The sequence below is a fragment of the Lepisma saccharinum genome, chromosome 12 (assembly GCF_977018435.1).
Source record: "Lepisma saccharinum chromosome 12, izLepSacc3.1, whole genome shotgun sequence".
NCBI lineage: Eukaryota > Metazoa > Arthropoda > Insecta > Zygentoma > Lepismatidae > Lepisma > Lepisma saccharinum.
In genome coordinates, this window is record NC_139240.1 from 11,008,624 (window position 1) to 11,152,802 (window position 144,179).

Genomic DNA, 144,179 nt, shown 5'->3' on the forward strand with positions numbered 1-144,179 from the left:
GAAGTTATACATTCTTTATGTTACTGTTGTGCTTACCTTGAGATTTTTTGATGCTGATATTACAACTCGCTTCGAAAACAGGGAGAAAACAAAGATTCACACATGCCACATTCCTTCTGTAACACCGACGCCACTGTCTCCTCTGATGGGCAGGGAGTAAACACTTACTTTCATAATGCTTCACTAGGCTGCAGCAGCATAGCATGGAAATAGGGGGGAGGGGTTACCCCATTCTGCCCCGACTTCCCCTAATTCCGTGTTTTGTCCTTATTTGTGGTGAGTGCCTCTTAACAGCTTCAGATTTTAACCGATCAGAATATTTTAAATACAAGGTAACCAAAAAAGTTCTTGCCGTCCTAGAGCAGTGATAGGGGTGTAAGGGGTACCTTCCACGTAGGCGCCCAAAAGTCAACCTCACTTCCACGTAGTGCACCCTGGACTAAAGACTAACGAGGCTCTGGCGACTGGCACTATGGCCAGTATAATTTTGTGTGTGTTGTCCTGTTTTTTTTTTGTCATTTTGTGTGCTGAGTGCCCGTTTACAGCCTCAGCTTTTAACAGAAGTCAGAACATTTTAAGATTTTTAGTGATACAACGTTAGAGTTGTTCTTTGTAATGATAAGGGGCTGGCCCCTGTATAATAGGACGGGAGCACAATAGCCTAAGTGCTGACGCTCCCACAATTTTAAAATCAAATTCAAATTCAAATAGAGCAGTGATAAACAAAGAGCAATACAGTGGACGGTACATACATTTAGGTTTCAAAGTAATCTCCATCAGCATCCAACACCTTTTGCCAACGTTCCTGCAGCTCCACAATACCCTGGTGATAAAACTCGGCGGGCTTGGATGCAAAGAAGTCCGTGAGTTCATTCTGCAAGTCTCTTACATTTGCGAATGATCTCCCACGGAGGTGGTTGCCGAGGGAATGAAACCGGTGGTAATCTGTTGGTGCAAGGTCCGGTGAACATGGTGGATGGCACAGTGTCTCCCAGCCAAGTTGCTGAAGGGTCTCCCGGGCCCACTTTGCCACATGTGGCTTGGCATTGTCGTGCAGGAACAGGGGTGTAAGGGGTGACCTTCCACGTAGTACACCCAAATGTCAACCTCACTTCCACATTAGTGCACCCTGGACTGAAGACTAACGAGGCTCTGGCGACTGGCCCAATGGCCAGTATAATTTTGTTTGTATTGTTCTGTTCTTTTGTCCTTATGTGTGCTGAGTGCCCCTTTACAGTCTCAGCTTTTAACATAAGTCAGAACATTTTAAATTTTTTAGTTATGCAACGTTTGAGTTGTTATTTGTAATGGTAAGGGTCTGGCCCCCGTATAATGTGACGGGAACAAAATAGCCTAAGTGCTGACGCTCCCAAAATTTTAATTTGAAATCAAATCAAATCGTGCAGGAATACCACACCCTTGCGATTCACCAATGTCGACTCCTTCTACCGCAATGCAGGGTGCCCCCTTTGCAACTGCTGAGAGTAGAGGTCAGCAGTGATGGTCTGACCAGGTGGAAGGAGCTCGTAATGCACCACTGCCGACAATTCCACCATACAGAGAGCATAACCTTTCGTGGGTGCAGAGGGGTTCTTGAGGTGTAAGGAACAGGGTCATGTGGCGACAACCAATGTCTGGTACGCTTGGGAGTGTCATAGTGGACCCACTATTCATCACCAGTGAGCAAGCGATCAAATATAGGTGTGTTTCAGGTGCGGAGTGAGCAAGGACAAACAGGCTGTCACTCGTTGTTCCTTGTTGGCTGCCGACAATGTGTGGCGTACCCACTTGTATGACTTCCCTATCCCATGCAGGTGTAGTCTGACTGTTTCAGCGGAAACATGGAACGTTTCTGCAAGTTCATTACATGTTAGATCACTGTCTAACTATTGTGCACTAATGGAATGCTGCAGTCATCAGCTTTGCTCCAGTATAAATCCTCTTGTGGTAGCGAGTGGTATCCACTGAAAAGAATTATCCCCAAAAACTTCTTCAGATCACGAGCATCGATCTGAAAGTTGACATTGTTCTTTTGATGTGCATATCGTAAGGTTTCATCTAGAAGATATCGCAAAATTTCATCATCAATATCGCTTGAATAATTGATACGGTGTTTCGCAGCTTAGTTCCGGATGATTATAATTCAAATTTGGGAGACTTGCACCAGGAATGTGTAACACTTTGTTTCTTTCGCCTTGGAAAGAAATTGGGGTCTCCTTGTATTTGCTGAAGCGCCCATTGACAGAATGTCACTCGGTTCTGAAAATCATCGCCATGAAGTTCTTGATGCAACGAAACATGAAACTGATGATATTTTCTACGCTTCAGTATTTGGCACACAGTAGTCTGCGAAATTCCCGATTCATGACTTATTTGTCGAGTGCTAACATTGGGGTTATGCGCCACTGCAGCTAATACAGCAATATCATTATTTTCTCCAGCAATTGTTCTTCGGCGATTCCTTTTTTTTTTTTTTTTTTTTTTGATTGTACAGTTCCCTCGGTGGAGAACTGTTGAACAACTCTACGAAATGAAGCGTGCAATCGCACCCGGTCTGGAAAACGTTAGGCATAAAGAATCACAGCATCATTGATATTCCTGCCACTTTCTCCATAAATGTACACCATTTCAATTTTCTCTTGCACCTTATAGCCTGCATTATAACCACTAATGGAGTCAAGGAAGAAAACACTACTTCCGTCCTGTTCTTCAGGCTTCGTGGCAGATTATACCGTGTCTGTTTGACTAGGATACAAGGTCAAATGGTTTTTAGGAGAAAACATGCGGTCTTGAAACATGCTCGGCAATCTGTTCAAAATGTTGTTAACCACTTATGAAACTGTAAAATGTTGAAGATTTCAAACTCCGTGCACCAACACCAATCGCGATGGCCTTCCTAGTCACTTCAACTATGTAATCCTTTTTTCTTTTCTAATCAGATTCATAAAACAACTGAAAGGAACGTGTATTTACATAGACATATCAATATTTAATATAATGACATACTTAGGTTGGAGTAATTAGTCTTGGTTCAATGTTCAGAAATTTAACAATTCCTTTTATTTCTGTCTCTCACACCTAATCAATTAAACACAACATCAACAATGACACCACAAAGGCTTCCCTTCATACAAATGTACCCATTCAATGATTACATTGTGCAAAAACTGCACTATTCATATTCACACTATGTATATATATACATACACATTTTGGAAATCTGAGCATTTACTCACTAAATATATTCTTATACAGTAAAGATGACATTCATTCTGTATGGAAATATGGGCACAACATTCTTTTAAAATTATCTTTTAGCCTCATGGCATTTTTATCTTCATGTAATTTTAAATTCCATATCCAAACACCTTCTTTTACCGAATCCTGGATTTTTTTACATATGTGACGAAGTATTTATGTACTGAAAAGAGACCTGAGGAAGCGGAGTGTAGCTTCGCGAAACGTCGTCTGCAACCATTATACTCACTCACGTAAGTTTTTATACCCTTTTTCTTTACTGTAAAAGATCATATTCACACATATATCAGGCGAATGCTTCGCGATTTTCATTACAAACAATAAATACCTTTTTTTTGGGGGGTGTAAGGGATGATCTTCCACGTAGTACACCCAAATGTCAACCTCACTTCCACGTTAGTGCAAGACTAACGAGGCTCTGGCGACTGGCCCCATGGCCAGTATAATTTGTTTGTATTGTCCTGTTCTTTTGTCCTTATGTGTGCTGAGTGCCCCTTTACAGCCTCAGCTTTTAACAGAAGTCAGAACATTTTAAATTTTTTAGTTATGCAACGATAGAGTTGTTATTTGTAGAGGTAAGGGGCTGGCCCCCGTATACTGTGACGGGAGCAAAATAGCCTAAGTGCTGACGCTCCTAAAATTTTAAATTCAAATTCTAGTCAAATAAATACCTTTTTAAAATTCACGCTGTTTTCAAACAGGTGCACAAGTCATTAATTTTGGTTCAGTGATCAACGTCAACAGCTATGTTACAACGGGTGACACGCAATGACCAATTATCCGTCAAATTTCACCAATAATGGAAATAATTAAATTTGTTCAGTAACTACAATATTGGTCTTCCTACTTTCTATTCAATACATTATTGGTGCTTAAGCCTTTGTTCGTGGATTGATGCTACTAACAAGGAATACATGGGTCATCTTTCGTGCAAAGGGGGGGGGGTTGTTCTTATTTCCACTCGATGATCAAATCGTAAAAAGGATAACAGGAATATGTAGACAAGCCCCTTATCCGTCCGTCTTGGACATGCAAGTCAAAAAGGCAATTTCACTATATTTTTTGAAATGAAGAGCACATTATTATGTTCAAACTTATGTACGCACATATAAATCATTCAAGTGCCATGATTATCCGCCGGTTTGGCATAATGTCAAGTTCACTTACTATGAGTTGAATAGCAACCAGTCAAAGAGACGCATAGTTCTCTCCAATTTTTAACCGGGGTTGACTTCGGGGACAATATGATGTATTGTAAAACTAATAACGGAACATATTATAAAGTCTCTGGTTTATCTTATATCCCTTAACGCTGGCTTGATAATTCCTTTAAATCGTACGGGTATCCACCTTTATGGCTAGATGTCGCAAGATGAACAACAAAGCACTCGGCGACAGGAAAAGGTTTCCGTTACAGCTTTGTGGCAAGGCGTACGAAGAGTGTACGGCGAAGATAGCAACTGCCAACTGAAACTTGCTTCCGATCTTAGTAGGGGGAAAGGGGGGAGGAGGGTGTTAGTTTAATTTTGTTCCGCTTAACGGCAACTAAAGTCAATGTGCTGAGCTGCTGCCGTCTGAATGCGGATCTGAGAACTTAAATAAACAAATAAGTTCTATGGGGTGTAAGGGGTGACCTTCCACATAGTACACCCAAACGTCAACCTCACTTCCACGTTAGTACACCCTGGACTGAAGACTAACGAGGCTCTGGCGACTGACCCCATGGCCAGTGTAATTTTGTTTGTGTTGTCCTGTGTTTTTTCCTTGTGTGCTGAGTGCTCCTTTACAGTCTCAGCTTTTAACAGAAGTCAGAACATTTTACGATTTTTAATTACGCAACGTTAGAGTTGTTCTTTGTAATGATAAGGGGCTGGCCCCCGTATAATGTGACGGGAGCAAAATAGCCTAAGTGCTGACGCTCCCACAATTTTAAAATCAAATTCAAATTCAAATAAGTTCTATTTTCGTATGTACTCATATGTGTAACTATCACAAAAAGTTGTAAAGGCTTTGTGATGTTACAAATATCAGCTGGGGTGTAAGGGGTGACCTTCCACGTAGGCGCCCAAAAGTCAACCTCACTTCCACGTAGTGCACCCTGGACTAAAGACTAACGAGGCTCTGGCGACTGGCACTATGGCCAGTATAATTTTGTGTGTGTTGTCCTGTTTGTTGTCCTTGTGTGTGCTGAGTGCCCGTTTACGGCCTCAGCTTTTAACAGAAGTCAGAACATTTTAACATTTTTAGTTATGCAACGCTAGAGTTGTTATTTGTAATGATAAGGGGCTGGCCCCCGTATAATGTGACGGGAGCAAAATAGCCTAAGTGCTGACGCTCCCAAAATTTTAAATTCAAAATCAAAATCAAAAAGTGACAAATATCAGCTCGACTTCTAGCGTACAACACTAATGTCCAAATGTGCCGCTAGGAGGCAGCAAAATTCAAGAAACATTAGCAACAGGCCTGCCATCAAGTGGCAGAACTTGGATCTACATGAACCAAAGAGACTCATCACAAAAAGGGTGTAATGTAATTTGGATAACTGAAGGTATATCGGGAATTCATTACAATTGCAATCTGCAATTATCATCAGTTTGTACAAACATTAAATAAAGCCGGTGCTGCACAATGAAGTCTTTGCGCAAGAGATACAAATTGGAGTATTCACAAAGGAAACTCTGGGTATATATATCTCTCCCAATTATTTTAAAAACAAAATCTAAGTTTAAAATTCACTACAATAAACAAATTGTTCTGAAAAGTAGAAAAATCACTCTGAACAATGCGTTATGTAACTTCCGTCTAGGACGAAAGTTACATCACCAAAATTGCTGAATTAATATCTACTAAGGGGCGATGCTTCCACGTAGTTCACCCAATTGTCAACCTCACTTACACATAGTGCACCCTAGATTGTTTTTTGCAGACTGAGGCTCTAGCGACTGATCCTGTGGCCAGTATAATTATTTGTGTTGTCCTATTTTTTGTCCTTAATATGTGCCAAGTGCCCCTTTACAGCCTCAGCTTTTAACTGGTCAGAATATTATATTTTTTAGTTACACGACATTACAGTTATGTTATAAAAATTTCATGTGCAAATAAAAAGGACAGTTTGAAACGTCATTTTGCATTGTTATATTGCTTGTTTAACGGCAAATACATCGTTGCCCCCTGGAAAATTAATGTCAGCACTAAATTATACATTTCACATACATAATTTAAATTGAGCCACAGTAATTTTCGTTTATTGCTATAAAAGACTGATAATTAGAAGCGAGACTGGTCATAGAGTACTGGGTACTCTGTGGACAGGTTCACATATTTTTTTTCAAAATTACAAAAACTTCTAATTGGATCATCATTTTGGGAAAATGTACTTCTTGTTCCACGGAAAATATACTCGCTTGAAAAAAGTCAGGTGGATGACCATTGCCCACATTGATCAGTGAATTGATCAGGGAGCAGAACGAAACTTTTTCTCAATAAGACAAAGGCTCACATGCATGTGTCTGTATATTATACATCTCGGAAGGGTGTAACATTTGCAACTGGGGGAGGGCATTATCCCTACAAATAATACACTATGATCAATTTAAAAATATTTTAGAACACGAGCACTATAAAGAAATGCTAACTACTGCACAATTACATGCTATATTTATGTTTTAAATAATGAAGTTAAAAAAAACCATTGAATATGAATATGAATTCCTTCAGAATTTATGGAATTGTGAAATAGTTTTCTATTCTCAGACTTGCTGAAACTAAGAGTTCTTCGGATATTAATAACACGCGGGAAAAAGTAGAGTTTGAAGAGAACTTTTATGAACAAAACTCGCACTTTAAGAAATTGCATACAATGTCTGGATCATGAAAGTTTATTCACTGGTTTAATGTTAGTATGCAACTCCTGAGCTTATTTCCAAATTTTTGCGTCAATCACCTCGTTGTCCGGGTTGAGCAAAGTGCATTCTCCCGTGCCTTCTACACCTTGCTTGGTGTGGAAAAGAGCAACGAGTGTTTGTGTAGAAAATTTGTTATGGTTATCTGTTTTGAAGTATTTCAACAAACTGAAAACTCTTTCCACCGATGTGCTTTAAACTGTAATTTCGGTAAAATACTGGCGAACCACTCCTCAAAACGTTGTCCATCCCTTTCCTGGTGATAAGTCGCCGACACCTTTCTTGGCGCGAAACAACCGCCATTCACAAAACCTTCGTCGCTTCCGATGTGAACGACAATGAACCTCCACCCTTTCCCTGGTGGCTGCTTTGACCCAACACTGAGTCCATGAAGGAAAGCCTGTCGGTGAAAAAAACACCGTTGTCTTCCCAAGTTTTGTTTACAGTATGTCCAGCATTAACCCACGTTTCGTCCAAATAATAAATGGCTCTGTTTTCTTGGTGATATCGCTTTATTGAACGTAGATATTGGTGTCGCCAGACAACAATGGGATCTCGTTCAATCAGAGCTGAAGATCACTTTATTTTCGCAAACACGAAACTCAGGTCATGTAGCACACGATTCATTGTTCGGGGAGATAGGGATGGCAAATCAGGATCACTCGCGATTGCAGCGGTCACTTTCTCAACAGTTGGTATTTTGTTTCTCCCGTTGCCCCAGAACATGTGAACTTTCCTACGAATTGCACTCTTCGTGAAGTCATCCATTGTGGCTATCCGAGTTAACTTCCCGATTGCACGAGGTCTTTTCTTCCCAGGCTTTGTCACCCTTCCTGTTTGCCGAAATTCCTTCTTCATTTTAAAAATAGCGCTCTTGCAAACACCTGTCATACACGAAGTTTTTTCAACACTTGCACACACAGACTCACCCGGACAAGCATGCCGCAAATATGAATAAACATTTAAAACAATTTGCTTCGCCTGACTATTCAAAGGTTTCCCTTTCCGGTGTGCTTTGAAATAACAAGCCGGTGAAACAATCGAACTGCTGGCAGACGACGCCATGTTTCTCTACTGAGTACTGAAGCAGACAAATATCAGCTCGCTCTTAGCCTCTTTGTGAACTCCAACTTTGTTGCTGACTTGGCCAGCGAACCAATGTATTTGACATTCTCTATCTTACATTTACCATGAAAGAGGTAATAAATACTTTTAATTTTAAAAAATGTTTAATATTTACTATTTTCAATCTATATATTTTTTACTTCATACGTCCTTGTTTGTTTTATTCCAAGGAACTATATTCTTGTGTGCAAGATTCGGAAACTCAGCTAGGCTGGCTCGTTGCCAACCTCGCAGTATTATCAGGTTCGATTTTTTAATAAATTAAATTTAAAACCCTAATATACTTCTTGAATCAACAAATATTAATATCAAATAATATTTCTCTCACAAAAACACACTTCTGGAATGTCCTAACCTAATGAAACACTTCTCTAACGACTCTCTCCGAAGGCTTGCAGGGTTGCAATGCTGATAATACGTCACTGTAAAGTAAGCATGACAAGGAGATTAGTTGTGACTTACTTACGGAATACTCAACATATCACATTAGTTGCACAGATCAGGACTTGACCTACAGTTTTAAGTGCCTTCACCAGAAATTGAACCCATTACATTACCCCTTGAAAACAAGGAGTTTTCAGAAATAGCCCAGCCATGTTTCATTTCAAATTGAAGGCCATTAAAAATAGAAGAAAATGACACTATTTTGAGCCCTTTAGGTCAAATATTTTTTTTAATAGGGTAAACATGCCAGTGAATGGACACTTAAGCACACTGAAGGAGAAAAATGTGTATAACTGTAATGGGAATGGTAGGAATTTTAGTGAAATTCGTTTCTGACATTCCAAATACCACCTTGATTTTAAATAATAGAGACTTTCTTCCCATGGATCTGCTGGAAATTGTTTATGTACAAAAACATAGTAGAGTATATAAAAAAAACAAGTAAATGAACACGACATCCCAGTTAAACAGTAGCTGAACAGATTAAGATAATTTGCAAACACTGCAACAAATTAAAGGCCAAATTGAGATGAATGGTAAACAAGATACTCAGTATGCAGTTGTATATATTTATCACATTTTGAAAACTGCGTTCATGCTAAAAACAATGAAGTGCTGCTGTTCCATAAAACTTTAAGTTAGGCTATATCAATATGAAGATAAACAAAACTGACCAACTAACATTAAAATGTACACAGACACACACACACATATGTGTATAAATACAGAAATAATTACTTGTATCGGGGGTGTAAGGGGTGACCTTCCACGTAGTACACCCAAATGTCAACCTCACTTCCACGTTAGTACACCCTGGACTGAGGACTAACGAGGCTCTGGCGACTGGCACCATGGTCAGTATAATTTTGTTTGTATTGTCCTGTTCTTTTGTCCTTATGTGTGCTGAGTGCCCCTTTGTAGCCTCAGCTTTTAACGAAAGTCAGAACATTTTAAGATTTTATGATTTTAGTTCTGCAACGATAGAGTTGCTATTTGTAACGATAAGGGGCTGGACCCCGTATAATGTGACGGGTGCAAAATAGCCTTAGTGCTGACGCACCCACAATTTTAAATTCAAATTTAAATGATCAAATTCAAATTACTTGTATCAAGCTGAAGAATACCGTTACTTAATACACATTTTATCAGCAGGGCAAAGTTACAAACAGGTACATGTTTTCCTTTTCCATCTCGGAACTTCGTAATTTTTTGTACAACAGATGAACGACTTGCTGTCGCTGATATCATTCTATGAGGGTCAATTCTGCACAAAATGTCCTCAGATTTGTACCATATTTTGTCTTCTTCTGCAGGCCATTTCCAGTAGTTTGGGCCACTCATTTGCATTGTACTTACTTCAAACTGTTTTCTCCTCTTGTTTTTAACAATACCAGGAAAGTACTCTCCTTCATAGTTGACAATCACATAGGAATTGATAACAATGCTTGCCACCGTGGAAGAGTTCTCAGAGTCATCTGAGGGACACAAATTTCGATTTCAATGCTGTCATCAGTATCATGAACAGAATACTCACTCTCATCTGATGATGTTTCCAAATCTTCCCTCGTTTGCTTTCTTTTAGAACCTGTCTTGCTTTTCGTGTCTGTGGTGGAGCTACTGCTTCTTTTACTTCCGGGGTGTAAGGGGTACCTTCCACATAGGCACCCAAAAGTCAACCTCACTTCCACATAGTACACTCTGGACTGAAGACTAACGAGGCTCTGGCGACTGGCACTATGGCCAGTATATTTTTTGTGTTGTCCTGTTTTTTGTCCTTGTGTGTGCTGAGTGCCCGTTTAGAGCCTCAGCTTTTAACAGAAGTCAGAAGATTTTTAGTTATGCAATGTTAGAGTTGTTATTTGTAATGATAAGGGGCTGGCCCCCGTATAATGTGAAGGGTGCAAATTAGCCTAAGTGCTGACGCACCCAAAGTTTTAAATTCAAATTCAGAATTCAAATTATTTTACTTCCTTCTTTTTATGTCTTTCTTCTTTTTCTTGCTTTTGCTTGTGGATAATTTCATGATACTCTTGCCACTTGGTACAAGTAATTGCAAAAGGGAACTTTCCTGCTCCTCTCTTATTTTTCTTATCAGCACTTTTATCTTGTTTTGGCCAGTGAAGGTGTTCCTTCCAGACATCATCTGGGGTTCTTCAGAGCCATCTCTGGTGATTTCTTGGGATAATTGCAGAACAGGCTGAACAACCACGTTTGGGTCTTCATATGGGATGTTTAAGATGCCATTTTCAGAGCAAGAGTGTTCTTGTTGTATCCTTCCACTCTGTTTCACTACTCCATTTACCTCATTGGACTCTTCTGAGATTTTTTTTCTTGTACTTGTGCCAAATTTTGTAAAGTAGATCATGTTCTGTAGCCATGTTCTCTTCTGATGATCTCTCTGCAAATGACTGCAGTACTTCTTCTGGGAGTTCACTTTCCAAAATATTCAGAAACACTGCAGAATCACCATTACTGTGGACAGTAGCAGTTGACTGGGCAATCTCTCGGTGTCGATTTTGAATGCACTTATTATAGTCCACAGCATTTGGATCATGTGGAAATAATCCACTTTTAGCAAATGCTTTCTGTAATTTCTTGACTTGAAAAGTGGAAAAAAGGTCATTTTTGTTTCCACCCCCTTACATATTTACGCCAGGCTGATTTCAATGATCGGAATATGCCCACATCGCATGGTTGTAATACATGGGTGGCATTTGGAGGGAAATTGAAAAGAAGAATTCTCTGTTCAGAACAAAAGTGACTTAGTTCCAAGTTAATGTGGGATTTGTGACCATCTACTAAGAGAAGCACTGGAAATGTCACATTGCTTGCAACAAGCCATGGGTAGAAGCAGTTTGCAATGTACTCATAGAATGTTGCTGCCACCATCCACCCACTCTCACTTTTCCCTGTAAAATATTCTTTTGGCATACTCTGAGCTACATCCCCCTCCATGTAGGACTGCCTTGACGGGGCGAGGGGGGTTAGTAGGGAGGTCAATTTTCATCTCGTCATTCCACCCATTCTTCACATCCATATCTCACGTTTTCACCATTCCATCACGTCATTCATCTCCATATCTTTGACCTCCCTCTAAGAAACTAAGGTAGGGAGGTCATTTTCATCTCATCATTTCACTCATTCTTCACATCCATATCTCACGTTTTCACCATTCCATCACGTCATTCATCTCCATATCTTTGACCTCCCTATAACTAAGGGTCCTGCTAGAGGAGACAACCTCGATAAAAAAAAACCCTATCCCAAGGTGTGAGTTGCACGTGCCGATGGGACAGTGTTGCCTGCAGGGGTAGGTGCAGTCGCGAACGTGGCCTCGGGGATTTCGGTTTGGTCCTCGAGTAGCCTCCATTTTTGGGGGTAGGCCTTCCTCGGCATAGAGGGCATGTCGAGGCGACAATTTATGGACCCTCCACAATAAATCTTTTTGTATATGGATACAAAAAAACAACTCAAACGGGGGGAAACCCCCAAAACGAGCGCGGCCTTCGAGCCCGCTTCAATTATTGGAAAAGACAAGTAACGTGCCACGTTATCTTGTGATTAGTATTGTGCAGAAGACCGAGAGTAACGATGAATCTGCAACAACAAAAAAACATGGAGCTGCTACATTAAAGGACTTGTCACCGTTCCTTATCAAGAAACAGCTAGACTACGCCGCTGGTTCAGACGTACCAGAAATAAAGAAGCTGCGAAACGGGAGTCTACTGATCCAGACCAGCACAGATCGCCAGACAAACAATCTTTTAAAGCTAAGATCTTTGGGCGACTTCCCTGTTAATGTTGAATCTCACCGTCAACTTAACTGTAGTAAAGGTGTGATTCGCCACTGGGATCTGCTAAATGCTGAGGAGGAAGAGATTCTTCAAGCACTCTCAGACCAACATGTCACCGCAGTGCAGCGAATCAAGACACGAAAGTCCGGAGAACTTGTTCCAACTGCTTCCATTATTTTGACCTTCCAAACGACCACTCTCCCAGATATTGTACGGGCTGGATATTTGAGACTAAAAGTCCGACCATACATCCCTAACCCGATGCGATGTTTCAAATGCCAGCACTTTGGACACACTCAGCCTTCCTGCAAGGCCACTACCGCCCTTTGAGGTAAGTGTAGTCTGCCTGATCATGGGACCGAACCTTGTTCTTCTGGTCCCAAATGCATTAATTGCCAAGGCGAGCACCCAGTCTGGCATCGTGACTGTCCCTCTTTCCAACAAAAGAAGAAAATCAGAGAGTTGGTCGTTATAGAGAAAATCTCCGCTGGTGAAGCAAAACAACGTCTCCGCGAAAGTATACGCACCACTTTACCTGTGCCATTCGCTACAGTTGCTGCAGCTGCTCTTACCCGCCATAGTGTGGGTGTACAAACCATCGACGTGTCCACTCAAACTACAACGCTTCCCGTAGAGGCTCACCCTGCTTCGAGGAAACCAGCCACCACGCCTCGCTCCACAGAGAAGAAGATCAAGCAGGTACACAGAAAAGAATACTTTCTCAAATCCAGTAGCTCTCCAGTCAGGGCGGCATCGACCACCCTGAAACTTAAAGCGCAGCTGAAAGCTGCCCGGCGGGCGCTGAAGGCACCCGCCCCAACTCCCCCTTCATCCCCTTCGCCTTCTGTATCCTTACCCGAGGACATGATACAGGACGAAGCCGCGGATGAAGAATTTATCAAGGTGACAGGGCCTAGAAATAAAGTACGCCTTAAAAGGTAACAATCTTACCTACAGATATGGCTTATTGTCTCCAATGGAACCTTAACGGTTTCCGAACGCATCTCGAGGAACTGCAAATTCTTATATCTGAATTTGACCCTGCCATCATATGTCTCCAAGAAACACATTTTCGTCCAAATGAATCCGTGATTTTGAACGGATACACGCTTTACCGCACCGACAAGCTTCCTGAGGGTCGTCGTGCACACGGTGGTGTTGCAATCGGTGTTCGAGATAACATCCACTCAACGCCAATCTTTCTCACCACCCCCCTCCAAGCTGTCGCCGTGCGGGTCCATCTACCACAGCCAATATCCGTTTGCAGTGTCTACATCACAAGGGAGGAGCGATTCTCTTTTGAGGACCTCCTTTCTATATTCGAGCAACTTCCGTCTCCTGTAGTTCTTTTGGGCGATTTTAATTCCTACCATGGTTTGTGGGGCTCCGTTCGTACAGAGCCCCGGGGTCAAATTATAGATCAATTCCGTGAGGCGTCAGGTTTAACGTTGTTGAATGATGGGACTCCCACATATTTCAGTCCTTCCTCAGGCACATACTCTGCGTTGGACTTGTCCTTCTGCAGTCCCAGCCTTGCTCCTACCACATCTTGGAGCGTTCACCCTGATCTCTGTGGGAGTGATCACTTCCCACTGCTTCTAACTTTCGAACATCTTCAGCAATCACGTGAACAACACCCTCACTGGCATTTCAGTTGGGCCGACTGGGTTGCATTTGAGCGTGCAGTGGAGCTTGAAGTCGATCTAGCGTCGACTTTACCACCAATCGACGCCTTAGATATATTTGTGTCAAGAGTGCACGATGCTGCACGCACCTCCATTCCACATCCCAGTGGACCTGCGAGGCGACGCCCAGTCCCATGGTGGACTGCGGAGATCAGTGCAGCCATCAAGGACCGCAATCATGCTCTCGATCGATTTAATAGGAACCACACTGCCGCAAACCTCGAGCAGTTCCGCATTAAACGTGCCCGTGCCCGTCAGCTCATTCGAGCCAGTAAGAAGGCGTGCTGGGTCCAATACGTGTCTTCTCTGACGAAGCAGGCTTCGTCGAAAGCCGTTTGGACCAAAGTACGTCGCATCCAGGGGGGTGCATCTACTCCTCTGAGCGTTCTGGAGCACGATGGGACGTTGTACACCGATTCCGGAGACATAGCTAATATCTTGGCCACGCAGTTTTCTGATGCGTCTAGCTCTGTACATTACGAACCACGTTTCCGCCGTGAGAAGGACCGTCAGGAACGACGCCCTCTCGTTTTTCGAAGTCATAACACCGAGCCATACAACTCTCCATTCACTGAACGGGAGTTCGATCAGGCACTTCGAGATTCTAAGAACACAGCTCCTGGAGTGAACAAGATCCACTATGAGATGCTTCGTCATCTGCCCATTGGAGCAAGAAATTTCCTTTTGGCGGTATTCAACAGGCTTTGGTTGGAGGACTCTTTCCCCACTTCCTGGAAAGAAGCTATTATTGTTCCCATCCTGAAACCAGGTAAACAACGCACCGCAGCCTCGAGTTACAGGCCTATTGCGTTAACTAGCTGTGTGTACAAGTTGATGGAACGCATGATCAACAAGCGTCTCACCTGGTTTTTGGAGGAAAACTGCTTGATAAGTAATTTTCAATGTGGTTTTCGCTCCAACCGTTCCACACTGGACCATCTGGTTCAGCTGGAAACACACATTCAGGATGCATTCCTCAACAAGGAACATTTAGTTGCAGTTTTCTTTGACCTCCAAAAAGCATATGACACAACGTGGCGTTTTGGCATCCTAAAGCAGCTCCATTCTTGGGGCGTCCGTGGCCATATGGCGTACTTTATTAAAAACTTTTTATCTGATCGTTTTTTCCGCGTACGTGTTGGGAACTCTTTTTCGGATCTTCACGAACAAGAGAACGGTGTCCCGCAGGGCAGCGTATTAAGTGTGACTCTGTTTGCCATAGCAGTGAACAGTGTTATGGCGAGCATTTTGCCCCTGTACATGGTCTTCTGTATGTAGACGACCTCACGATCTTGTGTCGCTCACGGAATCTCGCGTCAGCTTCTCGTCAACTCCAACTGACGATAAACCGTTTGGTTGAGTGGTCCTCCCAAACAGGTTTCACCTTCTCATCCGAGAAATCCGTGTGTGTTCACTTTTGTCGTCAACGTACATGTCATTTCGATCCTGACCTGTACATGGGGAAATCTCCCCTGTGCTTCGTGAATGAGGTCCGCTTCCTGGGCCTCATTTTCGATAAGAAATTAACATGGCTACCTCACCTTCGCCAGTTAAAGTTCTCTTGTCTTCGAGTTCTCAACCTTCTACGTGTTTTATCTCACACTTCCTGGGGTGCTGATAGGACGGTACTGCTTCGATTGTATCGTGCACTCATCAGGTCGAAGCTTGATTATGGATGTGTTGTGTATTCTTCTGCCCGCCCATCTAGACTTCGCATCCTAGACACCGTCCACCATGCTGGTATACGTGTGTGCTCTGGTGCTTTTCGGACCAGCCCTATCGCCAGTTTGTACTTAGAGGCATCTGAGCCGTCGCTGTCTCTGCGAAGACAGCGGCTGGTAGTGAACTACTTCCTCCATCTTCGCTCGATGCCTTCACATCCCTCATTTCACACCATCTCAGACGTGAATAGGCTGGCAAGGTATCGGCTCCGCCCTAGTGCCACAAGACCATTTGGTGTTCGTGCAGACGAGATCCTGTCAGCACTTGGTGTTGACAGTGATCTTCCTGGCGTCTATCCACTCATTCCGCCCCTCCCTACCTGGGAGTTTCCTGCACCTTCCATCGATTTATCTCTGACTGCCCTTCCAAAGTCAGAGACACCAATGGTTGTATACCAGCAAAGGTTTTTAGAACTTCGTGCGAAGCACCCCAATTTTAATGTGTTTTACACGGATGGGTCCAAGACAGTCGAATCAGTTGGTTGCGCCTTCGTCCTAGACTCTCAAAGCTCCAGTTACTCACTACATCCTGCCTGTTCCATCTATACGGCAGAGTTGTACTCCATTCTAAAGGCACTGGATTTTGCAGACGTCAATGGTCTGAAGAAGGTCCTTGTGTGCTGTGATTCGACCAGCGTGTTGCAGTCTCTGGATTCGCCGTATTCCCGGCATCCAGTAGCGCAACGCATATTCAGACGGCTTGTGTCCTTATCTGCCAGCACGGATGTACACTTCTGTTGGGTCCCTAGCCACGTGGGCATCCAGGGGAACGAAGCAGCTGATGCTGCCGCCAAGTCTGCTGATGCAGATGGCGACGTTCTCGTCCACCTTTTGCCAGCTAGCGACCTGCAGAATGTGTTCGCTTTCTTGACACTTGGCAGACCGAGTGGGATGTGGAAACGGGGAGCAAGCTTCACGCTGATAAGCCCACCATAGGTGTTTGGCGTTCCTCGTCTCGTCCCTCTCGGCGAGAAGAAGTTATTCTTACCCGCCTGCGTATAGGACACAGTCATGTCACGCATGGTCACCTACTGCAAGGGCTGGACCCTCCGTTGTGTCGTACCTGTAATGTTATTTTAAGCATCCGACACATTCTCGTTGAATGTGTCGATCTTGCTTACCTCCGGCAGACTTTTAACCTTTCCGGCTGTTTGTCATCCCTCTTGGGTGATGACAGCAGTATTTTATCACATGTTTTTAGTTTTTTGCGAAGAGCTGGACTCTTCCACCGTCTGTGAAGAGGTTTTTAGTTTATTCTGACTTTTTAATGTGTTGTGTTTGTCTCGTGCAGGTCTTTTTACAACCTTGCACTTTTAGTTTTTCCCAAGGGGCTCTTTACACCCCTTTTTTAAGTTCTCAGTCAGAATTTTAGATAAGGGATATTTTCCCGCATACATAGAAGGGTGCAAAATGGCCTTAAGTGCCGACGCACCCATAAATTTTAACTCATCATCATCATCTGAGCTACATCACGTGCAACATCATCTCTCATATGGAAAGACAATCGAACAACTTTGCCACTTGCTGAGACATTTACTAAGACAGTAATACTTTCGTTCTCATTTCCGTAAGACAGTAATACTTTCTTTCTCATTTCCAGGTGCTACTGAATAAAAGTCTTTGTAGTTTTTTGGACCTAAAACTTTACCAATCTTACGACAGGTTTGGACACCTGTCTCATCAGCATTAGATCCTGTCACAATCCAACAAAATATCAGGTCAGTTTCCTTCTTCCGGGGTGTAAGGGGTGCTCCTTCCATGTAGTGCACCCAATAGTCAACCTCACTTCCGCCTTAGTACACCCTGGACTGAGCTCTGGCGACTGGCCCCATGGTCAGTATATTTTTGTTTGTATTGTCCTTATGTGTGCTGAGTGCCCGTTTACAGCCTCAGCTTTTAACAGAAGTCGGAACATTTTACGATTTTTAGTTACGCAACGTTAGAGTTGTTATTTGTAATGATAATAGGCTGGCCCCCGTATAATGTGACTGGAGCAAAATAGCCTAAGTGCTGACGCTCCCACAATTTTAAAACCAAATTCAAATTCAAGTTGGGGTGTAAGGGGTGACCTTCCACGTAGTACACCCAAATGTCAACCTCACTTCCACGTCAGTACACCCTGGACTTAAGACTAACGAGGCTCTGGCGACTGGCCCCATGGCCAGTATAATTTTGTTGGTATTGTCCTGTTCTTTTGTCTTTATGTGTGCTGAGTGTCCCTTTACAGCCTCAGCTTTTAACAGAAGTCAGAACATTTTAAGATTTTTAGTTACGCAACGTTAGAGTTGTTATTTGTAATGATAAGGGGCTGGACCCCGTATAATGTGACGGGAGCAAAATAGCCTAAGTGCTGACGCTCCCAAAATTTTAAATTCAAATTCAATTTTGTTTTGTCTTCTGTTTTGTCCTTATTTGTGCTGAGTGCTCCTTTACAACCTCAGCTTTTAACGAAAGTCAGAAGATTTTAATATTTTATGATTTTAGTTCTGCAACGTTAGTTGTTCTGTGTAACGATAAGGGGCTGGACCCCGTATAATGTGACGGGTGCAAAATAGCCTTAGTGCTGACGCACCCAAAATTTTAAGTTCATATTCAAAAGTTTTCTTCTTCCATGTAGTTCTGCAAGTCTGCAGACTTCTCAGTTAAAGATGCTTTGCCTTTGGAAAGTATTTCAGCATGTCTTTTAGCAATTTTAGGATGGTGTTTCAGAAAAAAATTCACCCATTTTTCCCTAGGTCTATTTTCTTTCAAAGGATTATTTCTCCCTGTTTCATCCTAACTGCATCTTGAACATCTTCAGGGTGCATAGGAATACCAACTTTTGCCTTACCAATAATCCACGATTCAAGCATAGATTCTTCTCAGGTTGTAGTAGTGGTGGTGGACCCATGGGTCTTCCTTCTATGCTTTTACCTGTCTGCTTTTTTGATAAAGTGGCGTTGGGAATATGGAACTGTGCATCTGCCTTGTTCGGAGAAAGTGTGCGAGACTTCACTTGTTCAAGAGCCTGTTACAGTTGATCAGGGGAGTAGCAGAACCGCTTATACTTCTTCTTTGTAGTGGCCCTACCAGCTGCAAGCTGATTGTTCTCTTCATAGTCAGCCATCTGAGAACAAAAGCAAGAGTTACTGAACTACTACTATCACAGTAAGAGAGAGAGAAAGCAAGAAGAAAGTAAACATATGGAAAACCAGGAAAGCTTGATTCATAATATCACTTTCTAATAGGATATTTTGGTGTTCATTAAAAATATTAGCCATTTGTTCATATTAGACTAGATAACCAGCACCTTAAATGTATTGGTCCTTGTGAAACAATTTGATTTTGTGTGTGAATCTATGCAAAGCTTACTAAATTAAAAACTTCTAACTTCATCCATTTCATTGTGACATTGGTCTGCATAGGGCATCTGATATTTGGAGTGAATATGTCTTTGACCTTGCAATCATGGGTATTTTTATTAATAAATACGATTACACCTGTAAAAAGAACACTATGCCTATCTTGAGCTAAACTGCTTCTTAATGTTCAGCTTTATAACTTCTTTAACTAATTAGGACTATTTACTGGAGACACAAGTAGCTTAGAATTACTTCAATAACTACATTTTGTTTGCATCTCCTACATAAACGTAACTTCTTAGGATAGCATGTAAGATAAGATAAAATTTATAATGTTCGTTTGATCATCTATAGTACAGAATGTACAATGATATTGAACAGGTCATGCTACATAAAAAATAGTAAAACAACACTAATACAATTCACATTCAAAAAATTTGTCACTGCTACAGCGCACATTGCTATATCTAGATGAAAACCGCACAGATTAGAGTTATAAAAGGACAGTTACAGTTGGTACATGATGAAAAACATAACCAAATTTCCACGTACTACACCCAATTGTCAACCTCACTTCCACATAGTACACTTTGGACTGAATTTTACAGACAAACGAGGCTCTGACGACTGGCATTACGGCCAGTATAATTTTGTGTGTGTTGTCCTGTTTTTGTTCTTGTGTGTGCTGAGTGCTCCTTTACAGCCTCAGCTTTTAACGAAAGTCAGAATACTTTAATATTTTAGTAACATGACACTGCAATTATGTCATTTTAGTTATGGTAAGGGGCTGGACCCCTTATAATGTGACAGGTGCAAAATAGATTAAGTGCTGATGCACCCAAAAGTTTAAACTCTAATTCAAATCCACTAATACATGTTAAATTACTTTCTTATATATATATATATATATATATATATATATATATATATACACACACACACAACACACACACACACACACACACAGGGTGTTTGGCTTAGACGTTTAACATTACAAAAGAGCATAATTTTGCAGAGGAACACAATTTTTTTTACCAAAATTTTCATTTTGGTTGAAAAACTCGTGCATTTTTTTGTCCCAGCACCAGCACTTACACAACTCTCACAACCTGGATACTTCAACATATTGACACCTGTTTTCAAGATATGATGAAAACAATATTTTTTTGCTAACCCCTGATACCATAATAATATATTTTTATAACAACAGACTATGCTCCACTAAGTCAAATGCTTTTGTAAAATGTAAGAAGAGTCCATATACAAATATTTTTTTATCAGTTGCCTGTTATATATGGTTTGTAAATGTGAATATTGCATCAGAAATTGAAGTTTTTTTGATATCCAAATTGGTATTTTGAAAGAACTTTACGTTTGTCGAAGAAACCTATTAGTCCATTTAGAACAACTTTTTTCTATTACTTTTGAAAAGACAGATAAAAGAGTCAATCCATATGAAGTGGTACAATATGATTGCTTGACCATTTTCAGAAAAGTATACATTTTGTGTGGTGTGAGCCTCATATGTTGGCAGTCCAAAACCACTGTTATTTTATTTTTACTATCACTGATTGCAAGATGGCAGACATTTTCTTTATCGTGTCTTGCATCATTTTCTACATTCGTACGCATCAGCGGTAACTTTTTTTTAATCTCAGCTCTGGTAAATCCTACAAAATTGAGACAAAATCTGTGATGTTACGCACATTATGGGCTATAATTATATTTGTGTGTAATTTTATAAATATTATTCCTTCATAAGGGGTGTAAGGGGTGACCTTCCACGTAGTACACCCAAATGTCAACCTCACTTCCACATTAGTACACCCTGGACTGAAGACTAACGAGGCTCTGGCGACTGACCCCATGGCCAGTATAATTTTGTTTGTATTGTCCTGTTGTCCTTATGTGTGCTGAGTGCCCGTTTACAGCCTCGGCTTTTAACGAAAGTCAGAACATTTTAATATTTTATGATTTTAGTTCTGCAACGTTTGAGTTGTTCTTTGTAACGGTAAGGGGCTGGCCCCCATATAATGTGATAAGTGCAAAATAGCCTTAGTGCTGATGCACCCAAAATTTTAAATTCAAAATTATTCTTTCATAATAACTTTTAAGGTCAAAATTGTGTATACTAATCACTCAAAATGACAATGATAATTGGATATAATCATCATTATACATAAATTACAGTCTGCACATTTCTTGATTATTAATAAAATATTGGCAATAACCCAATAAAATGAAGTAAAAATTGTCACCTCCATAACACAAGATTAAGTTCTAAACTCTAGCTGGCACACTCCATGTTGCCTGCAGTACAAACATGCAGGAGAAATTATTTAAAACAAATATGTTCTCTACGTTTTACAAGAGAACAATTGTTGAGCTGGAAACAAATTAAAGCATCTGACTACTTTTCCATTGAAGGGAGTATATGATCTCAATATGATGCCCAATTTTCCTGAAATACACAGTCATAAATAGAGATAATACCAGGCAAATACACAATGCAATGTTAAAAATAAAATTTAATGCTAAACCACCACTGAATAGGTGAACAACTTTCATAAAAGCATCAGAATTTTTGAGAAAAGTAAATAAAAATAGCAATATACTGGTATTGTATGTACTGCACAGCAAAAGCCTGGTATTATCTTTGCTTATGCTTGCCTGAACAAGAATCATCTGAGTTAATATTAATTATTTTGCAGAATATTGGTGTGCTCAGGGAGAGAAATAGGACTGGTAAAACGAAAACACATGTTTTCAGATAACATGTGTTTATTTTTTCAACTCGCCGAGGATTTACTCCATTATACACAGCAATTTCTGCTGCTGCAGTTCCCTGTCCTCTTCATCCTTCTCCTGCAATAATTGAGTTGCACCTTTCCTTTTTTTTTTTTTTTGCCTTTTTGGAGTAGGCACAGTGTCATGTGAAGAAGAGGTTAAGATTAGAAATGATGTTGTTGGGGTGCGTTGCTCAGGACATGATATGGGTGAATGTGTTTGGGGATATTCAGGGGTGCCGGGGGTGGGAAAGGAAAGGAAATGTTGAAGGAAGGATGAGGAGGAGAAGAGAATGAATCTATAAGGAGCACAGGAGATATTATGTGACTATCTCCCATGAAAGCATCTATTTCTTCATAAAAGTGCCAACTTTGTGGTCGCAAGTCCCCATCTTCTGTACTCCTGCCACTAGGAGGACATTTAATTTCCTGTAAAATGCAAATGACAAACCTTTTAGAAAGAAATTCAGCATTTTCATGTCCTGGCAAAATATATGTGATGATGCAATTTAAACAAATAATAGCTGCAATGGGGTGTAAGGGGTGACCTTCCACGTAGTACACCCAAATGTCAACCTCACTTCCACGTTAGTACACCCTGGACTGAAGACTAACGAGGCTCTGGCGACTGGCCCAATGGCCAGTATAATTTTGTTTGTATTGTCGTGTTATTTTGTCCTTATGTGTGCTGAGTGCCCCTTTACAGCCTCAGCTTTTAACAGAAGTCAGAACATTTTAATTTTTTTTAGTTATGCAACGTTAGAGTTGTTATTTGTAATGATAACGGGCTGGCCCCCATATAATGTGACGGGAGCAAAATAGCCTAAGTGCTGACGCTCCCAAAATTTTAAAATCAAATCAAATAGCTGCAATGATGAGACTTTGGTCATACTTAATTTTGAGACCCAGATAAACTCCTAAGTACCTACCTATGCAGCCGATATTTAGAAATTATAACGTGATTGGTAAAATATATATATATTATTTTTACAATGAGTTAACAAAGAATTTCCAAGAATTCACAATACCGTAAGTACACCCTTGAATGAAAAAGACCGCCCATCTAAAATTTCGAAGTCCAAATCTACACGATGTGACAACAAGGCGGTGCAGTGTAGCAAGCCTCAGGTATGAGAAAGTAGCATCACCAGTACGTTGAAGTCTTGTTGATGTTACAACATATGTATTTCATGTATTTACTTATTTCTGAAGAATAAGTACAAATAATTCAACAATTGATACATTTCACAATGCATTCTTTGATCCTGCTTCATTTGTCAACATGGGGTGTAAGGGGTACCTTCCACATACGCGCCCAAAAGTCAACCTCACTTCCACTTAGTGCACCCTGGACAAGAGACGAACGAGGCTCTGGCGACTGGCACTATGGCCAGTATAATTTTGTGTGTGTTGTCCTGTTTTATGTCCTTGAGTGTGCTGAGTGCCGGTTTACAGCCTCAGCTTTTAACAGAAGTCAGAAGATTTTAAATTTTTTAGTTCTGCAACGTTAGAGTTGTTATTTGTAATGGTTAGGGGCTGGCCCCCATATAATGTGACGGGAGCAAAATAGCCTAAGTGCTGACGATCCCAAAATTTTAAATTCAAATTCATTTGTCAACATTGTTATTGCTACAGATAACTTGAAGGATCGGTCTTTTGAAACCCGGTGATAACGTGAAAGAAGATTGGTATGTTGGCTCCAAAAAAACATAAAAAAATATTTATTTTCAACTTGATAAACATTAGGTTCTGAATTTTTGCATAAAATGAATTCTGGAAGGAAAAAAGAAAAAAAAACATGCTCACACACACACAAAACGCACATATAGTCAGAAATGAACACAATATCAATTGGGTGTTTGGTCACATAAATAACACATGTGTTCTTCTTAATTACTTGTCCTGCCATGTCGACAAACTGAAAAGGTGCAAGATCTTCACAGTTTGTAACATTGTCGCTCATGGTGACAGTCTTCCAGACTCAGTTTTTGGCTTGTAACAGCTGGTTACTTTCCCACAACAATCATATGTAAGAATATAAATATATTCATGGCAGACAAACGAGACTGTGGCGACTGACCAGTATAATTCTGTGTTGTGCTGTTTTTGTCCTTATGTGTGCTGAGTGCCCTTTTACAGCATCACCTTTAAAGAAAGTCAGAATATTTTAAGATTTTTGTTATGCAACGTTCAAGTTGTTATTTGTAACGGTAAGGGGCTGCACCCTGTATAATGTGATGGGTGCAAAATAGCCTAAGTACTGCCGCACCGAAATATTTAAAAATCAAAGGTAAAGGCAGTTATATCTTGGTCATGAAGGAACTCTTAGCTTAAAATCTCAAAAAAGGTACCATTCCCATCACTTCCTATGTCTTATCAGGTACGCTGTTCAGCAATGGACGTTCAAATGTGTACGGATTAAGATAAATCTTTTATTTTCTCTAAGAACCTCTCACCCTGTTAAACAAAATTACTTTTCCTATTATATCTTATCATACCAGGTAACCAAGAAAGTTCATGCGGTTTTAGTACAAAGAAGAAAAGGTCCAAAACAAATGTGTTTACCTTATATGTATTCTGCAAAATATCCACCATCCGCTTCTACAACCTGCTCCCATCTTTGTACAAGCCTGTAGATGCCATGTTTGAAAAAGTCTTTGTGTAGGGCCGCAAAAAACTGCACCACCGCGTTTTCAACCTCCTCGCGAGTTTGGAAATGTCGATTGCACATATGGTTGTCCATAGACAAAAAAAAGATGGTAGTCTGATGGAGCGATGTCGGCGCTGGATGTGGCAGAAGTTCCCAGCCGAGAGAAGAAATCACCTCCGGGGTCATCGTTGCTGTATGCCGTTTAGCGTTGTCTTGGTGGAAAAGAACACGCTTCCTATTCACTAATGCAGGTTGTTTTTTTGCAAGCTGTTCGGCCACTCTTTGCAATTGCGCGGAGTACACCTCTTTGTTGATGGTTTTACCACTTTCCAAGAACTCATAATGCACAATCCCAGCTGTAGTCCACCAGACACACAGCAGCACCTTCCGCTGATGAAGAGCAGGTTTTGCAGTTAAAGGTATGGTGTCATTTGACGATAGTCAATGGTATGAGCATTTCTTGTTATCGTACATTACCCACTTTTCATCACATGTCAAAATGCGGTCCAAAATTGGACAGTTGTTGTTCCTAGTGAGCAAGGAAGCGCAAATGTTCAGTCGTTGGAGACGGTTCGCAGCAGTCAGCTCGTGCGGGACCCACTTACTCAGTTTCCATGATTTGCCAAGCTCATGCAAGTGCACACGAATTGTTTCAGCACTTACCGCAAATCGTTGAGCGAGTTCTTGACACGTTTGACTTGGATCCTCTTCAATTGCTGCATTCAGTTGGTCCACATCGAGAGATTTCGGACTGCCCGATCGAGGTTTGTCTGTACACTGAAATGCCCCAGGCCGGTAAAGGCTCAGAACATTCCAGGTGCCTAATTTAATATCCTTATTCCTAATGTAGATCTTATCCTTTGTCCAGGGATCTCCCAAAGTAGTCCCCACCCGGAGATCCGAATGGGGTACTATTTTACCTCTGGAATATTTTACCTTGGGAACATCCATGGCCTTATACTGCTGTTTCTGACATTTTTTTTACAGTGCAGAGTTGTCAGCTCTACGCCTAACCCCCAATATGAATGGAGGAACTACTACACAAGACAAACACAAACACATTAGACAGCACAACTACTACACAAGACACACACAAACACATCACAACTATAACACAATATAAACACAAACACACCACAACTACTACACAATATAAACATAAACAAACTACACACCACAACTACTACACAAGACAAACACAAACAAATTAGACAGCACAACTACAACACAAGACACATACATACACATCACCGATACTACACAAGACAAACAGAAATACATTAGACAGCATAACTACTACATAAGATAAAACACACTAGACAGCACAACTACTACACAAGACAATCCCAACCACACTAGACAGCAGACCTACTACACTACCACTAAACTAATTATGTACGCTATCACTGGGTTAATAAATTTATGTTAGCATGTATCCAAATAAAAGCAATAACATTATTTTAAAACATATAGTTAATGTGCTGAAAACATCTGAGAATTGATTTTCAACAATATATGCCAACGTAGAAAGTTTCAGCGAAAAATGCAGGATCGACCAGGACTCGAACACTGGTCTCTGATATACCGTGTCATTGCTCTAACCACTGAGCTGGCCTAGCCTAACTTGGGACAATTTAGGGGCACAATCAAACTTGGAACATCTGTAGGCAGGATGGACAAGTTTTCCATCCACGAAAACTCCAGAACTATTTTGCTAAGTACGAGGGTCACTATTTATATTTTGAGCCTAACAATGAGAAAACAGGAATTTGGCATTGAAAACTGCTTTATTGTTTTTCGAAGTATTCTTCTTTATGGTCAATACACTTTTGCATTCGTTCGAACCATTTGTCAAAGCAGTTTTTCCAGTCTTCTTGAGACACCTCGATAATATGGTTTTTGAACGCATCAACGGCGTCTTCCGCCGACGAAAATCGTTGTCCACGCAATTTATTCTTGACATTCGGGAACAAGAAGAAGTCATTGGGTGCCAAATCAGGACTGTACGACGGATGACCCATCAATTCGATTTTTTGACTGTTCATAAAGTCGGTTGTTAGACGAGATGTGTAACAGCTGGCATTGTCTTGATGAAGAATGATCCGACGGCGTTTGTTTGTTTTCCGTATTTGACCGAAGACCTCTGGCAAACAAATTGTTGTGTGCCATTCAGAGTTGACCGTTCTACGTTCCTCTAAAGGCACAGTTGCCACATGACCAGTTTTCCCGAAAAAACAGGCGACCATTTGTTTCGATGTGCTTCGAGCGCGAACAACTTTTGTTGGATTGGGTTCATCTTGAAACACCCATACAGTCGACTGCTGTTTACGTTCCGGCTCATACGCATATATCCATGATTCGTCACCTGTTACAATCTTATATACGTCTTTTGAAGCACCACGATTGTATTTATTGAGCATTTGTTTGCACCAATTGACGCGAGCGTCTTTTTGAGTTTTTGTCAAATTGTGTGGGATCCAACGAGAACATACCTTTCTCACAGCTAAATGATCATGTAATATTTTATATATGTTGGTGGAACTAATGCCTCAATGTCATGGTTGCCTCAATCTCACAGTATGTCACATGACGATCTTGCAGTATTAGGTTTTGCACAGCATCAATGTTTTCTTGAACAACAACTGATTTTGGACGACCTTCGCAAATCTCGTCAGTGAGCGAATGGCGGCCACGATTAAATTCGTTATACCAGCGTTTCACAGTGGCAAAGGATGGGGCTTCATCGCCAAATGTGGAAGTAAGTTGATCGATGCACTCTTGTCTTGATAATCCACGTCGAAAATCGTAAAAAATCATCGCACGAAAATGTTCACGAGTTAATTCCATTTTATTGTTGTCGCGCAATCTCCAAGGCAACATAAACAACACAAATGAAGCTATTGACAAAACATTTGAAGTACGTTATGGTCAATAATGCCAGACGATTCCGTGCAAACGTCAAATCGCGCCTAACTTCAATCAGTGTTGCCAATGCTCAAAATATAAATAGCGACCCTCGTAACTTACATTTGAGCAATCATAAAAAATACTCATCAACACCTTGCCCATCCTGTCCCAGGAGGTTAACAAAAGTATCTTGAATTTTTAAATTTAGTAACTTGATTTTTTTTTATATACAGTTATGTGAGCAAGTACTTCCAAAGCATGAAGGAAAATACGCCCAGCTTATATGGTACGGAGGAATTACAGTTGGATATGTTGCAGAAGTTTCACACTGACCACCGGAGTAATGAGCCAAGAATGAAGAAGATGAAGGAAGTGGCCGCGGAACTGATCAAGGAGTCTGCCACCATAACATACACCGTGTCGGACAAAGTGAAAGAAAAGGAACTTCTTTGTCGAAAAGTCAAAAATCTTCTTCACGAGACAGAAGTGGATTATAATGTAATAAGAAGGCAAATAAACATCAGATACAAACAAAAACTGCTAGCAAAGAGAAAGCTTGAGGCTCGGAAACGTTCAAAGGTTAAGAGGTACTCATTTGATAGGCAGCAGGAAGTAAAGGATGGAAATTGCCAGAAAGATGACCATTCTTGCAAGATAAGGGGAAACGCATTAGACTGGAAGCATGATGTCGCTCAGATGGATGAGACATTTTTCATTGAATACAGTTATCTGAGCAAATACTTCCAAAGCATGAAGGAAAATGCGCCCAACTTATATGGTACGGAGGAATTACAATTGGATATGTTGTGGAAGTTTCACACTGACCACCGGAGTAATGAGCCAAGAATGAAGAAGATGAAGGAAGTGGCCGCGGAACTGATCAAGGAGTCTGGCACCATAACAGACACCGTGTCGGACAAAGTGAAAGAAAAGGAACTTCTTCGTCGAAAAGTCAAAAATCTTCTTCACGAGACAGAAGTGGATTATAATGTAATATGAAGGCAAATAAACATCAGATACAAACAAAAACTGCTAGCAAAGAAAAAGCTTGAGGCTTGGAAACGTTCAAAGGTTAAGAGGTACTCATTTGATAGGCAGCAAGAAGTAAAAGATGGAAATTGCCCGAAAGATGACCATTCTTGCAAGATAAGGGGAAACCCATGAGACCGGAAGCATGATTATGCAAAGATGAATGAGACATTTTCTGATGTGAAGAGGTACTCATTTGATAGGCAGCAGGAAGTAAAGGATGGAAAAATTTATCATTGCAATAACAATTAAATGAAATATACTATTTAATTATATTCATTATAACAAACAGCCCATTTTTAAAAATTACAATTTTGAATGTGCATTCCATACACAGTCCCAGGGGTAAAATTTTATAAATGTGCACATTGCTCTCAATGTTGATAAACTTAAAAATGATTACAAGTACTGACAGTTGGGAGTTCCCCTTTAACAGTCAGCAACATTTTGAAGATCTTGTGTCTTCTCTTTTAAGACATTTCATTTCACGTAAGTCTGTAACATCTAGTGAGCCTTGAGATCATCAGAACATTGGTAACTGATAAAGAAGAAAATCCAACTGTGAGTACTTTGAAAAATTTTTAAATGTGCAGTTCCAAGATTTACATTCTTTCCACAAAGATGGACATACCAGTAGCACACACAATTACCACTTTCCCAATTTAAAATAATTTATAACACTACAATTATTTATGAATAATACAAAACAATTATCATAGAGCACATATTCTCAGAGGCGGGGATATAAAGTCAAAGGTTTTTTTTTACCCTCCTCAAAAAAAACACAAAAAAAACTGTTTCAAATCATTTCAACTCCTAAGAGTTGACACAAACTAATTGTAAACACTTGTATAATGAATAGTGGGAAAAAAGGGGAGTTGTAGCAGGGGCGGATCCAGGATTCAGTTTGGGGAGTCTAAGGGGTGACCTTCCACGTAGGCACCCAAAAGTCAACCTCACTTCCACATAGTACACCCTGGACTGCATACCAAAGAGGCTCTGGCAAATGGTACTATGGCCAGTATAATTTTATGTGTGTTGTCCTGATTTTTGTCCTTATGTGTTCTGAGTGCCCGTTTAAAGCCTCAGTTTTTAACGGAAGTCAGAATATTTTAGGATTTTATTTATGCAATGCTAGAGTTGTTATTTGTAACGATAAGGGGTTGGACCCCGTATAGTGAAGGGGTTGGACCCCGTATAGTGTGACGGGTGCAAAGTGCCCTAGGTGCTGACGCACCTAAAATCAAAATCAAATTAAGTTTTGGGGGTGGCACTAATTTTCAAAAGTATACACGTAAATACTAATAAGGATTACAGTACTGCTTTAAATTCAAGGTTACCATGGTGAAGCAAGTCTTTTATACTTTAATATTTCTTTAAGTACCAATTCCAGTCATCTGTACATGCGGCCAAGTTATTAAGAACAAATATATTTAAAAATTACATTGTAAAAAAAAAAACATTATATTACAACTAGTGTATTCCTCGCGAACACAGAAACGCAGAAGTTACAGAAGTATTTTCATATTATAAAGAGTCTCTTTTACTTCATTTCTTAATTCTTAATGACATTCTTTGAGGGAATATTTGACCTGTGTCTTTGATTCTGTGCAATTCTTGTAATTTTTACATCAACATTCAGCAAGTGCTTTACTTTCCTGAAAGACTTTATCAAACTCTTGAGCACTGTTCTTTCTTATATCCAGGGGTGTAAGGGGTGCTCCTTCCACGTACTGCACCCAATAGTCAACCTCACTTCCACATAGTACACCCTGGACTGCATACTAAAGAGGCTCTGGCGAATGGCCCCATGGCCAGTATAATTTTGTTTGTGTTGTCCTGTGTTTTGTCCTTATGTGTGCTGAGTGCCCCTTTACAGCCTCAGCTTTTAACGAAAGTCAGAAGATTTTAATATTTTATGATTTTAGTTATGCAACGTTAGAGTTGTTATGTGTAACGATAAGGGGCTGGCCCCTGTATAATGTGACGGGTTCAAAATAGCCTTAGTGCTGATGCACCCGAATTTTTAAATTCAAATTTCTTATATCCAATAGAGAGTAGAAAACAAGCTGAACCAAGTTTGATGATTGTGTTAAATCGATTTGATTACACTGTACTTGGATTGACAAAGGAAGAGTAATGGGCAGGAACTTTGCTAATACTTTCAAACTGATCAGAAACTAGAAACTCGAAATTTGAAATCGACTGGGCTAAAGAATGAGCTGTAGATGGTACCTGAGTGTTTCTTGCTTTGAAGCTTAGTTCATCAAGGACACAAAGCAAAGGAGGTAGTACTTCAAGGAAATGTAGTACCGCATCATGGCATTCTATCCAGCGGGTTTCACATAAAGTATTATTTTTGTAATTTTAGTGCCGGGAAACATTTCTTCTATCGTTTTTTTTTAACAAATGAGTTCTTCCTGAAAATTTCCGTAGCAACTTAGCGATACTTGAAATAGCTCCCACAGCATTTCATAGATTTGGAACGCTGCAAGCCTTGGTCAGAATTAAATTAAGTCTATGATTGGCACAATGTGTATACAATGCTTTTGGTTGTACTTGAAGAATACGAGCCTGAACACCCTTGTAGATTACGCTCATATAGGAAGCTCTGTCATAACCTTGACCTCTGAGAAAAGCAATGTCTAAATTCAAATCTTTCAGCTTCTCTATAATTGTCTGCGCTAGTCCTTCCCCACTCAGATCTGTAACCTCGATAAAACCAAGGAAATCTTCCTCAACTCTGCATTCACCTATATTAAAGTAGCGAACACAAAAAGTCAGGTGTTCTTTAGTGCTATTGTCTGTGGTTTCATCAGCAAGAACACTTAAGTATTTATACTTCCTCACTTGTTCTACTATTTTGTTCAAACTGAATGTTCCACAGCATTCAATTAATTATGAAAGTAGCATTGTTGGGAGCATTTTTCAAATGCTTTTCTAAAAATATATCACCAGCATCCATTCTAAATTTCAACAATGCTCTGAATGTGCCTTCTTGAACAGTTTTTGTGTTAACTTCAAGCTGTTCGTCACCATCTACATAAATTGATCCGTCATCTCTCCATGTCCTCTAAGGGGAACATTTTGAGTACCATAAAATATTATTGTTTTAACAATAGGAATAAGTTTATCACGATTTTCTTCTATTTTCCTTTTTAAACTGGAATCCAGAGCTACATCAACACTTTCACTTTTCCCTTCCATAAGGAAACAAAGACTAGGACAATACGTTTCTTTTATGGTATTCTCTTTGCTCATGTGCCCAAAACTCTTCCCTTGCTTTCTTGCAAAAACACAGTGGCTCTGTAACAAGTTTTCATAACTTAACGGAATTAACCCTACCTTCTTCTTTCCCAAAAATAACACAAATGCGACATACACAGCCTTTACGTTTTTCACTATAGCTAAGCCACGCGACGAAAATTCGTTAAGCCATTTGTGCTGGAAAGCTCTATTTTTCCCTGTTTGAAAGACATAGGGGAAAGTATAATCCATAGGAGAAATCCAAGGACATTGCAGAATATTGTACTTTATCTCCTTCTTTATTAGAGTACTTCCAAGAAATGGTCCAATATCATTAGAATATCCACACTAACCTAAACTACTTTGTTCCTCTTTTTCTTCACTTGAAGTACTGCTACAACCATTCTCTTAATTGTTTTCACTCACTGTAGCTACACTTGCACAAATTGAACTTTGACTTATTTAGACAGGCTATATTTGTGTTATTTTCTTCACTGGAACTACTTTTTACTTCCTGCTTTTCATCTAACATTTCTGTGTCTTCTTCCGAATTGGGTTTTACTTTCTTAAAGAAATGTGAGAATGCAATGCATAGAACTTTTTGAAATATTCACCTGTTGTGAAGGACGCCAAGTGGATTTCTTAGGACTCACCATAACACTGTCACGCACAATAGCAATGTTCTCAACAGACCGGCTAGATCGAGAGCGCGGTGTTTTAATGTCTGCTGTCAAACCTGTTGCCTCAAAATTTCTGATCAACTTGCGAACTGTACTCTTATTAGGTGCACTTTCACGTCCAAGTATTGCACGAAGCTTCCTAACAGTCTCTGCATAACACTCGAGGGGTGTAAGGGGTGACTTTCCACGTATTACACCCAAATGTCAACCTCACTTCCACGTTAGTACACCCTGGACTGCAGACTAACGAGGCTCTGGCGACTGGCCCAATGGTCAGTATAATTTTGTTTGTATTGTCCCGTTGTCCTTATGTGTGCTGAGTGCCCGTTTACAGCCTAAGCTTTTAACAGAAGTCTGAACATTTGAAGATTTTTAATTATGCAACGTTAGAGTTGTTCTTTGTAATGATAAGGGGCTGGCCCCCGTATAATGTGACGGGAGCAAAATAGCGTAAGTGCTGACGCTCCCACAATTTTAAAATCAAATTCAAAATTCACAACACTCGCCATTCTTGTAATGAGTTTTCACTATCAAAACTAGTTGTTCCGTTGTGTAGCGCTCCATGCAGATTAAGCCAACAATCACTGATAAAGTAACTTGTAAGAACAGTGCTGCCAACCCACACACAAGACATGTTGCATTAATCAAACTTGGCATTCTTAAATCGGAACATTTACTCGTTATACTGATGTAAAAATATTTGCCATTTCGTAATTATATAATGTTATTTTTCAAGTATTAAATGTCCTTCTTATTGGGACACCCTATACTTACATCCTACCCAGTTTGGCAGAACCTCGTTTCCCCGTAAAGAGATGCAGATACTTCTTTCTCGTAGCAATCAATTTTAGTGTCATTTCATTTGACCCTAAAAAAAAAAAAATTTGTATTGTTTACTTTCCCGGCATGAGTGCAAGTTAATACAACTACTGTAATAAAAACTATCCAACACAAGAATTAAAAAGGTAATTCACATCTGTATGACAACAATTAGGGCATAATTTAGTATGAACTACACATACACAACTTGTATGATCAAGAACTATGATAGTTTGTATTTTATCCTGGTACGTAAGTAATATCCTCTCAACAAGGGTTCATGCTACAGATACGGCCTAGAAGAAAGGGGTGAGTTACGTGGGTCAAAATCCTTTGTTGGGTCCTTTGGGGAATTTAGGAAAAATCTTTTTGCTTGTTTCCATAAGAGTCCCATCAATGACAGTTTGTCTGTACTGCTTGATAATTCGATTTACGGTAGCTACACCAACAGAGAATTTTGCAGCTATCTCCCTTTGCGTCATAGACGTATTTTGCGATAAAGTCACAATCGCAGAACGTTTCCTAGGTGTCGTATCCATTGGCAGAATTTCACTGACACCTCCGCCACAATTAGCCTACTGATTATATGGAATAAAATACACTTATGAATGCATAGATATGTACACAAACGCAATCAACGCACAAGATGCCTGACCGTGTCAACAATGCTCAAGTTAATGCACAGAAAACGTGGGAGATAAAAATAGCCACCGCATGTACATTGCTGCCACCTATTGGGCAAGTGCTGACAATTCAGACAAAAAAGGAGCTTGTTCAGATTAATTCGCACGGGACTGTAGTAGTGCACCAATATGTTTTTTAAACGATGGAAAAAAAAGGACAAGCAAGCAATGTAAAATTTTCTTCACTTCTTTGCAGCGGCGGCTCGTGACTTTTCAAAGATGCGTGCTACTGATGCTTTTTTCATGTACTTATAATAATGACTCCTACCCCCCCCCCCCCTTTCCCCACACACACACAATCTGTGGCTGCGAACGTTAAGTGGTCGACTTTCGATCTCGCCATCAAAGTTCCGGGTTGGAGTCTCGGCCCGGGTATGGGTATTCTTTGTGAATGCCCCTTCATTAATTTCATCATATCATCTCATCCTAATCATCACGATTAAACAAAATAGATAGAAAAGCGTCGCTAAATAGTACACACATACGAAGTGCAGAATTGACAGTGAAAAATGTTTTGTTTTACTCATCAACAAAGAAAATAAAATAAGAAAGCTTCCATGCATTTACTCACTTATCGCCTGAAGGTTAATTCCATTCTTCTGTTCTTCCTTGAGCAAAATTTCTCTATCACTTCCGCGTTGAAGTCACTCATATTTGTCACCAGCCTCTTCTCAATTGATAGCATAGCAAGGGCAGTCAAGCGGTCCTGGGCCATTGTATTTCTTAGAAAAGTCTTGATTCTTTTCAAGGAAAAGAGGCATCGTTCAGGTTCGGCAGTTGTCATCGGCGTTGTGGCTACAATTCTTAGTAAAATGGTAATTTGGGAAAATGTATTTTCCAAATTATTCTTTAGAATACGTTAAAAAGAGGGATGGCTCCTTCTACAGAACGGAAGTCATCTCGTTCGTACAGCATGGAGAGTTCAGTATATAACTTCCTTTTGTTAAGGACTGGATAACTTCGGACTGCTATGTCCAGTTCGCGTTCTGGAAAGTCATTTGTGTATTCCGGGAATCTTGAAGAGTTAAGCAATTGCGCAGAATCCAAATGATTTGAGAATTGAAATCTGTGTGAAGCTTCGGTGGTGATGGGATCGCACACTTCTTTTGCATGTGGTGTCAGATCTGATTCACTATGCCGTCGCATATTTGCTTGGCTGGTTTCCGATTCTCTAGGTAGGGAGTCTACATTATCTCGTACCTTTTGGATGGCGCTATTGAAAGCAGCAGTGACTTTTTTACTTTTACTGTGTCGGTCTGTCTTGCTTGCAATTGGTTGTACAGTATATCGACATGCGGCATAATTCTGTGAAAGAACGAAAGCCAGAATACAAATTCGCGATCCTCCAGACTGTGACGCAGGCCTCGTGCTTCTTGAATGGTTGTGCATGACGCTGAATTTTCCAAGTCATGCAAACAGTTTGTAAGTTCTTCTTGATATTCGTACACAACATTTACCGTAGTACGCGACTTAAAATTCCACCGTGTTCTTGAGCCAGAAGGAATGCGACGTGCAACCTCAGTTTCCAATGACTAGAGTCGCTGAGGTGAGCGTGAAAAGAACGTTGGAAATGCTGAGAAGCTGCAAAAAAACACCCTAGTTGATTGATTTTGGGAAGCAGCTCACTCCATTATTAAATTCAATTGGTGCGCATAACAGTGAACGTAATGAGCAAGTGGAAAGTGTTCTTTGATGCGAGATTGAACTCCATTTTTCTCTCCTCTCATCACCGAAGCTCCATCAAATGTTTGGGCAATTATTTTACCCGGTTGCTCACCAAATAAACTGTTCATTTCTTTCATGATGCAACGGGAAATTGTCTCTGCGTCCTGTCCGTCTGGATTAAGGAAGCTCCAGAATATTTTGTGTACAACCCCCTTAAGTTTGTACCTGTATACGAGAACCAACTGCAACTGATCGGAGACATCTGTGTTTTCATCACACATCAATGCCACAAATGTTGCTTCTGACATTTCTTTTACAATCTTCTCCTGGCACACCTCAAGCATACAGTCTAATAATTTATTTTGAATGGTTTTCGAGGTGCCTTTAAATACAGTGCTGTTGTCAAGATGTTCTTCAACAGCATTGTCTAAACTGCTGACAAAATCAACGAGCCCCAAAAATACCCCATGGTTTGCGGAGGAATCTGTTTCATCGTGGCCACGCAGGGCCAACTTAAAAGCTCCACAAAAATTGATGCAGTCTATGATTTTTGACAAGACGTAGCGATTTTTTTCAACTTGTTCATTATGCTTTTGAAGCGATTCTAGATAAGCGCTGCTTAACTGCATTGCTATGTTGACAGTTCCGAGAGAGACAAAATTTAACTCATTATTCATGTGCTTTTTGCTTTCACTATGCTTTCTCATATATTCACTTAGATGTCCTAGATCTTTTACCCCTCCTTTAGACCACGAATCATTACTTCCAAAAAGTATGCAAGGAAAACAGAATAATGCATTTCGAATTTGACACCCACAAAGCCATGGTACAGTTGTACAGTTTTCTATTAAATCGCCTTTTATACGTAGCATTCTTACCTCCCTTTGCATTCATTTTGCGGTAGATCCAAATCTGGCAACGGCCGTCCTAGCGCTTTTATTTCCAACTTTTCTTCAAGTGTTCTTGAAGAGAAAGGTCGCTGCAACAAAGAATCCACGGAATTCATGGTACACTAACACACACTCACTTTCACTTCTAACAAAAACAAAAAGCTAATCCTTCACAACAATGACAACCACTTCACGTGCCACGCGATTTTAACACAATGAACCGAACGGAAAATTTTCGGGTCTGGAAGCCGGGGAAAAAAACGGGACTCTGTAAGTTTGTTTCTGCACGATTGAAGTGCTACATAAAGATAAGGAAATATATTTCTAGCATTTAAAAACAGGTAATTTAGATAAAATATAAAATTTCCTAAACATAAATTACATAGCAGAATCCACTTTCGGAAGGAAGAAAGGCGCGGACTATAGTTTCAGAGTTGCAATCTTTACAACTTATCACCGAAATAGATAAAAGGCTAAGGGGTAGTGACAATTCGCGTTCCAACTTTTTGCAGCTGCTGCTAATGTATACGACATGTTACAAACATTACATAAATCTACACTGATAACGTACAGAACGTTTGAAAATGACATTAATAAACGTTGTTCTGACAGAGGCAATAGGTTGTCGTAGACTTTCTTCTTATCCTGAGATGGCACACTTACCGTGCTGAGTTTTACTGTAGCACGCTAGCAGACGATTTTATTCGGGCTGAGACCCTATCCCCCGTACGAATCGAGGAGTGGGGGTGTACAGTATTCATGCGCGGAGTGATGAAAACGGGGCGAAAACGTGCTGTTGAGATTCTAGCAGGGTACGGTATTCCTTATAGCCCCAACAGCATGAGGGAAATACGTGGCGCCGCTGTTAAATGTTCAGGCTCTTAATATGAGAAGTTTCATTTCACTTTAGGGCTTCATTAAACTTCTTGCATCTGTGAGATTTGTTTTTTTCTTCTTTTCATCTTAACAAATTTAGCAACGTGCTGTAGCACGTATTAAGCAGCCGCCACTGCTTCTTTGTAAACTTCAATTTGATCTACTGAGTATTACTGGTAGCTACATTAAAAATTGTATATTAATTACTTTATGCATGGGCATGTTTTGAACTATTTCCATGTAAAAATCTGCTACAGTAAGTGGCCATCATCATTAGCCTTCCTGTTGATATTCAACATCAGAATGTGTACCCTTGTAAAGTTTATTTTCCTATGTAGCCTTGGTTTGTAAGTAACAAATATTGTGATTCTGAGGCTGGCACTGTGCAAAATACTTCATAATGGTACTGAGAGTCTGCATCAGAGTTGCCATGTGTATTGTTTGTTTCTTTTCAACATGATAATTTAATTTCCAATATACAAATTCACCCACAAATAAAATTCAAAATAACTAATATTACAGAACTTGCCCTTGTTATTTCATCACGCTTTACTTCATTGGGCCAAACAATGTACATGTTAATCACTTCACCAAGAATGTCATGGGCTGTACCTTTTGCAAATCCAAATTGGTCATGTCAAATGTTATGTAAATTACATACATGTTTAACTACATGAATACTCTAATGGTTTAGTCTGGGAATTTTGGTTTTGGACCTTACACACCCTTTTGGAATCAAGAAGTGAGCAATAATAAGAATTTTGTAATATTTCCCATGTTCCAGATCAGTATTTTTTATAATGTAATGTATATACTGTAAATAGTGTAGCTTTAGAACCAAAGTGATCATAAACCAACCAGGCATTTGTAAAGACAAAGGAGAGAGTTGTCTGAATTTCTGATATGCTGTATACAATTTTAAATTATTTAGTGGATTAGTTGAACCTTCTTCAACAGCCTATATTGGGAGATTTAAGAATAACGTAAATATATATTTTAAGAAGTTAATAAAGTGTTTACTTTACATCTGGATATACAGTCCTTCCTTATTATTAGAAAGTAAACCTTTTTTGCATTATGTCTTAAACGTTTTATTAGTTTAAAACATGTTTTTTTTCTTGATTAGAACACTGTTTGAAACAAAAATTTGTTTCTTTTTAAAAAATATGCCAGCCTTGTTCTTCATAGATAGTTAAGAAATGATACACTATGTGCTTTCAATTCAATTTTCTTTGAAGGTGATAAAATAAAAACCCTATCAGAGCTAAAAATAATTTTCTTTTACCAGACATTTATTATTTTGGTGGGGGGGGGCAGGGTAATCCCTTGCAACCTCCCCTTTTCATTTACACACTGATTCAAATTGATAGCATATAAATTTTCACCAATTGATTTGATTTGATTTGAATTTAAAATTTTGGGAGCGTCAGCACTTAGACTATTTTCCTCCCGTCACGTTACACGGGGACCAGCCCCTTACAAAGAACAACTCTAACGTTGCATAATTAAAAATCTTAAAATGTTCTGACTTCTGTTAAAAGCTGAGGCTGTAAACGGGCACTCAGCACACATAAGGACAACAGGACAATACAAACAAAATTATACTGGCCAAGGGGCCAGTCGCCAGAGCCTCGTTAGTCTTCAGTCCAGGGTGCACTAATGTGGAAGTAAGGTTGACATTTGGGTGTACTACGTGGAAGGTCACCCCTTACACCCCTTCACCAATTGAATTATTTTATATAAATGTGTAGACAATTTGGGTGTGCATCATGATCATGACCAGTGAAGGTATTACATATTTATGTATGAAGCTGAAATCAGTTATATTTTGTTTTAACTTTGTGCATCGTGGCATGTAGATTTGAAAAATTGTACGCATATTAGGTTTTGGCTCATATACATATTTTAGTTATTTTCACATATTATTCCATATTTGAAAACATATTATGAATATTTGCGGAATTTTATGTTCTCCAATTACGAGTTTTCTGTCATCCGAATGTATTTTTTATTTTACACGTCCCAACTACAGTAAAACCTGTCTATCCCAGAACATGATGGTTCCGAGCAAAATTTTCCGTCTTAACAGTTTTCCTTCTTATACAGGGTTGATTTTAAATACAGTATAGAGCGCTGCAGGAAAAATTGGAAAGACAGATTTACATTACTTATAATGTAGAGTACTAATGCATGTACGTACATGTATAAAAATGCGATACAGTCGCAATAAGCATAGCTGAGATTACAATTATGTAACTATACAACATGTTGGTACACTTTTTACAGTATTGTAAGAATGTACAGTATGTACCTATGTATCTTTTCGAATCCGGGACTCCTAGCGTCGTAGCACGATGTGCATAGAGGGAAGAGAAAGATTGAAAGATGGAATAAGAAAGGTGAAGGAAGATTGAGAGAAAAAAGAATGAAACAAAGATAGATAACAAGAAAAATAGAAAGATGATGAAAGAACATAGGATTTGAATTTGAATTTAAAATTTTGGGTGCGTCAGCACTTTGGCTATTTTGCACCCGTCACATTATACGGGGTCCAGCCCCTTACCATTACAAATACACTGTAAAAAAATCCAGTAATTTTACGGTGACCTCACCGGCAGCTGGGGCGCCAGTGGCGTCACCATAAAATAATGGTGAAATAGCCGTAAATATGAAGTGTTTTTCACCGTATTACTACAAAAATTTCACCATTTACCTACAGTGAAAATACTGTATAAATGAACATATTTTCACCGTATTACCACAAGATTTTCACCGTTGTGTCTGTGGTGAAGTCACCGTAAATGAACAGTTTTTTTACCCATATTACCACAGGATTGTAGCTGTTGCAATAGTGAAATCAACGTAAAATCAAACATTTTACCCTGTATTAACACACAATTTTCAAAGTTTAAACTGTAATGAAGCAGGGGCTTGTGGTACCATATGGTGTTAATATGATTAAATTTCACACGAAAATCTAATAATAATATTTAAAAGCTCCATTGTGATATTACATTACATATGTAAGTTCTAACCTGCAATACGAAGTAGGCTGTTTGTAGCATTAAGCACCCTTACAATTGTGGATTCCTATTGAATTATAGGTACAGGCCAATTTAAATATGCTCATTGTATATATTAATGGAAGTGAAGGATGCCATCGCCTTCCCAGGGCTCAAACAAACATCCCAACATTTCCACTTTCAGACCATAACTATTGAAATCAACCGCTAAAATATGTAAACATATTTAAATATTCCATCACTTCTGGAACTTCCATCAGGAAAATATGTAATTTATTAACGAGAAATTGTAGGTTTAGAACTAGTTTACATGGAAAATTTCAGTGGTCTGTCTGAGCCTTAAGAGGTGAATACGAGATCCTTTTTTTGATTGTAGGCAAAATAGCCTAAGTGCTGAAGCACCCAAAATTTTAAAATCAAATTCATATTCACCAATGAAGGACACTGTATAACCCCCATCTTCCCTACCCTCCAACACTGTTGCATAATCTAAGCCAGTTTTTTTTTTTATCTTGAGCTAAACAACCCGTAATCATTAACACACATGGTTTTACCGAAAAAGGAATAGCAAAATATATGGCACATTGCAAAATGTAACCGATTCAAACTTTTTTTGGATGACTTCAGTCAGCCATTTCATGCTTAAGTTGAATTAACTGTAGAATACAGTTTACAATTAATCCAGACACCATGAGCTGAGAAGGAAAAGTTTTTTTGCGGTATGTCGCCTGGCCAGAGTCCTGCATCAAATAAGTCCACGATGAGTAGGCTGTAAGCATTGACAAAGAGGCAAACGTGAACAGAGAATAGCATCATCACTTCTGGACGGAGAACCAGCACAATTGAAAACTAACCACAAAAACATTCTAAATGCAGTAGAATCATGGTGTCTGATTTTGGAAACACTTACCCTTTGATACTATATGCAGGAAGCAACAATACATGAAACATTCTGGGAGAACATCTGCAAAACCTATACAAGCACAGCTTATCATGGCTCTCTTTAGTGCATGCTACACCGCAAAATAAACAGTACTTGCATCATATTACTATAAGATTTTTGCCATGTCTGTAATGTGAAGTCACCATAAAAATGAAGTCTGACTGTATTAGTACAGGGGTGTAAGGGGTGACCTTCCACGTAGTACACCCAAATGTCAACCTCACTTCGACGTTAGTACACCCTGGACTGAAGACTAACGAGGCTCTGGCGACTGGCCCCATGGCCAGTATAATTTTGTTTGTGTTGTCCTGTGTTTTGTCCTTATGTGTGCTTTGTGCCCCTTTACAGCCTCAGCTTTTAACGGAATTCAGAACATTTTAATATCTTATGATTTTAGTTCTGCAACGTTAGAGTTGCGATTTGTAACGATAAGGGGCTGGACCCCGTATAATGTGACTGGTTCAAAATAGCCTTAGTGCTGACGCACCAAAAATTTTAAATTCAAATTCAAATGTATTAGTACAGGATTATTGCTCATGGCCCTATACAAATAATATTTCAACTATATAAGTATATCATAGTCTAAGCAACAGCAATATCACATTATCAATTGTTCAGTTATTTTTCCATGGTGGCAGATACTTAAGGAAAATCTTTTACCATACACCTAATCCTGTAAATATTGTACCTACGTAATGCATGCCACAACTGTATTAAACACCATAGGTTTATTTTCTTGACTGCTCACAATTCATTTTTCGGGCCTCTCCGATGGCGCAGTGGTAGCGTCCTTGCCTTGTAATCAAGGGGTTCCAGGTTCGATACCCGGTGGAGGCACAAAGGGGTTCGGATCTCACTTTAAACTGTAGGTCAGTTCCGATTAGCCTTACTGTGCATAAAGTGGACTTAAAACACAAACTCAACCAACAAACAATGAATTTTTCATACAAATTTTGGCTATTCGAAAAAATGAAAATAGAGAATAAGTGATGGAGTTGATGAAAAAAAGCTTCCAAATAAAATCCATCACAGTCCAGAACTTAAACCTAGGAATTTCCATGGCGAGATTAAAAGCTGACCACATAACTTTCTCTGCAACCACAGAGTCAGCTCATACAATTTAACTATGTTGGAAATGTGCACTCTTGTTGCCTGTGAAGTTCAGTTCTTGTGACTACATATATATGAGGAATAGTTGTAAAGTAAATTTCATATTGAATGCATAACAGGTAAATATTACACAATTTTATTATTCCTCAGTTAGTTTGTTAATGGAAGTTTACATACATTTTCACACAGGAACTATGCACTAAACTTTTATGAGTGAATCACTACATAAATATTTTACATTGTAGCCACTAATACATCATCATTACATTCTTTGAATTCCCAGAGGTAGAAACCGGGGACTGTTCAGAAATATTACAATGAAGATTACAACACTTAGTTACACACTTCTTTCTTGGCTTACAGCTTGTCTAGCGCGTGCAAGTAAGAAAAAATAAATTTGTACAGTAATGTAGAATAGGGCCAACCATGCAAATGTACAAGACACTTTCTGTTCGATACCTATATATAGTCCAATACAAACTGTGTATATTAAGATTGTTTAGCTTATTTGCATTTCGTGAATTATAAAACATGGGTCACCCAGATTCTGAGTAACAGAGTTCACACAATCTTCATGACATCACGCAAGATCATACATGAATGAGTAAGAGACATTTTGAAAACAAGTCAGTTGTTAACTTTGTAAGATTTTTTATCAAGATAAAGAAAATCCCTAACCTGGAACAAATTGAAACAGGCTGTACTTCTTCTTTGTAACACTATAGGCAAAAATAATCACAGCTATTTTTAAAGATAAAATAAGAATATGTTTTCAAAATGATCTGATGGTAAGCAACATGGTCAGATATGTTACATTAGTAAAGATAACCATTATTCCCTTCCTGCACATATTAAATTTATGTGTGTGACCTTAATTACAAAATGTGGAAATGCTGAGTATGCTACATCAATCTACATTATCTAACTCTAGAGAAAGTGACCGGAACATGTACTTTTACCTGGCAGTTTCAGAAACCCACAGTTCTTATTTAATTCATGCAGAAAGCACACAACTTGGCATCAGTTTGTCTGTTATAATTCATTAAAATTAAAAAATATCAACTTCAGAATGAATAAATGTAAGTTACTTGACCAAAAGTTAAGTAGAGTAGAATAACATGCACACAATTTTTGTGGAATAATAAACATTAGTCACAATTAATTAATTATATTGACAACAATTATTTACAACTTTATATTCATAGGGACAGTTTGCATTTATAGTGCAAATTTTATGGTCGCAAAGTTTAGGTGTATGACAAGTGTATGGCCAACTAGATAGTCCACTCGAAGTCAGCTAATGCATTTAGCAGTGTCAACAATTTTGCATGCGTAGTACTGCAATACTTCCTCCCTTTTGTGGACTTTGAACCCTTATCTGGGTTAATCATCAGCAAACATCTGGAAGACAAGAAAAAGCAGTCATCATATGTATGTATGTAAACCACTCTGTTATAAAGTGTTATTTCAAACAGAAGCAAGCATATTATGGTTGCAGACCTGCTCCCTGGGCTGAATATTTAATGAAAATAAGAAAAAGTATTCTTAACACAAAAATGTAATGTATGTTTGTTATGAAATGTTGGTTCCAACTGAGAGGACATGTACGAGGGTCACTATTTATATTTTGAGCCTTGGCAACACTGATTGAAGTTAGGCGCGATTTGACGTTTGCACGGAATCGTCTGGCATTATTAACCATAACGTACTTCAAATGTTTTGTCAATAGCTTAATTTATGATGTTTATGTTGCCTTGGAGATTGCGCGACAACAATAAAATGGAATTAACTCGTGAACATTTTCGTGCGATGATTTTTTACGATTTTCGACGTGGATTAACAAGACAAGAGTGCATCGATCAACTTACTTCCACATTTGGCGATGAAGCCCCATCCTTTGCCACTGTGAAACGCTGGTATAACGAATTTAATCGTGGCCGCCATTCGCTCACCGACGAGATTTGCGAAGGTCGTCCAAAATCAGTTGTTGTTCAAGAAAACATTGATGCTGTGCAAAACCTAATACTGCAAGATCGTCATGTGACATACTGTGAGATTGAGGCAACCATGCCATTGAGGCATTAGTTCCACCAACATATATAAAATATTACATGATCATTTAGCTGTGAGAAAGGTATGTTCTCGTTGGATCCCACACAATTTGACAAAAACTCAAAAAGACGCTCGCGTCAATTGGTGCAAACAAATGCTCAATAAATACAATCGTGGTGCTTCAAAAGACGTATATGAGATTGTAATAGGTGACGAATCATGGATATATGCATATGAGGCGGAACGTAAACAGCAGTCGACTGTATGGGTGTTTCAAGATGAACCCAATCCAACAAAAGTTGTTCGCGCTCGAAGCACATCGAAACAAATGGTCGCCTGTTTTTTCGGGAAAACTGGTCATGTGGCAACTGTGCCTTTAGAGGAACGTAGAACGGTCAACTCTGAATGGCACACAACAATTTGTTTGCCAGAGGTCTTCGGTCAAATACGGAAAACAAACAAACGCCGTCGGATCATTCTTCATCAAGACAATGCCAGCTGTCACACATCTCGTCTAACAACCGACTTTATGAACAGTCAAAAAATCGAATTGATGGGTCATCCGCCGTACAGTCCTGATTTGGCACCCAATGACTTCTTCTTGTTCCCGAATGTCAAGAATAAATTGCGTGGACAACGATTTTCGTCGGCGGAAGACGCCGTTGATGCGTTCAAAAACCATATTTTGGAGGTGTCTCAAGAAGATTGGAAAAACTGCTTTGACAAATGGTTCGACCGAATAAAAAAGTGTATTGACCATAAAGGAGAATACTTCGAAAAACAATAAAGCAGTTTTCAATGCCAAATTCCTGTTTTCTCATTGTTAGGCTCAAAATATAAATAGTGACCCTCGTACGTCATAAAGTGTCATGTAAGGGCTTATGTCAGTTGCAACCTTGCAACATGTAAGACGAGGAAGTGCTAGTTGGCAAACACTTCTTTATTACTAAATGCATAAACTAAACTACTGGTAAATGGTCATCTCTCGTAGTTTCTTCCAATTGTTACCGATATTCTGAGTAGAGTATCATTTCTGCAGTAAAGATTAATTAATTAATTAAAAATATCCTCACAATAACTCCCTTCCAGAATTTGGAAGTATTATGGATCATTGGATTTAAGGGCCACAATTCACTCATCTTAGTGTGAAAACTTCTTTGCACCGAGGAAGTCAAAATCAAGTAAAATCATGAAATGGTGCTATTTTACAGTGTTCATTATGAAACATTAATTTAAGTTATGTTTCAATTCAGCAATCATTTATTTCTAGCGATTTGACAAATTGATTAGTCAATGCAGAAAACAAAGTTAACAATTGAAGGGGCAGGGGGAAAAACGATGAATGTTCATAAGATACGATTTGCCAGGAAATGAAAAACAAGTATTTATATTCATAAATACGCCATTATATGCCAAAATAATTATTTTTAAGTATCTTTTTACTCCCACAGATGTAGTTAACCATAGGAAAATGTTGCTGGAGAATCAGAGGAAACCAAAAAAGAGTAAGAAGCAAAATTATGCCGAAAAATGTGGTTTTAATTCTACATTGCAGGTGTGCACTAATGAACAAAGACAAAATGAGAGTAACACTACAACATTAAAAAGAGTGATGTTTGTTATTTATTAAACTATCATCAAAATGAAAAAAGTTGGATCAGTCTTGGGGGTAACTCAAACTATTCCTGATCATCAACTAAGTAGTCCACAGAGAGATCCTCATCATTTTCTATCGTAGCGTTGGTGGTTAGCATGGTCTCATAAAACTGTTGAGCCTCTGGGTTGGTGAAAAATCGCTTCAAATCCTGGTGATCCATGTACTTGGGCAAAGGAATGGGCAGCGGTCCATCGTACAGATTTCTCAAAATGGTTCTAGGTGAAGTAGATGTCCCTTTGTTCTTTCCTCGCTTCGGTGGTCACCACATGACATCAGCGCGCAAGTAAGTGCCAAGATAGGTATTGCGGTAGAAAATTTTGGTAGGGTTTTCAGCTCGTATCTCCAAACAACGCACTGGCCTGGTAGGAAATGGACATTTTGGCAGGAAAATTGGCTTCAAGAACTCAGTCCACGTCTTGAAGAGCTCCTTCGTACTGTTTACCACAGGAAATGGCTTTGGTTTGTGTCTGCTGCTCCTTATTACATCTCTTCATTCGTCCGGCAACTCAACATGGGACTGTTGATTTATGTAGCTCATGTTTTTATCGCACTCTAAGTAGGAGTGGCCCCTGATTGGAAAAAACATGTTGATGGCATCGAAACGACGTTTTTCTGTCACGAGATGGTGGAGGTATCGAATGACAGTATAGTTCTTGTTCTGGCCGGCACAAGAATCACAAAAGATGACCACGCGACGAACTTTTTCCGGCAAAAAGTTGTGCACAAAACTGTCGACCATAGAGCACACATCCTCTGGTCCTTTATGAGCAACGGTCTAGTCGTACATGAAGAAAACTGAATCACCAGAGGAAAGCATGTGAATATTGAAGCTGTAGAAGCTCAACTGACGTTTATAATACACATCATTGGTGCTAATGTTGGGGGCCGGTAAATTTTTCTAAACATCCATGGTAACTGCAGCTATGGTGTCATCCTTTCTACTCTTCTTTTTGTATAACTTCTTGAGGGAATAAAACTTCTGAGCTTTCAGTAAATGAAGTTTGTGTTCTGTTTCCAGTCTTGAGAATTCTGTTTCTCTTTTTGATTTTTCAGTGTCATTGATGCCAGCTTCAACCACAGCTTTTTGCGACTTGTACATACGAGTCACTTCCTCTGTTGAGATGTGAACGTGACGTCAATGCGAACAGATTATGATGTATTTCGAAACACATATACAAGTTCCAACCACAACTGTACCAATATAATTAAAGTTGTCTGTGACATCTTGCATATAATTTGAAATAACAAACATTTAAAAATCTTAATATCTCAACAAATATTAATCAAACATTCATGTTTGTCACAAATAGTACACAATAGAACTGACCACAACACTGCACGATTCAACACACTCACTACGAACGACTGGGATAACCTTCCCGTAGCGCTAACCCGTTTCAGTGAGGGACACATTATTTAACAGAAAACACTCATCGTTCTTCCCCCGACGCTCAGACTTTCATCGTTTTTCCCCCTTGCCCCGTATGTTTGAATGCATTTTTCAGGCACTTCTCACCGTTTACAGCCTCAGCTTTTAACAGAAGTCAGAACATTTTAAGATTTTTAGTGATACAACGTTAGAGTTGTTATTTGTAATGATAAGGGGCTGGCCCCCATATAATGTGACGGGAGCAAAATAGCCTCAGTGCTGACGCTCCCAAAATTTTAAATTCAAATATCAAATATCACCGTTTTCCCAACCAAGGTCGTTCACATTCTTATAGTACAGCTTCTGAGCTATCAGATGGCGCTGTGATCTCAAAATGGGCGAAAAATCGACATTCATCGTTTTCCCCCCTGGGCCTTCAATTGCCTAAGCATGAAAACATTATTTTCATAGAAATTTTCAGAGAAAAATGCAGGACTCGAACCTGGGTCCCTGGCATATCATGCCATTGCTCTACCACTGAACTACCGAGCCAGCCTGGCCTCACCTGATTTTTCGCTATCACTGCTTTACCTGTGTGGAATCGTTTCTGTTTACAGTGGTAGAGCAATGGCACGGTACGCCAGAGACCCAGGTTTGTGTGAAAATGTCTACATAGTACATCTCCTGTGTGTGCATAATCTTCAATATTTTCACGTGTCTCATAAAATCAATTCTTGTCCACTGTTATCCAAGTTCAAACACATTCTGCATTCTAAGCCTGTAGAAGCTGAATCTGAATGGCGAGAAGGCAATCAAGTTCAAGCATTTTTAACAAAGCAATATAGGGTGAATGGAGGTAGGGCCACACAATATCTATATTGGTCATGATGGAGATGAGTGAACAACAATCCATCACCCCCCTCCATGTAGGACTGCCTTGACGGGGCGAGGGGGCTTAGTAGGGAGGTCAATTTCATCTCATCATTTCACCCATTCTTCATATCCATATCTCACGTTTTTCACCATTCCATCACGTCATTCATCTCCATATCTTTGACCTCCCTCTAAGAAACTAAGGTAGGGAGGTCATTTTCATCTCATCATTTCACTCATTCTTCACATCCATATCTCACGTTTTCACCATTCCATCACGTCATTCATCTCCATATCTTTGACCTCCCTATAAATAAGGGTCCTGCTAGAGGAGACAACCTCGATAAAAAAAACCTATCCCAAGGTGTGAGTTGCACGTGCCGATGGGACAGTGTTGGCTGGAGGGGTAGGTGCAGTCGCGAACGTGGCCTCGGGGATTTCGGTTTGGTCCTCGAGTAGCCTCCATTTTTGGGGGTAGGCCTTCCTCGGCATAGAGGGCATGTCGAGGCGACAATTTATAGACCCTCCTATATAAATTTATTTTGTATATGGGTACAAAAAACAACTCAAACGGGGGGAAACCCCCAAAACGAGCGCGGCCTTCGAGCCCGCTCCAAGTAGTGGAAAAGACAAGTAACGTGCCACGTTACCTTGTTATCAGTATTGATGAGAAGACCGATAGTAAGGATGTTTCTGCAACAACAAAGAAACACGGAGTTGCTACATTGAAGGACTTGTCACCATTCCTTATCAAGAAACAGCTAGACTACGCCGCTGGTTCCGATGTTCCAGAAATAAAGAAGCTGAGAAACGGGAGTCTACTTATCCAGACCAGCACAGATCGCCAGACCAACAACCTTTTGAAGTTACGATCTTTGGGCCACTTCACTGTTAATGTTGAACCCCATCGTCAACTTAACAGTAGTAAAGGTGTGATTCACCACTGGGATCTGCTAAATGCTGAGGAGGAAGAGATCCTTGAAGCACTCTCAGACCAACATGTCACCGCAGTGCAGCGAATCAAGACGCGAAAATCCGGAGAACTTGTGCCAACTGCTTCGATTATACTAACATTCCAAACGACCACTCTCCCAGATATTGTACGGGCTGGATATTTGAGACTTAAAGTCCGGCCATACATCCCTAACCCGATGCGATGTTTCAAATGCCAGCACTTTGGGCACACTCAGCCTTCCTGCAAGGCCACTACCGCCCTTTGTGGTAAGTGTAGTAAGCCTGATCATGGGACCGAACCTTGTTCTTCAGGTCCCAAATGCATTAACTGCCAAGGCGAGCACCCAGTCTGGCATCGTGACTGCCCCTCTTTCCAACAAGAGAAGAAAATCAGAGAGTTGGTCGTCACAGAGAAGATCTCTGCTGGCGAAGCAAAACAACGTCTCCGTGAAAGCATACGCACCACTTTACCTGTGCCATTCGCTACAGTTGCTGCAGCTGCTCTTACCCGTCGCAGTGTAGGTGTACAAACCAGCGACGTGTCAACCCAAACAACAACGCTTCCCGTAGTAGCTCGTCCTGCTTCGAGGAAACCAGCAACCACACCTCGCTCCACAGAGAAAAAGTTCAAGCAGGTGCATTCCAAAGAATACTTTCTGAAGTCCAGTAGCTCTCCAGTCAGGGTGACAGCCACCACCCTGAAACTTAAGGCGCAGCTGAAAGCTGCCCGGCGGGCGCTCAAAGCACCCGCCCCCACTCCCCCTTCTTCATCCCCTTCGCCCTCTGTGTCCTTACCCGAGGACATGATACAGGACGAAGCCGCGGGTGAAGAATTTATCAAGGTGACAGGGCCTAGAAACAGAGTACGCCTCAAAAGGTAACTATAATACCTCCCGCTATGGCTTATTGTCTCCAATGGAACCTTAACGGTTTCCGTATGCATCTCGAGGAACTGCAAATCTTAATATCTGAATTTGACCCTGCCATCATATGTCTCCAAGAGACACATTTTCGCCCAAATGAATCAGTGATTCTCAACAGATACACGCTTTACCGCACCGACAAGCTTCCTGAGGGTCGTCGTGCACACGGTGGTGTTGCAATCGGTGTTCGAGATAACATCCACTCAACGCCAATCTTCCTCACCACCCCCCTCCAAGCTGTCGCCGTGCGGGTCCATCTACCACAGCCAATATCTGTGTGTTGTGTCTACATCACAAGGGAGGAGCGATTCTCTCTTGAGGACCTCCTTGCTATATTCGAACAACTTCCGTCTCCTGTAGTTCTTTTGGGCGATTTTAATTCCTACCATTGTTTGTGGGGCTCCGTTCGTACAGAACCCCGGGGTCAAATTGTAGATCAATTCCGTGAGGCATCAGATTTAACGTTGCTGAATGATGGGACTCCCACATATTTCAGTCCTTCCTCTGGCACATATTCTGCGTTGGACTTGTCCTTTTGCAGTCCCAGCCTTGCTCCTACCACATCTTGGAGCGTTCATCCTGATCTCTGTGGGAGTGATCACTTCCCTCTCACTCTTACCTTCGAACATCTTCAGCAATCACGTGAACAACACCCTCACTGGAATCTCAATCGCGCCGACTGGGAAGCCTTCGAGCGTGCAGTGGACCTTGAAGTCGATCTGGCGTGGACTTTACCACTAATCGACGCCTTAGATGTCTTTGTGTCAGGAGTGCATGATGCTGCACGCACCTCCATTCCACATCCCAGTGGACCTGCGAGGCGACGCCCAGTCCCCTGGTGGACTGCGGAGATCGGTGCAGCCATCAAGGACCGCAATCATGCTCTCGATCGATTTAATAAAAACCACACTGCCGCAAACCTCGAGCAGTTCCGCATTAAACGTGCCCGTGCCCGTCAGCTCATTCGAGCCAGTAAGAAGGCGTGCTGGGTCCAATACGTGTCTTCTCTGACGAGGCAGGCTTCGTCGAAAGCCGTTTGGACCAAAGTACGTCGCATCCAGGGGGGTGCATCTACTCCTCTGAGCGCTCTGGAGCACGATGGGACGTTGTACACAGATTCCGGAGACATAGCTAATATCTTGGCCACGCAGTTTTCTGGTGCGTCTAGCTCTGTAAATTATGAACCACGTTTCCGCCGTGAGAAGGAACGTCAGGAACGACGCCCTCTCGTTTTTCGAAGTCATAACACCGAGCCATACAACTCTCCATTCACTGAACGGGAGTTCGATCAGGCACTTCGAGATTCTAAGAACACAGCTCCTGGAGTGCACAAGATCCACTATGAGATGCTTCGTCATCTGCCCATTGGAGCAAGAAATTTCCTTTTGGCGGTATTCAACAGGCTTTGGTTGGAGGACTCTTTCCCCACTTCCTGGAAACAAGCTATTATTGTTCCCATCCTGAAACCAGGTAAACAATGCACCGCGGCCTCGAGTTACAGGCCTATTGCCTTAACTAGCTGTGTGTGCAAGTTGATGGAACGCATGATCAACAAGCGTCTTACCTGGTTTTTGGAGGAAAACTGCTTGATAAGTAATTTTCAATGTGGTTTTCGCTCCAACCGTTCCACACTGGACCATCTGGTTCAGCTGGAAACACACATTCAGGATGCATTCTTCATCAAGGAACATTTAGTTGCAGTTTTCTTTGACCTCCAAAAAGCATATGACACAACGTGGCGTTTTGGCATCCTAAAGCAGCTCCATTCTTGGGGCGTCCGTGGCCATATGGCGTACTTTATTAAAAACTTTTTATCTGATCGTTTTTTCCGCGTACGTGTTGGGAACTCCTTTTCGGATCTTCAAGAACAAGAGAACGGTGTCCCGCAGGGCAGCGTATTAAGTGTGACTCTGTTTGCCATAGCAGTGAACAGTGTTATGGCGAGCATTGTTGCCCCTGTAGATGGTCTTCTGTATGTAGACGACCTCACGATCTTTTGTTGCTCACGGAATCTCGCGTCAGCTTCTCGTCAACTCCAACTGACGATAAACCGTTTGGTTGAGTGGTCTTCCCAAACAGGTTTCACCTTCTCATCCGAGAAATCCGTGTGTGTTCACTTTTGTCGTCAACGTACATGTCATTTCGATCCTGACCTGTACATGGGGAAATCTCCCCTGTGCTTCGTGAATGAGGTCCGCTTCCTGGGCCTCATTTTCGATAAGAAATTAACATGGCTACCTCACCTTCGCCAGTTAAAGTTCTCTTGTCTTCGAGTTCTCAACCTTTTACGTGTTTTATCCCATACTTCCTGGGGTGCTGATAGGACGGTACTGCTTCGATTGTATCGTGCACTCATCAGGTCGAAGCTTGATTATGGATGTGTTGTGTATTCTTCTGCCCGCCCATCTAGACTTCGCAACCTAGACAACGTCCACCATGCTGGTATACGTGTGTGCTCTGGTGCTTTTCGGACCAGCCCTATCGCCAGTTTGTACGTAGAGGCATCTGAGCCGTCGCTGTCTCTGCGAAGACAGCGGCTGGTAGTGAACTACTTCCTCCATCTTCGCTCGATGCCTTCACATCCCTCATTTCACACCATCTCAGACATGAATAGGCTGGAAAGGTATAGGCTCCATCCTAGTGTCACTAGACCATTTGGTGTTCGTGCAGACGAGATCCTGTCAGCACTTGGTGTTGACAGTGATCTTCCTGGCGTCTATCCACTCATTCCGCCTCTCCCTACCTGGGAGTTTCCTGCACCTTCCATCGATTTTTCTCTAACTGCTCTTCCAAAAGCAGAAACACCAATGGTTGTATACCAGCAACGGTTTTTAGAACTTCGTGCGAAGCACCCCAATTTTAATGTGTTTTACACGGATGGGTCCAAGACAGTGGAATCAGTTGGTTGCGCCTTCGTCCTAGACTCTCAAAGTTCCAGTTACTCGCTTCATCCTGCGTGTTCCATCTTTACGGCAGAGTTATACGCCATTCTAAAGGCACTGGATTTTGCAGATGTCAACGGTCTGAAGAAGGTCCTTGTGTGCTGTGATTCGACCAGCATGTTGCAGACCCTGGATTCGCCGAATTCCCGGCATCCAGTAGCGCAACGCATATTCAGACGGCTTGTGTCCTTATCAGCCAGTGCGGATGTACACTTCTGTTGGGTCCCTAGCCACGTGGGCATCCAGGGGAACGAAGCAGCTGATGCTGCCGCCAAGTCTGCTGATGCAGATGGCGATGTTCTCGTCCACCTTTTGCCTGCTAGCGACCTGCAGAACGTGTTCCGTTGTCGCCTTCTTGACACTTGGCAAGCCGAATGGGATACGGAAACGGGGAACAAGCTTCACGCTATTAAGCCCACCATAGGTGCTTGGCGTTCCTCATCCCGTCCCTCTCGGCGAGAAGAAGTTATTCTTACCCGCATGCGTATAGGGCACAGCCGTCTAACGCATGGTCACCTGCTCCAAGGGCTGGACCCTCCGTTGTGTCGTGCTTGTAATGTTATTTTAAGCATCCGACACATTCTCGTTGAATGTGTCGATCTTGCTTACCTCCGGCAGACTTTTAACCTTTCCGGCTGTTTGTCATCCCTCTTGGGTGATGACAGCAGTATTTTATCCCATGTTTTTAGGTTTTTGCGAAGAGCTGGACTCTTCCACCGTCTGTAAGGAGGTTTTTAGTTTGTTTTTTCTGACTTTTTAATGTGTCGTGTTTGTCTCGTGCAGGTCTCTTTACAACCTTGCACTTTTAGTTTTTTCCAAGGGGCTATCTACACCCCCTTTTTTAAATTTTAAGTCAGAATTTTAGATAAGGGGACATTTCCCCGTATACATAGAAGGGTGCGAAATGGCCTTAAGTGCCGACGCACCCACAAATTTTAATTCAATCAATCAATCAATCAACAATCCATCACTTTGGATGCCTTTCCTTGTCAGGGATTCCTCCAATTACCCATTGATTGGAAGCTGGATGAGTCTTGCAACCATTTTATGCAGGGCCACTGTGATAAAATTCTCACCTGAGATCACTCATTCCAAGAATCTACCCTGGGTCTCAAGCATGAGAGTCTGATGTCCTAACAATGACACCATACAGTATTAAATAAAATATAATTTCATCCAATTAAAGAAAGATGAGTTGGATAGTTATAATCTTTGCCTATGTTGAAAGTAGTTCTAGTTCAGTCTCTTACTAGAAAGCCAAATGACGCAGGTAATGGGATTCAATGTGATGAGACCTGACAAAATATTACAAAAAATTGATCTGATTTTAGTGCCTTTTTAAAAAAGATTGTTTAAAAATTAATTTTTTACCATTTGAAGCCTCAGACTAGGTGATGGCCTTCTTCCAGCTTTCAATGCTGTAAGGAGAGCAGATGGCATTTTTGTCCATAGAATGGAAAATTCCTCTGCCCAGTTTGGGTTAGTGTTAAACACAGCTTTTATCTGATACTCTGGTAGCTGTAAGGTTGTTAGTGCAGCTTTTATCTGAGGCTCTGGTAGCTGTGAGGATTTTAGTAATTCCTGGGTGGTTGTTAATTCCCGAGTCCCACTTCCATTTCTTGTAATGAAAGTTCAAACAAAGATTTCCTTGTGTTAATAACATTATGTTATCACATGAGAGCACTACTTAATGGTAGGCGTTCCTGCTACACCCCATAAACCGGAAGTAAACACAGTAATGACGTCATGTATGAAACACTAGAGGAATTGATGACGTCCTAATGAGCAATTATACATGACCACCATCTAATACATCACGATGCAAGGGAATATCCCATGTTTTCACAATGTAAAAATGTTCAAGAATGTGAAGTCTTCGCTAGATTACCTTGAAATTGCTCACCTGAAAGAGAATAGCACCTTAGATCACGCAACAACAAAATAACGACATGATATGTTCGACAGTTCTATTCATCTTCATTCACAATAGCATCCATATAGACCATTGACACGAACGATAACAAGAAATTCTGCATTCCTATTCATTTTCATAGTAAACTCGAAAAGCGTTCGTGCTACACCCCCCACTCTAGAATCTAGTTTTTATCCGAACATCACGAAACTCGGCTGAAAGCATCCATATAGACCATTGACACGAACGATAACAAGAAATTCTGCATTCCTATTCATTTTCATAGTAAACTGGAAAAGCGTTCGTGCTACACCCCCACTCTAGAATCTAGAGTTTCTATCCGAACATCACGAAACTCGGCTGAAAGCATCCATATAGACCATTGACACGAACGATAACAAGAAATTCTGCATTCCTATTCATTTTCATAGTAAACTGGAAAAGCGTTCGTGCTACACCCCCCACTCCAGAATCTAGAGTTTTTATCCGAACATCACGAAACTCGGCTGAGAGCATCCTTATAGACCATAGACACGAAAGATAAAAAGAAATTTGGCATTCCTATTCATTTTCATAGTAAACTGGAAAAGCGTTCGTGCTACACCCCCCACTCTAGAATCTAGAGTTTCTATCCGAACATCACGAAACTCGGCTGAGAGCATCTGTATAGACCATAGACACGACTGATAAAAGAAAATTACACATTCCTATTAATTTTTATAGTAAACTGGAATAGAATTCGTGTTACCCCCTCGCACGAGAATCTAGATTTATTGTCTGAACATCACGAAATTCGACTTAGAGCATTCCTGTAGACCATAGATACAAAAGATAACAAAAAAATCGAAATTGGCATTTATTTTGATGGTAAATTGTAGGAAACGTACCCCTGAAAAAAGTACTGAATAATTGGTGTTATGATCAAAAATATTTCTGTGGTGGAATGATTTGATTGAATCTTATCCGAACTGATACAACCCGAAAGGGTCGGTGACTACAATGCACATTCCTCTGTACTGTTGATTGCTTTATGGAGCTAAAACACAGCTTCCAAGTTAAATAGAAAACTCTTCGATAGAACTTTTTTTAATATATATATATACATACATACATATATATATATATATATATATATATATATATATAAATATATATATATATATATATATATATATACACACATATATACACAGGGTGAGGCAGTCAAACGGGAAGATTTAAAACATTCAAAAAAATAGAGAGAGCAAATATTATTTATTTTTTAGACATGAATGTACTGTACATGAGTGGAAATTACTAGTGTACCTGAAAAATGTTCATTTTTTGAATATGGTGACAGTAAGATGACATCCAATGTGCAACACACATTGTTGGAGTCTCAGAGTAAATCCGACCATGACGTTGCATAGCATCTCCAATGGAATGTTGTGGATCTCTTGCCGAATTCGCTCCATCAAATCTTCCATGGTTCTTGGAGGGTTGTCCTTGAATTTTGTTTTGTTTTTAAAATTGTGGGAGCGTCAGCACTTAGGCCATTTTGCTCCCGTCACATTATACGGGGGCGAGCCCCTTATCATTACAAATAACAACTCTAACGTTGCATAACTAAAAATCTTAAAATGTTCTGACTTCTGTTAAAAGCTGAGGCTGTAAATGGGCACTCAGCACACACAAGGACAAAAAACAGGACAACACACACAAAATTATACTGGCCATATTGCCAGTCGCCAGAGCCTCGTTAGTCTCTAGTCCAGGGTGCACTACGTGGAAGTGAGGTTGACATTTGGGTGTACTACGTGGAAGATCACCCCTTACACCCCGGTTGTCCTTGAATACTTTGGATTTGAGGCAACCTCAAACAAAAAATTTCAGGAGCTTCTAAGTCAGGTGAACGTGCAGGCCATGGAATATCCCCGAATCTGCAGATGAGACGACCAGGAAATGCGAGTCTAAGCACATCCATAGACACGCTGGCCGTATGGCTAGTTGCACCATCTTGCTGGAAGAGTTTCTTCACCTAGCTCCTAGTCATCGAGGGCAGGCAGGAAAATGTTACAAACATGTCAGCATAACGTCCAGCATTTACCGTCACCGTGTTCATTTTCGAAAAAGTAGAGGTCGATGATTCCACAAGATGATAATGCACCCCACCAGTCATTCCTGAAATCTTCCTGCCTCTCGCAACCTCACGGACGGATTTACTCTGAGAATGTGTGCAAAACCAAGGATGCCACCTTGCTGACATCATATTAGAAAAAAATAACATTTTTCAGGTACACTAGTAATTTTCACACATGTACAGTACATGCATGTTAAAAAAAATAACAAATATTTGCTCTCTCTATTTTTTGTGAATTTATTAAATCTTCCCGTTTGAGTGCCTCACCCTATATATTACCAGCTTATCTACTTTTGAGATATTTAAAACAGTTCTGAATATCAAAGTTTTTAGATGAGGTGTTTTTCCCTTAGCACATATCCATGTATTGCAGTTGAATTAGAATGAAATACTTTTGTTTGAATTCTTGTTTTAAGTGCACTTTATGTAGATAGGCTAGTTGGGACTGAAATTACAATTTAAAATGGGATCTGAACCACTGTGCAATGGGCCTCCACTGGGTATCGAACCCATCCTGGGTTACATGGTGACAACATTACCACTATGCATTGGTTGGGTGAAATTCTTTTGAAATAGTGTATGAAATGCTGGTATAGAGTGTAGTCAGACCACAATGAAAGAATTTTAACTTCCATGAATTTGAATTTTTTGTGTGTTTAGAATATAACCACACACACATAGCCCTCCTTTAGAATGTCTTCTTGAACGAGATTGAAATGTTTCAAACAGAAAATAATTTATCTCTCCATCTAGGGTAAAATAAACAAATTTTGTATCCTCATAGCCAAATCAAAGAGTAAATTAAATTGCAGTTCCGCGTATAGAAAAATACCATCCTTAGTTGTTCCCATTTGTTCATACATTTTCACTTACAACTGTTGTGGCTAAACATGTTGACTGATTGACCACCACAGATGCAATCTTTGAGTCCTGATATTAGCACGGGTGTTTCCTTGAGGTGTTAGCAAATTTTCCTACTTAACATTTCATTATCAATCATCACAATTACCTTACAGAGGCAGCATAAGCTGAAAATTACAATAAATATAAATTAGGAAAGTGCCACTTATCTTTTCATTGAAATTCGAAACACAACAGATCCGCATAATGGAAATTCGCCTACAGGCTTCTATTTGTGGTACCCATTGTACAGATGAAGAAATGTTCTTCAGCTGCAAAAAGCAAAAAGGGTAGTAGGAACATGTTTATTGACACCCCACAAAAAAAGGTACTATTGAAGGAAAATGATGTGTAAGTGCCTCATCAAAAATGATAATTCCTAGGACTTGTACCATCCTTACAGAATAATTAAAGGAATAAGAATGGAAAATATGCATGCAATAATGTTCACTGCAATACTTTAAAGTAGAAAGACATTACTAAAATCCAAGTGATACTAAAGCTGGATATGTGTAAGTGAAGATAAATTTAGGGAAGGAAATTAATTGTAGCCATTTTATATTGTAAGCGTGGAATGAAAGAGTGAGGAAAATAAATGTAAAATGCATTATCACACACCACTGACACACTGGGATAACATCATTGAAGATTTTTGTCATCTTTTGCAAAGCAACAAAAGCACAGTAAAAATTAGGGATGGGACGATATGAAATTTTGGCCGATACCGATAAAGTACCGATATAAAATTTACCGATACCCGATATTCTACCGATCCAATATAAAATTAGAAATGGTCCTGGAAAAACCTGAAAGGTTCATTGACCTCCTTAAAAAAATTGTGTTTCAAAGTGACTGCAGTGCAAGAGAAATTGCATATTTAGACATTTACTTTTTAAAAAAGTAGGGCATGGAGATTATCCATAAAAATTACAACAGAATGGCAGAATTTTGCACTAAACTATCAGATATTTATCGATATATCGGATCGGTAAAATAATCGGCAATTTTACCGATAAACCGATATCGGCCGATACCAATAGAATACCGATTAATCGGTCCCATCCCTAGTAAAAATGAAACTAATATATTAATAATAATAAATAAATATCACTGGGTAAAGAAGACAAAAATACAAAAATGAAAACTTACTGGGGATTGGAATTTACATACACTTAACATTTCAGAAGGAAAAGTATAGGGAAACATCCAAAGAGTCACAGTATGCCAAGTGGAAACACACACACACACAGACACCCACAAAGTCAACCAACAATGCACATAAAATATATAAAAATATATAGTATAAAACATATAATATAAAATTATAGAATTTTTAATATAATAAAAATATATAATACAATAAAAATATATAATATAAAATATGAGATATAAACATAAAATAAACATAAATATACATAATGCGAATTACTATACCAGGCACAAATAGAAATTTTTTGTCTTGGGAGAAAATGTCAAGCTACTTAGAAAGTGTGCTCCTTGGGGCATCTAAATGGAATTCCCTTGACATCAAAAACAGTGTAATCGATGCCCAGGCACTGTTTATGATACCATTCCCCACATTTGTTCTTGGAACATTTCACCATTATGTCTGTGTGACTGTAGATGCTTTTACCACATGTGTATGGTTGCCGGCAAATGCAGTACAGGTCAACAGTCCTCCAGGGCTGTTCTACACTTGCTGGGAACTCTTGCATTTTTCCTGAAATTATGCATTGCAGCAAATGTTGCCTCATCAACTTCTCATCATAGGCAACTGCAGTCATATCCAATTGGGCTGCTACAGAAAAAGCATTAGCAATTGCAAACAAGGCACAATTGTTAGTACCTCCCGCCTGCAGCTGACTCGGTTTTGTAACAACCATTATTCTGCTAGCATCACACTTGACAATATTGCACACCTGATGGAGAGCATCAACTGGTATCATTTGATCAAGAGAATTGTACACATATACAGTATGTGAAGGTGCATCAATATTTGTGACTGTGATCCAATGTCTAAAAGACCCACAGTGTAAAATCTGCACAAATTTATCTGTAGAAGAAACCGGCTGAAACTGCAAACATTGACCTACAACAGAATCTTGCAAGCTTTGAATTGTAGGAAAGCGATCTCTAATCAACCTTTGTGCAGCATTCATGATCCTATCATTCACCATGAGCCCTTCTCCTAAAAGTTCCAACCTGTCACTTTCCCTCAGATCAAGGTGAGTAATCCACATAGGTGACGGTTGATCGTTTTTCGAAATTTTTGAAAGCCCTCGGTCATGAACTAAGCTGTCTTGAGGAAGAGCAGGCTTTTGAGAAGGACCATCCTTTCTTTTGCAGGCCCTCTTCACTGGAGGTTTGCACTCAACATCAACAGCATCATGTGATGAAGCTGTTGATGTAGGAAGACAGGTATGATTGAACTCAGCAGCTATCATGTTTGACATGCATGTTTCGAAAGGTTTTAGAAAGGCATCCATCTTCATCTGTACATTTGGTTTCAGCAGAGCCTTCGTTTTTTCTCTTGGCCTTGCTCGCCTGTGCTTTGCAGCATTGATGGTGATGACAAAGTTGTCCAAACTACCATTGTTACTTGATGTGACATGTCCACAAGATCCATTTATGCCGCTCATTTCCAGTTCATGATTTATCTTTTGTTCAACGTTAATTCCATCATTTATCAACATTTCCTTCACCTCAATGTCTTATTGCTTGTCATTTCGAGGCGATCCTGTTACCTTTGCAACTATGATTTCTTCATAATCCTTTACTTGCATGCGCCTTTCCTCAATCTCAACAGTTTGATGCTGAACATCCTGTGTGGGGTTTGTTTCCACAGACTTAATCTCACCATCAATTGAAGATAAGATACAAACTTCCCGGTCTTCGTCAGCAAGAGTTTCAGGTTTTGCGAGCACAAGATCAGAGTTGCTTTTCCACTCCTTGAATAAATGCTCCAGCATATTGTACTTTTCCCAGTACTCATGCTCTCCACAGGTTGACAAGAAGGAGCCCATTCCTTTGAGAAGCACCATTGCATGCTAGTACTTTGATTCAGGACTGTCCATTTTTTGCTTTTTCTTAGTCGTGTGCATTACACTGGCAGTTGGTGGCTCAACCTTAACCTTTCCCAGGAATTGAGACTTTAGCCATCTATCAGAAACCAATTCAGAAGAAAAAGTCTCCAACTGGCAATGGACCCTTGAAGCAAATATGTGGTTGCATGGGAGACCCATCCTTACATTGAAATCGCAAGAACAGCATGCATTATTTGATACACAGTAAGACTTCTTTCCCAACGAAACTGTACATTTGTCAGCCTCCATGCAGACAGTATATGATACTTTGTTCTTCTCATACCACTGGAGCTGGGAGAAGATCAACTTGCTTGCCATGGACGTGCAACAACTAGAAACTGACAGGGTGGTGGAATTCAACATTGTCGTATCAACTGTAGTCTTTAGTTGATTGTATGCAGATTGTCCCAATTCATCACCAAGATTTTCTGCAAACTGTATCAATTTGTGAAGAGCCGAAGAAAAGTGATCATGTGGTTTTAAGACTTCTTTCAGGAGCTTGTTATGTCTCTCCATTCTGTTGTTTGTTCTATTGCACAAGTGACACAAGCCCTGTTGGAAGCAAGGGGCCCACATTTCCTTGCATGAATGCCAGTTCTGTAGAAAAAATTTATGAAAATCTGCATGTTTTCTCCAACAACTGTAGACATTCATTATAATCTTCCTCATGTGGGGAATAAACGATCTTATTGATAAGAGACATCAATACATCCCGTACTTCAGCACTACCAATGTTTTGTATTTTCTTCTTGAATGCCTTAATAACATGGAAAATACACAGTATTATCCATGTATCAGGCAAAAGACATTTCAGTACATGGATTTCATTGAGGTCCTTATCAACTACTAAAACTTTACACCTTGCACAAATAAATTTATTTGCATCAATGAAAGAGGACATTGCAGCAGAGAGAACATCCCTTGATTCATTTTCAACAAAGATATACCCCAAAGGTCTCCCCTTGCCGTTCCCATCCTCGCATAAAATTGTATATAGAGGAAAACCTTCAATGTTAACTTTGTAGGTTCCATCAACAAACAGAACATCACTGTACTTTTCAGCAAGCTCCTTCATTGTTTCAGTTTGGAAAAAAACATACGAAAACGTACAATCATAATTTTTTCCAACAACATTACCATTAGGGTTTCTGGATTGAAAGTTCTGCACAACATCAATGAAGAGCTCAGATTCAGTCTTACCTTCATTGTTGTCTCTTCGTAAATCCCTGCGAATATTTCTAACACCCTGAGAGGTTAACTTCTTCCCGGTAATATTCAAAATATAACGTTTGAACTCCCTGGTATTAACACTATACTCTAAGAGATGTGCATATCTACCATTCTCTTGTCAATAACTGATTTCTATTATACGATGCAAACAGAGACTCACCAATTTCATGTCGATACCAATCACTGCCTTTCCCATTTCTGTATCTGAATGGTTTGGTCACCAAATTGACATTAACAAGTGCTGTGCAACCTAAAGCGTGAAATGATTGTGTTCTCCTAATATTTTTGCCCCGTGGCTTTGGCTTACCAAAATGGGTACAGTAATATTTAGCTTTTCTAATAGGGAAATTCAACAAAATTTCTTCTGTACAATCATCACCAACATGTTTTTCAGACTTTCGGACAACCATTGGCTGAAAGTTCTCGCAACATCATTGATTGAATGCAATGATAAAATCTTGAAATGATCCAAACTCCATGCCAGTATGAAGATCACCCCCTCCCCACAGTTTGGTGTGCGTACATGAAGAACAATGGTTTAAACAGTTTTTTGACTCGAAAATATATTGCCTGTACGAATGACATTCCTGAACTTTGCAACAAATTCGAAATAGTTTGATGAAAGAGCTTGCTGTGAAAAACAGTGAAATAAGAATTACTGGAAAGAAAGAAATTAGAAAACACACACACTCTGGACACACATTCAAGATTGGACAGGTTGATAACAAGTCAGAACAAAACAGAGAAAATACCTTATGAGTTAAAGGAAACATTAAAGAAGTCACGTGTATGGGGCAACAGTGAAGGAAGAAGCATGAGAAAATTGAAGATGTGTTAGGAGACAATCCACGGCTAATAGAATGGCTACAATATTCTGATGCTGAGAAAAAGGTTGGAAATGCAGGACATTGAAAGGTGTTATAAAATATAGATGGAGGAAAAAGAAGCAAAGTACAGCATAGAAATGCTAAAACAATTACTTTACAAATTATATGTGTAGTCACAAAGGATGCGGACAGGGAGGAGATAAGCAAAACAAATTTACTGAAAGCACTGTCTGACATCTGAAATTTGGAGTGGCTTGTGGGAGGTTGAAGACAGTGGGGTAGACAGATCAAAAGGGATAGATTTTGGAGGAGTACGGCAAGAAAGAGGAGACTTAGGTGAGGTAGACTTTAGTGCAGTGGGACAAGGAGACTTTGGTGGGGCAGACTTAAGCGGAGCAGAATGAGATGGACGAGACTTTGGTGGGGCAGATTTTTGTGGAGGAGACTTTGGTGGGGCAGACTTTAGTAGACTGGGACAAGGAGACTTTTGTGGAGCAGGATGAGATGTAGGAGACTTTGGTGGGGCAAATTTAAGCTGAGCAGAATGAGATGGACGAGACTTTGGTGGGACAGGGACTTTGGTGGAGCAGATTTCAGTGGAGCAGGATGAGATATAGGAGACTTTGGTGGAACAGACTTTAGTGAAGTGGGACAAGAAGGAGACTTTGATGGGGCAGGATGGGATGGAGCAGAGAAGGATGAGATGCAGGAGAAATTGGTGGGGCAGATTTAAGTGGAGCAGAATGAGATGGACGAGACTTTGGTGGGGCAGATTTGAGTGGAGGAGACTTTGGTGGGGCAGATTTGAGTGGAGGAGACTTTGGTGGGGCAGACTTTAGTGGAGCAGGATGAGACTTTGGTGGGGTAGACTTTAGTGAAGTGGGACAAGAAGGAGACTTTGATGGGGCAGGATGGGATGGAGGAGACTTTGGTGGAGCAGATTTAAACGGAGGAGACTTTGGTGGAACAGACTTTAGTGAAGTGGGACAAGAAGGAGACTTTGATGGGGCAGATTTAAGCAGAGAAGGATGAGATGGAGGAGAAATTGGTGGGGCAGATTTAAACGGAGCAGGATGAGATGGAGGATACTTTGGTGGGACAGATTTAAGTAGAGCAGGATGAGATGAAGGAGACTTTGGTAGAGCAGACTTTGGTGGGGCAGACTTTAGTGGATTGGGACAAGAAGGAGACTTTGGTGGAGCAGGATGAGACTGAGGAGACTTTGGTGGGGCAGATTTAAGTGGAGCAGGACGAGAAGGAGACTTTGGTGGGGCAGACTTAGGTGGGACAAATGTAGGAGTAACAGGCTGTGAAAGATGTGGCTTTGAAGGGCCAGATTCAGGTAGAGTGGAATGGGAACAAAACTTAATAGAGGAAAAATTTGGTGTAGGAAGAGACTTCAGAGGGTCAGATTTTGCTGGTGGGGGCAAGGAAGAGGTATTTCTGAAGAGGAAGAAGGATTATGAAGGGCATTTGAAGATAGTGTAGTAATGAAGTTTTGTGGAATGGTAGAAGAATGCAACTTTAGGATTGAGGAATACAGTGGCTTATGTAGGGTATGAGGATCAGTCAGAGGCGGGTTTTGGATGCAGAAAGAAGAAGGCTGAGGAGACTGAACGGGAATAGCAGGTAAGTTGGACACTGAAAGTGAGGGGACAGGATCAGGAGCCATGCTTGAGATATTGAAACAAGTACTTATCTGCTGCACATGCTCCAGAATCCTCTGCTCCAAGTATGAAACACCATCAAAATTCAGAAGAAGTCCATCCTTTGATGGGTATTTTCCTGGAAAACTTCCTCAGTCCAGAAATGATGCACCAGTTCTGGAACAAAGATCCTGCAGCCCGTTGTTCAGCTTTCTTGCACTGGAAGAGCGAAAACCATTAGCAGAATGTTAAAATTAGTAAAGAAAAGTTACCACGTTCAGATTTCATATAGCAACCCTCCCCCAAATGCTAAATAAGTAACATTATGGTGCACACTGTAACATCTAGCACCACTGTGTCATTCAAGTTTGGCAGGTCATTCATGATTTTTTGTTTTATGCAATCCATGGTACACTACACACACAAAAAAAGAAGTTTTTTCTGCTGCTGCAGTCATCACAAACATGTTCAATGATCATATAGTACATACATTGTGCTCACCAAAAATGCCAATCTTAGTTTTCACTGGTTTCATACTTCACTGAATGGTGCAAAGAAATGTACAAACTGTTTTTAACTTCATACGCACTCAAGGGATGGTAATCAAGTAATTCACGATATGGTACACAAACTAGGCAATCATCATTTACAAGTGTATACAAGCCTAGATTCTGTACATAGCTTGAATTATATCTTTCCAACAGGAAGTTCACTTGGAGGGCACTATCAAGGATTACAAATATTATTTTGCCAAAGATCAATGCACTTTCACATCTCTCAACCACCACATACATTCCCTTTCTATATTCAGTTCCTTTCACCAACACTTTTGATGATAAATTGAGCGGCTGGGCATCACTCAATACAGAAACTGCTTTGCTATGCAGTGTTGGTTGAAATTCTTCGGAATTTTCAACACACACATCTGAAGAAAACAGCTTTCCACTCATATTATATGCCTGCAGAAGTTGATGTTTCTCTGCCAAGGTTTTGCAAACATTCTTGAAATTTTGGGAAGACCTGGCACATCTTTTGAAATATGAATGCTTGCTTTCAAACCTAAGTGTCCAAAGTCGAATCAGAGGACCAAACTTCAATATTAACCATGGATAGTGAAGCACATAGTGATGTTTTGGGCGAAAATTTGATTGTGGGAAACAACTCAATCTTTCATCTACATATTCTTCAATTAAGACATTCAAATATGCAACTTCTGCATGTGTTATACTAGGTGCACACACCAACTCTACCAGTTCTTTCAATCTGATGAAAAGTAGCCATACTTTGTCGTCAACATCTTGTATTCTGTCCAAAATTATTAGTGAAAGAAACCGCAGGAGACACCAGTTCTGTACAGCATGGCCACCAAGTTTGTCTCCTTTGGAATTAACTTCTCTCGGCTTGCTGTTGGCGTCTGTACCAAGAAATCTAAAAGTTCTAATGAGACGATTTAACCGAGTGTAGTTGAACCAGTTTCTTGTTGCAAGATATTTAATTATCAAAGCAAGGTCATAAGACACTATACCTTCAAACAAATCATGTCCTATGCAAGGTGGAAGGCCTGGCCCACAAACATGAAAAAACTTCAACTCGTTAAATATTGACTTAAACTTAACTCCTTGAAAGTTTCCCATTTCTAAATTTTCAGAAATTCTTTGAGCACTGGTATCATAGCTTTCAAGTAAACGGAGTGTACCTCTTATCAATGGTGTTTTTTGAAACTGTTATTTTGTCTGCAAACAGTACCGACAGAAGAAATGGGCATTACTGAAGTTCTCAACGAATCCTCCAATACAATGGGAACCAAGATTGTCACCGACAATTGCTACAACAGTTCCGTTAATGGTGACATTCTGCCTAACTATTATCCCATTATCTTCAATGTATTTTAGATCTTCTAACAGCTTCTCAAAAATCTTTCTTACTTTGAAATTCTTTAAATCCTTTTCTTTGCAAAGCAATATTAACTGCATTTGGTCTATTGTTGATCTATTGTGGGGCATGATATCAGCAAGAGTAAAGTATACACCAAGCAACTTGTGTACTGATTTCGCTGACCCAAGGGGGTTTACTACCTCAAAAGCATCTTGAAAAAGAATTAGCCTTAGGCTAGAAGGATTTAAACTGAACATTTCATTTGTTTTTAATGCAGTTCCATCCAAAATATCACTTAACTTCTCAGTCATACTAGTTCGTGCTAGAGATGCCTGATACTGACTCCACACAGATTCATCTTCTAGAAGAGATTTCAATGTCTCCTTGATGGGAACGTAATAGCAGAAACATCTATTTCTGTATTCATTTTCAGATAAACCTCACTTCCACGTAGTGCACCCTGGACTAAAGACTAACGAGGCTCTGGCGACTGGCACTATGGCCAGTATAATGTTGTGTGTGTTGTCCTGTTTGTTGTCCTTGTGTGTGCTGAGTGCCCGTTTACGGCCTCAGCTTTTAAGATAAGTCAGAACATTTTAACATTTTTAGTTATGCAACGCTAGAGTTGTTATTTGTAATGATAAGGGGCTGGCCCCCGTATAATGTGACGGGAGCAAAATAGCCTAAGTGCTGACGCTCCCAAAATTTTAAATTCAAATCAAATCAAATCACCCAGATAAATTTCTAGTGGTGCAATATATTTAAAATGCTCCCTATAATATTTATTCCTGGAATGTTCATATCCAAGTAACTGTTACCAGTGACGCATCCTCTTGAAACAAAGATTGGCCCAACAATTTGATTTTCCAGAAGACCACACCAAACATTTGGACTGTCACGCACATGTTCTATGAATGCATGGAGATTTTCTGTACCCCAAATACGGACATTGTGGTAATTCACTTTCCCTGTAACGTGAAAGGTAACCTCATCTGAAAACATCACGTGCGATAAAAAGGTTTCGTCCTGAGCAATGCGATCGAGCACAGTGATTGCAAAATTTCTCGGTTGGTAGGTCATCAGGCTTGATTTCTTGTACAATTTGTACCTTGTATGCGCACAAGCACAGTCGACGGTGAAGAACTTTGTGAACTTTGATTTGATTTGATTTTGAATTTAAAATTTTGGGAGCGTCAGCACTTAGGCTATTTTGCTCCCGTCACATTATACGGGGGCCAGCCCCTTATCATTACAAATAACAACTCTAGCGTTGCATAACTAAAAATGTTAAAATGTTCTGACTTCTGTTAAAAGCTGAGGCCGTAAACGGGCACTCAGCACACACAAGGACAACAAACAGGACAACACACACAAAATTATACTGGCCATAGTGCCAGTCGCCAGAGCCTCGTTAGTCTTTAGTCCAGGGTGCACTACGTGGAAGTGAGGTTGACTTTTGGGCGCCTACGTGGAAGGTCACCCCTTACACCCCAACTTTGTGAACTTGAATTTGAATTTAAAATTTTGGCTGCGTCCGCACTAAGGATATTTTGCACCCGTCACATTATATGGGGTACAGCCCCTTATCGTTACGCATAACAACTCTAACGTTGCAGAAATAAAATATTAAAATCTTCTGACTTTCGTTAAACTTAACTAGTAAAGGAACATCCTCTGTCAGGAATATAATATATATTTAAGAGGAGAAATTGAATACAAAGCAGTGCATGTTAAAAGTTTTATTTAAGTATTATTAAATTTTAATGGAAGTTCAAAATCTGAATAAATGAGTGGAATTCCTAACTTGGGGTGAAAGGTATGGACGAGAGTGCTGCAATGACGCTTTTTGCTCGATTGTCGTAATAGTTTGCATGGATGACGCTAGATGGATTACAGAATCGACAGTAACATAGTCATCATCTCAATGTGAAAATGCTATTCACTCTATCTTACAAATACATAACAATATATGAAAATGAATAGATAATTATGGGCTGAAACTACCAACATGAATTACACATATTCGAGCAAATCACACTCGAGCATGGGGGATTCGATCGAGCCTGACCGAACGAAAGCTGTCCAATGCAGTACTCTAGTATGGACACCTTATCTTTCATCTTCCCATTGTAAATGTTTGATGATTTTGGTGAAGCATGAATAAATGGATTTTAATCGCATGAAATATTCATTACTTAAAAGTTATACTTTACACTTAGGAAATATGAATCAGTGGAACCTCGATTATACGTTTTTCAGGGGACCAAGCTGAAAAAACACATGGGGAAAATTTTATAACATTTTGCTATGTGGGGACCATCAAGATCAACTGTAAGTTGGGGTTCCATTGTACATGATAATTGTGGTTGCCAACCGGAAGACAAATTGATACAAAATGATAAGCATATTGTCCATTGATAATGCAAATGCAATATCTCCAATTCACAGAATTATTGGGGTGTAAGGGGTATCTTCCAAGTAGGCGCCCAAAAGTCAACCTCACTTCCATGCAGTACACCCTGGACTGCATTTTGCAGTCTGGCGACTGTCACTTTGGCCAGTATAATTTTGTCCTTGTGTGTGTGTGCTGAGTGCCCTTTTACAGCCTCAGCGTTTAACAAAGTCAGAATCTTTTAGGATTTTTAGTTATGCAACATTAGAGTTGTTATTTGTAATGGTAAGAGGCTGGCCCCCATATAATCTGACGGGTGCAAAATAGCCTAAGTAGTCAGCACCCAAAATTTTAAATTCAAATTCACAGAATTAGTGTTGGATGCAATTGTTAACCTGAAAATTCATAAATTACCATGTAATTGCTTTTCAAAGGGGACTTTAAGATGTCAACAGGAAACAATCCTGTAGCACTGGTGACAAAGGTTCCAAATACATATTCCATGTTATTTATTGAATTTCTTCCATAAGAGACTGGCTTTTTTGGAGATAGTGCATTTTCAATCTCAAGAGGTGAAAGTTTTGACTATAATATTTGAAAACAAACAATTTTATTTTTTCTCTAGCAGTCTACAAATCTCTCCAGCAGTTTATTTCTTTCCTGCTGGATTTCATTCATCTAAAGGACATACACCAACCTCCGGAGTTCCAATAGCTTCTCCAAGTCCTGCTGCCTTTTCCTGTGGGCATCAGCATTGATTCATTGATTCTTCTCCTCTTCAGAGGTGTGTCCTTGGTGGTGGGTGTGGCCTCAGGAAGATGCAAAGTGGAAGAGGATGGTACATTGGCATCTGGCTGGACAAAATCAGAGGGCATTGGAAGATTGAATGCCAGGGTGGTGCCCAATTTATCGATTTATTTTTGTGGAAGAACTCCATGAAGGCGCCGAAGTACTCCCATGACACCCTCTCCCTCCCACTCCTTTTTGAATTGTCCAGCGCAGTTACAAATTTTCCATTTCATGTTAAGGAACTTGCACTCCGCTGCCTCCCATGTTATAGTGTAGCCATGTACCACCATAGCCTGGACCATACCACAATGACTTCTTCTTCTGTTTAGGGTCCTTAAACTGCTCCGATCGCTTTCCATATTCGTTCAGGAGTATCAGAATACAATTACTGTTCAACACAAATTTTTCTGGTGCTGCAAAAGCAAATAACCTAAATCAACAGAAAAATCAATTACAACTACCTGTGTGGGGGTGTAAGGGGTGCTCCTTGCATGTAGTGCACCCAATAGTCAACCTCACTTCCGCATAGTACACCCTGGACTGCATACTAACGAGGCTCTGGCGACTGGCCCCATGGCCAGTATAATTTTGTTTGTGTTGTCCTGTGTTTGTCCTTATTTGTGCTGAGTACCACTCTGAAATTACAGAGGTTGCTCAAAAAATTGATATCACCATTTTCTAGAACTAGACTTGAGACGTTAACGAAAGAAATACAGTCATGATTCGAATATCAGAGTATGTCAAGCCTCAGTCTGTGCTGTTTGTGCCACTACTACAGACGACACTATGGAGGGCTGCACAAACCACTCTTTAAAGGGTCAGTGACCTAGGCATGCATTTAGACATAGAATGTGTAAGATACATCAAAGGCATGTTTCTTGTTTCTTGGCAGAAGACACAAGTACATCGACAACATTGTTTGAATCACGCAGCACTCAATTGTGCTAACATGAGAATTATGGCAAATTCCATGCAATAGTTATACTAATGGACTTACACTGACTTGAGTCATTTTCTCCAGACTTTCCTTTTTGTGAACCTGGAAGAAAAAGTAACAATTATAGACAATGGAAAGTAAAACATTAACTACTTGTGTGATGTCGGCACTGGAATCTAAAACTTAAATCCCCACAAATGCTACTGCCTCACTATTCTCCCAAAAAGGAACAAAGTGCATTATTTTTATTCTCTTGAAAGCAATCTCATCATCAACCAGAAAGTAAACTTTAATGAGCACTTATCACCTCGGAAGCCTATCAGAGAAATCACCTGATTGACATCCTGAGAAAAGCTCTTCATCTTTAATGAGCACGTTAGTACAGATACTACAAAAAGAGCCATGCATCTCCATGTTCTTCTGCACAATAATTCATTAGCATTTTTTCACATCTTTTTATCTTCTCTATCTGGATCATTATTTCTAAAACTGTATTCCCATCATTGATTCTGTTCTCAGCTGTTTCCTCATTAAACAATACTTATGACCTACATAAAGAAAAGCTAATAGGAAAGAAAACAACTCACTGTCTTCTTCTAATGGAATTGTCCCACTCCCTGAATTTCTGCTGCTCATTTGCAAATATTCCTTTGAAAAAATATTATCGATAAAGAGAAGTAAGTACATAAGTATGTTGACATTTTTACATAATGTAGAATATGATTTACTACATACACAAAAGTAAATACTGAAACTCTTAAACTGCTACCTTGTTAAACATGCCACTGCTGCCATTTCTTATGTCTGGAAAAACACCAAGTGTATTAAGACACATTACTTTTGCAATCTCTGACATCATATTTTTGCATATTAGAAATTGATACAAGCAAACCTAGTAATGTACTTCAGCAACCAAATGTAACATTTTTGGGGGGTGATGGTGACCCTCCGTAAACCCGTGAGTAACATGAAATTTTTTTGTGGATTGTCGAACGTTTTTAGTTGTTTTTAGCATGCGGAGCTCCATTATAAGCGAAAAATTACCGATTTTATTGTGGTATGATTTATGACATCAATTGGTGAGTTGCAAGTAGAAGGTTTAGTGGACCAGACAAGAAATGTGTGAGCATGTAGCAGACGTTATTTTTAAAAAGTTACTTTTTTGTTGTTGTTCGTGGATAACGAAAATGGATTACATTACATGGTGAAAGTGATACTTTACCATTTTTGTTACGTTAGGACGGTTACTTTTCATGGTGACAGTAATTACTCATCATCCTTTGATTTCATGCATCCATGACGAAAAGTCAAGTGACGAAAGATTGGACATGTCTTGGCCACATTTCGAGGATAAATATTTCGCTTACTTCTGGTTTTCACATGTTAAAATCACTTTCAGGCACCTTAAAACATCGATACGTGCAGATTGGAAAGAAAAAATTGGAATTTTCGAGTGTGTAGGGTCACCAACCCCCCCACCCCTTTCCATTGTAAACAAGGGAACCATGTGTACAATCTTGGTAATGTATACTAAGGTATATTCCTCCTCCTCCTTGTAATATAACATTCATGTTATTCCACTTGAGATTATCTCCTTTTAAAATACTGTGAAGTCCTTCGGAATACACTAAAAAGTGTCAGACTTTGGCCCAAGTTCCAAATGAAAATTTAACATGGTTCAATTTCGATTTACTTCTGTTAACTCATACTGCGGAGTTTTAGCGATTAGCCTACTTAAGATTCTGTTCAATATAGGTGGGTAGGTTAGGCAGGCCAGGTTTGGTTCAGATTTATTTCTACCTTAATTACCACTAGTCTACGATACCGAAATATTTTTTTTTCGAAATCCAAAGAGTGCTCATTACTTTAACGAAGGTTCAAATTTTGTGTGGCAATGATTGCCAAAATTCTACGATAATTGGGCTTCCTGCTAGGAGAATTTGAAAAGAAATCAGTTACCCAGACTTTCATCAACATACACCAAATACTTGGGTTACAAAAAATGTTTAATGACGTATATTATCGATATTTACAATACACCCAATAAATAGTATCAAGACAATCAAAATCTCTATTCACTCCAGTGTGAAAAGGAGTATGCTGGGCATAAACAGCCAAATGTAAAAGTCCAATAAAACTTTTAAGTGTGAAAAGGAGTGAATTTTGCCAAATTTAAACCACTAATACAGATTTTGATGGATGCATACTGTCACTATGCGTTCAGCACATATACATTAGTTACAAAATTACTTGTTCGATCTCGGCCCTTTTCTCTTCTTGTTTATTTTACTTTTGTTTAATCATTTCCAGTAAATTCTGCACCCTCGTACAGAACGCGTGTTTAGCGACAAGCGAGTTGCGGCAACTTTGATAAGATAAAAGTGCGGATCTCATGTACTGTGTCCAGTGTTCAGGGGTCGGAATTGTTTTGGTCGCCATTTTGAAACCGGTCAGTGGATTACAAAATCATGTTCGCATCCTTTTCACGTTTTCTGTGACCTTTAAAACGAGGCATTACTCGACCCCCTTACCATTTGAAATTTTCGAGTACTTCCCTAACTTTAGACCCCCTTTTTTGGGTGACGCGGTTTTATCCTTTTTTAGTCCCGCAGTCATCATGTGGTATATCGTTGGAAAGCTTGTGTCCTGCACTTTCCGAAACTGTTATGGTGCTGCACTTATCTTAATTGTTAAGCTCGGTGTACAGTCATGGAAAATAGTTCTTGGGCCATCGTAACATCTTAAAGCCTGTTGTCTATGCAACCCAAATAACAAAATTGTCGCTTGGGTTTGCCTGGCGGACCTGGATTCTCGGGAATGATTGAGTATTGACAGCAGCATGAGTCATACCCCCAGACCCAGCCATAACAAACAACAGCTGGGTGCCGTGAGACCACCAGAAAAAGTTTCAGGAATTGGTTTCTTAACAACAGCTATTCGTAAGAAAATGTTCTCTTTACTGATATTAGAGTCATTGTCAAGAAAGTTCACTGAAATGGTGGTTTTCGTCGAATCATCATCGCGCAACACACATGCTGTCAACCCAGAAGTCCTTGAAAAAGATTGGAGTTAAAAACCACTACTTGACAAATGATAAGACGAATCGATATTCATTAGTCCCAACTTAGAATTTTGTGTAAGACATGGATCATCATGTCCTCTCATCCATTCCATAACTTCATTAATCATCCTCATCGCCTTTATTGACGCCAAGTGCTAGAAAAGCAATATAAAATAAGCAAAATTAAAAAATTAATAAATGACATTTTCAGCGATTTCACGCAGCGACTCAGTTGCATGTAGACAAAGTTTCATTAATCGGAAACCGAGGGCACCCTCGTTGTGCTTCATTGTCATTTTCCCTCCACATTGCCTGCCGCGATTAACCTGATGTTGATTAATGCACAATCCACAAAGTGCACCAAAGCGGCGCATATTATCAATAGGTAAAGTATGTGATATTATGCTAATTTACAATTTAGTAATAAAATGTGAATTTTGGGGGCTTCAGTTAAGTGGCTGCACATCCATTACGTAATCGCGATATCATCAAATTGTACGAAGCGTGTCTATACCTACGTAAAGTGTCAGTCCCCGTCATAGGCGTGCGCAGACCCTCTGATTAGAGGGGGATAGCCTTGATTATATTTCAGGCCGGAAAAGAATAACGTAATTTCATCTCACTTGTTTAAATTTTATTGCATTGATGGGTGTGTTTATATATACACCCCTCCCCCCGCCCCACACACACATATAAATACATACATACATATATACAACACACAGACACAGACACATACACACACACACACACACACACACACACATATATATATATATATATATATATATATATATATATATACCAACAGTAAAAATCATATAGATTGTCTCAAATCTGCGCGTTCCTTTTCCTCCAAACAATTGTTCATGCACTTAAGAGAAAACCTTTTAGCAGCAGTACTTCTCTCCTGGGTAATATAAAATGCATTACAGAAAACAAATTGCGAGCAAAGCGACCAATAAATTTTCAGATCCAAATTTTTGCAAAATGAAAACAATGTCGATTTAATATGGGAAAAAAATTCATGCGGCGCCATATTATTCTCTTTTACAATTTTTTTCATTTAGATCGTTTGGCGTCCAGGGTTAACTCCCGCTGACCCCTAGCTACGGCTCTGAACTTGACTAGACTGCAAGAAAAGCAGACATTGCGAGCGAAGCGAGCAAGAACATTTTACAAAAGGTATTTATATTTGTATAAAATTTGAAATCAAGGGGGCAATTGCAGCTCTGTCCCTCCCCTCCCCCGCAGGTGCTCTTGGCAGTCAGGAAGAAATAATGCAAGAAAGACGTGAAAACAAAATCCATCTTGAGTATCCTTTTGTCCTGCTACTCTTTGATTCTGCTACTCTTGCTTTCCTTTACTTCCATGTTTGCCCCCTAAAATTGATTTCCGTTCAAGGTTGTGGGGTGCTGTGGTTTCGCGACTGCACCCCCTTCCCCCGTAGTTGCCTGTAGTGTTGCCCACGAGACGAGACTTTGGCTTGTCTCGTCTCGTGGAAATGCTGTCCCGTCTCGAAAATATTCGTTTGTCTCGGGACACATGATCAATCTCGTCTCGTCTCGAAGTTTTAAAAGCCTGCCCCGTCTCGTCCCGTGGGCAACACTAAACTGGGTGTCAGTGTAGGATCCGAGCACTTCGATGTTTCTCGGAATTTTAAGGGAGCGACCTTTCCACCCCTCGCAGGCCATCAACCGGCAGGGTTGGGTATCGCCGTTGCGTCCAAACAATGTTTCCAGCTCGAGTAGTTTGTGACCAGAATGAAGAATGACCGCTTGTATGGCGGTAAACCGCATATATGCAAACAGTTACAAGTGGTCTCGAATCAGAGGGCAACACACGCTAAAATAAGTATAATGGTGGCAGGATGCCTATGTATGTTATCATAGTAGTAGTAGTAGTATTCGCACCAAATAGGTAACTATTCCACTATTGAAAGAGCCTAAAACACGGAACGTGTTAAAAATCTTCACAAACTGTGCGATTTCTTGAGTAGCACATTATTTCTCTCGATTTCTTGAAGTGCGATTTTGAGAATCCTCCTTAGCAAACGATGCCTCCGCGATGGCGGGTTCGATACCGGTGAAGGCACATAGTGATTCGGATCCCACTTTAAACCGTAGATCTAGTCCCGATTAGCATTACTGTGCATAAAGTGGACTTAAATCTTGTCTCAACTCCTTAACAAACCTTTCGAAGAATCAAGAATTTAAACAGGTAAATACATTTTTGTCATTTTGAGGAAAATTATCATTTTTGGCTATTTTTGGTTCATATGAATCTGCCCCGTCCTCCTCCGTGGCCGTCCGGTCTAAGGTGCTGTGCTTTGGGCTCCGACTGCGGGACGGCTTGGGTTCGAGTCCACCTGGGTTGACTCTGGGTTCTCGGCCTCAGGCACGTATCTAGAAATATGTTTGGGGGGGATCCGAACCAAGTGTCTCAGGAATAATAATAATTAAATTAAAATAATTATATTAAATCAAATTAATACTAATTAAAATACATACATTAATATTAAATTATTACATGAATAGGTAAAAAGACTGTATAAGAATAGAGATATAACAGCGCATATTCATTACATAGCTTACCTGTAGTTAAGGTCAGAATAATTTACATAAAAACAAATGCGTGGCAATGAAATTAATGTCAAATAAATGAATAATTGAATATTTATAGAATAACAAAAAATGACGTTACATGTAGTTAGAGAAAGTAATTTCTATTTAATATTTTATGTATATTATTTTGAGTAGTAGTGTACATAAATCTTATTTGTAATGTCACTCAAAGCCGTATGATTCCAATATAATCCTTGTCTTCTAAAAGTTCAGAGGAAATTCATAACCATCGATTATGCAACAAATGTTAATATTTTCATTACTTAATTTTAGTACTTGGTAAGTCTTTCGGGTAGTCCGAACCCCCTGTCCCCCACTAAATACGTCCTTCCTGTCCTTCAAAGCAGTATGATCCCAATATAACCCTTGTCTTCCAATAAGTTCAGAGAAAATTATACGACAAAGGCAAACGAATACATTTATTATTATTTAATTTTAGTACTTGATAAGTCTTTCGGGCGGGGGGGGGGTTCCGAACCCCCTAAATACGTCCTTGCTCGGCCTTTATATTGGCCGGTGGCAACCCACGATCTTGAGGAAATTGGGGAGCTACAATTGAGTAACGTTAACCGGTCATAAAAATCTGCTATAAGGACGGGGGGGATTCGACGTACTGACCCCACGTCACCCCATTACCGGTTGAATATCTCCACACCTCTGGGGGGTGTAAGGGGTGACCTTCTACGTAGGCGCCCAAAAGTCAACCTCACTTCCACGTAGTGCACCCTGGACTAATGACTAACGAGGCTCTGGCGACTGGCAGTATGGCCAGTATAATTTTGTGTGTGTTGTCCTGTTTGTTGTCCTTGTGTGTGCTGAATAGGGAACGGAACTTTATGTGCTAAAAAACTCAGAAATATTTATTTTTTATGTGTCATAAATGTTGAAAATATGTGATAAAAACAGGAAAATATGTGACAAAAATAAAAACATTTCGTAACAAAAACAAACTATAACATGCATTTTAAACACCTGAAATTAGTTTCTAAATGATTACCTCTTAGCGAGCTATTTTTTGGAAGAGTTGCAGTGGATCACCATAGTTTTTTTTTCAAATTCTCCATTGTAAATCTGTGACGATTATCTCTAAAAAGCATCTTATATTGTGAGAAAGATCGCTCCACGTCACAAGAAACAACTCTTTCATATTTGAAGCACGAAATGTCACTAACGCTGAAGTTTTCCAAAGCTTCATCTTCCTCTACTTCACCTCCTTCCAAAACACATGCAATTTGGCACAATGTTTGAAAACCTTGGTTTTTCCCCAAAAATTCTGTACATTTAGACATTTAGATCCAGTGACTTCTTTCAGTTTCGTTTCTACTGTACGGAATTCACCAATGGAAGCTGCCAAAGTTTTCGCGGACGATTCAAGCTTTCATATGGAATTAGAGAGAATGGACAGGTTTGTTGAGATGTATGCCAATTCGACTTTTAAGGAGGGCTCCATCAACAGTTCTTGCAGAATTCTTCTTTGTCGCGATCATTTACAACAGATACAATTTTTTTCAAAGTTCTGGGCGTAACATCTGCATCGCATAACTACAGGTGTAGGGGGAAGGGGAACCTCAGGACATTTTTGTTTAAAAATGTCTATTCTTCTAGGCAACTTGATAAAAACTTTCTTCCCATTTGAAACCAGTTTATCGACATTGGGATAAAGAGCTCTTATCTTTTCATATATTCTATGCAACGCGTGCACCATTTTGGGGTAGCTAGCGGCAAGACCACTGCATGTAAGCTGCAGCATCTGTCAAGAGAAGAGCATTGTCAAATTTTATGCCTTCTGGCCACAATAGCTGCATTGCTTCATTAAAAAGCCTTGCTATCGTTACATGTAGCCAGCCCCAGCTACTTACAGCTATTTTCTCCCAATAGGATCGTAGGCAAGGTGCCAGAAGTCTGTCAGCGAGGGTGTTCAAAGACAAAACAAACCTAGCACTCTCGATATGAAAGAGGTGCGGAGAATAAACATTTTTCCTTCGAGGATTTCGAGGTAGATGAAGTCAATGAGCGATTTTATGTATTTAAAATGAAAATTCGCAAAATATGTATTTACATACGGAAAACTGGAAAATATGTGTTTTTATGTAAAATAAAATTTGCTGTGTTGACATATAAGGCTATGATCAGAATTTTGGCAAAAATGAGGGTCTCTATCTTATCGCAGAAAAAACATTGATTTACCTAAAGTTCCTTTCCCTAGTGCTGAGTGCCCATTTACGGCCTCAGCTTTTAACAGAAGTCAGAACATTTTAACATTTTTAGTTATGCAACGCTAGAGTTGTTATTTGTAATGATAAGGGGTTGGCCCCCGTATAATGTGACGGGAGCAAAATAGCCTAAGTGCTGACGCTCCCAAAATTTTAAATTCAAAATCAAAAAATCAAATCCACACCTCTGGGTAGGATTGTAGGAGGGAGACTGATAGTCGGGAGATAGGCCAAGGGCCTTACGGCCACAAGGGCTGTCGAGCCACGGGTTATTATTAATATTATTATTATTATTTTATTATTATTATTATTATGAATCTGCCTCGCTCAATAAGTTTATTTTATTGAACCAAGCGCAATACCCAACTCTTACAGAGTCACTTGAAAGACATGCGTGTGGTTATACATATATTTAAGCATCTAAAGAATAATTATATACTTGTGGTAAGGAGTCGTTGTCATTTAACGAACTTTACTGATTTATTCTATAAGCATTATTGAAAATATTGTGCCATGCTGAACTTAACCACTTAACAAAGTCACATTGATTGCTTAATGAGGCAATTTTCTTGTTCAAGGGGTGTAAGGGGTGACTTTCCCCGTAGTACACCCAAATGTCAACCTCACTTCCACGTTAGTGCACCCTGGACTTAAGACTAACGAGGCTCTGGCGACTGGCCCCATGGCCAGTATAATTTTGTTTGTGTTGTCCTGTTCTTTTGTCCTTATGTGTGCTGAGTGCCCCTTTACAGCCTCAGCTTTTAACAGAAGTCAGAATATTTTAAGATTTTTAATTATGCAACGTTAGAGTTGTTATTTGTAATGATAAGGGGCTGGCCCCCGTATAATGTGACGGGAGCAAAATAGCCTCAGTGCTGACGCTCCCACAATTTTAAAATCAAATTCAAATTCAAATTCTTGTTCAATTTTTACAGTATAACAATGCGTTACACAATTTGTTCGAAGAATTTTGAGAATATTGTATGTTTTGAAACGTCCTTCGTCAAAGGGAGGAGGAAAGGAGATGGACCAATAACTTAGTTAGCTAAGTGTTACAAGTCTACCCATAATGCTAACCTTTTTCTCCAGCGGTCGCATGAGACTCTATTTACACTCAGGGTTCGGGTGTATGTTGCACTTAGAGGGCTATGACGTAGTTGACCAGTTAAGTTCATTGACAACTCAAAATTAACTAAAACATATAAAGGTTTATTTCATCACAAACTTAAGCAAGAAAGGAACTTAGACCCTTTTTACAGTAGTTTTATACATCCAACTTATAGTTTCACAGATATATATATATATATATATATATATATATATATATATATATATATATATATATATATATATATATATATACTCTATATAGTTACGGCCTTTTGTAGTTGACCTATAAAACTTTTAACCCTTAAAGAAAAGAGAACAGGTAAACCAATACAACCTCGTATATGACACCTAGTACTCTTGTTAGAAAAACAATCACAAATGGTTTATAAACAAAGTATCTAAAAGAGAAAGATTAGTGTAACCTTGGAAACAGCTTTTTGTTTACATGTAGGAGTAACAGGCCAAAAACTAAGGAATATATTCTAAGAAGCGAATTTCCCAGCATCGAGGAGACGGGGTTTTATGAAAGAAAAAATGTACCTAAATATCTCTCGCCCTAAAGCGGAGTGGGTTTCTCGCCCGAAAGTGGAGTGGGTCCTCTCACACTAAAGTGGAGTAAATTTCTCTCACCAGAAGGTGGAGTGGGATATCTTTTTCTCTCTCCTGTTAGGAGGAGTTTACCTCTTGCCCGTAGGCAGAGCCCTACTTCTCTCGTCCGCAGACGGAGTCAAACTGAGATGCTAGCCCCGCTCTCGCCTTTATATTGGGTCGGCGACGCTAGCGTAAGCAAGTGGAAGAAATATAAACTATTAAAAGTATATTTTTAAGTAAGTTTACCAAATTAGAGGTGTAACCTGTTTTTAAATTGATACATTTCTAATTACATATTTTTATCAGAAAGGTCACAAAAATAGAGGTGCGACTCGTACAAATTGTGACGAGACGGGTTCGTTACAATAACCCCTCCCTTCGGGAAAAATCTTTAGATTTAAAATTTATCACCTCTATGTAATATATTTTAATAAAAAAGATTTTTTTAATACAAAATTCAATTAAGATTACAACCTAATATTTATAACAAGTTACATGAGAGATAAACACTACCAAGACAATATTTACAACAATGGAAGTACTAGGTTTATAACGCAAAGAAGGTTACATTTTAATATAACTAATCCACTGGGTTTTAATCACCTTTTTTTAGGCGGGGCACTCGAATATGACACTTTCGCAGGACAGTCCTACATAAAGACATTCTTCCTTGTACCTTCGCTGTCCCACAAGCCTTTCTTCGGGATCTTCGTTCAATAACATTTACTTTTAGAAGTTCTGTTCTTGTTCTATAAGTTACTCTTTCTAAATGGAGTTGGTAACACATTATAGCAATAGTTCGTCTTCTGAAAATGGTCAACTTAATATTCATTTCCCGAATTAGTATCAAACTTCTAGGTTCCTGCTTGGATATCTTTCACGGTGTTTCCCTCTTTCTCTCTTCTTTAGTGTTAACACTGGTTTTACACTATCGGGGTGAGCGTCAATTAACTTGAAACTTGCTCGGTCATGTGGCCAAATAACTCGGTTTCACCTTCGGTCCTTCACATTGGGCGCCAAAAATTTTGCAACATTCCTGTTATTTATCTTTCGAGCCCCACGTTTGCATTATCGAGCCCCACGTCGGGATGCCAAATATCTTGAAACGTCCTTGGGCGCCAAATTACTTGCAACACTCGGACTATATTTATTTCCGTATCGAGCCCCACGTTTTCACTATCGGGCCCCACGTTTGCACTATCGAGCCCCACGTTGGGCGCCAAATATCTTGAAACGTCCTTCGTCAAAGGGAGGAGGAAAGGAGATGGACCAATAACTTAGTTAGCTAAGTGTTACAAGTCTACCCATAATGCTAACCTTTTTCTCCAGCGGTCGCATGAGACTCTATTTACACTCAGGGTTCGGGTGTATGTTGCACTTAGAGGGCTATGACGTATGACCAGTTAAGTTCATTGACAACTCAAAATTAACTAAAACATATAAAGGTTTATTTCATCACAAACTTAAGCAAGAAAGGAACTTAGACCCTTTTTACAGTAGTTTTATACATCCAACTTATAGTTTCACAGATATATATATATATATATATATATATATATATATATATATATATATATATATATACTCTATATAGTTACGGCCTTTTGTAGTTGACCTATAAAACTTTTAACCCTTAAAGAAAAGAGAACAGGTAAACCAATACAACCTCGTATATGACACCTAGTACTCTTGTTAGAAAAACAATCACAAATGGTTTATAAACAAAGTATCTAAAAGAGAAAGATTAGTGTAACCTTGGAAACAGCTTTTTGTTTACATGTAGGAGTAACAGGCCAAAAACTAAGGAATATATTCTAAGAAGCGAATTTCCCAGCATCGAGGAGACGGGGTTTTATGAAAGAAAAAATGTACCTAAATATCTCTCGCCCTAAAGCGGAGTGGGTTTCTCTCGCCCGAAAGTGGAGTGGGTCCTCTCACACTAAAGTGGAGTAAATTTCTCTCACCAGAAGGTGGAGTGGGATATCTTTTTCTCTCTCCTGTTAGGAGGAGTTTACCTCTTGCCCGTAGGCAGAGCCCTACTTCTCTCGTCCGCAGACGGAGTCAAACTGAGATGCTAGCCCCGCTCTCGCCTTTATATTGGGTCGGCGACGCTAGCGTAAGCAAGTGGAAGAAATATAAACTATTAAAAGTATATTTTTAAGTAAGTTTACCAAATTAGAGGTGTAACCTGTTTTTAAATTGATACATTTCTAATTACATATTTTTATCAGAAAGGTCACAAAAATAGAGGTGCGACTCGTACAAATTGTGACGAGACGGGTTCGTTACAGTTTTATCAAAGGGACCACAACCGATGAAATATCTGTGGATGTTTTACAGGTTTCATCGTATTTAAAATGGTAATTTTCCGGTGCAACATGTCTGTTGCCACTCAGGCTGAAGAGACAGATGACGTGGACAAAGTTCCGATTCATAGGTTGCAACACTTACAGGCATGAATGACCTTGGCAGGAAGGAGCTCTGATTGGCACTCTGTTCACAACTGATTCGACAAGCCCCGCGACCGACAAAACTCGAAGTGCTCGGATGCTACCCTGACATCAACTTTAGTTGCCTTGAACTTTCATCGGCTTGAAAATACTTAATTTTCTTTAAGAGTATAATATAATTTAATAACGGCGATAGGATTCATCTATTATAAATTTCTAAGTGAAAATATAATAATATAGGGGCATAGATGTCTGAAAGGGAGGCAAGGATTGCCACATCTTCCCCTTAGAAAACGAATGTCAACCAAAAAGTACGTTTTCACATGTATAATTTGATTTCAGTCATAATAATTTACATTAGTTATTATAATGAGGATGCAGGAATGCGATAATGCAACACTATTATCGGGGTAATATGCCCCATGGAAAAATACCTTGCTTGTCTCTTCGTGGAAAAAATCTGCAGACGTCCATGATTAGGGGTGCATTTGCCCTCCCCCTGGCCCCCTGGCCCCATGGGCGCACGCGTATGATCCCTGTGATGGAATATGTAGCGCAAAGCCAGGGCTTTAAGATCAAATTTGTTTTGTTATTGTTTTTATTAGTAATTACCTCAGTTTTCTTCCTCTGAAGTTAAATTATTCATGACGACGATTTATGATTACATTAAAGACATGAATGAACATACACAATGAATCCATTTTGGTCGGAACTCGAACTCGGAACCTTGTTCGGCAAGAAATAAAAATATCCATAAGGCATGAGTGTTTCATTGGAGATGTTCCTCTACTTCCGTCATTTTATCACTAATATATTTCTTTAATATACAATAATAAGTCACAACTACCTAAAAATAAATATTATTTTGCATTTTCACATGCATATGTTTTTTACGGTTAGAGTGTGAACTGGCACCTGTTTATTTAGATTGTTATTTATGTTTCGTGTGTAGTTAGATAGGAAATATGCTTGAGGAAAGATTAGGGCTATAAGAATTCCGTCCGTGACGGAGTGGTTAGCACAGTGCGCTACGATGTCTGATGTCCTGGGTTCGAATCCCGTCGTGCGTATGGGTGTTCTTTGTGAGTGCCCCTTCATCAATTTCATCATATCACTCATCCTCGTCGTCGCGATTAGCAAGAGGTGAAAGAAAAACGACGCTAAATAAGAAAATAAAAAGACTTATAAGAATCATTATTATTTCCGGACGTGTCCTACATTTTATAGTTGTGTTTGGCCTCCGGAAGGAATTTGAAAGAAATCTCAAATGTCTTATACGTACTTTGAGCATCACGTAACTTCAAATTACATGGAGAAACAGAAAAACTGAGGGAAGTCTAAGATAACGTGGTTCCTTGGAGAAGTATGCTTAAATCAAAGAGTGTGCATGGTTGCTACTGGATGTTCGGAAAATCAATTACAATCCCAGCTCAGAAATTACTTCACGATTTTCTAGATCCGAAAAAGTCCGGATATATGTATAAAAATGCTTACTGTGTGAAGTTTTATCGATATAAGTGTCGGTAATTTGTTCGAAGTAACAAGTAATTTTTCTCGTTATTGGAGAAATAAGGCACAGAATTCTGTTTTTTTCCATGTATAGTAGTTTTTTTTTACATATTAATAAACAAGAACTTCCAGACTTTGTTTACGAAATTGTGAATTTTTTCCTTCCCGAATTCATGGATTGTTTTCTCTTCCTGGCCCCACATCGACGAACAACGTTCTGTCTTACATACACAAGTTGAAATCACATACAGCCGTGCTATTAATTAGCAGTTGAGGAATTTTGAACTCAACCGTTCACTTCAACATTAATTTTTCAGCTGAAGATGTGTCATATTCTCGTTATATGCTAAGATGTCCTAGTAACCTATTATAACAGTTGGGCTGAAAAGTTCGTAGGCTAACATAGTAAAAAATATATTTTTGACAAATTTGATTTTATTATTCAATATAGTTGCCTTTGAAGACGATACAACGATTATAGCGGTCATACAATTTTTCGATGCCATTTTTATAGTACGATTTCTCTTTAGCCTCAAAATAGCCCTCAGTTTCGGGGATTACCTCTTCATCAGTGCTAAATTTCTTTCCAGCGAGCATTCTTTTAAGGTCTGCAAACAGGAAAAAGTCACTGGGGGCCAGATCTGGAGAATATGGTGGATTGGGAAGCAATTCGTAGTCTAATTCATATAATTTTGCCATCGTTTTCATTGATTTGTGACACGGTGCATTGTCTTGATGAAACAGCACTTTTTTCTTCTTCAAATGGGGCCGTTTTTTCGTGATTTCATCCTTTAAACGCTCCAACAACGCTATGTAATAATCTCAGCTATCTCGATCAACTTCACTTTACGATCATTTAAAATTATTTTGTGGACTTTTTTGATGTTTTCGTCGGTAACAGCCTCTTTGGGGCGTCCACTGCGTGCATCGTCTTCGATGCTCATTTCGCCTCGTTTAAATTTAGCAAACCACTTCTCAACGGTTGATTTTCCTGGTGCAGAGTCCGAATAATGTTTATCAAGCCAAGCCTTGGCTTCAACAGTATTTTTTTTCGCCAAAAAGCAATGCTTTATTAACACACGAAATTATTTTTTGTCCATTTTTTCACAATAACAAAAGCTGCTTCACTCACAATGCTATATCTCACGAACTAATTATCCGGCAGCTGTGAAATTTATACACGTATCTTTTGAAGGTTAGTACTAAGTAAAAATCACATGGATTTAATTCTAGTAACGCCATCTATGAGTCAGACTACGAACTTTTCAGCCCAACTGTTAGTTACTGCAAATACGATCGTGTTCAACATTTTGAGACAATTTGTTCTACTTTCCGCTGACGAGTGATCTGATAGCCCTATGTGTGATGAGAACTGTTTTTACTCAATTTCCGATATAATTTATTCCAGCATTTCCTTCAACTTCTATTACCTTGTTATTACCTCCAATGCTTACACAACTTTTCCTTCGTACTCGACCTTTGGGTTCAGAAATGTTTACAACACCCCCATCTCCCGCGTGTAAATAGCAGGCAACAACACTCTGGAAGACCATAATGTATACAACTTGTTTACTACATATTTTACGAAAATATTAGAATGTTAGCTTGATATAACTGTGGATTGGAACGAACGAAATAAAATACCTGTTTTATACGCACACTGGAACGAGCGCAGGCCTGCTGTGAGTCACTCTGGCAGTGAAGGTCACTGATCGAAGCAGTTGGTGCTTGCTTACTACAAGCAAGAGCCGTATCTTTCCTCAAGGAAACACGGAAATCTTAGTTACTTTCTTTCGCCAGGCTAATGGTGAACATTTACAGGAACGTAAGGAGTAGTATCGTATTCTATTGGAATTAGATTTCATGGTGTTTAAAATATATCATAACAATATTTTAAAAAATGCTGATCGTAAACCAACACAGGTACTGTCTTTTGCGGCTTTTCTTTAAGGGGACACAGTCATCAAATATTTTATATATAATTTCATAAAAAAAAAGACTGTAGCTTGATCAACGACATGCTTTGTGGGGTGTAAGGGGTACCTTCCACGTAGGCGCCCAAAAGTCAACCTCACTTCCACGTAGTGCACCCTGGACTAAAGACTAACGAGGCTCTGGCGACTGGCCCCATGGTCAGTATAATTTTGTTTGTGTTGTCCTGTGTTTTGTCCTTATTTGTGCTGAGTGTTCTTTGCAGCCTCGGCTTTTAACAACAGTCAGAACATTTTAATCTTTTATGATTTTAATTAAGCAACGTTAGAGTTGTTACGTGTAACGGTAAGGAGCTGGACCCCGTATAGTGTGACGGGTGCAAAATAGCCTTAGTGCTGACGCGCCCAAAAAATTTAAAATCAAATCAAATCAAATCAGGTCATGCTTTGTTTTCAATATATTCCGTTCGTGTTAAGCAGCTTGTGATAGATGGATGGAAAGTCGGCTTTACTTAAGTTGTGCTGTAGCTTATGACAAGTTTTATCGCGAGTTTCTCTGAAATTATTAATATCTACTACAGGGACGTCGTTAGGGGGGCGGGGGGCACTGGCCCCCCGAAACGTTCACGTGGCCCCGGCAAACTGTTCTACATTTGATGAAAATTTTACTTTCATGACAAATATTGCAAAATAGGTTTTCAGTATTTTTTTTTCAGTTAGAAACACTGTTCTTGAGTGGGATGAACCCAAAACCACATTTCTTTCTCGTTTTCCTGGTTCTAGCTATAGTTGGTGTCAGTGTAGGAACTTCGTTGTTTCTCGAAATTTTGAGGGAGCGGTCTTTCCACCCCTAGCAGTCGCAGGTCAACAACAGGCAGGGTTGGGCGTTGTGTTGTCATTGCGTCCAAACAGTGTTTTAAGCTTGAGTAGATTGAAGAACGACCGCTTGTGCAGCGGCAAACCACATATATGCAAACAGTTACAGTACAATACAATACAGAGCGCTATACACGCTAAATAAGTATAATGGTGGCAGGATGCCTCATATCTCCGAGTAAGTAGCATTATTCGCACCAAATATCTATTCTACTATTAAAACAGTCTAAAACACGCAACGTGTTAAAAGTAATTATCTTCACAAAATGTACGATTTCTCGAGTCGCATATTTTTCTCGATATCGTGAAGACCTATTTTGAGAATCCTCCTTAACAAACTATGCCTCCCCGATTGCGCAGTGATAGCGTTGATGTCTTGTAATCGAGGGGTCCCGGGTTCGATACATGGGTTGAGGTACACAGTGATCCGGATCTTACTTTAAACTGTAGGTCCAGTCCCGATTAGCGTTACTTTGCATAAAGTGGACTTAAGGAGTTGAGTTGGTGTCTTTAACAAACTTTTCGAAGAATCGAAAATTTAAACACGAACAAGTAAATACATTTTTGTAATTTTGAAATAAATTATTATTATTATTGTTATTATTCTGGGTATTATTGGTTCGTATGAATCTGCCTCACACAGTAAGCTTATTTTGTTGAGTCAAGTACAACCCTTGAAATAAGTCACTGGAAAGACATGTGAGGTTGCACATAAATTGCGAAACGCCCTTCCCTTGCCCGGGAAAACAAATGCTACCACTTCCTAGATAAAGGTGGCAAAATCTTCCTCGGACAAGTGAAATAGTGTTACGGTCCAGGTTGAGTTCGTGTATAGGGACTGGTGACCAACAGTGCATAGCGATTAGCCATATCGAACAAACAAAAAGAAAACACGTACTTTCAATTACCACCTCTTTACCTGTAGCCGGGAAGCGGCTAGCTGCATACCTGAAAATCACGGGTAGCGACATGCGTACGAAATGATATAGCCCAAAAATTAACATGAAAAATAAAAAGCATATTCTATTCATAACAAAACAAAACTCAATTTGTTACATCTCCCCCTTTTTCGCTCACTCATTCACTCACACAATCAATCTTTACGGGGTCATCAACAAAAATAATACATCCAATGTACAGGTTTTTGACGACGAGCCCTAATTATTGCATTCACATTTAATTTTACCTTAACTTTTGTCTGATCAGGTCATTTGTGATTTTTGCTCCAGTGCTACTCAAATCCTAGCCAGCCCTTACTTAGTTCACCTTTAAAAAAAACTAGGTCGGTGCGGTGACAATACATTATTTGTCCAGCATAAAAAAAGGCTTTGGATTGGATTGATGCACAGTAAGGCTAATCGGGACTGGACCTACAGTTTAAAGTGGGATCCGAACCACTTGTGCCTCCACCGGGTATCGAACCCGGGACCCCTTGATTACAAGGCAATGACGCTACCACTGCGCCATGGGGGAGGCCCCATAAAAAAGGCGTCTCAACAGCAATTGCGCTCACGTGGGCGGACGTTTTCCTTTTACATGACCTCACGTGGCTCCAAACATAACAATAACCTCCGTTGAGTGACGCAACATATACTCTCTAGCAGGCGGGACTTCAACACTTCGCCGCGACGAGCAATTCATATTACCAGGCAAATACTTTAACAAATAATCACATACGCGACCTGACGTAGCTAGCAGCGACACAGCGCTGACACATAAAAATGAACAAAGCTCAAATGGATTAAACAATTAAGCCGGCGGCGCTTTACTCTAGTAGTACGCACTTTAAAGAAATACAAAGGGAGCACAAACAACAACGAATTTAGGATCATTAAAAAAACAAGAAATAAGTAAAATTGACCTGAGACGAATAAATTACAAATGATAAGCGCAACGAGAGTTTTGATATGAAGTTTCCGAGTTGTGTGGGCGTTTTCAAAATGTTGACGAATTTCAAGGGCATTCTCTAAATATCAATCGAGCCGTCACGTGTTAACATTATTACAGATGAATACATTACCACCTCTCAGGTTTCACGGCGCCTCCTGGTGTCTTTATGGGCGATTGAAATCACTTAGTATGCACACGAAAGGTTTTCCTATTCTCCCTTGATCGTGGCGACGAGGATGCGAAGAGCGTTCATGCACCTGGATCCTCGGTGGATCAGTGACGATGGGTCGTCGGCGTCTTCGGGAACGTCAATGGGCTCGGCGTCTCTTCCTCTCGGGATCGGTGAACATCTCCGTGGTCTGGCGCGGTTCGGACGTCGCATCTGGGCGGTGGGCGGTAGTTCTTGGCTCGTCGGCGTCTTCTCCATGACCGTCGGACGATCTCAAGCGTCGGGACGTCAACACGGCAGCGTTCGACATCTCTCTCTCTCTCTCTCTGTGTGGCGGCTGGTAGGCAATATGCGGCGTATCTCGTCGTTTCTTGGCACGTTGTAGGCATGGGTCGTGTTGTCTCGTCTGGCATCGGGCGAAACGAGGGTAACGCCCTCATCTCTCTTCTTCAGTTAGCCCGCCATGATTTTCGATGTTCCTTGTTTCACAAAAACTATAAACGGCGTAAGATTATCACGGAAACACAGTCTCGCTTCGACTTCCTCCAGCGATTGAGGTAAGCGCACTCGTAACGACTTACTGCCTATCACACACTGATGTTCGCGAAACAAAACAAAGTCCACGGTATACGGAGAGGTAGCACGGAGGTGCTCTCGCTACAAGAATCGCGGTAAAACTGTGTGTCCAAAAATCATGTCCTTCGTTTTATCCGGATTTCGAAAAAGGACGCTCGGCGGTCGTTGAAGGGACGCTTCCGGAGAGGTCATTCCACTTCGCTCCATTGTCTCCTAGGCTAGACAGGGTCGTGCTGGAGGTTTGGTTCCTACGGATTAAGCTACAGTCTCGCTGGCGCCCAGAGCTCAACTGGAATCAGTGCCCATAAACCGATCGATTATAACAAATTCGATCTGGCATCCGTAATTCTTCCTTGATCGCGACGAAACTCCACACATCCGTCCTTGCACACATGCTGCTGCGCTGGTAAAAATTTCACATAAATCTGACCGCTGGAACCCGAGATATTTAAATGGTTGTCGTTACGGTCGAATTTCCTAAGTTTTTGACGCATAACGTGACCTTTCTGGCGCTCGCCCGTCAGACTCGCGACTTCCTTATTTTCTCCCGTTGTGCTCGGCATATCAAATATATATACATACAAATAAAGACACTCAACACCTTGATTAAACACATTTTTTTACGGCTAATTGTTAGAGTAATAATAATAATAATGACGACGGTAAATCTGACTGTCACAATATTTAAGCATCTATAAATAAATAATAACCCGTGGTTCGACAGCCCTGGAAGAGCTTTGGCCTATCTCCCGACTGCCAGTCTCCCTCCCACAATCCTACCTAGATCTGTGGAGATCTTTAACCAGTAATGGGGTGGCGTGGGGTCAGCACGTCGAACCCCAAACCGTTATAGGGGATATCCGTTGCGTTCGGAAACCGTTAAGGTTCCATTGGAGACAATAAGCCATATCTGTAGGTAAGATTGTTACCTTTTAAGGCGTACTCTATTTTTAGGCCCTGTCACCTTGATAAATTCTTCATCCGCGGCTTCGTCCTGTATCATGTCCTCGGGTAAGGACACAGAGGGCGAAGGGGATGAAGAAGGGAGAGTGGGGGCGGGTGCTTTGAGCGCCCGCCGATCAGCTTTCAGCTGCGCCTTAAGTTTCAGGGTGGTGGCTGCCACCCTGACTGGAGAGCTAGTAGACTTAAGAAAATGTTCCCTTGAATGCACCTGCTTGATCTTCCACTCTGTGGAGCGAGGAGTGGTTGCTGGTTTCCTCGAAGCAGGGCGGGCTACTACGGGAATCGTTGGTGTTTGAGTTGACACGTCGCTGGTTTGTACCCCTACACTGCGACGGGTAAGAGCAGCTGCAGCAACTGTAGCGAATGGCACAGGTAAAGTGGTGCGTATGCTTTCCCGGAGACGTTGTTTTGCTTCGCCAGCAGAGATTTTCTCTGCGACGACCAACTCTCTCATTTTCTTCTCTTGTTGGAAAGAGTTGCAGTCACGATGCCAGACTGGGTGCTCGCCTTGGCAATTAATGCATTTGGGACCAGAAGAACAAGGTTCGGTCCCATGATCAAGCAGACTACGCTTACCACAAAGGGCGGTAGTGGCCTTGCAGGAAGGCTGAGTGTGCCCAAAGTGCTGGCATTTGAAACATCGCATCGGGTTAGGGATGTATGGCCGGACTTTTAGCCTCAAATATCCAGCCCGTACAATATCTGGGAGAGTGGTCGTTTGGAACGTTAGTATAATCGAAGCAGTTGGCACAAGTTCTCCGGATTTTCGCGTCTTGATTCGCTGCACTGCGGTGACATGTTGGTCTGAGAGTGCTTCAAGGATCTCTTCCTCCTCAGCATTTAGCAGATCCCAGTGGCGAATCACACCTTTACTACTGTTAAGTTGACGATGGGGTTCAACATTAACAGTGAAGTGGCCCAAAATCGTAACTTTAAAAGGTTGTTGGTCTGGCGATCTGTGCCGGTCTGGATAACTAGACTCCCGTTTGTCAGCTTTTTTATTTCTGGAAATCGGAACCAGCGGCGTAGTCTATCTGTTTCTTGATAAGGAATGGTGACAAGTCCTTCAATGTAGCAGCTCCGTGTTTCTTTGTTGTTGCAGAAACATCGTTACTTGTCTTTTCCACTAATTGGAGCGGGCTCGAAGGCCGCGCTCGTTTTGGGGGTTTCTCCCCGTTTGAGTTGTTTTTTGTACCCATATACAAATTGTGTGTATTGTGGAGGGTCCATAAATTGTCGCCTCGACATGCCCTCTATGCCGAGGAAGGGCTACCCCCAAAAATGGAGGCTACTCGAGGACCAAACCGAAATCCCCGAGGCCACGTTCGCGACTGCACCTACCCCTGCAGCCAACACTGTTCCATCGGCACGTGCAACTCACACCTTGGGATAGGTTTTTTTTATCGAGGTTGTCTCCTCTAGCAGGACACTTAGTTATAGGGAGGTCAAAGATATGGAGATGAATGACGTTATGGAATGGTGAAAACGTGAGGTATGGATGTGAAGAATGAGTGAAATGATGAGATGAAAAAGACCTCCCTATCATAGTTTCTTAGAGGGTGGTCAAAAATATGGAGATGAATGACGTGATGGAATGGTGAAAAACGTGAGATATGGATGCGAAGAATGGGTGAAATGAGATGAAATTGGCCTCCCTACTAAGCCCCCTCGCCCCGTCAAGGCAGTCCTACATGGAGGGGGTCATCTGCCCATTGGAGCAAGAAATTTCCTTTTCACGGTATTCAACAGATTCCAAATAGAAAATACTTAATTTACAACTAACAATAACCACTTTCCATAGTAACAGCACTAACCCAATTTACACATGCGAAATTCCCCCCCTCTGTAAAAGAAGAATTAATCATTTAAGCATTTTCACAAACAACCAAATACAAATGAAAGAAAATGTTGAAGAACGCAAATATGAACACAAGAAACAGTGAACTTATTTATTGAGTTGAATATAACACATGTTTCCTGCTTATGAAAGCATTATCAATCAGTCCTTATTGAACTATGAGACGTGAAACAACTGTCGATACGTGATCGAAAAAATTACCATTTATAGTCATTTAGCATGCACACTTTATGTTATATAAAATGGGTTACAAAAGTCCATATTACTTCCTAAAATTGACATAAAACCAATCTTGGAACATGCTCCTCGTTTATTTTGGCAAGTACTGTACGTTTCTTGAACGAGAATAGATAGTTTTATGTGTGCACACAACCTTTTTCAAACATGGCGTCGATGGCCATTTTGTAATTATCGCATGGTTTGTAGTGAGTACTAGTACCGTGTCACATAAGTTCCAACACACGCGAGATAGCTATCTCTTAAACGAACTTTGCGTATCCGTAGGTACCACGATTTGCGAGAATTTTCTTCTTCTCAAAGTCACTTAAGGAAATTTAGTTTCCTTACCTTGTGTCTCGGGAACGAAGAATCCAGCATGCACGAGTCCACTCCTTACCTCTCTGGGAACCGAGAGCTCGACTCACTTCCAACGTTTTTTCTGCGTTGTACTTCTACTCATTGCTATTATCCGCTGTTTTATCCTAACAGCAGACGTCAGATTCGTCCAGAAACCACTGGAAACAATTACAACTTCCTCAACAGTCGTGACATAACTTTCTTCACTCCATTTTTCTTTACCGGAAGTCCCATTTCGATCACCGCGCACCCCTATCGATAACTACCACTCTTTTGCGCAGAGCACAATTGTCTTTACCAAACAACAATTTACATGATTTAGAAACCACACGTTAACAAATATGTGTATGCGTTAAAAAACCTATTGTAATGCTTATTGAGATAAACTTTTTGCTGTTAATTAAACAATGGCATCTAGACCAAAACGCTGTAAATTTTATTATTTTCCGCCATTACTGCGAATTGCCCATGCGTGCAGTGGCCGACACATCAAAATGTCCTTGTGCATAAGCAAACCACAAGAAAATCGGATATCAAACAAAGGAGTTTACAAATTTAAATACGCACAACGGTCAGAGCCATCTAGCGACTCCTCGCGTAACTACGAAAGCAACAAAGTTTTTATACTGCATAGGCATTCCACCTATCGTGAATTCTCTACACTAGAAGAGTTCATCGTCTTAGGACATAAGTTGGGCTTCTTTACCCCAGCAAACACACACGAAACTCAAGTTTCCAGAATGCCTTATGACAGCTCGTCATAATATAGCGTACTTCATTCTAAACTTTTTATCAGATCGTTTTTTCCGCGTACGTGTTGGGAACTCCTTTTCGGATCTTCAAGAACAAGAGAACGGTGTCCCGCAGGGCAGCGTATTAAGTGTGACTCAGTTTGCCATAGCATTGAACAGTGTTATGGCAAGCATTGTTGCCCCTGTACATGGTCTTCTGTATGTAGACGACCTCACGATATTTTGTCGCTCACGGAATCTCGCGTCAGCTTCTCGTCAACTCCAACTGACGATAAACCGTTTGGTTGAGTGGTCCTACCAAACAGGTTTCACCTTCTCATCCGAGAAATCCGTGTGTGTTCACTTTTGTCGTCAGCGTACATGTCATTTAGACCCTGACCTGTACATGGGGAAATCTCCCCTGTGCTTCGTGAATGAGGACCGCTTCCTGGGCCTCATTTTCGATAAGAAATTAACATGGCTACCTCACCTTCGCCAGTTAAAGTTCTCTTGTCTTCGAGTTCTCAACCTTTTACGTGTTTTATCTCATACTACCTGGGGTGCTGATCGGACGGTACTGCTTCGCCTGTACCGTGCACTCATCAGGTCGAAGCTTGATTATGGATGTGTTGTGTATTCTTCTGCCCGCCCATCTAGACTTCGCAACCTAGACACCGTCCACCATGCTGGTATACGTGTGTGCTCTGGTGTCTTTCGGACCAAATTCGTGCGAAGCACACCAATTTTAATGTGTTTTTCAGGGGTGTAGGGGGCGGTCTTCTTCTAAGGCGCCCAAAAGTCAACCTCACTTCCACGTAGTGCACCCTGGACTAAAGACTAACGAGGCTCTGGCGACTGGCAGTATGCCAGTATAATTTTGTGTGTGTTGTCCTGTTTTTTGTCCTTGTGTGTGCTGAGTGCCCGTTTACAGCCTCAGCTTTTAACAAAAGTCAGAACATTTTAAGATTTTTAGTTAAGCAACGTTAGAGTTGTTATTTGTAATGGTAAGGGGCTGGCCCCCATATAATGTGAAGGGAGCAAAATATCCTAAGTGCTGACGCTCCCAAAATTTTAAATTCAAATTCAAATAATGTGTTTTACACGGATGGGTGGGTCCAAGACAGTGGAATCAGTTGGTTGCGCCTTCGTCCTAGACTCAAAGTTCCAGTTACTCGCTTCATCCTGCGTGTTCGATCTATACGGCAGAGTTGTACGCCATTCTAAAGGCACTGGACTTCAGACGTCAATGGTCTTAAGAAAGACCTTGTGTGCAGTGATTCGACCAGCGTGTTGCAGACTCTGCATTCGCCGAATTCCCGGCATCCGGTAGCGCAACGCATATTCAGACGGCTTGTGTCCTTATTTGCCAGTGCGGATGTACACTTCTGTTGGGTCCCTAGCCACGTGGGCATTCAGGGGAAAGAAGCAGCTGACGCTGCCGCCAAGTCTGCTAATGAAGACGGCGATGTTCTCGTCCACCTTTTGCCAGCTAGCGACCTGCAGAACATGTTCCGTTGTCGCCTTCTTGACACTTGGCAGGCCGAGTGGAATACGGAAACGGGTAACAAGCTTCACTCTGTTAAGCCCACCACAGGTGCTTGGCGTTCCTCGTCCCGTCCCTCTCGGCGAGAAGTCATCATTCTAACCCGCATGCGTCTAGGACACAGCAGTCTTACGCATAGTCACTTGCTACAAGAGCTGGACCCTCCGTTATGTCGTGTTTGTAATGTTATTTTAAGCATTCTCGTTGAATGTGTCGATCTTGCTTACCTCCGGCAGACTTTTAACATTTCCGGCTGTTTGTCATCAATCTGCATCGAAACTCCCAGACAGCTTGACGCCACTACAGAAGTTCATTCACACCGTGACCTCAAAACAACTCATCGATACAGACATAGTGGCGACATGCATACAACGTCATACTGAGGTTTACTCATGCCATGACCTGCTACTATCATCTTATCAAACAGCGCGTTGCAGTCTATGGATTCGCAGTATTCCGGGCATCCGGTAGCACAACGCATATTCAGACGGATTGTGTCCTTATCTGCCAGTGCGGATGTACACTTCTGTTGGGTCCCTAGCCACGTGGGCATCCAGAGGAACGAAGCAGCTGATGCAGATGGCGACGTTCTCGTCCACCTTTTGCCAGCTAGCGACCTGCAGAATGTATTTCGTTGTAGCGTTCTTGACACTTGGCAGGCCGAGTGGGGGATACGGAAACGGGGAAGAAGCTTTACGCTATTAAGCCCACCATATGTGCTTGGCGTTCCTCGTCCCGCCCCTCTCGACGAGAAGAAGTTATTCTTACCCCCCATGCGTCTAGGACACAGCCGTCTAACGCATGGTCACTTGCTGCAAGGGCTGGACCCTCCGTTGTGTCGTGTTTCTAATGTTCTTTTAAGCATTCGACACATTCTCCTTGAACGTGTCGATCTTGCTTACCTCCGGCAGACTTTTATAACCTTTCCGGCTGTTTGTCATCCCTCTTGGGTGATGACAGCAGTATTTTATCAGTAGAGGTAAATACCCGGTTCAACGCCCTCTTCCCCCTCCATGTAGGACTGCCTTGACGGGGCGAGGGGGCTTAGTAGGGAGGTCAATTTCATCTCATCATTTCACCCATTCTTCATATCCATATCTCACGTTTTTTCACCATTCCATCACGTCATTCATCTCCATATCTTTGACCTCCCTCTAAGAAACTTATGTAGGGAGGTCATTTTCATCTCATCATTTCACTCATTCTTCACATCCATATCTCACGTTTTCACCATTCCATCACGTCATTCATCTCCATATCTTTGACCTCCCTATAACTAAGGGTCCTGCTAGAGGAGACAACCTCGATAAAAAAACCCTATCCCAAGGTGTGAGTTGCACGTGCCGATGGGACAGTGTTGGCTGCAGGGGTAGGTGCAGTCGCGAACGTGGCCTCGGGGATTTCGGTTTGGTCCTCGAGTAGCCTCCATTTTTGGGGGTAGGCCTTCCTCGGCATAGAGGGCATGTCGAGGCGACAATTTATGGACCCTCCACTTAAAATCATTTTTGTATATGGGTACAAAAAACAACTCAAACGGGGGGAAACCCCCAAAACGAGCGCGGCCTTCGAGCCCGCTTCAATTATCGGAAAAGACAAGTAACGTGCCACGTTATCTTGTGATTAGTATTGTGCAGAAGACCGACAGTACCGATGAATCTGCAACAACAAAGAAACATGGAGCTGCTACATTAAAGGACTTGTCACCATTCCTGATCAAGAAACAGCTAGACTACGCCGCTGGTTCAGACGTACCAGAAATAAAAAAGCTAAGAAACGGGAGTCTACTTATCCAGACCAGCACAGATCGCCAGACCAACAACCTGTTAAAGTTAAGATCTTTGGGCAACTTCCCTGTTAATGTTGAACCACATCGTCAACTTAACAGTAGTAAAGGTGTGATTCGCCACTGGGATCTGCTAAACGCTGAGGAGGAAGAGATCCTTGAAGCAGTCTCAGACCAACATGTGACCGCAGTGCAGCGAATAAAGACTCGAAAATCCGGAGAACTTCTACCAACTGCTTCAATTATACTGACCTTTGGAACGACCACTCTCCCAGATAGGGTACGGGCTGGATATTTGAGACTCAAAGTCCGGCCATACATCCCTAACCCGATGCGATGTTTCAAATGCCAGCACTTTGGGCACACTCAACCTTCCTGCAAGGCCACTACCGCCCTTTGTGGTAAGTGTAGTCTGCCTGATCATGGGACTGAACCTTGTTCTTCTGGTCCCAAATGCATTAATTGCAAAGGCGAGCACCCAGTCTGGCATCGTGACTGCCCCTCTTTCCAACAAGAGAAGAAAATCAGAGAGTTGGTCGTTATAGAGAAAATCTCCGCTGGAGAAGCCAAACAACGTCTCCGGGAAAGTATACGCACCACTTTACCTGTGCCATTCGCTGCAGCTGCTCTTACCCGCCGCAGTGTGGGTGTACAAACCAACGACGTGTCCACTCAAACTACAACGCTTCCCGTAGAGGCTCGACCTGCTTCGAGGAAACCAGCAACCACGCCTCGCTCCACAGAAAAGAAGATCAAGCAGGTACACAGAAAAGAATACTTTCTCAAATCCAGTAGCTCTCCAGTCAGGGCGGCATCGACCACCCTGAAACTTAAAGCGCAGCTCAAAGCTCCCCGACGGGCGCTGAAGCCACCCGCCCCCACTCCCCCTTCATCCCCTTCGCCCTCTGTGTCCTTACCCGAGGACATGATACACGACGAAGCCGCGGAAGAAGAATTTATCAAGGTGACAGGGCCTAGAAATAAAGTACGCCTTAAGAGGTAACAACCATACCTCCAGCTATGGCTTATTGTCTCCAATGGAACCTTAACGGTTTCCGTACACATCTCGAGGAACTGCAAATTTTAATATCTGAATTTGACCCTGCCATCATATGTCTCCAAGAGACACATTTTCGTCCAAATGAATCAGTGATTCTAAACGGATACACGCTTTACCGCACCGACAAGCTTCCTGAGGGTCGTCGTGCACACGGTGGTGTTGCAATAGGTGTTCGAGATAACATCCACTCAACACCAATCTTTCTCACCACCCCCCTCCAAGCTGTCGCCGTGCGGGTACATCTACCACAGCCAATATCCGTTTGCAGTGTCTACATCACAAGGGATGAGCGATTCTCTCTTGAGGACCTGCTTTCTATATTCGAGCAACTTCCGTCTCCTGTAGTTCTTTTGGGCGATTTTAATTCCTACCATCGTTTGTGGGGCTCCGTTCGTACAGAGCCCCGGGGTCAAATTGTAGATCAATTCCGTGAGGCATCAGGTTTAACGTTGCTGAATGATGGGACTCCCACATATTTCAGTCCTTCCTCAGGCACACATTCTGCGTTGGACTTGTCCTTCTGCAGTCCCAGCCTTGCTCCTACCACACCTTGGAGCGTTCACCCTGATCTCTGTGGGAGTGATCACTTCCCACTGCTTCTAACTTTCGAACATCTTCAGCACTTACGTGAACAACACCCTCACTGGCATCTCAGTCGGGCCGACTGGGGTGCCTTCGAGCGTGCAGTGGACCTTGAACTCGATCTAGCGTCCACTTTGCCAGCCATCGACGCCTTAGATATATTTGTGTCAAGAGTGCATGATGCTGCACGCACCTCCATTCCACATCCCAGTGGACCTGCGAGGCGACGCCCAGTCCCCTGGTGGACTGCGGAGATCAGTGCAGCCATCAAGGACCGCAATCATGCCCTTGATCGATTCAATAGGATCCACACTGCCGCAAACCTCGAGCAGTTCCGCATTAAGCGTGCCCGTGCCCGTCGGCTTATTCGAGCCAGTAAGAAGGCGTGCTGGGTCCAATACGTGTCTTCTCTGACGAAGCAGGCTTCGTCGAAAGCCGTTTGGACCAAAATACGTCGCATCCAGGGGGGTGCATCTACTCCTCTGAGCGCTCTGGAGCACGATGGGACGTTGTACACAGATTCCGGAGACATAGCTAATATCTTGGCCACGCAGTTTTCTGATGCGTCTAGCTCTGAAAATTATGAACCACATTTCCGCCGTGAGAAGGAACGTCAGGAACGACGCCCTCTAGTTTTTCGAAGTCATAACACCGAGCCATACAACTCTCCATTCACTGAACGGGAGTTCGATCAGGCGCTTCGAGATTCTAAGAATACAGCTCCTGGAGTGGACAAGATCCACTATGAGATGCTTCGTCTTCTGCCCATTGGAGCCAAATATTTCCTTTTGGCGGTATTCAACAGGCTTTGGTTGGAGGACTCTTTCCCCACTTCCTGGAAAGAAGCTATTATTGTTCCCATCCTGAAACCAGGTAAACAACGCACCGCAGCCTCGAGTTATAGGCCTATTGCCTTAACTAGCTGTGTGTGCAAGTTGATGGAACGCATGATCAACAAGCGTCTCACCTGGTTTTTGGAGGAAAACTCATTGATAAGTAATTTTCAATGTGGTTTTCGCTCCAACCGTTCCACACTGGACCATCTGGTTCAGCTGTAAACACATATTCAGGATGCATTCTTCAACAAGGAACATTTAGTTGCAGTTTTCTTTGACCTCCAAAAAGCATATGACACAACGTGGCGCTTTGGCATCCTAAAGCAGCTCCATTCTTGGGGCGTGCGTGGCCATATGGCGTACTTTATTGAAATTTTTTTATCAGATCGCTTTTTCCGCGTACGTGTTGGGAACTCCTTTTCGGATCTTCACCAACAAGAGAACGGTGTCCCGCAGGGCAGCGTACTTAGTGTGACTCTGTTTGCCATAGCAGTAAACAGTGTTATGGCAAACATTCTTTCCCCAGTACATGGCCTCCTCTATGTCGACGACCTCACGATCTTTTGTCGCTCACGGAATCTCGCGTCAGCTTCTCGTCAACTCCAACTGACGATAAACCGTTTGGTTGAGTGGTCCTCCCAAACAGGTTTCACCTTCTCATCCGAGAAATCCGTGTGTGTTCACTTTTGTCGTCAGCGTACATGTCATTTAGATCCTGACCTGTACATGGGGAAGTCTCCCCTGTGCTTCGTGAATGAGGTCCGCTTCCTGGGCCTCATTTTCGATAAGAAATTAACATGGCTACCTCACCTTCGCCAGTTAAAGTTCTCTTGTCTTCGAGTTCTCAACCTTTTACGTGTTTTATCCCATACTTCCTGGGGTGCTGATAGGACGGTATTGCTTCGCCTATACCGTGCACTCATCAGGTCGAAGCTAGATTATGGATGTGTTGTGTATTCTTCTGCTCGCCCATCTAGACTTCGCATTCTAGACACTGTGCACCATGCTGGTATATTTGTGTGCACTGGTGCCTTTCGGACCAGTCCAGTTTGTATGTAGAGACATCTGAGCCGTCGCTGTCTCTGCGAAGACAGCGGCTGGTAGTTAACTACTTCCTCCATCTTCGCTCGATGCCTTCACATCCTTCATTCCACACCATCTCAGACGAGGGTAGGCTGGCAAGGTATCGGCTCCACCCTAGTGTCACTAGACCATTTGGTGTTCGTGCAGACGAGATCCTGTCAGCAGTTGGTGTTGACAGTGGTCTTCCTGGCGTCTCTCCACTCATTTCGCCTCTCCCTACCTGGGATAGAATTGAATAGAAGTTAAAATTTTGGGTGCGTCAGCACTAAGGCTATTTTGCACCCGTCACATTATACGGGGTCCAGCCCCTTATCGTTACAAATAGCAACTCTATCGTTGCAGAACTAAAATCATAAAATATTAAAATGATTTGATTTGATTTTGAATTTAAAATTTTGGGAGCGTCAGCACTTAGGGTATTTTGCTCCCGTCATATAATATGGGGGCCAGCCCCTTATCATTACAAATAACAACTCTAACGTTGCATAACTAAAAAATTTAAAATGTTCTGACTTCTGTTAAAAGCTGAGGCTGTAAAGGGGCACTCAGCACACATAAGGACAAAAGAGCAGGACAACACAAACAAAATTATACTGGCCATGGGGCCAGTCGCCAGAGCCTCGTTAGTCTGCAGTCCAGGGTGTACTGACGTGGAAGTGAGGTTGACATTTGGGTGTACTACGTGGAAGATCACCCCTTACACCCCTCCCTACCTGGGAGTTTCCTGCACCTTCTATCGATTTCTCTCTGACTGCCCTTCCAAAGTCAGAGACATCAATGGTTGTATACCAGCAACGGTTTTTAGAACTTCGTGCGAAGCACCCCAATTTTAACGTGTTTTATACGGATGGGTCCAAGACATTCGAATCAGTTGGTTGCGCCTTCGTCCTAGACTCTCAAAGTTCCAGTTACTTGCTACACCCTGCCTGTTCCATCTATACGGCAGAGTACACGTACACGCCATTCTAAAGGCACTGGACTTTGCAGACGTCAATGGTCTAAAGAAAGTCCTTGTGTGCAGTGATTCGACCAGCGTGTTGCAGACCCTGAATTCGCCGTATTCCCGGCATCCGGATAGCGCAACGCATATTCAGACGGCTTGTGTCCCTATCTGCCCGTGCCGATGTACACTTCTGTTGGGTCCCTAGCCACGTAGGCATTCAGGGGAACGAAGCAGCTGATGCTGCCGCCAAGTCTGCTGATGCGGACGGCGATGTTCTCGTCCACCTTTTGCCAGCTAGCGACCTGCAGAACATGTTCCGCTGTCGCCTTCTTGAAACTTGGCAGGCCGAGTGGGATACGGAAACGGGGAACAAGCTTCACGCTATTAAGCCCACCATAGGTGCTTGGCGTTCCTCGTCCCGTCCCTCTCGGCGAGAAGAAGTCACTCTAACTCGCATGCGTCTAGGACACAGCCGTCTTACGCATAGTCACTTGCTGCAAGGGCTGGACCCTCCGTTATGTCGTGTTTGTAATGTTTTATTAAGCATTCGACACATTCTTGTTGAATGTGTCGATCTTGCTTACCTCCGGCAGACTTTTAACATTTCCGGCTGTTTGTCATCCCTCTTGGGTGATGACAGCAGCATTTTATCAAATGTTTTTAGTTTTTTACGAAGAGCTGGACTCTTCCACCGTCTGTAAGGAGGTTTTTAGTTTGTTTGTTCTGACTTTTTAATGTGTTTTGTTTGTCTCGTGCAGGTCTTTTATAACCTTGCACTTTTAATGTTTTCCCAAGGGGCTATTTACACCCCTTTTTATGTTTTTAGTCAGAATTTTAGATAAGGGGCTACTTCCTCGTATACATTGAAGTGTGCAAAATGGCCTTTAGTGCCGACGCACCCAAAAAAGTTTTAAATCAATCAATCAATCAATCAACGCCCTCTTTTTGGGCACAGTGGGCTCGCAGCGTTGCCAACCCACCCCACAAAAATTTCACCATATGATATTTTACAGGCGAAGCTAACCTACAAATAGGAGTTGGCAACACTGACTACTACCAAAAAGTCGCTTCAGAAACCTTTTGTTTTTAATTTTGCCATATGATATTTCACCGGCGATAGTAACCTACAAATAGGAGTTGACAGCGCTGATTACAATCTATGCGGTATATTTTGTAGCCTTCTAAGATAAGTATGCAGTAAGATGGAGAGTTGGTGACATTGACTACGATCTAACACATGCTAACTGTAAATAGTGGTGGTGCAGTGTTGATGCTCTTGTTAACCCCTCTTTTTTCTGTCTTTTCTAGCATACTGATCTATTGCATGCTAACCAAAAAACCTTTAAGCAGGCTCTTATCTTGTAATGCCACGGACGGAAACATGCATACCTCTGTTCCCCACATGTATGTAATGCGATTGGGGGAAGAGGGGGGTCAATTTTAACCTTACAGCTTAATTAAACTGCATGCATGCTTAATGTTTGACTTTTTTATTTCTAGTTCGACATGAGATACACACAATTCTACTTTTTGAAGTACAGTTAATATTTCTGATTAATTTTACTGTTCACAAATTCAAAGTATGATCTATCGTGAACTAAACTAACCTCACTCACCCACCCACATATAGCCTTACAGAGTACAGCAGAGGTGACTCAAAGGCAAAAAGTGGTGCACAGCTTCGATTGGTCGTGACAGGTCGATCTATCGTGAACTAAACTAACCTTACCCGCTCTCTCTCTCACACACACACACACACTATATGCTTTACAGCGTAAGTGTGCTATATCACTTGTAAGGGGGCTGACGGTTGCCAACACACAAGACCTATTGCAAACTAAATTAACCTTCGACATAAGCCATGGACACACACCAAGCCTTCCAGATAGGGTATAAGCAACTCACCTCTTGCAATTGTTTTTATATTTTAGGACGGGGAAAATTAACCTACAGCTAGCAACACTGTTTGAGCTGGTTTCGACGAGCAGTGTTACCAAATTTACCTTTTTGCAAATATTTGTTTCTATAGGCTAAAGCTAATGCTCTACAGCTAGACGCTTGAAACATATACACACAAAACACCTTAGCAGAGTATGCTAACTTACCTCATGTAAAAATATTACCTAGTACGGTTTTTCACAGGTTTAATCTGTGACATACAACTAGCGATTGACACGACCACCTGACGAAACACAGACAGAGAGAGTGAGACAGCGTATACGCAGTTCTTCCTACACATGTACTGGGTTTAAAAGGTAACTTGCAACCAGCGGCGTAGTGCCCACGTAAGGCTTGTAAGTCCACCTTACAAGTTGAAATTATTGAAGAAAACTTATTTCATTCCCGTATTTATCGCTTGAACACATATAGCAATATCAACTGCAAGTAGAACTTTTAACGAAACAATTGAGGACTTGTTTTGATTCGAGTTGTCTCTCTGTAAGGCTTCTTCAGAGGACTTACGTGCGGGTGAATGGAAGAAATGATTTGGGCTCGCGCATGGTGGGTGTGTTTGCTTACGTAGTATCTTCTCAACCAATGACAGGGCGCCCCGATTCTCAGCACTTGTAAGACGCATTACGACTTACGAGCAGACGCGCGCGCGAGAGAAAGAGGATTCAGTGTTTCTATTAGCCAGCCATTACAGTATTTTGTGCAACATGGAAAATAATTGCACAAGTTCAAGAGTGAGTGAAAATGAGTGTGTGGTTGATATGAACAAGTGTGAGTGCGTAGTTGAATCTGTTTTAAAACAATCCTTTTCGTCTTTGACATTCGCGTGTAAACAAGACATCCTCAACAGAGGTAGGCCGACACCAGAACTGAAAGATTTGAAAAAGGAGAGAAAAGGAAAAGGTATGTACACATTTCAAACATCGTGGTACGATCGGAACAAATGGCTTTGTGGTTGCGCAGGAACAAAAAAGTTATATTGTTTCCCGTGCCTTTTATTTTCAAAGGAAAAGAATGTGTGGAGTAATTTTGGTGTTACGGATATCTGCAATTTTTCTTTATTGAAAAAGCGGCACGTTGAATCGAAATCTCATATTTATGCATTGTCAAGTATTATTAAATTTGGCCAAACGAGAATAGAAACTTCCCTGAGTGAAGCATTCCAACAATCCGTGAAACAATATAATGAAAAAGTGACAAACAATCGCTACATTATGCATCGCCTTATCGATATCGTTTGTTTTCTGGGGAGGCAGGAACAAGCATTTAGAGGACATGATGAATCGAGTCAGTCACAGAATAGAGGAAACTACTTGGAGCTATTGAATTTCATGGCAAAAACTGATGAAATATTAGCTCATCATTTGCGTACAGCTACTGTATTTTCCGGTACTTCTCCAGAGATTCAAAATGACCTCATACAGTCAGTGGCTCAAGTGATGACCAGTGAAATAAAAAAGGAAATTAAAGAATCCAATTACGTTGCCATAATAATGGACGAGACGACAGACATCTCTCACAAATCCCAACTTTCAACTGTATTTAGATTCGTTTCTTCAGGCGGTGAGGTTCAAGAGAGGTTTCTGCGATTTGATGACGTAAGCAGTGATCGTACTGCCAGCAACTTAGCAGAACACTTGTTTAGTTATTTGATTGAATTTGAGTGCAGTGATAAATTAGTTTGTCAAACATATGATGGGGCAAGTGTTATGGCAGGAGCACACAATGGTTTACAACGGAGAGTTAGGGAAAAATTCCAACAGGCGATATTTGTTCACTGTTACGCCCATAAATTCAACCTAGTTTTACAACAGGCAACAGACAGTATTAAAGAGTGCAAGATTTTTTTTTCAGACATGTTCTGGCTTTTCTTCATTTTTTTCGAAATCATCAAAAAGAATGAATGCTCTTGAGAAAATTGTTAATAGGCGGTTTCCCACAGTTTCACCCACAAGGTGGATTTACAGCACGAGGCTCGTACATGTAATTTCTTCTGTTAAAGATGAGCTGGAGGAACTATTGAAGAATATGATGGAAGATGATGAAGAGTGGGACGTGGAATCAAGAATGGCTGCTAGGGGATTTTATCACACTATCCAAGAGTTTGAATTTTGTTTTCTCCTCAGTATTTTTTCTTCAGTGTTTCCTACGGCCGAAGTGCTTTTTAATATCTTGCAAAAGAAAATTTCTGACATTGGATTTTGTCTAAAAAAGGTTGAGCAATTCAAAACCGATTTGCAAGCACTGCGTGAACAGTTTGAGGTCATTTGGTCAAAAACAAATGAACACAAACAGTGCAATTCGAAGGTCAAGAGATCGAGGCTCGAGTTTGATGCTAAAACATCGTTTCGTGTGTTATTTTATGAAATATTGGACACACTGATGGTAAAAACGACCGAGAGATTTGAAAGCATGGAGGAGTTAAAGTTTCTGGCTTTGTTGGATTTTGATAAATTTCCCGATTACGTAGAAACCTTTCCAGAAGAAGAGTTTGTGTCCTTAACTAAGCTGTATGCGAAATTTTTCAATTGCTACCAGTTGAAAGTTGAGCTACAGGTAATTTATTCTGAAGCCGAATATCAAGTAAAGTGTGTTTGAACTTCATGAGTACTTGCATACTACCCAATTGAATGAAGCTGTTGAACAAGTGTACAAACTAACAGAATTGTTCCTCAGTATTTCTGCTTCAAGCTCGTTGGTGGAAAGGTCGTTCTCTGCACTGAAGAGGATTCATACGTTTCAACGCAGCACACAGACTCAGGCAAGGAAATCTGACTTGGGACTGATATCCATTGAAAAGGAGCTACTAAAGACATTGACCAGAAACCCCCGATTCTACGACGACGTGATTGAGGTGTTCAGATTAAAGGATCGTCGGATTGAGTTACAGTATAAATGAGAATTTTCAGTAAGTAATACATATGCTATTATTGTTAACATAGAGTGTGTGCATTTTGTGTTTGAAATTGAGTATGCCCATGCATGACTTAGATTCAAATAGATTCTATTTAGTTAAAATATTTTTGGGGTTTTCTTTATCCAATATTCAGGTCAGATTTTTTTTGGAAGCCTTACACCTTTCATACAATCACGCTACGCCACTGCTTGCAACAACTATTTCACTCACCTCCTATCAATATCGCCTAACATATAATAAAATAACCACAGGTTTTTGATACTTGGTGCCAGAACATAGTGGTTTTAGACTGTAAATTCAGCCCGATTATTCTATTTGTGCATAAAGTGAACTTCAAAAAAAGATAAATGATGGCTATATTTCGAATATATAATTCTTCTTTCTTGGCTTACGGTATTTTGCGTGCCCCAGTAGCCTTTCGTTCAATTCCCGGAAGCTATGATGTGTATTTCCTGTTTCTCGAGCATACGAAAAACTTTCACAATGTTGCATCAGATATTATATTGCAAGAGTGAGTTGGTTGTGTATATAAAACTAGTATTGGATATGGACATGAATATAATGTCAAAATTATTGCATAACTTAAAACATTGATAAAAAGGACATTTATTGGACTGCGCTTTCTAGCAAAGGTATTATTGTTTGTAAATGTGGAATGCAAGAAGCTTAGTCCCCGTCACCTCAGAGATTCGAATACTGTTAGGTTAAACAGCATAAAAATTTCATCACTGACAGCAAGCATTGTCATATGGACTGACGTTAAAAAAAAATTAAAAAAAGCCTAGTATTGAGTTTTAACTTGTGCTGTCTTGCAACACACTCAAGTTTGATATTTGGTGAAGGAATATGATGCCACTATAAACTGTACACAAAATATGCAGTCCTTGGCATGAGATGGACGAGGATTGTGAACCTCGAACTATACAGTTGTACAATCTGGCAATGAATGGATGTTTTTTTTAAGCATAGCGGTGTGTTTTCGCTTATTTCAATGTCAGCGAGCGTGCATGCACAGAAGGGAGGGAGACTATAACGGATAATTCTCATTTTGATTTCAGGGGTGTAAGGGGTGACCTTCCACGTAGTACACCCAAATGTCAACCTCACTTCCACGTTAGTACACCCTGGACTGAAGACTAGCGAGGCTCTGGCGACTGGCCCCATGGCCAGTATAATTTTGTTTGTATTGTCCTGTTTTTTTTTTGTCCTTATGTGTGCTGAGTGCCCCTTTACAGCCTCAGCTTTTAACAGAAGTCAGAACATTTTAAGATTTTTAATTATGCAACGTTAGAGTTGTTCTTTGTAATGATAAGGGGCTGGCCCCCGTATTATGTGACGGGAGCAAAATAGCCTAAGTGCTGACGCTCCCACAATTTTAAAATCAAATTCAAATTCATTTTGATTTCAATACTTTTGCTAGTCACGATTCACTTACTATCTAGAAGGACACTGGACGATGGCTAAAAGCGAGGGAAGGAGAGAAATATTACCTTTTACCTCTTTGCCTGTGTGTGATGAAATAGTTTTACATGCATACAGCTGTATTGTGATGCGAGGCTGAAAACAATTTCGAAAGCAGTCTCGAGCATCTTCGCGTTCAGCCAACAAGGGGGGGAAAAATTACACATGGGTGGGGGGGCGCAACAACCACAGTATGGTATTGTTTATGGATGTTAAAACTTTTGGTTTTTTTCTGAATATACATACATATTAGTTTTGCAGTCTCCAGATGGGACCGGAGCTTTTGTTTTATTTGGACAAGGGGGTTCAGATCAATGCATGGACTAAAACTTTTGTTCACATCAAAATAAAAGAAAGAATTTTACTCCACTGCTCACTTGTTCAATTGTTGTTTTTTTTGGTATTGAAAAGAATGAGGCGCCGTGTCTCATTGTATAGTCTTCCAACAGCACACCTCGGGGGCGTACAAAGCGATTCGCCAACAACTTAGGCAACGCAACACAAGTTACACCTCTCTCCAGAAAACATAATAATAATAATACATTTTTATCGGTTAGAGGGGTGTAAGGGGTGCTCCTTCCACCTAGTGCACCCAATAGTCAACCTCACTTTCACGTAGTACACCCTGGACTGCAAACTAACGAGGCTCTGGCGACTGGCCCCATGGCCAGTATAATTTTGTTTGTGTTGTCCTGTGTTTTGTCCTTATTTGTGCTGTGTGCTCCTTTACAGCCTCAGCTTTTAACGAAAGTCAGAAAATGTTAATATTTTATGATTTTAGTTATACAACGTTAGAGTTATGTGTAAGAGGCTGGACCCCGTATAATGTGACGGGTGCAAAATAGCCTTAGTGCTGACGCAATCAAAATTTTAAATTCAAATTTAAATTCAATTATCGGTTAGAAGCCTACGTAGTTCCGCTTTTTAAGCTGGAAACTTCGAGACATTCATTTGCGCGCGGGAACGGCGAACCGACTTCATCGATTGGCACCGTGCCCGTGTCTTGATTCTGTTCCTTGTCGGGGAGGCTGGGAGCTCCCAGCGAACAACCATGCCTGTACGGCTACAGGCTGTCACTCTAGACGGTGCTCCGGAGAACGCACGCTTCGACGGCAACCCGTACGAAGTTCTCGGGAACCTTCGGGTCTAGGTTGTCTCGCGACCGAGGCTGACAACTTGGCCGCTTTCCCTCGGTGCAGGCTTCAACCTAGAGTCGTTTGGTTGAGCCGGAGTTCCCGAGGTAGGCAGCAGCTCCAATTTCGGAAACGATGCAACCCAAAACGAGAAGGCATCGCCGTCACCGAGTGGGAAAAGAGAGATAGCATGCTTTCCCTTGGTGCAGGCTTCATCCTAGAGTCGTTCGGATGAACCGGAGTTCCCAAGGTAGGCAAGCGAACACCGGTCGGGTATCTTATGTCACTTCCCGCTAACCGAACTCTGACGATGTCGCTTGCTCCCCACACTCAACTTGAAGTCGTTCGAAAGAGAGGAGGTGGGCAAGTTTACATCAAAAGAAATTAACATGGCTACCTCACCTTCGCCAGCTAAAGTTCTCTTGTCTTCGAATTCTAAACCTTCCATACTTCCTGGGGTGCTGACAGGACGGTACTGCTTCGCCTGTACCGTGCACTCATCAGGTCGAAGCTTGATTATGGATGTGTTGTGTATTCTTCTGCCCGCCCATCTAGACTTCGCATCCTAGACACCGTCCACCATGCTGGTATAAGTTTGTGCTGTGGTGCGTTTCGTACGAATCCAGTCGCTAGTTTGTACGTAGAGGCATCTGAGCCGTCGCTGTCTCTGCGAAGACAGCGGCATTTAGTGAACTACTTCCTCCATCTTCGCTCGATGCTTTCACATCCTTCATTCCACACCATCTCAGACGAGGGTAGGCTGGCAAGGTATCGGCTCCACCCTAGTGTCACTAGACCATTTGGTGTTCGTGCAGACGAGATCCTGTCAGCACTTGGTGTTGACAGTGATCTTCCTGGCGTCTCTCCACTCATTCCGCCACTCCCTATCCGGGAGTTTCCTGCACCTTCTATGGATTTTTCCCTGACTGCCCTTCCAAAGGCAGAAACACCAATGGTTGTATACTAGCAACGGTTTTTAGAACTTCGTGCGAAGCACCCCAATTTTAATGTGTTTTACACGGATGGGTCCAAGACATTCGAATCAGTTGGTTGCGCCTTCGTCCTAGACTCTCAAAGTTCCAGTTTCTCGCTACATCCTGCCTGTTCCACTTTTACGGCAGAGTTGTACGCCATTCTAAAGGCACTGGACTTTGCAGACGTGAATGGGCTGAAGAAAGTCCTTGTGTGCTGCGATTCGACCAGCGTGTTGCAGTCTCTGGATTCGCCGTATTCCCGGCATCCGGTAGCGCAACGCATATTCAGACGGCTTGTGTCCTTATCTGCCAGCGCAGATGTACACTTCTATTGGGTCCCTAGCCACGTGGGCATCGAGGTGAACGAAGCAGCTAATACTGCCGCCAAGTCTGCTGATGCAGATGGCGACGTTCTCGTCCACCTTTTGCCAGCTAGCGACCTGCAGAATGTGTTCCGTTGTCGCCTTCTTGACACTTGGCAGACCGAGTGGGATGTGGAAACGGGGAACAAGCTTCACTCTGTTAAGCCCACCATAGGTGCTTGGCGTTCCTCGTCTCGTCCCTCTCGGCGAGAAGACGTTATTCTTACCCGCATACGTACAGGACACAGCCGTCTCACGCATGGTCACCTACTGCAAGGACTGGACCCTCCGTTGTGTCGTGCTTGTAATGTTATTTTAAGCATCCGACACATTCTCGTTGAATGTGTCGATCTTGCTTACCTCCGGCAGACTTTTAACCTTTCCGGCTGTTTGTCATCCCTCTTGGGTGATGACAGCAGCATTTTATCAAATGTTTTTAGTTTTTTACGAAGAGCTGGACTCTTCCACCGTCTGTAAGGAGGTTTTTAGTTTGTTCAGACTTTTTAATGTGTCCTGTTTGTCTCGTGGAGGTCTCTTTACAACCTTGCACTTTTAGTTTTTCGCAAGGGGCTATCTACACCCCTTTTTAAATCTGTCAGAATTTTAGATAAGGGGACATTTCCCCGTATACACAGAAGGGTGCGAAATAGCCTTAAATGCCGACGCACCCATAAATTTTAACTCAGTCAATCAATCAGAAAATTTTAATATTTTATGATTTTAGTTATGCAACGTTAGAGTTGTTATTTGTAACGATAAGGGGCTGGACCCCGTATAATGTGACGGGTGCAAAATAGCCTTAGTGCTGACGCACACAAAATTTTAAATTCAAATTCAAATTCAGACGGTCCTTATAACTGAAGTACTTTAGAATAAAAAAGAATATTTGTGGTTGTGATGAGCTGGAAAGCTGTCACATAATTGATACTGACAAATATGAAATTAATATTTTAATTGTTAATACTAGTAAGATAATATTATATATTGCACAGATAATAAATGATTAAATGAAAAATGCACTTCAAATGAATTATTATTACTAATATTATTTGAATTAAAAAATATGATTACACATCAGGTCAATGTTGAGACAAAACTCGTATATTGCAATGATATAATTGTATGTGCATATCTTAATCAGTGTCCTCATCCATTCCGCTCGCGCTGCTGCTCCCAGAACTGTCAGATGCTGGTATGGTGGAACTGCCCCTTCTTTGGAGACCGGATGAAAGCAGACCTAGAACTGCTGGTGACAGTGCTCCGGAATTCTTGATTGGGAGTTTTCGGCGCGATGATATTTCCTGATCCGAGGACGCAAGCAGAATGTGCAGCAAATCTTCATTTGTTGCTATGACCTTCCCTGAACTTCCGAATGTCCTTATGTCACACTCTGTTCGTGATGGCCCAAGATGATCAAAATGTAAGAGACGTGTGGGATAACTTCACGAGATGTGTAAATCCGGTAAGGGAAGGTGTCAAAATTCAAGCTATGAGAACAACTCCCAAAACTCTCATTGTGGAAACGGCAACTAAGGAAGATGCTGATAAGATCATCAAGAATCAATCCTTAAAGTCGAGACACCTTACAGTGGAATTACCAAAAAAAAAGAAAGCCGCTTATAATTATATACGAGGTACCCTCGAAAAGAGGTGAAGCGGATATTATACAGGAATTCTTTGTTTTAAACGAAATAGAAAAGAAACTGAACATAAATTATGAGCAATTCCAGAATAAATTTAAATTTAAGTTTAAACCCGGTCCTAAAAATAAAAGTATCTCACACAGGGTATATGAGGTCGAACCCAAAATTCGGAAATTTATCCTGGCACAAGAAAAAAATCATTTGGCATACTTGTCACTATCAATGAGGGACTTCCTGGTTGTCCCGACCTGTGTTAAGTGCAGAGATCTTGGACACATAGGAAAGTGCTGCAAGGGCGTGCCCTGCTGTGCGGGATGCGGCGATACCGGACACGTTAGAGAAGAATGCAAAAGAGAGGACACAACACGGGTGCGTATTCCTTGCACTCGCAGAAAAAGAAATTGTAACGTGGTCCCCAAGGAATGTCCTACACTCAAGTTCTTCTTACAACGCTTAATCAAAAAAAACCGATTATGGTGTGAGATGAAGAAAGAACAACAAGCCGACGTCGCCGAAATGCGGCAAGAGCGGCGATATACGAAGAACGGATAAAGAAAGAACTTGGGATCACCCTTGAAGTTTCCAATTAAACCTCTATCCCCTTACAATTAACCACTTTGGAAATAATAAATGATGATCACCTCTACCCTCACCCCCTTCATAGTAATTTTACTTATCACACTAATCTTACAGAACTCAAATCCCATCAACAATATTCTCAACCTATAATAAGCAAAACAATTCCTGGATTAAGACCATGTGCATACATCATACCACCTACTGTATGCCTGAGCCCTCTCCACATACCACTGGAGCTGTCACTCCTTACACCTCCTCCCTCCCCAACAATTTCTTCATCAGATATGCCTTTGGACAGTCCTACACTTTTGAATAAACGTGACCCCACTAGTTCTTCCCATGTTTCCAAGCCTGTTACCTATAAAATAGAGAACCTAAACGAAAATTACCCCTTGAATCCAGACGCAACATCATTTATACCTAAAACTGAAAATAACACTGGAATTAAACCAAACCCCTCGATAGAAAACATTCCTAACCCTCAACCCCACCCTAATTTAACTGAAAAAGACAATCCTGAACAGAAAACCAAATACCCAAATTTTACAAAACCCATACTAATGAAACCGCAAATACCTCAGACGCCACAGATACCCAGAACTACAAATGTCCCCTCCCCCCGGTGGATCCCAAGGGCATACATCAAAATTTTGAATTAACCCTAAGGCTTAGTCGGCTGGAGGAGAAGGAGAATCTAATAACCGCTCTCCGCCTGGTCGTCCGTCTGAAACAAGATGGAGGAAAGCAGATTGCCTTCCCGAATCCGGAAGTCGTGGACAAAATGCTCCTAAGATGCAACAATATCTCGGTGGACCCTGATAAACTGCATGAATTACTAAAAATAGCATTTGGACGCCGAAACCTAGAATTAAATTTGGAAGAAGTATATGCAGATTTTGCTAGGAGTCATGGAAGGGTTGTACAGAATTCGGCGAACCCATGGCCTTTATGGACCTCGGTAGTACGTCATTAATTAAGGAACACGAAAAGAAACTGAAGATGCTGCAGGTAAACCTGAACGGTGCGGTGTTAGCGACTGAAGAAATCTTTACATACCCTAGAAACAATAATTTGGACATGCTATTACTCCAGGAGCCATATTTCCTAAACGGGAAGATCATCCATGCCCCTATTGGAGCAAGGGTAATATACAATCCAGACCAAAATACGAAATCTGCAATAGTTTCACTTATCAAGGCTACAACCATTTTGAAAATTGCACACTTTTCCGACACGCATATAAATTGCATAGAAGTAAATCATGGCAAACTAAATTTTGTAATAATAAATTGCTACTGCCAATACAGCCACAATATTGAAGTGTATACTGCCCGAATCAGGAATGCCTGCCTAGCGTATCCAAATCAAAAACTGCTTTTAACACTGGACAGCAACGCTTCCTCTCCCCTTTGGTTTGGAAAGAAAATAGATAATAATGGAGAAAAAATGATGAATTTAATAGCGGAACTAAATTTAATAATAGAAAATATTCAGGGAAATCCACCTACATATAGAGGACGAGCGGGAGCAAGTAGTAATATTGACTTAGCATTGACAAATAACAATGTCGAAATTAATAGAAAATTGGATGGTGCATGATATGATCACAACCAGTGATCATAATGTGATCTCCTTCAATGTGAGATTGGAATCACCACAAGCAGAAATTGACCAACCAGCTCCGGGGTACAATTGGAATAAGACTGATAAGGAGATATTACTCTCTAACATCAACTTACCAAAAAATCCCGGACCATGGAAGAGTACAGATGAATGGGCGAAAATTCTAACAAAAAATCTTCAGGTCGGAATAGCGGCTTCAACACCGAGAAGATTACACAATAACCGGAAAAAACCCTGGTCTACAAATCTAACCAAGCTTAGAGCCAACATGCGAAACTCCAGAAGGCAATACCAGAAAACAAATATTCACAACAAAGCAGTATATTTAGAGGCATATCGCAGGGATAAAGCCCGCTACGCAGCGGAGCTGAAAGATTTTAAATACAAAAACTGGTGCAAGTTTGTTAAAAACAACCTGGAACGCGACAAGTGGGGATTACCCTACAAAATAATGACAAATAAAATAAAAGTAGAAGAAAGTATTACAACACTAAGAAAACCAGATGGCTCTTTTACAAGAGACATGAAGGAGACAGGAGAACTGCTACTACATGGATTACTGCCGGATGACGAGGAGGATACCGACAACGAAAAGAACAAGGAGGTTAGAACAAGCTGCAGACAATGTCCAAATTCCGTACCCATTGTACCGTTCGAGCCGGAGGAGGTCATTGGAGAATTGGCAACCATAAAAAATGGTAAAGCACCAGGGCCAGACGGAATTCCTGCAGAAATTCTTAAACTACCCGCCCCCGAAATAATTAACTTCATAACGGCCCTGTTTAATTTGTGTTTGATTCGCAAGGAATTCCCTGCATCATGGAAAGAGGGAAAACTTGTAATTAAGAAGGAAACCAAGAACGACGAAAAAGGTTTGAAGTCGTATAGGCCCATCTGCCTCCTCAATACTATAGGGAAATTATTCGAAAAAATGTTAAACAAAAGATTGCAAGAATTTCTAACCATGTGTGGCAACACAGGTAGCCAGTAGCCGGTTTCACAAAGGGCCGATCGACGGAAGATGCAATAAACGCCTTGAAGGAAGAAGTTATAAGATCAAACAAGAAAATAGTTATAGCTATATTTGCTGATATCAGCGGCGCCTTTGACAACCTCTGGTGGCCTAACCTCTTTCAGACTTTAAAGAACATAAATTGTCCAGGCACGCTGTTTCAAATTTTGGAGGACTATTTTAGAAATCGCAGGGTCTCCCTGAGGATAGGCGATAAACTAACAAAAACCACGACGAAGGGATGTCCACAGGGCTCAGTGTTGGGTCCTCACCTGTGGAATATTAACTTAGAACCTTGTCTTCGTACCCTGGGTAAGAATCCGGACGTGATCAGAGTTATAGCCTACGCGGATGATATAGTCCTGGTCTGCGCTGACGACTCGAGAGCTAAGGTTTTTTGATTTTGAATTTAAAATTTTAGGAGCGTCAGCACTTAGGCTATTTTGCTCCCGTCACATTATACGGGGGCCAGCCCCTTATCATTACAAATAACAACTCTAGCGTTGCATAACTAAAAATGTTAAAATGTTCTGACTTCTGTTAAAAGCTGAGGCCGTAAACGGGCACTCAGCACACAAGGACAACAAACAGGACAACACACACAAAATTATACTGGCCATAGTCCCAGTCGCCAGAGCCTCGTTAGTCATTAGTCCAGGGTGCACAACGTGGAAGTGAGGTTGACTTTTGGGCGCCTACGTGGAAGGTCACCCCTTACACCCCACGAGAGCTAAGGTGGAACGCAAGGCAAGCAATGCTTTAAAAGCCTTGGGAGACTGGTGCGGAGACGCTAAACTAGAACTGTCGGCAGAGGAGACTAAATATCTTATCGCTAAAGGCCATCTTAGCACCAGCAGGAATCCATCCATTAGGATACTGGGATCAGCTATACAGAGATCGGTCAACTTTAAATACCTCAGCGTGACCATGGAAGAGGGTATAACATTCGGAGCGCATATCAAAAACATTACAGCAAAGGCGGAAATGGCGATGGGTAAACTCACCAGAGTGGCATCCCAACATTTTGGCCTGAAACCAAGCACAATCGAAGCATATATCCGAGCAATATACGACTCCATTGTGACTTACGCAGCCTCTACCTGGTTTGAGAGTCTAGCTTTGGAAAAAAACGTCAGAGTTTTCGGGGCTTCTAAACGAAGAATATTAAGAACAACAGGCGCGTTTGGAACAACTTCCACAGAAGCATTGCTAACCCTGACTGGACATCTCCCTTTAGATTTAGAAGTAAAATGGAGGGCAGGTAGATACTTTTTTAAGAAAGGAAATGAAGACAAAATGATCTCCTGTATAGGAAACTTCACCCTATCCCTGCATGAAATGAGAAAATCCCTGTTGGACAGATGGCAAGAGGAATGGAACAATGCCGAAAATGGGAGACGGACATATACCTTTATCCCGGATGTCCGAAGTAGCACACAGACAAAAATATTTTATACAGGTGGCCTGTTGCATCTTCTAACGGGACATGGGCCGTATGGCAAATATCTTCACGGAATTGGCAGTGCCCTGGAACCGAAATGTACCTACTGCGGAGCTACGGAGGATTCTCCCGAACATAGTCTTCTTTTGCCCGGAAACAACTGACAGGATCAAAACTTTGAGAAGAGAACTTCCTACGTTTGATATTAGAACACTTCTATGCGAGCAGCAAATTCAAAATCTGAAGATCTTGGCTGACGAACTCTCAAAAGAAGAAAAGAAGAAATTCAACCCACGGCCCCCACAAACAGCCGACAAACACCGGAAGAACCTAGGAGAAGTACGAGAATACAAACCCAGCGGATCACCCCGGCCCTCGAGCAGGAGGAAGAGAATGATGAAGAACAATGAGGCACCACCAACTGTATCAAAAAGAAGGCACTAAGTGGTATTAACTGGAAGACGGGAAGCCGCAGAAAAAGAAGAATTCGTCCTGTTCGGATGCCCAGGTAAAAGCACAAAGATTATTTGTTGAGAGTGGCGGAAGCCAGGTTAAATAGATAGTAATTAAATAAAAAATTATGGTATGCTGGTATTCCAGCACCCGGTGACATTGGCATTCCAATGTCTAATCTAAACCCCAAACTAATTAACATCAAATTAAACAAGCACTATATTATTATTCATTTAAATTCTTTTTATTCAAATTCTAACACTAAAAAAAAACAAAAAAAACTTAATTCACTGTATGTCATATAATGAAGATCAGAGTGTACCCATTTTGATCGACAACTTAGCTTTTCTATATTGTTTTATTTTATTTTATTATTTTCTTTTATTGTTGTCAGACTTTATTACTCTTTTGTACAATTAATATTAACTTTAAAATATTTCAAACGCAACTCAAGCTACATAAGTCATGGACTGAAATAGGAGTAGGACGAACCTACCTTCAAGTGCAGTCCGCCACTGGTGATAATCGTGTTCATAAACATTTCGTGCGTAATTTGTGAAAAAACTGAGAAAATTGGGTTTGAATTGTGGCCTGTATAGGTATCCAGACATTTTCGGATGAGGTGATTACGTGTTGATCAAGAAAAAAGTGTGCATCCCGGAGAAGTATAACCCCCTGGAGCCCGCCCCTGACGCGTTATACCTTGGAGACCGGTTCAACCAGGTGAGGGAATCTCCAAGGAATCTTTGGACACCCGAACCGAAAAGAGGGGGTAAGTACATTTTTCGATATCCATGAAAAACCACCCCCATGTTAAACTGAAATGGAGAAATTGACTCTTTACAAGTGTTAGGGAAAAACAGTAAAAAACAAACAGTGGATATTGATCCTTATCCGTTGAATCATCTTAAACCCATACAAGAAGGATCAGGGAAGACGATAAAAAATATCCCGTGTGAATACCATCCCTTCTCAGAGAGTTGTTGTGGAAATACCTACCCCATGTTAATCTTATGGTGGAGTTAGGCTTAACTCGGACATAATCAAACTTTCTGTTCACACTCCTGCAGCTTTAAAACTAAGCCCCGCTAAGGGATGTGACACATACCACAGGGTGGATAATTCCATCCCCTGTTTAACAAAACAGCCCCCAACCCTTATTTCCAAGGGGTAGTTTTTCTGCAACAGTTTTAGTGAAGTGGTGCAAAGTGCTATAGCGTCGCGACTCGATAGCGTGGCAACCAGCTACGTGGAGTCTGCAGGAAACTTGTGACATTTTGACGTCACAGTGCGTGTGACAGAAGTCATCTGAGGTTGCGGAGCACGTGGATTTGTTGTTGTTGTTTTGAAGTGACAGCTTGACCACGTGAGTCTCCTTTCGCGCGGGAACTCTTTCGGAGCCGATAAATGACATTGCATGTGCTGTATAGTTAAGTAAGAAGAATGCCGGCTCCTCCCGGAGCCACCCCGAGGAACAAAGGGACGTCCAAATCGGATCAACCCCCCGAACAACTATTCGACCCCTTCAGAAGGGGTGGTTTGGCCCACACACCCCCGAATCCACCCCCTCACTCTAAGAGGAGACACCAATCCGGTAATGAGCTCAAGGAAGACAACCCCAACCCCTTACCCATCCCCACCCCCTCAGGAAGCCGAATGGCAGAAATCCTGCCGGTTTCGACAGAAATACAATTAGGAGCATTGCAGAAAATACAAGTAGAGTTAACAACCATGATTTCTAAAGATAAAAGTATGTCAGTGGATAAAAGGGCCCAATTCTTGGAACTACTTGCCAAGCAAAACATGGAAAAGGTTGCAGATAGCCGATCCCTGAGAACAGCATGCCAAATTCTGGAGGCAAAGCCTAATCCAATATTGATGAAACCTACCTATGCCGAATCCCTCTCCAAGCCAACACAACAAAGCGCTAAGGTAAACCAAATTCAGAAAGTGACTGATAAGGCAAGCGATACAGTATTTATTACTGCCATGGATAATCAAAACACTAGAGCAATATGGGACAACTTTACTGCCTCTGTGGATCCTGTCAGGGAGGGAGTAAGGATAAAGGCCATGAGAACAACCCCCAAAACCCTAATTGTTGAAACATCCACAAAGGAAGATGTAAAAAAAAATTCTAAAAAACCCAAATCTTAGAACAAACACCTAAACGGGGAACCCCCTAAAAAACGTAATCCCTTGATGATTATGTATGACGTTCCTACAAGCAGGGAGGAAGCGATAATCACAGAAGAATTCTATGTGCTCAATGAAATTGAAAGCAAACTAGGGATGCCATACCAGGATTTTCAAGAAAAATTCAGATTCAAAACCGGCCCACGTAATAAGACTTTCGCACAGGGTCTATGAACTGGACCCCAAAATCAGAAAATTAATCCTAACCTTAGACAAAATCCACCTTGCATACGTGTCCTTGTCCATGAAGGACTGACTACCTTGTAGTCCCAACCTGCGCAACGTGCCGGGACTATGGACATGTTCCAAAGCATTGCAAGGGGGGAGAGGTGCTGCGACAGGTGTGGTGAGGTCGGACACGAGAGGGAACAATGCAGGAAGGAGGGCCAGCAAAGGATATGTATACCCTGCACAAAAAGAAAAAGAAACTACAACGAAAATCCTAAGAAATGCCCGACAATGGAGTTATTTTTACAAAGGCTGATCGAAAAAACGAACTATGGAGAGTAATAATAATATAAAAAGAAGCAAAAACACCCCTAGCCGCCGTCGAAATTCGGCAAGAGTGGCAGCCTATGAACTCTGAATAAGACAAGAACTTAGGATCATAAAAAATCACACGTTTAGAACCCCGCTCTCACTTCAACTGTCTAATTCAACCCTAATAGACGAAATATCTCACCCCCCAACCTACCAATACATTAACTTCTTCCTTCTTTTTCCCACCCCCATGATGCAGGGCTCTCCTACTGTTCATTACCAACCTTTATTGAGCGAGAAAATCCCTGGACTGAATTTATGTGCTTTTGTTATTCCACCTCCCTTTAAGGAATCCACGTGCTTATACAGAAGTCCCTGACATATGTAGGAACCCCTAAAAAAATAAGCCTGAGATATCTGCGTGTTTTCTTCCTGATAAAGATAGGGAACCTAAAACAAGCATTTTTGGGTTCAAAGACAAATGTACGATCGTGTCATATGCGCCAAAGAAGGACAAGGCAGTTTGTCTTATATCAACCATGCATTATGACAAAGAAATTGATAGTGACACCGGAGAAGATAAGAAACCTTGCATCATTACTACATACAATGCGACAAAGCATGGAGTTGATATATTACATAAAATGTGTGGACATTACGATGTCTCGAGGAATTCCCGCCGATGGCCACTGACAATTTTTTTTCATCTCTTAAATGTAGCTGGTGTTAATGCTGCTAATATTTTTAGAGTAAATAAGAACAATGAGAATGTCAGTCACAATACTTTTCTGCAGGATTTAGCTTTTGCATTGATAGAACCAGCAATGTGCCGCCGTGTAGCCATGGAATGAATCCTTGAATGATTGGCATCCGCGAAGAAGTTCCATTACCTCATGAAAACTGTGTAGGAAAATGTTTCCTTTGCGGCCGAGCTCGCAACAAATCAACAAGAAAAACTTGTGGAAAATGCTAGAGATGGGTGTGTCCAGACCACCAGAAAAGCGTGTGTGAAGATTGCTTGGAATAGACAATCTCTCAAGAAACTTATACCAAATCATTCTACCTGTATTATTTATAACAGAAAAAGGTTTATGCTCCTTATTTGTACATATATTTGGACATTTATTAGTTTTTTTAGTTTGAAATTTCAATGTGTTACTTAAGACGTTATTTTTCTCATTGCTCTTGTATTACTATTCAAATATAAAAATTCAAAAAATATATTAAAACGTGTATAATAGTATAATTAACACACCTAAGCCCGAATATATTGGTAAAAATCATAAAACTGTTAAAAAATAAATAAGTAAACTGATGTTCTACAATAGTAGTATGAGCGACCACTCACGTAACGGCGGTGGGCGCGACCAATGCAGTGTTAACGCAACAGCAACGTCGACGTTCACCAAGAGGACTCGGGTTCGAATTCCGACCTGAGCGTGTGTGTTCTTTGAGAGTGGCCCTTCATCAATTTTCCCATATCATAATTTATCTTCGTCACGATTAACTAAAAGTGGAACAAAAGCGATGCTAACAAAAAATAAATCAAATTGACATCAAAGATGCAGACGGGAGAAAATAAACAATCCAAACCAATAAGAATATATCCCTCTTTTTCTATAACGACACGAATGACGTTACTTCAGATCACATTCGTTTCTTATTCGTGCGTATGCAAACTGCTTTTCTAGGTTGTAATATGAACACAAATGTAGGTTAATGAAGCTCGCAAAATCAGTACAGGGTGGATGAATGTATTCATAGATTCCTGAAATATCACTCTTCTTCGTCATATATTTAGTTTAAAAATATAATAATATATGTGCCATTGACATAATATTCGTAGCCACATATCAGAATTTCACAGAAGCTAGAGCACGATGATCATTAGGGGTTGGAAACACTAACCTTGCACAAAAGCACGTCTTCATTAATATACACACACAACATTAACTTATAATCTGTGAGCAATGTGTGCACAGCATAGAGACACTATATCATGAAGTGTAGAACTTTCAAATGAATGTGCAACGTAATTAGAGAGAAGGAACATTGACAGTTTGGAACCGGACAGGTAAAGGTGCAATCTTCGTGAGAAGTCACACGAATAGCATGGTTTCTGCACCGCGGCTTGTGTCCATGTCGGTAAAACGTCAGCTTCATAAGCTGAAATCCTAGGTTCGATTCCCTGTGTGGTCGAAGTTCCTTTTTTCCCCTCTTTCTGCCAAACGGATGCTTCGAAAAGTATTTCACAGAGTCACAGCTTTATATTTTGTTGTTTGTGTGTTATGATTTAAAATATACAGATAACTTGTATGTAGTAAAACGACATTACCACAAATAAATGAATGCACCTTGTATATGTTACGCCTCGTCGCATATATTCACATGCATCTACAGAATAGAAAGGTTAACGTAATGTCGCATTAGGCTGTACTATATAACTGTAGAAGAATTAGTACCCAAATATAAAGTACTGCAGCGTTCTATGATGTACAATGGAGCGAAATGGAACACGAAAAACACAAATGTGTCGATCTCGTGATGAACATTTTTGAAACAAAGATAAAGTATCACAGTTAACACAGAAACAAAGGTTCAGGTGTTCTCAATAAATCTGGGAAAAATGTACATTGATGTTGAATGAAGACAAGGTAATGTGTACGAAGAAGGTTCACCAATAAAGGAAAGTTCCTGGAATAATGTTAAGTGACGTTCTGATTGCTTAGCTTGGATCAATTGTTCTTTCAGATTGGATTTCTCATGTTCCTCGTCTCTGCACCTACTCTCAACACGTCTACTTTCATTCACCACCTTTTTCAACTCCTCCTCTACATCCACTAGAGCCTTTTCAGCTTGCTGTCTTTGCAGTATGGCTTCTGTGAGTTTCTTCTGAAGATCATCTGACAATGTCTGCGTTCCACTGGTAGACAGGGCACCTGTGAGAGTCTTGTCACGACTAGATGTGCTCTCTTGTTTTGGTAACAGAGGCGATGGTGGAAGTCCTCCGAAATTGTACCTAATTCCCTGGTCTCGGCTGTTGGTAGCTTCACCACACCTACACCATGTTTCATTCCAAAGCCATGTTTACTGTTTGAGACTTTCCTGCCGTTGCCATCACATGGGCCACCAGCACCCAGTTCCAATTCTGGTCTTGATTCACTGAAGGCTGTTAGGCCTCCTGTGACCTGAAGGCCTGCCATTCTGTCTCTGCTGATGGCCATCTTTACAAGAACTAACATTCCTTTTATGTAGTGGGGCAATCGAAAAGAATTTCATAAAACTGTGAAGTTACACCCTGCCTCGTCATTGTGGGCTAGGGTTCCTGTGATCACCAACTGGGTACTTGGTTACAGAAGTTACTTTGTTCCAGCCATTCAAATCGTTTCCGAGCTCCCTGCAGCCATGTCTTGGCCGCCGGTACAACGGGACCCTCACCCTCGAGGTAAGTCAACAACCCTCGCCAGGTAACATCACTTCCTGTGCCTCGCGCTCTTGTGTGGTGACGTCCATCTGAATCCCGGGCCCATCCAACGGAACGCTACCTCCCTCTCAGTTTACTACCAAAATGCTCAAAGCATAAAAAATAAACTCACCGACTGCACTACTCATCTGATGGAGCTGTTGAACTACGATTGCCTGGTGTTTACGGAGACCTGGCTGAACGATACTGTTCCAGACAACGAACTGCCTTTTGCGAATCACTTCAATATTTTCCGGGGTGTAAGGGGTGACCTTCCACGTAGGCGCCCAAAAGTCAACCTCACTTCCACGTAGTGCACCCTGGACTAAAGACTAACGAGTCTCTGGCGACTGGCACTATGGCCAGTATAATTTTGTGTGTGTTGTCCTGTTTGTTGTCCTTGTGTGTGCTGAGTGCCCGTTTACGGTCTCAGCTTTTAACAGAAGTCAGAACATTTTAACATTTTTAGTTATGCAACGCTAGAGTTGTTATTTGTAATGATAAGGGGCTGGCCCCCGTATAATGTGACGGGAGCAAAATAGCCCAAGTGCTGACGCTTTCAAAATTTTAAATTCAATTCAATTCAATATTTTCCGAAATAATCTGTCTGTTGGAAGGGGAGGGGGTGTGATGGTGTGTGTGTGTGTGTGTGTGTGTGTGTGTGTGTGTGTGTGTGTGTGTGTGTGTGTGTAAATGTGAAGTGGAAAGGAAAAATTCGAAATGATCTGAACCGTGATTGTGAAATGGTGTGAGTTGAACTAAACATGGAAAAAGGTAGGAAAATTTTAATTAGCTCGTATTATCGACCAAACAAAAACTCTCCCGTGCAAATTCGAGAAGTAACCAGGGATTCAGTCTTGTCAGTCTTAATGTGTGGTGACATAATGCTTTTTGGTGACTTTAACCTTTCCATCGATTGGAACACTCCCACGTCTGGTACTGCAAACTGCCCGGCTGACCAATGGTTCATGGACACATTCGTGAATGGCATTGGTTTGAAGCAATTCAACATGCATAAGACACGCGGTGATAGCAACTTAGACCACATCCTGGCAACACTGCCTGATCCAGAAATAACCCCGGAAAGAAACATTTTACCAACGGACCACGACTCGCTAGATGTCCTTGTGTACCTGCCCCCGTGGAGAACAGAAAGTCTCGACCGCAAGAGCAGCGTTATCGCCTGTGGCGGAATGCTCCCTGGGAGGACATTCGCCGAGCTCTTCATTTCTACCCTTGGTGTCTGGTGCAGGATGATGACGTCAACAAATCAGTGGAGATGTTTGTGGACGTACTGCACCCCGTGATTATCAACTTCGTGCCGACCAGGAAACCGAAATCTACAAAATTGGATTGATTGGATTGGATTGATTTAAAAATTGTTTGGGTGCGTCGGCACTGAAGGCCATTTTGCACCCTTCAATGTATACGGGGAAGTAGCCCCTTATCTAAAATTCTGACTAAAATCTTAAAAAGGGGTGTAAATAGCCCCTTGGGAAAACATTAAAAGTGCAAGGTTGTAAAAAGACCTGCACGAGACAAACACAGCACATTAAAAAGTCAGAACAAACAAACTAAAAACCTCCTTACAGACGGTGGAAGAGTCCAGCTCTTCGTAAAAAACTAAAAACATTTGATAAAATGCTCCTGTCATCACCCAAGAGGGATGACAAACAGCCGGAAATGTTAAAAATCTGCCGGAGGTAAGCAAGATCGACACATTCCATGAGAATGTGTCGAATGCTTAAAGTAACATTACAAACACGACATAACGGAGGGTCCAGCCCTTGCAGCAAGTGACTATGTGAAAGATGGCTGTGCCATAAACGCATGCGAGTTAGAGTGACTTCTTCTCGCCGAGAGGGACGGGACGAGGAACGCCAAGCACCTGTGGTGGGCTTAATAGCGTGAAGCTTGTTCTCCGTTTCCGTATCCCACTCGGCCTGCCAAGTCTCATGAAGGCGACAGCGGAACATGTTCTGCAGGTCGCTAGCTGGCAAAAGGTGGACGAGAACATCGCCGTCCGCATCAGCAGACTTGGCGGCAGCATCAGCTGCTTCGTTCCCCTGAATGCCTACGTGGCTAGGGACCCAACAGAAGTGTACATCGGCACGGGCAGATAGGGACACAAGCCGTCTGAATATGCGTTGCGCTACCGGATGCCGGGAATACGGCGAATCCAGGGTCTGCAACACGCTGGTCGAATCACTGCTCACAAGGACTTTCTTCAGACCATTGACGTCTGCAAAGTCCAGTGCCTTTAGAATGGCGTACAACTCTGCCGTATAGATGGTACAAGCAGGATGTAGCAAGTAACTGGAACTTTGAGAGTCTAGGACGAAGGCGCAACCAACTGATTCGAATGTCTTGGACCCATCCGTGTAAAACACATTAAAATTGGGGTGCTTCGCACGAAGTTCTAAAAACCGTTGCTGGTATACAACCATTGCTGTCTCTGACTTTGGAAGGGCTGTCAGGGAAAAATCCATAGAAGGTGCAGGAAACTCCCAGGTAGGGAGAGGCGGAATGAATGGAGAGACGCCAGGAAGATCACTGTCAACACCAAGTGCTGACAGGATCTCGTCTGCACGAACACCAAATGGTCTAGTGACACTAGGGTGGAGCCGATACCTTGCCAGCCTACCCTCGTCTGAGATGGTGTGGAATGAAGGATGTGAAGGCATCGAGCGAAGATGGAGGAAGTAGTTAACTACCAGCCGCTGTCTTCGCAGAGACAGCGACGGCTCAGATGCCTCTACATACAAACTGGCGACTGGACTGGTCCGAAAGGCACCAGTGCACACACGTATACCAGCATGGTGGACAGTGTCTAGGATGCGAAGTCTAGATGGGCGAGCAGAAGAATACACAACACATCCATAATCTAGCTTCGACCTGATGAGTGCACGGTATAGGCGAAGCAATACCGTCCTATCAGCACCCCAGGAAGTATGAGATAAAACGCGTAAAAGGTTGAGAACTCGAAGACAAGAGAACTTTAACTGGCGAAGGTGAGGTAGCCATGTGAATTTCTTATCGAAAATGAGGCCCAGGAAGCGGACCTCATTCACGAAGCACAGGGGAGATTTCCCCATGTACAGGTCATGGTCTAAATGACATGTACGCTGACGACAAAAGTGCACACACACGGATTTCTCGGATGAGAAGGTGAAACCTGTTCGGGAGGACCACTCAACCAAACCGTTTATCGTTAGTTGGAGTCTACGAGAAGCTGACGCGAGATTCCGTGAGCGACAAAAGATCGTGATGTCGTCTACATAGAGGAGGCCATGTACTGGGGAAAGAATGTTTGCCATAACACTGTTGACTGCTATGGCAAACAGAGTCACACTAAGTACGCTGCCCTGCGGGACACCGTTCTCTTGTTCGTGAAGATCCGAAAAGGAGTTCCCAACACGTACGCGGAAAAAGCGATCTGATAAAAGAAATCTACAAAATATCCGGTGTGGTTTGACAATGACGTTCTCCTAGTGTTAAAAAACAAAAATGAAGCCTGGAGTCTGTGAAAACAGCCCTAATGTACATACACACCAAACCTTCTGTATCATCAGACGTCACTCCAAGTATTTACTTAGGAAGAAATACAAGGACTACGTAGACAATGTAACAGCAGAGTGCCGTACCAATCCAAAGAAATTCTTTACATTGCTAAATTCAAGAAAGCAAAAATCACGCATCCCCATGGAAATCGTACAAATCGAAAACAGCCTGTGGAGATAAAAGAGTGCACTTATTTAACAGTTTCTTTCACGAAAACTTCACCTCGCATGCTACAACTAACCCACTCCCCGACATACAGTCGGTCTGTTCACACACACTATCCACTATCAAAACCTCTTCTCAAGAAGTTAAATCTCTCCTTGCCATACACCACTCTTTAGGACCAGATGAAATTTCCACGACTTGGCACATCCTCTCTCTCTTGCTAAATAGATGCTTCAAGAAAGCCAACGTTGTACCCATTTCACATGCCCCTAGGGCTATTTCCAAAAATTACCAGCTAGATGTGACAAAATAAACCAAGCTCTCCTTATTCACAAATTACGAACTAGATTTAACATACATGGCAAATTTCTCTCCTTAATCCAGGATTATGTACACACACGGACACAGCGTGTCACCCTTTCAGGCGCCTCTTCTGATTTTCTTCCTGTCTTGTCTGGGGTGCCACAAGGGAGCGTCTTGGGTCTTCTCTTGTTCATCCTATCGTATCAATCCATAAGATTATCTTAAAAAGCCTCTCTGAATGCTTCCATCTGCCTATGGAGTCAGCGGTTTGCATAGTGGCAGTTAAAATCACGATTCGGCATGGAGGAAGGTCTCCATGGCCTGGGTAATATAGAGGTGAGACGGACTGAGATTGGGATTGAGGAGAGAGAAGAGCTTAGGAAAGGAGTGGAGCAAAAGTGAGACGACGTGCTGGTCAACCTGTAACGAAGCCAACAGAGGACTTAGTTTATTTTATTCTTCGAAATTATCTTCTTTCGTCAGATAGACAGGTAACTATCCTAAACCCAGCCATGATTCAGGTTCAAAGGTTCATAAAACCCAACGAGTGACCATTGTCTTTTCTAGCTAAGTTCCTAAATCTTATTTGTACCTTTCGCACTGCCAAGCGTTAACCCGTCATGTTAATGACGAATGCTCTCATCATCGAGGATGAATGATGAATAAGCTACATCACCCATAGATTAATTAGTTAACATTCTTGGTAAGATCCTACGAACTTTACAGCTCCTTACGCTATACATGGACGATCTCCCTCAAAGACTTTCCTCACTTCTTATCATTATACTCATGTTTGCTGACGACTGTAAACTTTTCAAACAAATCTCAAGCACATACGATTCTGTCTGTGTAAGCAGTGGAATCTACAACTTAACCCGCAGAAGTGTTCCTCCCTCACAGTTTCTTTAAAAAAGAACAAAATACATTCTCACTATGATCTTGAAAACAATTATATTACTACAGTTGCGACCCAAAAAGATCTAGGTGTTATCATAAATGAAAAATTGAACTTTAAGGAACACATCGCAGCTGCAACTAAAAGTGCAATGCGCCTCTTAGGCCTCCTCTACAGATTCACTGAAATTGATACTCCAACTTCTCTTAGACTATTTTTCGAGTCATGCATTTCTCCGATTCTTGAATACTGCTCTCCAGTCTGGGCCATGACTTCCATACAAATCTTTCTAGCATGGATTCCGTCCTCAGCTTCTTTACCGTCATTGCTCGTCATAGAATTCCTTCTCTGCGGCATCTTCAGAATCCTGACATCCTGACTACTTTGAACATTCAGTTACTGCAGACCCGACGCGATATGACTGATATGAAATTTTTCTATAAATTCATCAATGGGAAATTAAGATCTGAATTTCTGCTTACAGAATTCGACTTCAGAGTTCCCTCTCGATCGACCCGAAACACTGAATTGTTCCACAACTCTACCGCTAGGTTTTTCCTTATACACCGTGCTCTATTCCACAAGCTGCCCCAGTTCTATAATAAACTACCCCACAAACATTGACATTTTTGCCCCTGAAAAAATTTTCCGATCTTCACTAAAAATGAATATGTAAATCTTTGTTTGTTTCCTTGTTTATGTCTTATGTTTCTATTTCACCTTCCTTGTTTTTATCTAAAACCATCTTGACTTGTTCTTGTTATTTTTTAGAGTTTTCAGTGTAAAATGGCCTTAAAAGTGCTGTATCTGAAACTTGGAATAAATAAATAAAAAAATAAGAACGGGGTTCTCGAATACTACGAACGCGAACCCTTGTGTCGTTCTTCTTCTGGCATCCACCCCAGTGTTAACAGCAGCTACCTTTCCATATCGCTTGAAGTGATCTCGGACAACCCTTGTCAAGCAGCTTCTTTATTCTTGTCCCAGGCTGCAACTCACCAATATTCTCCCTCACATCTGGGATAACCTTCCCATCCAAATAACCTTTGGGACGTAGGGGTGTTGCGGAATGGGAAGGTCGAGGCGAAGATGCAGAGGCTGGTACTGGATCTTTTCCAGGTAAGGTACTCTTAGTAGTTGTCTGAGGACGATCTGCTTGCACAACAGGTGTAGTTTCCTTGCTGGAATACTTGCAGGTAGTGTTACCTGAGATGTGTGCCCGGTGTAATTTCAATTGTGGCATATTGTTCCAGAGTGGCTGAAGTCAGAGCTGCAAAAGCTTATCTTTCCCCTTTCTGCCTGAAGCCTGGTGTCTTCCACCTGTCTCTCCGATGTTATCTATGCGAGTTGGCGACACAAACATTCCACCTCCTCCTGATGAGATTCTTGCTGCTTCAACAGTTTAACAGCCAATTCATCCCGCACCCCCTTGACTTGGCGAGGGGGCTTAGTAGAGAGGCCATTATCATCTCATCATTTCATTCATTCTTCATATACATATCTCACGTTTTCACCACTTCATCACGTCATTCATCTCCATCCCGTTGACCTCCCTATAACTAAGGGTCCTGCTAGAGGAGACAATTTTGATAAAAAAAACCCTATCCCAAGGTGTTTGTTGCACATGCCGATTGGACAGTGTTGGCCGCAAGGATTTACGTTTGGTCCTTCTGTAGCCTTCATTTTTGGGGTAGCCCTTCCTCGGCATAGAAGGCATGTCGAGGCGATAATTTATGGACCCTCCTTAGAAAACCTTACTTGTACGTGTATATGGGTATAATAACAATTCAAACGGGGGAAAGCCCCCAAAACGTGCGCGACCTACGAGTACGACATGTTTAAGGCTCGGCTGGACCTTTGGCATGCGAATGGGCGATTTTTTAAAAATTTTCTTCTCCATTCTAAAAACCTTGTGGATATTTCAAAATATGAAAAATTACATACGCTTGAATTTCCCCTAGAGCATTGACGTGAATTTTCATGTAGTTTTTCAGTTTTCTAGATATCAATTGTTTCATGATTACGTAAGTCTATTAAACTATTGATACTATCTAGACAACAATGAAACAAAACTACACAAAAATTCACGTCAATGCTCTAGAAGGAATTCTAAGCGTATGTAATTTTTTATATTTTGAAATACGCAAGAAAGTTTTCGAATGAAGAGCAAAATTTGGAAAAAAATCGCCCATTCGAATGCCAAAGGTCCAGCCGAGCCTTAATGGAACAGTTAAGAAACGTGATATCAGTACCCCGTTATCTTGTAATTAGCATAGTTCAAAAGGCAAATAATAACGATGTATCTGAAACATCCAAGAAACATGGAGCACCTACATTGAAGTACCTGTCACCGTTCCTTATCAAGAAACACCTAGACTACGCCGCTGGTTCAGACGTACCAGAAATAAAAAAAGCTGTGAAACGGGAGTCTACTTATCCAGACCAGCACAGATCGCCAGACAAACAACCTTTTGAAGCTAAGGTCTTTGGGCGACTTACCTGCTCATGTTGAACTCCATCGTCAACTTAACAGATGTAAAGGTGTGATTCGCCACTGGGATCTGCTAAATGGTGAGGAGGAAGAGATCCTTGAAATACTCAGATCAATATGTAACAGCTGTGCATGCAGCACAAAAAGACCAGAAAGTCTGGAGAACTTATTCCAACCGCTTCTCTAATTCTTACTTTCAGTACGACCACTCCCCGATTAAAGTACGAGCTGGATATTACAGACTTAATGCCCGGCCGTACATACCCAACCTGATGCGGTGCTTTAAATGCCAGCAATTTGGTCATACCCAGCCTTCCTGCAAGGCTACCATTGCCATCTGTGGCAAGTGCAGTGAGCCCGACCATGGCATAGAGCCCTGTCGATCTGGCCCCAAATGTGTTAACTGTAAAGGCGAACACCCAGTCTGGCATCGTGACTGTTCCACTTTCCAAGAGGAAAAAAAAATCGAAGTTGGTCGTCGCAGAAAATCTCTGCCGGCGAAGCGAAACGTCGTCTCCGTGAGTGTGTCCACACTACTCTACCTGTGCCGTTCTCTGCTGTTGTAATTGCTGTGTCGCAGTGTAGGCCTCCAGACCAGCGACGCATCCTTTGGTTCGGACGTGTTATCTTGAGGCTCCCGTGCTCAGCGAAGCGTGAAGTCTGCGAAGATGGGAAATTCCTTGGAGCAGTGGCGTTGTGCAATCGGTGTTTGGAATGCATCGGCTAGGAAGTTCCCAGTGACAAAAGTGTAAACTGTTCTCAATCTAAGCGGCTTGTTCTTTCTGGGATCGGTGACCGTAATAACATTGATTATTTAGGGTGTGGAACAGAATCCCAGTCCGTACACCAGTGATGACGTTATCCAAAATTTGCAATCCATTGACGGAAAACTTGACAATATAGCTGGAACAACATCAAACGTCCAAGTTGACATAAGATTAATAACAATGGAACTACGAGAATTGAAGGTAGAAAACGCCATGTTAAAGGAAAAATTGGAGTTTTGTGAGTACAAGTTAGACGATCTAGAAAACCGACCGAGGAGAGAGAATTTGATATTTCGAGGGTCCAACGAAATACAAGGTGAAACGTGGGAATGCTCGGAACGTCTAGTTCGGGATGCTTTGTGGGACATATTCGAAATAGACACCAGCAATCTCGATATAGCAAGAGCTCACAGGCTAGGGACTGGGTCTAAGAGACCAAGAAGAGTTAAATTTTCTAACTATATAAACTCAAACAGTTAATTCTTACAAGGGCTCGTTTTTTTTTGTTTTTTTTTAGAGGAACAGGAGAATGAGGATGCATGAGCATGAGGATTTTTCAAGGACTGTACGCGAAACCCCAGGGAATTGGCTAACTATTTACAAGAGCCAAAGATAACAAAACCTATATGCAGTCATGAGGTTCGATAAGTTGTTGATAGAATTTTGATTTGATTTTGAATTTAAAATTTTGGGAGCGTCAGCACTTAGGCTATTTTGCTCCCGTCACATTATACAGGGGCCAGCCCCTTATCATTACAAATAACAACTCTAGCGTTGCGTAACTAAAAATGTTAAAATGTTCTGACTTCTGTTAAAAGCTGAGGCCGTAAACGGGCACTCAGCACACACAAGGACAACAAACAGAACAACACACAAAAAATTATACTGGCCATAGTGCCAGTCGCCAGAGCCTCGTTAGTCATTAGTCCAGGGTGCACTACGTGGAAGTGAGGTTGACTTTTGGGCGCCTACGTTAAAGGTCACCCCTTACACCCCAAGTTGTTGATAGAAGGCAGACCTTACACTTAGTTATTTGAGTGAAAATAGACTTCCGTGTGTAGCGAGTGACGTAATAAGTGAAAGTGTTGCCAATTCTCAAACTTGAAATGATTTAGTTAATGACAATTGCGTCGTCTCTTCTAGTGCCGGGCGAGAAGCGGAACATCTCCGAACTCAGCCCCTTCTCCCCCTTTCCTGATCAGCATCCACCCTCCCCCCCCAACCAGTTCAAACCAAGAATAGGAAATCATACAGTGAAGCAACAAGGAAACTAGACGCATCACAATGAGCGATGCAGAACGGCACCCACAGGTATGCAGCAGGAACCGAAGACAGAAGAGTGTTCCATTCTCCCCCTCCCTCAACGAATCACAATAACTTACCCCCGATTTTTTTTTTGATTTTGATGTTAAAATTTTGGGTGCGTCAGCACTAAGGCTATTTTGCACCCGTCACACTATACGGGGTCCAGCCCCTTACCGTTTCACATAACAACTCTAACGTTGCTTAATTAAAATCATAAAATATTAAAATATTAAAATGTTCTGACTTTCGTTAAAAGCCGAGGCTGCAAAGAACACTCAGCACAAATAAGGACAAAACACAGGACAACACAAACAAAATTATACTGGCCATGGGGCCAGTCGCCAGAGCCTCGTTAGTCTGCAGTCCAGGGTGTACTACGTGGAAGTGAGGTTGACTATTGGGTGCACTACGTGGAAGAAGCACCCCTTACACCCCAACTTACCCCCGATGCGCACTAGAAGATTTCCCTCCACGTACCAGGCTAGAGGTCAACAAACGGGTGACAAAAGAGATCTCACCAAAAATGACGGCCAAGTAAGTAGAGGCAACTCCAAATGTATTTCAGCAGATCTCGACACTTCGTTGTTTCAATTATGTTACCAAAATGTTAGGGATCTCCGAACCAAAACAATATAATGTTACACGAATGTCCTTTGCAAAAACTTTAGTGCAATAATGATAACTGAAAGTTGATTAACAAATACCCACGAGAATAGTGAACTTTTCGATGAAAGGTATGTTGTATATAAAGGGATCGAAGCATAAAAGTGACTGGTAAACAATGGGTGGTGGTGTAATCATTGCTGTGAATTTTGAATTTGCATTTAAAATTTTGGGAGCGTCATCACTTAGGCTATTTTGTTCCCGTCACATTATACGGGGACCAGCCCCTAATCGTTACAAATAGCAACTCTATCGTTGCAGAACTAAAATCATAAAATATTAAAATGTTCTGACTTTCGTTAAAAGCTGAGGCTGTAAAGGGGCACTCAGCACACATAAGGACAAAAGAACAGGACAATACAAACAAAATTATACTGGCCATAGGGCCAGTCGCCAGAGCCTCGTTAGTCATTAGTCCAGGGTGCACGACGTGGAAGTGAGGTTGACTTTTGGGCGCCTACGTGGAAGGTACCCCTTACACCCCTCATTGCTGTGAAATCAAACGTTAAGAGTGTATTAATAGATTCACCATGTTTACATCCGAATATAGACTGCATTTTTATTAAAATATTGTTGAACGGAATAGGATATGTATATTTGCGTTGTGTACATAGCACATAGTAGTAACAAAGACACATACACTTTATTCTTTAGGTTCATAGAAAAGCATTGTCAACCTGGTGACGCTAAACTCCTGATAGGTGGGGACTTTAATCTGACAGATATAACTGGCAGCAATTTACAATCTAACTAGTTCATCAGTAACAACGTATTTCGATTTGATTTGATTTTTTGATTTTGAATTTAAAATTTTGGGAGCGTCAGCACTTAGACTATTTGAGGAATTTGAGGAATTTGAATTTAAAATTGTGGGTGCGTCAGCACTAAGGCTATCTTGCACCCGTCACATTATTCGGGGTCCAGCCCCTTATCTTTACAAAAAACAACTCGAACGTTGCATAAGTAAAATCTTAAAAATTTAAAATGTTCTGACTTCATTAAAAGCTGAGGTTGTAAAGAGCCCTCAGCACACACAAGGACAAAAACAGGACAACACACACAAAAATTATACTGGCCAGAGGGCCAGTCGCCAGAGCCTCGTTCGTCTGCAAAACGCAGTCCAGGGTGTACTAACGTGGAAGTGAGGTTGACAGTTGGGTGTACTACGTGGAAAATCACCCCTTACACCCCAGCACTTAGACTATTTTGCTCCCGTCACTTTATACGGGGGCCAGCCCCTTATCATTACAAATAACAACTCTAGCGTTGCATAACTAAAAATGTTAAAATGTTCTGACTTCTGTTAAAAGCTGAGGCCGTAAACGGGCACTCAGCACACACAAGGACAACAAACAGGACAACACACAAAATTATACTGGCCATAGTGCCAGTCGCCAGAGCCTCGTTAGTCTTTAGTCCAGGGTGCACTACGTGGAAGTGAGGTTGACTTTTGGGCGCCTACGTGGAAGGTCACCCCTTACACCCCACGTATTTCGATTTAAACAACTTTATTAATGTATATTAACTAAAAAGCTTGAACGACATTAAAAACAGCAATGGGAAAACACTCGATTTGATTTTAACAAATGTGCAGGGAATAACAGTAACACGAAAGACACAGTCATTAGTTCCTCAAGAGAGACACCATCCCTCGCTTCTAGTAGATCAGGGACGTAGCTAGGTTGATCAGTTCGGGGGGGCCCAAAACTTAAGATTTTTTCCTATCAAACCATTAAAAACAAAGGTTCCGGTCCTGCAGCGGAACCCAATAAAACCGATAGAAGTTATGGGTAGATGGACCTTTGACAACCCTGCTAGAGGCTAAATGAAGAAAAATCACAAAGTATGCAGAATTTTGAAACGTATTATTTCTAGAGCATGCACACTACTATATAAAGTTGACTACATACCTCGTTTCCTTCCTTAATTGAAATGTGACTTATTCTTCATCATATAAGAAGAAGAAGAAGAAATGAAGTAAGACCTACGTTGTTTGTGCTCCGCAAATAATGTGTGAATTTAATGTGTTTGCACGCTTTTTAGCCTGAAATAATATAAGGACATAACGCAGTAAGTACTATACTAAAGCTATAACTAGAACAAGTGAAACTAAGGAACATATATAATGTTATATTGCTAAAATTTGTAAGTGAACCAAATGTAAACAAACGAATTACAAGTGAACAGCGAGTTAACGTGTGCAACTACTTTATACATCGCGATAGGAGGCAACGTAGGAACTGCTTGAAAATGAGTACATGTTCTGCATGTTCAAAGCCTGTGTCAAGGCAGGACATACTTTCAAAAATACAATGTAAGGACTGTTTTAACTGGTATCACACCAAATGTGTTCATCTAGAGGAGAATGACGTGGAATTTATTAAATCAACAAATGAAGGATGGCGGTGTATAAAATGTGCTAAATCAAGGCGTGGTAGCTTGCTAGAAGAAAGTGCAAATGAACCATCAGGAGAAGTAAAACCGTCTATTACGGATGTGTATTAGCTATTACATAGTTTGAAAAGGGAAGTGGAAAATCTGAGGAAACAACAAGAAACCACCGAACGCGAATTAGGAAAGTCGCTTGATCTCGCACATGAAAAACTTGATGAAAATGTGGAGTTGGTTAAAAAACAATCTGAAACCATCGCAACGTGTCTGCTTCAAATAGAACAGTTAAAAGAAGAGAATATTGTTATAAAAAAGAAATTAAATGAGTCACAATTGCAATTAGACGAATTAGAGCAATATGGGAGAAGAAACACATTGGAAATATGTGGTGTTCCTGTTAATCAGAATGAAAATTTGTTTGAAGTTGTAAAAAATGTAGGGCGAGTGTTAGATATTGAAGTAGATAATCAAATGATAGACACCTGTCATAGATTAAAGAAGCCTCCTCAACAAAAATCTGCAGCCATCATTGTTAAGTTTGTAGGCGAGTAGATAAGGATAAATTTATGGAAAGAAGAAAAGTAAAAAGAAATCTAAATTGTCTTCATTTGGGTTACACTAACAATGATATGGTATACATTAACCAAAGTCTCACCCCCCTTAGAAGGAAATTATATAGTGAAGTCAGGGCAATTAAACGGGAAAGAAATTATGCCTACGTATGGGTTGATAATTCTGGAAATATAAGATTGAGAAAGAGAGAGGGTGACAAGGATGTATATGTAGTAAGAACAACTGATGACTTAGATAACTTGAAACAATAAATGGCTTCGGAAAAATGTAATGAACTTTCTGTCTACTACCAGAATGTTAGAGGGTTAAATACAAAATTACACAAACTATACTCTAGTATATCCCTCGAAAATTATGATGTAATCATACTAACAGAAACTTGGTTAAATGTAGGTGTATATGATGGCGAGTTCATAGATAACCGGTACAATGTTTATCGTCAAGATCGGGTCCATAAGGGAGGGGGAGGTGTCTTGGTTGCTGTAGCAAACAAATATTCTGTTGAGGAATTTAAAATCACTATAGAATATGTAGAAATAGTATGTATCAAATTTATATTTGAATATACAAGTAACTTTTTTTATCAGTATATTTTCCACCAAAATCACCAATTAAGAAGTATCAGGATTTTTTTGAATTTGTTGAGGAGATTGCTAACCGGCATAGTTTTACAATAATTATTGTTGGTGATTTTAATATTACCACAAAAATAGATGATCAATATAATTTATTGGAAGGTGGACCTATTAGTATTTCTCTTGCTAATTTTTTATCAATGGGAAATCTTAAATCTGTCAATCATGTAAAAAATAAAAATGGGAAAACCCTTGATTGATTGATTGAGTTAAAATTTATGGGTGCGTCGGCACTTAAGGCCATTTCGCACCCTTCTGTATATACGGGGAAATGTCCCCTTATCTAAAATTCTGACTGAGATTTAAAAAAGGGGGGTGTAGATAGCCCCTTGGGAAAGAACTAAAAGTGCAAAGTTGTAAAGAGACCTGCACGAGACAAACACGACACATTAAAAAGTCAGAACAAACTAAAAACCTTACAGACGGTGGAAGAGTCCAGCTCTTCGCAAAAAACTAAAAACACGTGATAAAATACTGCTGTCATCACCCAAGAGGGATGACAAACAGCCGGAAAGGTTAAAAGTCTGCCGGAGGTAAGCAAGATCGACACATTCAACGAGAATGTGTCGAATGCTTAATAAAACATTACAAGCACGACACAACGGTGGGTCCAGCCCTTGAAGTAGGTGACCATGCGTGAGACGGCTGTGTCCTATACGCATGCGGGTAAGAATAACTTCTTCTCCCCGAGAGGGACGAGACGAGGAACGCCAAGCACCTATGGTGGGCCAAACAGCGTGAAGCTTGTTCCCCGTTTCCGTATCCCACTCGGCCTGCCAAGTGTCAAGAAGGCGACAACGGAAGACGTTCTGCAGGTCGCTAGCTGGCAAAAGGTGGACGAGAACGTCGCCATCTGCGTGAGCAGACTTGGCGGCAGCATCAGCTGCTTCGTTCCCCTGGATGCCCACGTGGCTAGGGACCCAACAGAAGTGTACATCCGCACTGGCAGATAAGGACACAAGCCGTCTGAATATGCGTTGCGCTACCGGATGCCGGGAATACGGCGAATCCAGAGACTGCAACACGCTGGTCGAATCGCAGCACACAAGGACTTTCTTCAGCCCATTGACGTCTGCAAAGTCCAGTGCCTTTAGAATGGCGTACAACTCTGCCGTAAAGATGGAACAGGCAGGATGTAGCGAGAAACTGGAACTTTGAGAGTCTAGGACGAAAGCGCAACCAACTGATTCGACTGTCTTGGACCCATCCGTGTAAAACACATTAAAATTGGGGTGCTTCGCACGAAGCTCTAAAAACCGTTGCTGGTATACAACCATTGGTGTTTCTGCCTTTGGAAGGGCAGTCAGGGAAAAATCGATAGAAGGTGCAGGAAACTCCCAGGTAGGAAGAGGCGGAATGAGTGGAGAGACGCCAGGAAGATCACTGTCAACACCAAGTGCTGACAGGATCTCGTCTGCACGAACACCAAATGGTCTAGTGACACTAGGGTGGAGCCGATACCTTGCCAGCCTACCCTCGTCTGAGATGGTGTGGAATGAAGGATGTGAAGGCATCGAGCGAAGATGGAGGAAGTAGTTAACTACCAGCCGCTGTCTTCGCAGAGACAGCGACGGCTCAGATGCCTCTACATACAAACTGGCGACTGGACTGGTCCGAAAGGCACCAGTGCACACACGTATACCAGCATGGTGGACGGTATCTAGGATGCGAAGTCTAGATGGGCGGGCAGAAGAATACACAACACATCCATAATCTAGCTTCGACCTGATGAGTGCACGGTATAGCCGAAGCAATACCGTCCTATCAGCACCCCAAGAAGTATGAGATAAAACGCGTAGAAGGTTGAGAACTCGAAGACAAGAGAATTTTAACTGGCGAAGGTGAGGGAGCCATGTTAATTTCTTATCGAAAATGAGGCCCAGGAAGCGGACCTCATTCACGAAGCACAGGGGAGATTTCCCCATGTACAGGTCAGGATCGAAATGACATGTACGCTGACGACAAAAGTGAACACACACGGATTTCTCGGATGAGAAGGTGAAACCTGTTTGGGAGGACCACTCAACCAAACGGTTTATCGTCAGTTGGAGTTGACGAGAAGCTGACGCGAGATTCCGTGAGCGACAAAAGATCGTGAGGTCATCTACATACAGTAGGCCATGTACAGGGGCAACAATGCTTGCCATAACGCTGTTCACTGCTATGGCAAACAGAGTCACACTTAATACGCTTCCCTGCGGAACACCGTTCTCTTGTTCGTGAAGATCCGAAAAGGAGTTCCCAACACGTACGCGGAAAAAACGATCGGATAAAAAGTTTTTAATAAAGTACGCCATATGGCCACGCACGCCCCAAGAATGGAGGTGTTTTATGATGCCAAAGCGCCACGTTGTGTCATATGCTTTTTGGAGGTCAAAGAAAACTGCAACTAAATGTTCCTTGTTGAGAAATGCATCCTGAATGTGTGTTTCCAGCTGAACCAGATGGTCCAGTGTGGAACGGTTGGAGCGAAAACCACATTGAAAATTACTTATCAATGAGTTTTCCTCCAAAAACCAGGTGAGACGCTTGTTGATCATGCGTTCCATCAACTTGCAAACACAGCTAGTTAAGGCAATAGGCCTGTAACTCGAGGCTGCGGTGCGTTGTTTACCTGGTTTCAGGATGGGAACAATAATAGCTTCTTTCCAGGAAGTGGGGAAAGAGTCCTCCAACCAAAGCCTGTTGAATACCGCCAGAAGGAAATTTCTTGCTCCAATGGGCAGATGACGAAGCATCTCATAGTGGATCTTGTCCACTCCAGGAGCTGTATTCTTTGAATCTCGAAGCGCATGATCGAACTCCCGTTCAGTGAATCGAGAGTTGTATGGCTCGTTGTTATGACTTCGAAAAACTAGAGGGCGTCGTTCTTGATGGTCCTTCTCACGGCGGAAACGTGGTTCATAATTTTCAGAGCTAGACGCATCAGAAAACTGCGTGGCCAAAATATTAGCTATGTCTCCAGAATCGGTGTGCAACGTCCTGTCGTGCTCCAGAGCGCTCAGAGGAGTAGATGCACCCCCCTGGATGCGACGTACTTTGGTCCAAACGGCTTTCGACGAAGCCTGCTTCGTCAGGGAAGACACGTATTGGACCCAGCACGCCTTCTTACTGGCTCGAATGAGCCGACGGGTACGGGCACGCTTAATGCGGAACTGCTCTAGGTTTGCGGCAGTGTGGTTTCTATTAAATCGATCGAGAGCATGATTGCGGTCCTTGATGGCTGCACTGATCTCCGCAGTCCACCATGGGACTGGTCGTCGCCTCGCAGGTCCACAGGGATGTGGAATGGAGGCGCGTGCAGCATCATGCACTCGTGACACAAAGACATCTAAGGCGTCGATTGGTGGTAGAGTCGACGCAAGATCGATTTCAAGGTCCACTGCACGCTCGAAGGCATCCCAGTCGGCCCGACTGAGATGCCAGTGAGGGTGTTGTTCACGTGAGTGCTGAAGATGTTCGAAGGTAAGAATGAGAGGGAAGTGATCACTCCCACAGAGATCAGGGTGAACGCTCCAAGATGTGGTAGGAGCAAGGCTGGGACTGCAGAAAGACAAGTCCAACGCAGAGTGTGTGCCTGAGGAAGGACTGAAATATGTGGGAGTCCCATCATTCAGCAATGTTAAAGCTGATGCCTCACGGAATTGATCTACAATTTGACCCCGGGGCTCTGTACGAACGGAGCCACACAAACGATTGTAGGAATTAAAATCGCCCAAAAGAACTACAGGAGACGGAAGTTGGTCGAAAATAGAAAGGAGGTCGTCAAGAGAGAATCGCTCCTCCCTTGTGATGTAGACACAGCACACAGATATTGGCTGTGGTAGATGGACCCGCACAGCGACCGCTTGGAGGGGGGTGGTGAGAAAGAGGAAAACCCTTGATTTATTATTGACAAATATAAGTGATAGCATGACTCTTATTAGAAATTTACACCCGTTGCTTGAGGAAGACCACCACCACCCGTCCCCCTCCATGTAGGACTGCCTTGACGGGGCGAGGGGGCTTAGTAGGGAGGCCAATTTCATCTCATCATTTCACGGGGTGTAAGGGGTGACCTTCCACGTAGGCACCCAAAAGTCAACCTCACTTCCACGTAGTGCACCCTGGACTAAAGACTAACGAGGCTCTGGCGACTGGCACTATGGCCAGTATAATTTTGTGTGTGTTGTCCTGTTTTTTGTCCTTGTGTGTGCTGAGTGCCCATTTACAGCCTCAGCTTTTAACAGAAGTCAGAACATTTTAAGATTTTTAATTATTCAACGTTAGAGTTGTTATTTGTAATGATAAGGGGCTGGCCGCCGTATAATGTGACGGGAACAAAATAGCCCAAGTGCTGACGCTCCCAAAATTCTAACTTCAAATTCAAATTCAAACTCATCATTTCACCCATTCTTCATATCCATATCTCACGTTTTTCACCATTCCATCACGTCATTCATCTCCATATCTTTGACCTCCCTCTAAGAAACTAATTTAGGGAGGTCATTTCCATCTCATCATTTCACTCATTCTTCACATCCATATCTCACGTTTTCACCATTCCATCACGTCATTCATCTCCATATCTTTGACCTCCCTATAACTAAGCGTCCTGCTAGAGGAGACAACCTCGATAAAAAAAAACCTATCCCAAAGTGTGAGTTGCATGTGCCGATGGGACAGTGTTGGCTGCAGGGGTAAGTGCAGTCGCGAACGTGGCCTCGGGGATTTCGGTTTGATCCTCGAGTAGCCTCCATTTTTGGGGGTAGGCCTTCCTCGGCATAGAAGGTATGTCGAGCTGACAATTGATGGACCCTCCACTTAAAATCATTTTTGTATATGGGTACAAAAAACAACTCAAAGGGGGGGAAACCCCCAAAACGAGAGCGGCCTTCGGGCCCGCTTCAATTATCGAGAAAGACAAGTAACGTGCCACGTTATCTTGTGATTAGTATTGTGCAGAAGACCGAGAGTACCGATGAATCTGCAACAACAAAGAAACATGGAGCTGCTACATTAAAGGACTTGTCACCGTTCCTGATCAAGAAACAGCTAGACTACGCCGCTGGTTCAGACGTACCAGAAATAAAAAAGCTAAGAAACGGAGTCTACTTATCCAGACCAGCACAGATCCATTCACTGAATGGGAGTTCGATCAGGCGCTTCGAGATTCTAAAAATACATCTGCTGGAGTGGACAAGCTCCACTATGAGATGCTTCGTCATTTGCCCATTGGTGCAAGAAATTTCCTTCTGGCCGTATTCAATAGGCTTTGGTTGGAGGACTCTTTCCCCACTTCCTGGAAAGAAGCTATTATTGTACCCTGAAACCAGGTAAACAACGCACCGCAGCCTCGAGTTACAGGCCTATCGCCTTAACTAGCTGTGTGTGCAAGTTGATGGAACGCATGATCAACAAGCGTGTGACCTGGTTTTTGGAGGAAAACTCATTGATAAGCAATTTTCAATGTGGTTTTCGCTCCAACCGTTCCACACTGGACCATCTGGTTCAGCTGGAAATACATATTCAGGATGCATTCCTCAACAAGGAACATTTAGTTGCAGTTTTCTTGGACCTCCAAAAGGCATATGACACAACGTGGCGCTTTGGCATCCTAAATCAGCTCCATTCTTGGGGCGTCCGTGGCCATATGGCGTACTTCATTGAAAACTTTTTATCAGGTCGCTTTTTCCGCGTACGTGTTGGGAACTCCTTTTCGGATCTTCACGAACAAGAGAACGGTGTCCCGCAGGGCAGCATATTAAGTGTGACTCTGTTTGCCATAGCAGTGAACAGTGTTATGGCAAACATTATTTCCCCTGTACATGGCCTCCTCTATGTAGACGACCTCACGATCTTTTGTCGCTCACGGAATCTCGCGTCAGCTTCTCGTCAACTCCAACTGACGATAAACCGTTTGGTTGAGTGGTCCTCCTAAACAGGTTTCACCTTCTGATCCGAGAAATCCGTGTGTGTCCACTTTTGTCCTCAGCGTACATGTCATTTCGATCCTGCTTCGCCTGTACCGTGTACTTATCAGGTCGAAGCTTGATTATGGATGTGTTGTGTATTCTTCTGCCCGCCCATCTAGACTTCGGATCCTAGACACCGTTCACAATGCTGGTATACGTGTGTGCTCTGGTGGCTTTCGGACCAGTCCAGTCGCCAGTTTTTACGTAGAGACATCTGAGCCGTCGCTGTCTCTGCGAAGACAGCGGCTTTTAGTGAACTACTTCCTCCATCTTCGCTCGATGCCTTCACATCCTTCATTTGATACCATCTCCGACGAGAGTAGGCTGGCAAGGTACCGGCTCCACCCTAGTGTCACGAGACCATTTGGTGTTCGTGCAGACGAGATCCTGTCAGCACTTGGTGTTCACAGTGATCTTCCTGGCGTCTCTCCACTCATTCCGCCTCTCCCGACCTGGGAGTTTCCTGCACCTTCAATAGATTTCTCTCTGATTGCCGTTTCAAAGGCAGAAACACCAATGGTTGTATACCAGCAACGGTTTTTGAAATTCGTGCGAAGCACCCCAATTTTAATGTGTTTTACACGGATGGGTCCAAGACAGTGCAATCTGTTGGTTGCGCCTTCGTCCTAGACTCTAAAAGTTTCAGTTACTCGCTACATCCTGCCTGTTCCATCTACACGGCAGAGTTGTACGCCATTCTAAAGGCACTGGACTTTGCAGATGTGAATGGGCTGAAGAAAGTCCTTGTGTGCTGCTATTCGACCAGCGTGT